Source organism: Pogoniulus pusillus, chromosome 9 (genome assembly GCF_015220805.1).
Source record: "Pogoniulus pusillus isolate bPogPus1 chromosome 9, bPogPus1.pri, whole genome shotgun sequence".
NCBI lineage: Eukaryota > Metazoa > Chordata > Aves > Piciformes > Lybiidae > Pogoniulus > Pogoniulus pusillus.
This window is the reverse complement of record NC_087272.1, coordinates 13,919,345-14,024,343: the sequence shown is the minus strand read 5'-3', so window position 1 is coordinate 14,024,343 and position 104,999 is coordinate 13,919,345. Positions and strand designations below refer to the sequence as shown.

The 104,999-nt window shown below is 46.9% G+C and overlaps 3 protein-coding genes across 12 annotated transcripts; 2 read left to right on the top strand and 1 right to left on the bottom strand.

Annotated features, from left to right (window-relative positions):
• The first annotated feature begins 2,693 nt into the window (after positions 1-2,693).
• On the top strand, positions 2,694-18,264 carry LOC135178070 (UDP-glucuronosyltransferase 2A2-like). 3 transcript variants are annotated; one of them, XM_064148576.1, is made up of 7 exons: positions 2,694-3,515; positions 4,793-5,425; positions 11,439-11,587; positions 13,490-13,621; positions 14,023-14,110; positions 14,909-15,128; positions 16,922-18,264. In XM_064148576.1, exons 1-7 carry the CDS (start codon positions 2,780-2,782, stop codon positions 17,196-17,198), a joined length of 2,235 nt encoding a protein of 744 aa, XP_064004646.1. In that variant the 5' UTR covers positions 2,694-2,779; the 3' UTR covers positions 17,199-18,264. The 3 variants fall into 3 exon arrangements, with proteins under 3 accessions (XP_064004646.1, XP_064004645.1, XP_064004643.1); XM_064148575.1 differs by lacking the exon at positions 2,694-3,515 and adding an exon at positions 4,646-4,725 and having other exon boundaries at positions 4,904-5,425; XM_064148573.1 differs by lacking the exons at positions 2,694-3,515; positions 4,793-5,425 and adding an exon at positions 8,566-9,289.
• Positions 18,265-21,744: 3,480 nt separating this feature from the next.
• On the bottom strand, positions 21,745-43,301 carry YTHDC1 (YTH N6-methyladenosine RNA binding protein C1). 7 transcript variants are annotated; one of them, XM_064148566.1, is made up of 19 exons: positions 43,213-43,301; positions 42,302-42,364; positions 38,866-38,967; positions 38,017-38,345; positions 37,531-37,885; positions 35,707-35,796; positions 35,143-35,196; positions 34,440-34,534; positions 32,601-32,709; positions 32,390-32,507; positions 31,458-31,542; positions 29,593-29,759; positions 27,013-27,095; positions 25,634-25,670; positions 25,503-25,542; positions 25,334-25,396; positions 23,653-23,787; positions 22,604-22,796; positions 21,745-22,512 (listed from the first exon to the last, which is right to left on the bottom strand). In XM_064148566.1, exons 1-19 carry the CDS (start codon positions 43,238-43,240, stop codon positions 22,481-22,483), a joined length of 2,178 nt encoding a protein of 725 aa, XP_064004636.1. In that variant the 5' UTR covers positions 43,241-43,301; the 3' UTR covers positions 21,745-22,480. The 7 variants fall into 7 exon arrangements, with proteins under 7 accessions (XP_064004636.1, XP_064004637.1, XP_064004638.1 ...); XM_064148567.1 differs by having other exon boundaries at positions 21,745-22,796; XM_064148568.1 differs by lacking the exon at positions 35,143-35,196.
• Positions 43,302-43,516: 215 nt separating this feature from the next.
• LOC135178068 (transmembrane protease serine 11B-like protein) lies at positions 43,517-103,585 on the top strand. 2 transcript variants are annotated; one of them, XM_064148565.1, is made up of 13 exons: positions 43,517-43,635; positions 57,335-57,543; positions 57,929-58,141; positions 74,521-74,632; positions 82,304-82,427; positions 83,552-83,667; positions 84,025-84,092; positions 86,602-86,765; positions 87,620-87,658; positions 88,576-88,756; positions 88,960-89,225; positions 90,176-90,318; positions 103,451-103,585. In XM_064148565.1, exons 4-13 carry the CDS (start codon positions 74,540-74,542, stop codon positions 103,568-103,570), a joined length of 1,314 nt encoding a protein of 437 aa, XP_064004635.1. In that variant the 5' UTR covers positions 43,517-43,635; positions 57,335-57,543; positions 57,929-58,141; positions 74,521-74,539; the 3' UTR covers positions 103,571-103,585. The 2 variants fall into 2 exon arrangements, with proteins under 2 accessions (XP_064004635.1, XP_064004633.1); XM_064148563.1 differs by lacking the exon at positions 103,451-103,585 and adding an exon at positions 90,988-93,182.
• The last annotated feature ends 1,414 nt before the right edge of the window (positions 103,586-104,999 follow it).

Here is a 104,999-nt window from a genome sequence, read left to right as displayed (position 1 = left end):
TGTGGAAAACACTACTCTGTGTTGCGCAACTGTTGCGTAACTGGCCCTCACCCCACAAAGCCTGCTGTTATTTAACAAGGCTGGAGACTGCATCGGTGCCTGCAGCCCTTCTACTTAGTAATGCTAGACGTATGAAATACAGACACTTAACACCATCTACTCTCTGCAGCACTACTTTTCTCTCCTTCTCTGGGTTTTGTCCTTTAATCCTCTCAAAGGGCTTATTTTCTCTGCATTACAAGTAATCTGAGGACTGTCTTTAGAGGCTGGCCATGGAAAACAGACATATTTAACCCTCTGGCTCCCCTAGAATAGCTCTCATTGGCTATGGAGTAATTATGGAAGGGTTTGAAATGGAACTCAAGTTCCCACTTGCCCCAGCCCTCATGAATATGGCCTTTCCATTTAGATTTTCTCACCAGACTTTCCCAAATAAGCTAAATTAGCTTAGAAAAAGATACTATCCTGAGCACCAGGGTCTATGGAGAGATCACAGTGGCTGTAAGGACAAACTGCTGTTGAAAGGCACTGTCAGAGTGGCTCTGAATTCTGAGGGTTTAGGAAAAGTTGTGCTGAATATTATGGGCAATATTTAAAAGCTATGGAGGTGCTTTCTTCAGATTCCTGTATTCTCAGGTCACCAAAATCTTGCCTAGATCTCCAGCATCAAGGGCCACACACCCACCAGCACTTGAAGGACTCTGCAAACAAACCAGAGTCTTTTCTCTTTGCTTTTGCAGGCAGTTTATAAACAAGCCTGCTGCTCAACAAATAATTGTGTTTAGCCAGCTGGGACCCCAAAAGGGAGTGCAAAATCTTTCCATCAGCCAAACACTGCATTTCTGAGCTACAGGATGCAAAGCTCTTCTGCATACCTGTGATAGCATTGTAATGCACCCCAGCCATGGGCATGATCACCTCAACTGTTAAATGACTGGAACATGACAAAGCAACAAATAATCCCACAACAGCAGCCTTGTGAACATCCCGTCTCATATTACCTCCCCCTTTTGAAAGCCCAGCTTAGCAGGTAACTTATTTAAGCGCCTTCTGCCCAGCACCCAACCCCACCAAAGCAGCCCAGGCACCGAGGAGGTCAGCAGAAAGAAGCAGAAGCAAACGGGCGTAGCAAAGTGCACCTTGCATCTCCAAGCACACCGCTTGAGTACCCTGGAAGACTCAGCCAGGTAAGAGCCTACTGCTGCGTGGCATCTGCCCCCAGGCTGTGCTCGATTTTGCTGATTGTTCTGCAGAGGTTTTATCTACTAGGAGCCAAAATGGCTCCTAGTAGATAAAAGCTCCTTCCAGGACATAGCTCCTTACATTCAAATGCTGACTCTCCAAGCAAAAGCCACCACAGAAGATGCAGCATTTGGCTTGAGAATGACTTTTAAGGGCCGAGAGAGCCCCATATCCATGCTTAAACACCTGAACTAAGGCCACAACACGACCAGGCTAGTGGTGATGTGCCCCAGAGAGTAGTAATGAGCTCCCTATGTGAAGAGTTTCCTGGGAGCAGTTGGAAACCACCTGTCATGTATCAGAACAAATGACCTTACTATTGGCATAGTTATCACCTAAATGAAGAACTGGTTGCCTTCTCTGAGCAAGGCAAACAGCAGCACTTGCAACATCTCACCCTGAAAAAGGATGCTGCTTTCAAGTCAGCCACTGAAACATACTCTGTGGCCTCTCCTTCCTCGCCCTGCCTCTAGCATTGCTAGTTCATGGGAGCAGTGCAATGAGCTATTTGAGGCTCAGAGTTGGCATCCAGGGGTCTGGCTTACTTGCAGTTTCTTACTCTGTAAAGGTGCATCAAGGTGAGTTAACGCTGAAGCCTGGAGCAGCAGCAGCTCTCCACAGGAGCTGGGGCATGACTGCTAGCAATTCATGTTATCTAGCAGGAGGGATATGGTTGGAGAAGTGTTGAAGGGGGTTAAGGAGGCCTACGGCATAATTCACCACTGCTAGTCCTGTCATAGGTGTTCTTCCACCTTGTGCTGCTCAGGGCTCTTTTTCCCAAGTCCAGCCACAGCTGCAGGCAAGCACTGGCTGTAGCACTGCTGCCTGTCAGGTAACTAATCTCCTGTGCTGCTGCTGCAAGGGAAGCTGGAGAAAGCTGGGCATACACTCCGATTCAGATCTTTAAGCACAGGTAGGCTTGCTGTCATAAGTAACAAACTACTACATTATACAGATACCATGGTTGTTAGCAATGAAAACAGACACTTTGAAATCAGATGTGGTTATTCATTTGCCATCAAATCTCATCATTTCCCCAGCACTATCTGGCAGCAGTGCCACTTGTTTGATAATACTTAGAGTAAGCCTCTCAGTGTTTGCTGATACAGTGACCACGTAGCTGGAAGAGATCCCCTGTTTCACAGACAGATAGAAGTGGTCCCCTGTTATTTCACAGTAAGCATTCCTCCAGAAAAACTACAAAAATCATAAAAAACTTAAAGGATTAAATTCTTGTGCAAAGGGAGTAGTTTGGCAGTTGTGGGGATTGTTGCCATCCTGGTAACCGGAGAAAGGAGTTTTCTTGGTGTGTGTGGAAACTAGCAGAGTAGAAAGCAGCAAGGGAAAAATAAGTCACTAAACATCCTTTCCTGTCTTTTCAGACCTGAGACCAGCTGTGGGTTTTAAAGGCCCCACTTGTGCAACAGCAAACTCTTGCTTTTGCTAAGTGCTAGTAAAGAGTCATCAAACAAGACAGAGGTGCAGCACTTCCAGCTGGAAAGGCAAACTCCCAGGCTTTCTAGCCCTTAACACCACCATGGACACAAAAGCCTGCAGCTCTAAGAAATGCCTCCAGCTCCTCCTTTTGCAGGTTGCTCTCCTAGGGCCTGTCTTCTGTGGGAAGGTGTTGGTCTGGCCAACAGAAGGCAGCCACTGGCTGAATGTGAAGATAGTTATAGAGGAGCTCATCCGCCGCGGGCACAGTGTTACCGTTCTGGTCTCCAATGCTTCCCTCTTCATTAAACCCAAGGCTGAAGCGGGAGAGCAGTTTGAGGTCTATAATGTGCCTTTCAAGAAAGACACCATTGAGAACCTGATAGGGGATGTAGTTGCACTGTGGCTGAATAACAGGCCAACCACTTGGACCTTCTGGCAGTTTTACAAAGAGCTAGGAAAATTCTCCAGGAACTGGCATCAGATGAACAGGCTGATGTGCGACGCAGTGCTGGCTAAGCCAGAGCTGATGGCCCACCTGCAGCGCTCTAGCTATGACCTGCTGTTGTCAGACCCTGTGACCCTCTGTGGGGACCTCCTGGCTCTCAAGCTGGTCATCCCCTTCGTCTACTCACTGCGCTTCTCCCCGGCCTCCACTGTGGAGAGGCACTGCGGCAAGGTCCCAGCCCCACCGTCCTACGCACCTGCAGTGCTCTCGGAGCTGACCGACCACATGTCCTTCAGCGAGAGAATCAAAAACCTTGTGTCTTACCACCTGCAGGACTACGTCTTCCAGAGCTTCTGGGGACAATGGGACAGCTACTACAGTGAGATCTTAGGTAAGCCTTCTACTACTTTTCTTTACACAACCTCTCACACCTTATGATCTGCAGAGCTAAGAACCTGGCAGGGTCGTAAAGTCAAGGTCTGAGAGAGGCCAGCAAGAAGGTTGTCATTATGTCACAGAATCATAAAAGCATCATGAGATGGTTTGAGTTGGAAGGGACCTTAAAGATCATCCAGTACCAACTACCTGCCATGGGCATGGACACCTCCTGCTAGACCAAGCTGCTCAGACAGTCATCCAGCCTGGATATCCCTGTGTGGAAAAGGAAACAAGCTGGCAGTCCCACACACCCCTGCCAGGGTGCTGTGCTGCTCTGTCTTGGGACAGAGATCAGCAGCCATCCCAATGGATGGATCTGACTTTTGCCATCATTGTCTTTAATGTGGAGGTTGAAATGACTTCCACACCATGTAGGGCCGTCAGCAAGGGAGCTCAGCTTGCACTTTTTCCCGTCCAGTGACTGCACAGGAAGCACTTGGGAACAGAGCTGCAATCCTCATGCAGGGTATGACAGGGAGGGGTGAGATGGTGAGTTAAGAGCCAGCTCTGCCACTCTCTCTTACTTTGCTGGAATGTATTGTGGCTTTGTGCTACAGGCTTCATTTACATCACTGGTCATGCAAACCCAACCCTTTCCACACCAAACCAATGTTGTTTGGAACATATCCTCCACCCATAAGCAAACAGGGAAAGCAAACAGAGGTTTTCCTCTGCAGGCTTCTCTCCTGGATTGTTCTGAGTCAATATGTAGATAAATATAGAATCAGAGAACCACAGAATTGTTTGGGTTGGAAAAGTGCTCGAAGATCATTGAGTCCAACCATCAACACAGCATCACCATGGCCATTAAACCATGAAGTGCCATGCCTACGTAGACTCTAGGCAGACAGACCGGAGGACCAGGACAGCCAACAGGACACAATCTTTGCTGGACTGGGAGCCCGAGGCTGGCAGCTCTCCTCAGGGCTCCAGACGCAGCACATCTTCCGGCTTCAGCAAACCTGACCACCAGAGGGCGCCAGCTGGTCCCAGTCACCTTCTTCCCCATTATCCAGGACAGGATTTCAAGGCAGCTGGCTCCGCTCCCTACCCTCCGCAGCAAGGCAGGGGCACGCATGCCCAGTCAAGTGTGGGAGTACTGCTGCTGCCGCTGAAGGAAACCCACGGGGACGTTGGCACAGGAGACTATGGCTGGGAAGAAGGTGGCAGTGCTGTGGCTGCTGGCTGTGTTGGGCTGGGGGTATGGGGGAAAGGTGTTGGTCTGGCCAGCTGACAATAGTCATTGGCTGAACATGGAGTACCTGCTCCAGGACCTTGTGGACCGGGGGCATGAGGTGACTGTGCTGGTGCCTTCATGCTTCCTCATCTTCAATACCACAGAACCCTCACCCTTCCAGTTTGAAGTGGTGGAGGTGCCGCTGACCAAGGAGGAGATGGCTGCCGCACTGGAAGAAGCTTTCTACTTCTGGTTTTACCGAGAGAGAGAGCTACCTCTCTGGAAAAGTGTTTTCGAGATTGGTCAGATACTGTCTGAGATGGAGAGAATAACCAGGGTCATTTGCGATGCAGTCCTGAAGGACGAGGCCCTGATGGAGAGACTGAAGGCATCCACCTTCGATGTGCTCTTGGCAGACCCGCTGGCACCCAGCGGGGAGCTGTTTGCCGAGAAGCTGGGCATCCCCTTTGTCTACACCATCCGATTCTCCATAGGCAACACAGTGGAGCGGCTCTGCGGGATGCTCCCGGCGCCTCCGTCCTACGTACCAGCCACCCTAAGCTGTCTAACAGACAGGATGCCCTTCCTGGAAAGGCTGAAGAACACAGTGACCTATGCAGTGCAGGATCTGGTGTATCATCGCTTTTTTTGGGGAAGCTGGGATCAGTACTACAGTGATGTTTTAGGTAAGGCTGCTCTCACTTCCACACAGGAGTAAATATCCACAGCTCATAGGGTAAGGCACAAATTAGAAGCACAACAGCCCTGAACTCACTATCCTTCCTCCAAAATCCCATGGCAAGGAAAGCAATTCAGGCAAGTACAAATGTCACCCAGTAATCCTGACCTGCCACACTCGTACAGCCAGGTCTGTCCAGATACTTCCAGTATGGGTGAAACAGTGCTGAAGCCACTTTCCAGCAACATCTTGTGTCCAGTCCCAGGCTTCCCAGTACCAGAGGGACAGAGAATTGCTGTAAAGAATCAAGTGGAGGCTACAATGATGTTGAAGGGCCTGGAGCATCTACCTCATGAGGAAGGGCTGAGAAACCCAGGGCTGTTTAGCTTGGAGAAGAACAGACTGAGAGGAGATCTGATCAGGGCTTATCAATATCTGGAGGGGGTGGGTTAAGAGGATGAGGCTGGGCTCTTTTCAGTGGTGCCCAGTGATAGGACTAAGGGGCACAAACTAGCACCCAGAAAGTTTCACTTAAGCATAAGGAGCAGCTTCTTTACTGTGAGGGTTCTGGAGCAGGCTGCTCAGAGAGGTTGTGGAGTCTCCTTCTCTGGAGACTTTAAAAACCCACCTGGATGCTGCATTCTGTGTGAATCATGGCAAACACTAAGACCAGAAAAGTGATATTCTATAGCCATCAAACACTAGTACAGAGTTAAAACTTTTGAAGTAGAAATAAAAAAGATGGTTTGGGAAAGCTGCACAACACCATTATATGTATATATGTTTTGTTTTTCCCCCCTAACACTCCTTTTTGCTTGCTGGCTTTTCTCAGAATGAGAGATGCTGGCCTCCCCTCCGGTCATTCTAGGACTTGTGAGAGCAGCTGAGCCCCAGTTAGAAGACAGCTGTGCTTGTTTATAAGGTTTTTTTCTTCTCTCGCAGGAGTTGTGTATTTTCACTTTTCTTTTTTTCTCCAAGTGATTATTTTAATGCTTAAAAGAGGGCAAACACACATGAAGCATCAGTGGGCAGATAAAGTGGATGTTGTTTTAAGGTGAGGTTCTAAGTGTTTTGGTTTCTGACTCCTAGGAGAGCTCAGCTGCTAGGGGACCCTGCTATCAGAGTACCGTGCTGTGTGTTTACTTCTGTTGTTTGCCATTTTGACAGGGACCAGAAAATGCTGCACTGGCAGAAGTGTGGTTTGATGATCTGATGTGCAAGCCTCACAGCTGCTTTGATTTGTTTATTTTACTACTAAATGAGAGGTTTAAGGCTCCATGTGCAATATCTGTTTTGTCAGCTGTAGCTGTAGCTTAGTTGTTCTCTACCCTGCTGGTAAGGCATTCTGGTCTGGAGTGTGCCCAGTCCTGCAGGAGGTGTGAACAGGAGGAGCAAGCATCTCACACAAACCCATGCACCTACTCTTTCTCCTTGGAATAGACTTCACAGTGTTCTTATTATTCTAGCTACTTTCTAAAGCTACCTAAATGCTTATTCAAGAGATGAGGTTGAAGCATGATTGTCTTCAAGGACTAGCTCAAGATGGACTGCTCAGTCTTATGAGAGCAGCTCATGTGGTGATGCTGAGCTCCTGGAGGAGGCTGTTTTGATTTAGTCTGAGCCTCATTGATTCTCTGCTCAGGAAAAAGCAGCTTTCTGTTATTTCCCCTGAAGACATCAGTACCACCAAGCATCTCCACTACATCTGCAGGATACAGTCAAGAGGAGAAGTCAGGCCTCTTGCATCTGTCCTTGACTACGTGACACGGATATACTGACGCCAGCCTCTTTCCAAGAGAGGGCACAGAACAAGCAAGGTGAGCAAAACCTGTGCTCCTTCACCTCCTGTTTGCTCCCTGTGGCCCAATACTGGAGACAACTCTGCCAGGATTGTGTCCTTCCAGCAGAAGTGCTGTGTGTGTCCAGACCATGTGGTTGTAGAGAGGGCAGAACCAGAGTATCCTGTGGACCAGTTGTGCGGAATCACTGCAGGACATTTTGCAGCTAGTAAATGAGGAGGTGAAAACTGTAACCAGCCTTGCAAGTAGGTTGGTGCTTACAAAGCACAGAAGCAAACATAGGCTGTACTCCAGAAATCAAATGTGGTTCATCGTGCAGCTGTCAAAAGGCCCTCCTGGGTTGCTCACATGCTCTCCTACCTGCCTGTGTTTAGCTTTGATCTGAGGCTAAACTCCAGCGGTTACTCTGTCTCCCCATGACAGCTCCCCAGCAGAGAAGGGGGTCAGGAAAAGGCGAGAAGCCTCACAGGCTGAAATGGATTCAACGAAACAGCCAAATTAACCAGCGTCCGCAGAAGGTACACAAAGCTCTGCTCAGCACAGCACAAGTGCAGCACTCACCCTGTCCATTAAGGCAGGCCACAGGAGATGGAAGAGGAGGAGGCTCAGGAGAAGCCCAGGCAGGAGACTAGCACCTCTTCTCACCAAAATTCCCCTTTTATCCTGAGTGTGATGCTGATAGGAACCAGCTCAGGGCAGCTCTACTTACTGACTCAGAGCTGCTGATGGCCTGCAGACTGTGGCTGGCTTGAGATTCTGGCCCAGCAGAACCAGGCCACCTACCCTGAGCTTCTGCTCAGTGTAGGAATGTGTGTCCTCAACTTAAAGATGTGGAATGAGGAACTGCAGATTTTGTCTGGAAAGGCATTGATTTTTTATCCTAGCAGCTTGCATAGGGCTAGGTCTTAGCTGTGTGCTGGGAAGAGCAGAGAACACATGATGCTTGGTTACTGCTGAGCAGCCTTTGCACAGACAAGGCGTTTCCTGCTGGGTACTAGTTGGCTGTTAGTGGGCAACTCTTTTTTACATTACTTATTTTTCTTGCCTTTATTTTGGGGTTTTGCCTGCTCCTGGTCCTCAAATGCTGCAAAATGCAGTTTGCGGTGAGCAGAAGCAGGAGCTGCTGTCATTTTGAGATCAGCTGTGGCTCTGCAGGAGACTCCAGAACGGGATTTACTGCTGGCCTGGTCTCCCTATGAGTGTTGTTTCGCGTGTGACTCATGCCCTCTTGCCCAACCTTGGCACCCAGTAGATCTCACTTTCATTGGCTGTCTCTAAAGTGTTTGCACATTGGAACAGTGAACTGCTTTCATCTCAGTCAGACTGGAGTTGTACACTGACTGTTGAGATGATGGGGCCAAGGTTCCTCTGGCTGCTCTGGGCCTGTGCATGCTGCTGGAGCACTGGCTTTTGTGGAAGGGTGGTGGTCTGGCCCACCGATGCAAGTCACTGGATCAATATGAAAGTGCTGCTGGAAAACCTTGTTGGCAGGGGTCATGAAGTAACTGTGCTGGTGCCCTCAAGCAATTTGCTCATCGACTACCAAGACACCTCCTCCCCCTTCACCTTTGAGGTCCTGCAAGTCCCCTATAGCCAGAAGGACTTGGATGACATGATGGATAACTTCCTCAATTTGTGGCTGAATGAAGCCTCTAATCTCTTCATCTGGGAGATCATGTGGAAGATAAAAGAGGACCTGGAGGTCTTTACCAATATGTCAAAGCAGATTTGTGACACTTTGATAATGGACTCGCAGCTGGTAGCAAGGCTGCAGCAGGCAAAGTTTGATGTTCTGATTGCTGACCCCCTGTCTGTCGGTGGGGAGCTGGTGGCAGAAATCCTGGGCATCCCTTTTGTCTACAGCTTCCGCTTCTCTGACGCCAATGTGGTGGAGCGGCTGTGCGGCGGGCTCCCGTCCCCGCCTTCTTACGTGCCCGCTAGCACGAAGGGGCTGACAGACCGCATGTCCTTCGGGGAGAGGCTGCACAACTTCCTCTTCTACTCCTACATGGATTTCTTTTTCTTGACGTTTTGGCGAGACCACTTGGATGGGTACTACAGCAAAGTCTTAGGTAAGGCAGCTGCTGGGTGGTTTCTCTTCTTGTGCTCAGTGCTGTTGTCTCCAAATAGCCTTTTTCGGAGGCATGCAGAGATGGTAATCTCACCCTGCTCACATGGAGGCTGCACCTTCCGTTTTAGGTCTGGTCTAGTCTAACAGACACCAGTGCAGTTTTGCTCTTGTTCCTCTGGAGCACCTTTAGAGCACAGAGTTCTATTTTTTTGTCAGTGATGCTGCTGTTGGTGAGCTCTTAACAGTGAGCTCTGTGCTCACTGTAGTGTTTTCAGAAGACAGTTGATGCCTCTTCATCTTGATGACAGGCACTTTTACAATTAAGATAGTAGTAGATAAAGTTGGAGGGCAAAATAATTTCTTAAGTAAGGGTAAGGTACTGGAGACACTTCCATGGACAGCATGGGGACAGTTATCTCTGCTGTAACTAGGAACACTGCCTCTCTGGACAACTGCAGAGCAGGAAAGCATCCTTTACCCACAGTGCATGCATCACCTTCGGGTAACATCTTGCAACCCTGCCTACTACAGGATGCAGAGCATGAGACTTCAAGTTCCCCAGTAATAATGCTAGAAACATTTCAGGCACCACTCAGTTTGAAACAGCCTCCCTAAAATGACAGGAACTGTTTTTTTGTTCTAAGCTGGTACCACCCAGGCTTGATCCACAGCCTGATAGAGACCTTTTAGTTCAATGGACTTTGAATCTCAGAGTATCACAGAATGTTAGGGGTTGGAAGCAACCTTGAAAGTTCATCCAGTCCAACCCTCCTGCCAGCGCAGGATCACCTAGAGTAGATCACATAGGAATGCACCCACGTGGGTTTTTAGTATCTCCAGAGAAGGAAATCCACAAACCTCCTGAGCAGCCTGCTCCAGTGTTCCATCACCCTCACTGTGAAAAAAATTTCCTCGTGTTTACATGGAATGTATCTGTGGTTAGGCAGATAAGGAGTGAACAGCAAGCACAAGAGTACCTGTTCTGTTGCCCTTCAGCCTCTTCCAGCTCTTCCCAAGAATGCTGTTGTGCTCTGCAAACCACTCGCTTTCCCTCAGACTTTGGTTCTTTGTCAGTATCACATCAGACATAATTACACTTCCTATCACTCTGCTGGCTAGGAAGGCTTTATTTTCACTCCAGTAGCATCATAACAGACTCATTGCTCTTTGCTTAAATCAGATCAATTACTGATATGAATTATAATGCTGATCAAGGAGCACAAGAAGATACCCTACAGATAATTTCTATCTTGCTGCTTAATTTGCTTGGCTCCTGCTTGCATTAGGCTGTCTCTGGACAACCATTTACCAACACTTCTGACCTTTCATTCCCCAGTTCCACTCTGCAGGGAAAATACTGCAGACCACTTGCAACCTGTACTTGAGAATACAACTTTTATCCCAGATGGGATGCTATACAACAATTTTATCCACTGGATTTTGTTTTTTTCTACAGATGGATTTCTAGAGGCATCTATGGATTCGGCCAGGTTTTTCCATTATATGTTAGAAGGAGCTGACCCAGTCCCTGAGATAACTCAAAGTGACTCTGCCTGACTTTTATTGTAGTGTGAGCAGCCACTGAGTCACAGAACTTTGTTTAAAAATGTTCCTGCTCCCTGACTGCTGATACCCACTCTGCCATTAATGTTTGGGGTTTTTCTTGGAGGTTGGATTTTTAATTTGGAACTAAATTTTCTGTTTTCTTCCCCAAAGCACAATTTTTATTACAAGCACAGGTGACAAAGCCTTCCAGTCATACAAGATTCTCCTGTCTCACAGGAATTAAATGCTTCCCATTCACTCTTGTGCTGCTCTAAATTCATCCTGAAAGCCTTCCAGTCATACAAGATTCTCCTGTCTCACAGGAATTAAATGCTTCCCATTCACTCTTGTGCTGCTCTAAATTCATCCTGAAGATTCCAAATCATTTTAAAGATGGCATTGCCTTGCTCGTGGCAAAGTGTCAAGGCCAAACAGAGAACAGGCCAAGGAATGGGTCTGGATTTGCCCACATATTCATTTGTGTGGTTTGACAGATTGCACTGGTTGGGAGTGCCAGAAGACAAAGGTAAGGCTGCTGCTTTGCAATCTACAACAAAGCAGGCTACTCCTGTATGTGCTGTAAACTCCTTGTACCTTGTCCCCAGGAAGGCCCACAACCCTGTGTGAGACGATGGGGAAAGCAGAGATATGGTTAATCAGAACATACTGGGATTTTGAATTTCCACGCCCTTTCCTGCCCAACTTTGAGTTCGTTGGAGGACTTCACTGCCAGCCTGCAAAGCCGTTACCAAAGGTATCCCAATTTTGTCCTGCGGTTGGTCCCTTGGTTGCCCAGCAGAATCACAGCATGTTAGGGCTCGAAAGGGACCTCTGAAAATCATCCAGTCCAAACCCCCTGCCAAAGCAAGGTCACCAAAGAAGGAGATTCCAAAGAAGGTCTCCAAAGAAGGAGATTCCACAACATCTCTGGGCAGCCTGCTTCAGGGCTCTTCACCCTCACAGCAAGGGAGTTTATTCTCAGGTTGAAATGGAACTTCCTGGGTTCCAGTCTGTATTCATTGCCTCTTGTGTTTTCACAGGACACTACTGAAAAGAGCCTGGCCCCTTCTTGACACCTACCCTTCAGATATTTACAAACATTGATATGATCCTCCTCTATTTTTTTTTCCAGATGAAACCCCAAAACTGTTTCTCTCCCCAGTCAACCCTGCAAGCCATGTCCAGAGAAGGCTAATCCTTAAAGAAGCTGCTCTGATGCCATCAGGAAGCTCTCTGGCAATCTGTACTTGTGCAATCTGAGGGCTTAGTATACAGCCTGCTGTCTTAGAAGAGCAGAGCTGAGGTCAGCAGGAGGGAATACAGTTCTCGTTTGGGGAAAAAGTAGGGGCTACCCCAGGGTACTTAAATGTAACATTCAATTCACAGGATTCTTGCAGATGGGAGAGACCTCCAAGGTCACCAACCTTGAACCTAACACTGCTGTGGCCATTAAACAAGGACATCATGCCCACACATTTCTTGAGCACCTCCAGGGATGGTGACTCCACCATCTCCCTAGGCAGACTGTTCCCATCCCTGACCACTCTTGGAGCAAAGAAAATAATTTTTCCTGTTCTCCAACCTAACCTTCCCCTGCCACAATTCCAGGCCATTTCCTCTCCTTTTCTCACCTGGCAGTAAGACACAGTCTTGCAGCCCATGGTGACACTGAAATACCTCCTGCCAAAAGGCATTGTGACAGGGCAAATTCTGTATACAGAATGGAGTCAAGGCTTGCAGAAAGAGGCAACTAAGAACACTTTTGCTGTGGCTGCATAGTTTAAGGCATCTTGGATTAAAATACTCAGCATCTCCAGCCCATGGTCTGCTGTGACTGGCAATGTTCATGTAGAATTTGAAACTCTGAGATACTGATGATGGCAACAAGAGAAGCTCTGGTCCAGAGTCCTGCTCCTGTAGGAGCCTTAGAGGATGTAGGGTAACTTCAATGAAACTGGCCCACTAAAAGAACCTTCATCCCTCTCGCCTGCAGGAATGGCTGGCTGAGGAAATGTATAGCTGTTCTCTTCTGGATGCTCTTCCAACCTTGGTGATACTGTGATACTGTGATTTCACATGGTACTGACTGAAAAAAGGAACAGGAAGACCTATTGGTCTGATGTGTAGAAATTCTGTTCAGCAACACATGCTGTGTTGCAAGAATAGAGAACTGTCTAACTAACAGTGACTTACCATCTCTCTGACAGCAGGGATCTGATGAGACTCTGGTTAGGATACTGAAAATTCCTCTTAGCTTTCAGTACTTCCCCTTCCTGCAGAGCTCGTGTTCCAGGAACATTCAAACCCACAACTCACTGCTGGGAAGATTGTCATGAGGGCTGGCCCTCTCATGTCAGTGCCAGGGTCCACTTCTGCTGCTAGTGCTCTGCAGAAAACACATCCTGAAAGCTGCCTGACTTCCTTTCCAACAGGGAAAGTTTCTCTCACTTGTCTCAACCTGTCCTGCTTCTCCTGGGAAGAACCTGTTTGTTTGCACAGGGCCAGGTTTGTCTCTGTAATGCCTTTTGTCAGTGGAGGTGCTCAGACACCACCACGATCATCTCCTTGACAATCTAAAAAGGTTATGCTCTCTGCTCACAAATGTGTGTAATGTGCAGTGCATCATCACTTTTTGTGTGTTTTCTGCACCTCCTAGGAAATAGAAGCCTTTGTTCAGAGCTCAGGGGAACATGGCATCATTGTGTTCTCTCTCGGGTCAATGGTCTACAACTTAACTGATGAGAAAAGTAACATGATTGCCAGAGCCCTCAGCCAGCTTCCGCAAAAGGTGAAGTTCCTTTCAAGTCTAAATCTACTTGCTTTGGGTTTTTTGCCTCTCCTCTTGCCTTCAGCAGCCCTTTTGCATTTGGACTGGCCTATTTTTTATCTGCTGGACGTGCCACAGCTGGAAAGGTGGGCTCTGCAGAGCCAGACTGCTGAGTCATCTCCTTGCAAGTGCTGCCATTTCCCCTCCTCGGAACCGAAGACATGGAGGAGGTGTCCTTGGACCAAAGTACAAGAGTCACTGTCTGATTTTTATGCTAAGCACATAATAACTAATCAAAGAGCTAAACTACAGCCAAATCTGTTTGTTACAGCTGTGGGTTTGAGATAAGGCTCTGCACTACACGTGAAAATAGAGAAGCACTTTGCATGCACTGTGCTTATCTTGCTCCTCCTTTGTTCAAGGTCCTCTGGCGGTACAAAGGAAAGAAACCAGAAGCGCTGGGCCCCAATACCAGGATTTATGACTGGATACCCCAAAATGACCTGCTTGGTAAGACTGATTCTATCCGGGATGCACTGCACCCTCGGGAAAATTGTTTTCTTGTTTTTGCACTAAAATGATCTACTCAGGCAAAAGAACCACTTCACACTTGTGGCTACAAGGAGTTTTGCAGCTTAGGCAGCTGAAGTTTGCTCCTGGAGCCTTGGTTTCGTGGCCTGCTTTTGATTTTAAAGTAACTGTACAAGAACCGTGGAAGATACAGCCATGCTGTGAAGGGAGTCTAACGGGGGAAGTGGCTTAGAAAAGCAGCAACGTGAGCTTAGCTATGAAGAGGGATCTAAAGCAAAAGCTTTACAGAGTTTACAGTTGATCTGGAAGGGCTATGAACCACCTGTAAGCAGCAGTAAATGTCAAAGCAGACATGTACTGTGGAACTGCAGTTGGCCTTTGCAGTAAATCTCCAGGGCTCATTCCTCAAAATACCTCACCTAAGCAGGGCTGAAGCACTTCAGGACATGGTTTAATGGCCATACTGGTCTTAGCTTGAAGGTTGGACTCAATGATCTTTTCCTACCAAAACAATTGATTCTAAGGCTGTTGCAAACCTGACACCATGGTGAAATGAGAACTGCGCAACATCAGAAGGGCTGAGTAACTTTGGAACATTCTAATTCACATACTGTATGACAAGAAATGTGTGCAAAAGCCAAATGTGCAAGCTCTGGTGCTGATCCCAAGGTCCCTCCCCTAGCAGTGCACCTGGCTAGGTAATCTGCAGTGCTCAGGCCCCAGGGAGGGTAGTCTGCTGCAACTGCTGTTACAAGTGCCTCTCTTTCCTTGCTCCAGGCCACCCCTTGACAAAAGCCTTCATTACTCATGGGGGGACCAATGGGATCTATGAAGCCATCTACCATGGGATCCCAATGGTTGGGATTCCCATGTTTGCAGACCAACATGACAACATCATTCACATGAAGGCCAAGGGAGCTGCAGTTGCCCTGGACTTCAGCACAATGAAGACACAAGACCTTGTTGATGCACTGAATACAGTCATCACAAACTCCACGTGAGTTTTATTCTTGCCTTACAGTAGAATGAGGTTATTAAAAACTTGGGCTACTGAGGTGAGGAATTCTGTAGGCTCTTCTAGGAACTAAAAATACTGAGCAGATGGAGTTTGGGGTTCAGATTAAATCCACCTCTTGTTTCTGAGAATCAGTATTTCTCAGTAAGATCAGCCATCTGCTTTTCCTTATACTCCATTTCATGATCTCTTAGGGAAAGATAGACCTCCTGAGACATTTCTCTGAGTGAACAAATCTACTTGTGTTTAACTGTATTTGTAGCCACAGTAATTTCTCTGCCCTATATCCTTAGGCTACTATGTCTCACAGTCAGGAACCAGAGGGTAAGGAAGAACAGCAGCTGAGAGCCCAAGTCCTCAGTCTTTAGCAGGTACTCTTGTCAAGAGTTGAAGGTCAAGCATCCTGGACACAAATTCAGGCTGGGTGCAGAGTGGGTGGAGAGCAGCCCTGAAGAAAGAGACCTGGGGGCATTGGGTTGCTGAGAAGCTCACTATGAGCAGGCACTCCTCTCATGCAACCCAGAAGGCAGCTGTGAGTTGGGCTGCAGCAACAGGAGCATGGCCAGCAGGGCAAGAGAGAGGACTCTGCCCCTTTCCTCTCCTCTGCTGAGACCCCACCTCCAATACTGCACCCAGTTCTGGTGCCCCCTGCATAAGGACACAGGGCTGCTGGAGTCCAGAAGAGGTCACAGAGGCGATCCAAGGGCTGGAGTACCTCTGCTATGAGGGGAGGCTGAGGGAGCTGGGGTTGTTCATCCTGGAGAAGAGAAGACTCTTGGGACACCTTAGAGCTGCTTACCAACACCTGAAGGGATCCTACAGGAAGGCTTCAGAGGGACTTTTCCTAAGGGTGTCTATAGACAGGACAAAGTGGAATGGTTTGAAGCTGAGGAGAGCAGGATTAGACTGGATCTTAGGAAGAAGTTATTCAGTGTGAGAGTGATGAAACTCTGGAACAGGTTGCCCAGTGGATGTGTTCTCCCTGGAGGTGTTCAAGGCCAGGTTGGATGAGGCCTTTAGTGGTGAAGTCTAGTTGACAAGTGTCCCTGCCCATGACAGAGGGGGTGGACGCAGTGTTTTCCAAGGTCCCTTCCAACCTGAGTCATTCTATCATTTTATGATTCAAGGAAGAACATGCAAATTCCTGAAGCAAATGCTGGAGGTATCAATGGGTATTAGCCATGAGGAAGGTGATCTATAACCAACTGGATGTCAATCAGTCAGTTAGAAGGACAGACAACCAAAGACCTGGTGCATTTAGCCCCCACCTATATCCTTAGTTTTACTGGTCGGTTGAGGTTAACTGTCTCAGCTGTGTCCTGTTCACAACTTCCTGTGCACCTTTAGCCTACTTGCTGGTGGGGTGGTGCGAGGAGCAGAAAAGGCCTTGCCTCTGTGTAAGGGCACTCGGTGATAAGGCAAACATCCCTGTGTTATCCATACTGTTCTCAGCACACATCCAAAGTGTAGCCCCGTGCAAGCGCCTATGAAGAAAACTAACTCTCTCCCACTTGAAAGTATCACTCTGGATTATACTGAAACAGAAAACCTTGCAAATGCTTCCCTGTTATTTTTAAAAAGGGATATCTGGAATAATTTGGAGTCTTTTTCCTTTGCAAAAGGACTAAAGTGAGGCAGTTTTAAAACTACTTTTTAAACATTGACGGGATGGGAGTAAAAGCAAAGCTGTTTCTTTCTCAAGACTGGCAGATGCTGAGCAGGTTCACCTCAAGAACTGGTGACAAATCTCAACAGTTCCTTCTTTCCCCCCCTAGCTATAAGGAAAATGCTCTGAGGTTATCCAAGATACACCATGACCAGCCCCTTAAGCCTCTGGACAGAGCTGTCTTCTGGATTGAATTTGTCATGCGCCACAAAGGAGCAAAGCACTTGAGACCAGCTGCTCACCAGCTCACCTGGTACCAGTACCACTGCCTGGATGTCCTTGCATTCTTGTTTGTCTGTGCAGCCACTGCTATCTTCCTTCTTAGCAAGTGCTGCTTGTTTTGCTGTAGGAGATGTGGCAGTGTTACAAAGAGAAAGACAGATTAGACATCCTGGGCCCATCAGCAGGTTTTCTTCTTCCAGGCTGATTCAGCAAAGCATTTATATGCATTCCTTGCTGAGTAACATCAGGATATGCCTTAAAGCTGAGCATATTGTGAATCACCTTGCCAAACTGGTACTGCTGTGGGGCAGAGCTGCTGGCATAACTAGAAAATTCCTTCTGGCCTCAACGAGATTGAATTATAGTTTCTTTATCCCTTGGGAACCTGTAAGTTAATCACACACAGACCCTAGAATGGTAATTGCTGCTTTAACTTTTCAAATTCATGTTGAGATTATTTCATAAATCCAGCCTTCCCATGGGTGGGAATCTGCAACTAGTCTCCTTGCCCTGGCCCTCTCTTCTCCTGTAATGCCTCCCAGGCTTGATGATTCCCAACCAAAATGCTCTCTTCTAAGAACAGTTCTCTCCAGATTGGACTGCCCATCTGAATGGCCAAAATCATGAAAACTTCAGAACTGCAGGGGGCTGGTGAAGCCAGCATCTGTCAAATGCACTGACTGCCTGGGGGCTGAGGGGAGACCTTAATCCTAAAGCCTTCAGAGAAATTACTTTCCTGAGAAGCGTTTCTTCCCCACTCAGTCTCAAGTTCCTCCTGTGCAGGCCACCATTCTAATTGCAAGACCTACAGATGTGTGAAGACAACCACTGCTGGGAACCTGTTCTAAGCACACTGACAAAGGCAGGAAATATCTAGAGAGAGACCTTGCAAAGTAGCATTCTGCATGGGAACAGAGAAACAGTCACTTGCCTTGCCTGAAAAGTGGGAGGAAAACCAATACTGCTTGTGGCTCTGGTGAGAGTGGACAATCTCAGGATTGCTGCGTCGGCAACCAAGGTACACCCACTGCAAAAAGCCCACAAAATGATGCTACTTCAGACCTCCTCATCTAGGCAATGTTGTCCCTCTGCTGGGCTAGCTTATGCAAGGAAGAGCTTGCCCCAGTTTTAACTGCTTCTTGTCCCATTCAGGATGATGCAGGACTGTTTTCAAACAGGACAGGCTAAGTTGTACTTGTTTACACAATAAAATTCCTGATCCTACAGTAACCTTACTAGTCCTACTAGTGCTGTATTTCAGTGTCTGCTTAACTCTCTTCACACCACAACATTAGCAAGTGGATTGCTTCAAAAATAAAGGTAAGGACAACGCTATTCTTCTGCTACCCTGTTCCTGTGGTTGTGAAGGGATCCCATGCAGGGATCCTATGTGTATTTAAATTTTCACAGTGAACAAAAAAAGTAGACCAGTATGATACCGAGTCTCATTTGATCTGAAAGATTCTGCTGTACTTACTCATACAGCTGGGTCTCCAGGCAAAGCTCCACCAAGCTGGATCACTAAGGAGTGCCTGAGTGATATGAGAGTGTTCAGCCTGCAGAAAATAAGGCTGAGGGGAGACCTCATTGCTCTCTACAATTTCCTGAAAGGAGAGTGCGGGGAGCTGGGAGTTTGTTTCTCCTCCCTAGGAACAAGTGACAGGAAGAGTGGAAATGGCCTCAAGTTGCACCAGGGGAGGTTTTTGACTGAAAGAGTTTTCCAAGACTGGCACAGGCTCTACAGGGAGGTGGTAGGATCCCTGGAGATGCTTCAGAGAGGCAGAGATGGAGTGCTGAGGGCTATGGTTTAGCACCAGCCTTGGGAGAGTTAGAGAACAGTTGGACTGGATGATCTTAAAGGGCTTTTCCAACTGCCATGGCTCTATGATTCTAACAGCCCAGGTCAGCCAGCTTCTGCTGACATGCCAGTCTGGCTCCTAGGTAGACAGTGGTCAGACAAGGCTAATGAAGGACACAGAAACAGGGCACCTGAGCAAAGGTGGGCAAAGTGCTGTGCAGCCACACCAAGGTGCTTGCACCTTTCTGTAACGTACTTGGAGACTACTTTGACTTTACTGGTATTGAATTTTAAGAGTGAAAAGTGGCCACTCCCATTTATTTCTAGAGCCTACGTATAAAGCAGAGAAGTCTACCAAAGAGGGAAGGGGTCTGTGAGGGACTTGTCCAGGCAAACACAGCATGTGTAAGGAACACAACAGGCTGATCCAATAGTCCTGTTGCTCTGTGTGACCTAAACGTACAGTCAGTGTCTTGCAGTGTTTTAAGAAATCCCACCACACTTGCACACTGGAGGGTCAACGTCTCACTTAACACATGTATATGCTTCATGCAGCTGTGTGGACCAAAACATCCTGAGCCCAGATGATTGGCAGATCTAAACAAATGTCTGCACAACTGCCACACCGTGGCCAGGCCTGGATTGCAGCTTAATTGTTACAGCACTTACAGAGGTCTTGCAAGCACGTGCTACCATCTGGCTTTCTTGTAGAAGACACTGAATAAAGGTGGTGAAATTCCTGGAGGCTCACTCCTCACACAAGTGCTGAGACCTAGGACAATTGTTGGACAAATGTAATGACTTCCATTGCAAGGCTGACATTTACACAATTTAAATTCAACTATTTCCTACTGATGAGAAACAAGTGAAGTTATGTCACTGCAAAGACAGCATGAGGAGAGCCTGGATCTTGCAGGACTAGCATAGTCCTGGCCGACAGGTATGACTTTGGCTGAGGACAGCCTCTAAAGAGCTCATTGACCAAATTTAACATGTAGGGCTTGAGTAATTCTGATTAGCTGCAAGAGCTCTAAGTGAAAACAGGAAAGCAATTCAGCAGTCCCTTGCCTAAATCAGGTTTTGTATCAATTTCACCTAGCATCAGAACCTCAATGCTGAACACAAACACTTGCCTAGAACTGCCGAAATTGCACAGTGGTTTGGGATGCAAAGGACCTTTAGGGCTCTAACCCTCATGCACTCATCAGGGACATCTCTAACTACAGCAGGTTATGCAAAGCCCTGTCCCATCTGGGCTGGAGTAGTTTCAGGGATGAAGCTAAGCTTTTATCACCTCTCTGGGCCACGTGGGCCTGTATTTCACCACCTTCGGCTTAAAAAAAAGTCTTCCTCCCATCTAGTCCAAATCTCTGTCCTTTAACTTCAAACCATCACTCTTTGTCCTGCCTCAGCAGGCCCTAAGATGTATGTCCCCAGCTTTCTGAAAGGCTGCAGTAAGATCTCCCTGGAAGCTTCTCCAGCCCTCTCCACTTGTGCTCCCACAAGTTCATTGTTTTTTTTCCTGTGCTGAGGACTCCAGAGCTGGACAGAGTTCTCCAGATGGGGTGTCACCAGAGTGACAGAATTCCCCATCTTGACCTGCTGCCCCCACTGCTTTTGGTGCAGCCCACAACAGCTGAGGCTGTGAACACACATTGCCAGCTTGCGTTCAGCTTTTCACCCACCTGTACCCCAAGTCCTTCTCCATACAGCTACCCTCAGTCCCTTCCTGCCTCAGCCTGGATTGACAAAAGGGAATTCTCCCAACCCAGGTGCAGGACCTTGCATTTGGCCTTGCTAAGCCTCATGAGGTTCACACACAAAGCCAGTTCTCAAGCTTAACTCAGGTCCCTCTGAATGACACCCTGTCCCTGCAGGCTGCTGACCACACTATTCAGCGTGGTGTCATCTGCAAACTTGCTGGGGGTGCATTCAATCCCATGATGTCATTAATGAAGATACTAAACAGCACTGGCCTCACTGTAGGTCCCTGAAGTTCCCCACTGTCCCGTGTCTCTATCTGCACACTGAGCTGTTGATCATTAGCCTGTGGATGGACCACCCTGCCAATTCATCACCCACCACTCAACCCATCAAATCCACATCTCTCCCATTTAGAGAGAAAGCTGTCAAAGAACCATGCCAAAAGGTCTTACAAATGCCAGATAGAGGACATCTGTAACTCTTCCCTTGACCACGGATGGAGTTGCTCCATCACAGAAGGCCTCTAGGTTAGTCAGGCAGAACCTTCCCTTGGTGAAGCCATGCTGGCTATCTTAAATGACCTCCCTGTCCTGCATGTACCTTAGCAGAGCTTCTAAGAGGATTTGTTCCATGATCTTCTCAGGCACAGAGGTAAGGCTAACAGGTTGCTAGTTCCCAGAATCCTCCTTTTGCCGTATTCCACTTCTTTCAGTCTCCAGGAACTTCATCTGACTGTCAGGGCTTTTCAGCTACCCTGGAGAGTGGCTTTGCAACTCCATCAGCCAGTTCCCTCAGGACTCTGAGATGCATCTCATCATGTCTCATGGACTGGTGTATGTTCAGGTTCCTCAGGTGGTCACAAACCTGTTCTCTTACAGTGACACTGTTCCCCTGATCCTTGTCTTGTGGTTCATCAATTTGAGAGGCGTGAAGAGAAAGGCTGCCATGAAGACTGAGGCAAAATGTTGAGTACCTCAGCCTTCTCCTGGTGTGCTGTTAACTGCTTGCTCATCGTATTCAGTCAGGGGATGCCCTTTCTTTGGCCTTTCTTTTCCAGCTGATGCCTGCAGTAACCTTTCTTGTTATTCTTGGCATTCCTTGCCAAGTTCAGTTCCAACCATGCCTCGGCCATCCTGACTCCATCAGAACAGATCTATCAGATAGAATCTATCCCAGCTGGCAAGCTCAGAAGACCAAGAAATCCGATGTGGAGTTTTAAGGGTTTCAAATAATTACCAATTTATTTTTGTAAAAAAAAAAAAAAAAAAAAAGAAAAAGAAAAAGGAAAAAAAAAGGTAGCAGTGTAGAATACAGCAAGAGAGTTTCTGGTTCCACGCACGCAGGCTGGGAACATTCCAAGCTATGTGTACATTTGGGAAGGAGACGAGACAAAAAGAACTGACCAAAAAATGTTACTCAACATGGCAGGATTTTTAAAAAAGGTTAAAAATTAGGTATCAATAGTGTCTTCTTAATATTGCTTTCATTACTGAAGACTGAAAAAACGACTTGACTTTACAGACTGGGTTAAAAAATGGGAAGGGAGGGGAAACAAAAAGGCTGCTACAACACTGCCATACAGTCCAAAAAAAAAACCAACAAACAAAATCATACTTCAGTATTTGCATACTTGATAGCAGCATTCTCCCACTGAACCATGTGAAACTACAGGAAGAACACATCAAAGCCAAAAATAAACTAAAATATGGCAGTTATCCATCAGGACTTCAAACCTAGAGCGGAGTCGCTAAGCAGATGAACACATATTGAGAATGAGTCGGGATCTACATTCTTAGCTGCATCCCGTTCTGCACCAACAGACACACCAAGCTGAGTGCCAGCTTTGCCTATTTTATTTTTGGCCAATTCCGAGGTTTTTTTTTTTCCAGTTCATAGTTCACTGCATGCTTGGAATAGAGAAGGTCCTTCTACACAATGAACTTTTTAAGTAGACAGCTGAAAATCAAATGTACTACCTGTAAACACACAAAAAAAATACAAGCTTTGTGTTTAGTTTCAAAGGAGCGCTGCTCCAGGTGCATTATCTTCGGTATCTGCCTCGTTCACCTCTGTCTCTGTCCCGGTCACAAAGCCTCTCTCTTTCCCTCTCCCGATCGCGGCCTCTGTCCCGTTCCCTGTCTCTTCTGTTGTCCCTGGGCCGGTCCCGCTCCCGTTCCCTCTCCCTCGGCCTGCTTCTCCGACCGCTGACCACTGCTTGTGTGCGGCGCAGGAAGTCGTCGACCCTCATGTCGTAGTCGTGCTGGATTAGAGGACAGATGGTTATTCTGGTGCCCAGGCTCAAACCCCCTCCCTTCCCTCAGCCCAAGGGCTGGCCATCCCTCCTGGCAAAGCCTAGCACTCAGAAATAACATAGCCAGCACCCCTCAGCACAAGTTTCTGCTTTGATCTTCAGGGCAGCACACCAAGGCTGTGCTTCCACTGTGGAGAGGCTGGGGTTCAAATCACAGAATAGCAGGGGTTGGAGATTGTCCAGTCCAACCACCCTGCCAGAGCAGGGTCACCTAAAGAGGTTATACAGGAACGCATCCAGACAGGTCTTGAAAGTCTCCAGAGAAGGACACTCCACAACCTCTCTGGGGAACCTGCTCCAGCACCCCCAAAGCAAAGAAGTTTCTCCTCATGTTGAGGTGGAACTTCCTGAGTTCCAGCTCACCAGATACCAGTGAAAGACCTCAAAGACGAGCAGCCTTCAAAGCCAGCTAACAGCAATCTCCAAGCTATGTGCCCTGGGTTATGATGTGCCTGTAAGATGTTCTAACTCAAACTTCTCTGCTGCTGATGTAGTTTGTTGTGCAACTGTTGCACACACGTCTTTATCAAAACTGAGCTTCAAAGCTAGGGAGCTGGAAAACATTTTAAGCACATAGCTCAGTTCTTAGGAGTGAGGATTTTGCACTTCTACCTCAAGTGGGAGAGAGGAGCTTTTCAGGAGATGCTGGAAGCCTCCAGTCAGCCCAAGTAACTGATCTCTCCAAGGAACACTAACACAGGTCTTAGAAACAGTTTATCAAAACAAACATGTCTGAGGTCAAATGTACCCCAAATTCCTGCTCTGCCCTGCAGCCTCACCCCCCTCTACTTCCATGGACACTTACTACTCGTTTGTCTCTGTATCTTGCTTCATGTGGTACAGGATGATGTCCTGAGTATGGTGGATGAGCTTGAGGTGGAGGTGCGTGGTGCTGATAGTAAGGGTGATGTGGTGGCTGCTCCATGCCTGGATACGGTGGCTACAAGAGAGTCACAGGAAGTTTGCTGAGCATTTCAAAACAAAGGGATGTTGGGAATTAAGAACAAAGATTACTTTCATCCAGAGGGAAAACACGATATCTCACTGTATCTCACCACAGCCTCCTTAGTGAATGGCAGACAATTTGCCATCAATCAGCATGCTTTACTGCTTCTCTGTCACTGCTTTGCTAAGTTCATCCATCATTCTCCCAAACACACCTTCTTTCTGTATCTGCCTTCAAGTGGTATTGTACATCCAATTCCTGCTACTTAAATGTGGTGTTACTATGGGGTTGTTTTCTTTTGGTTTGGACTTTTATTTTGTGGTTAAATAATACACCTCGTGGCTGTTCTCTTCCATTTCTTCACTTGGCATTGCTGTCAGAAAGGAGGTGGAAGTGCTGGATTTCAGGATGACTACTTGGACAGCATGCAGAATAGGGAAGAGGGGAGGACAAAATATAAAGAGGACTTTCTGAAAGCTTAGTTGCATTTGAAGAAACATTTTCCTCCCCGTCTGATTACTTTGTTCACTTTCTTCAGTTACAATGAGCTGTGTTTCAGCTGGGAAAAAAAAAGAGGCTACAACAGCATCTCTACACCCGGTGCTGCCTTCTGCTTGTTGACAGCATACAAAATAGCCAGGAAACTCATTAAGAGTTACCAAACCCCAGGACCCTCAGGGCCAGAATTACTAAACACCATCAAAAAAACTCATCAGAATTACCATTCCTCCTGACACGATGTCACACCCACAGCTGTTCAAGGGAATCATCAGTTAGTTCTCATGCAGCACAGCAGGAGGTAAATGCACCAATGTGTGTGCTCATCTACCTGGGCAAGAAGTGCATGCCAGTGGGGGACCACAATAGAGCAAGACTCATTTTGACTGCGGCATGCAGTAGGTTCTACTGCTTTCCTGAATGCCATAGTCTAGAGCATGCCAGCCCACCCCTTAAGCCTCTGCAGCAAGCCACATCTGTGATACCAATCTTGCTCAAGAGGGAGCCAATTACTACTTAGATGTAGTATACAAAATCTCATCACAGCCTTTTTTGGCTAAAGGATGATTCAGCTGTTCTAAGAGTTCTCAGCTTCTTGAAGGCTCAAACCAAGCCAGGTTCCTGCTGCTTTAACACCTACTACAATGCTAGACTATTTCTTTATATTTTGATATTATCTTTTTTCTCTAAAGATTTTAGCTAGTTACAGCAAAGGCCGAGTTTAGGAAAAGGGAAGAGCTAACTGCAATGCTCAAAAAATTCCTGAGGGTTTGCCCAGCTCTCACCCTCAGCTCCTTGCCAACTCTGATTGTAGCTCAGCCAAGACACAAAGTGGCACAGGCAACAGCAATAAATTACAGCACAGCTACTCCACTGAAATTGCATTAAGACTATAGAGATGCACGTTGTACATGGGTGATTTTAACATATGCTTCTTAAACACACTAAATATGCTAGGCTCCTCCAGTGGGGAACAATGCAAAAACCCCAACAACCAAAAGACATATTCTAGATGAAAAATTGAATTCAACAAGACACAAACCATTCCTTGCCATGGTGGTGGTGGTCCCATGTTGTGGAATTCTCTCACGTAATCATTGTAGGACTAAAAGGAAAGACAGCGGTGTTAACATTTGTGATGAGTATCCTTTGGAATGGCAGAAAGCTGAATGCAAAGAAGCTCTCCAGAAAGTCTCCATGCACCAACTTACCCCATTTAAAAATACATCTCGGCGAACTCCTGAAAATCGTCTGTTGGGAATAAAAAGTTGTACAACTAAATCCAATTTATCCATACACAAGTTGCCAGGGTGTAAAATGGATTAACAGGAACACACCTTACCTGTCTACTTCGGGGTATCTGGGATCCTTTATATACCCTGTTCGAACATCAAGCAGTATTAATTCAATTCACCATCTCAAATGGACACTCTTACAAAACAGACTCAAACTGTCCTTTCATTCTGTGCCAGCTACCAAGCTGTGTCTACCTGCTGCTACCCCTGCTTTCAAGATAGCTCTCAAAAACTTACAACTTCTAAGAGGCACTACAGAAAATACTCTAATGTAGGAACAAAAAACTTATGCAAACACATCACTTGGAGCTTGCACAGAGGACAAACAAACATGCAAAGGGTGTCTGTGCAAATAAGCACCTGAACTGGGGATGCTCACAAACTGAGGGGTACTGTACCCTGGCTGTCAGTTACTGCTCAACAACTCGGCATTCAGTATTATGTGTTCATCTGGACAGCTCTTAGGGCTGACTTCTTACCAGCTTTTGGATAAAATGTTACACAAGACTAAAAATTACCTAAAAAGCATCTGGAAAAGAGTAAATAAGTTTTGCAGCTTCACTGTTTTCCCAGCAAGTAAACTTTAAGGAGTTCAGTGAAACGGTGCAGAACACCAGATGTGTTCACACTAATAAAACAATGCTTCCGAGCCTCATTATTGAAAACAAAATTGCTCTGTACTTTGAACAATGGGCTTGGAAAGGCATGGAGCAGCAGCAACACTCTTTCTGCATCAAAGGACACAGGCTTTGCAGGCATGCTGGAGAGATAAAGGCAGGCTGTTAAAAAAAAACCCTTAGAAATCTGCTAGAGAAATAATGGAATTGAGATTCCCAAAAGCAGTGGAGATTAAAAGTGACAATTTCTTACTAATTGCTTTCTGAAAAAAACCCAACCACCCTCCAGTATCACTCATGTTGTTGCTGCATTCCTACTACAGAACATCACAACTCCTTTCTCAAATTCAGCACTACCCTCTCTTGTAAAATGCAGTGAAAACTTCCCACTCCCTTCTTCATGGCAAGGTGGTAAAACAACTCTCTGCACTCACAACTGGACGTCCATCAGCTCTAAACACAGGCCTCCCGTCAGGCAACAAAACTTCCGTTAAACAGCTTAATTTGATGACCAGTGCATTGACAAACAGGTCAAACCAATTCTTGTGCCCTCAAGGCTCATTCACAACCTTGTGCACAGCTCTGAGGCTTTTCAAGGAGCTCAGCCTAGATTATGTTCATCTCTCGCTCTCAAAGCTGTGTCACTGACTTCTGTGAGAGCTGGGTTAAAGTAGCAAGCAGCACTTGGGCCAAGCCCCGTTTTTATATTCAAATCACATCAATGCATCACTTTGGGATTAACAAGGACACACTAAAAGAGAAAACACCTGTGAATTGGTGCACACAAATCTTCATAGTAAGATATTAACCTGGTCTTTGGTGAAACTCAGGGGGATAGTCAATCCTTGGTTTCTTTCTGCTGTTATGAATATCATAATCCTCTGGTCGACGCCTACACAAATTAGATATCAAAGATTAAACAAGGTTGCTCGGAGCATTCAGCACAGCAGAACACGTCACAGGAATAGCTTGAGCTGCCCAGGATCTCAATTTAATCATTTAGAACACCATCTTCAAAATGTTCCTACAGTTTTGGTATTTGAACTCAAAGAACTCAGGAACAACAATCCAATCAAATACCCTCCACTGGCAGATTTCTGGCTCCAGGAGCTCTGGCAGTTAAGGAAGAAACTCTACCAAATTGCACTGTTGTACCAAAAAGGGTAACAAATTTGTCTAGGCATTGACATTACACTTGCCAAATTCCATTTTGAAACAAGTTATTGGATACCAAAATAATTTCCAGAACTAAACACAGTGAAAAGCAGGTGGCAGAACATATTATTACAGTCAGAAGGCATGGGCATTGCTGGATTTGATAGCCATGGTGGAAAGAATTCGATGGAAGGTCTCCTTCCAAGACATTTCTAAACACAGTTCTGCACGCCTTGAAAAGTGGCTTCTTTCATCGTAGCTCTTCTAACTGGGCAGGCCAATGAAGAGTATTTCTAACAATTTCCATTCTAAGCAACTTAACAGCAATGCATCAGTGCCTTTTACAGGAAGTTTCAAGAATGCTTAAACTTCCTGAGAATTAAAATAATTGGAGCTCCTTTCTGTGGAAACAGCTCTTTGACAGTTATCTTTAAAAACTTGGCTCTCAGGGAGGAAATTTGATTATAGAAGTTACATTCCAGTTGAAGAACTCAAGAATAGCTGCCAATTTTGCTCCACCAAGGTACAAAAACATTAATGGGAGACTCCAATGCTAAGACAACAGTGTTTCTAAACAAAGCAGCTACAAAACCATTCCATTCCCATCCCAATCCCAGCAATACAATTCCTTATGACAAGAAATTAACACTTTAAATTGCTTAATTGCTGTGCAACTTGCTTGCTAAATAACAAGCTCATGTAGCTTTCAGTTTTATCAAATCACTTCTCCACCCCCACCCCCCCCCTCCACTCTTTAAAGCCCACCATACCCAGTTACTAAGCTTTTTAAAACAAAAGCAGAGTCTTTACTATGAGCAAAAGGCCCACAAACCAAAGCAGTTGCATCTACAGCAAAATCAGACCAAGGCAAATAAAAGCTGGTGTAAAGAATAAACATACCGCTTTCTTGTAGTTTGAGACTGCATTTACGACCGGTATAAAATATGATAGAAACAGTTCATATAGTAGTCCAACTACTGACTTTAAGCTTGTAAGCCACATACATAAATGGAGGCCCTGGCAGGCTTGAGAAGGTGTGATGGTGTTATATGTATAGTTTGCAGTCCATTGCAAAACCTTCACTCGTATATACTTTATTGCACTGGAAACCTCTTAGCTTAACTTCAAAAGCATCTCGGTGTTCAGTCCTTTAAAGCCAAAAATAGGGGGGTGCTGCCAGGTTTCCTCCTACCTACTCATGAGAGTGTCCTTTTTTTTTTTAAGCTCAAGGAAATGGGGCCTCTTGTTGGGCATCTGTACCTACCACAGGATGTTTCCACAAAGAGGAAACTTAACCCAAGGTTTCAGCCCAAACCACACATCAGTCTGTATGCAAAGCAGCTACACGGGGAAAAGGTGTTTGGCAGAAGGGCTAATATCAGTTCTTTGCAAAGACTTCTCCAATTCTGTAACAAGTTATACCCCCATTTTTCCTGGAAAATGATGTTAAGTTCATATAGCAGTGATCAATAACCATGTCGATCCTCTAAAATACTTTTAAAGTCCACAGGTACTGCCAGCATCTGGAAAGGTTGTAAATACAGACACAGCAACAGCCATTCTGTTTGGTTTGTTGCCGGGTCTCCAGGGGCCACTTGATCCCTTTTGGGAAGAACCTACTGTTTGCAGAAGCTCAGCAAGATGTGTGAATTCAGTGGGTGCATGTTAGAGCATATTTGGCAATGGGGTTAACACATCACGGTGACTCAATTTGAAACAGTCCCAATAATGCTCCTCTTGAATAGCAAAATAACTTAAAATATTTTATCCTCAAAATGAGGCGGCATCTTCTGCAAAATTCTAAGTGATCCTTATAAAAGTCCCACATTTGATATGGCTTATCCAGAGACACACCTGCAAGAAAAGGCTTTTACAAGATATTAACACATTTTTGGCAAAGAAAGACTTCCTTCTCTCCAGCTAGCCTGCTCATCAAGCCAAGCTTCCCTACGGCTAGTGTAACATGTTGCAATAGCTCAGTAAAGGATCTAGTCTAAACTAGACAGCACTTGCTCTTTTTTTTTCTGCCAAAGCAAAGATCCCCATTTTCCTCTTGCAAAATGCCAGACCGGGGAACCATGTGAAATCCTCAATGAAGCCACAGACTTGTCCATGCAGCTTGATTTGAGGATTTTCTCTCTTCTTCCTCGCAGGGTAAGCTCTGACGACTGACATTCCTCCATCAGGTTATTCTGACACATGTGCCTACTATCAGTCCAAAGAACGTTTCTAACCTTCCCACGTCCCGCACGGGCTCTCGACGCGATGGGCGTCCTCTTGATCGGGGCTGTGAGTGCATTCTTCTCTTGTGCCTCATTTTATGAATGACTTGATACAAGTCAATACTTTCATCGGGAGGGAAGAGAAGACAAAGTTGGGTTCCACATTCCGGCTCAATTTCCTAGAATTAGTTAGAAGTTCAGTAGTGGTTTATAAACTGCAGAAACGAAACTCTTCCCCAAATACACTGACAACATACACAAGAAAACAAGACAAGACACTTCAGAGAGGTTTCGATATCGCTTGAGACAGAGCAAAATTCACTTACGTTACCTTTCACTCGTTAGGCACTACTTAGAACTCTCAAAATAGTCCAACATTCGGGGCAACCACACCTTCCCATGAAACATACAGACCACATCACCGTTATGCTACAAATATCAGAGGATTGTTTGTCATCAAAGAAAATGATCGCCTATTACAGAGAGAAAAGTGACACACCTAGGGAAAAAAAATCCACTCTAGCTTCACATATAAAGACATACCCTAATGAAGTCAACTAGTGCCACCCTAAAGTGAATTGTTCAGTGTGAGGGAGACAGGTCCATGAAAATACCAGCTCAAACCAAGCAAGTGGTGTGCTCAGGATTATTAAGAAAAGAACACAGAATCAGAACACCATTATACCACACCAAAGACAGCATTTTGCCCACACCTTGAATTGCAGGTGCGTCTGAAAAAACAAGGGGACGGGAGAAAAGCTTCAAAAGCAGACCACCAAAAGTAATGGAATGAGTGCAACAAGCCCTACATGCAGTGACTGAGAGGGTCAGGTCTCCCTCATCTAAAATAATGTGGGGTACTGTGGACAAGACAGATACAATGGCAGCATCCAACATCACAAGCTGTTTGGAAAACAGAGGGATGGAGATCAACTTATTGACTCCATTTTCTGCTACAAGAACTCAGGGCCATCAAACGAAGCTGTCAAGAGCCAGGTGCAAACCAAATCTGTAGAAGTGTTTCTTCCATCTGGTGACAAACATGCCCATGAACTGCCTTCCCAGAGGCTGCTGGAAATGCAAGATGCTCAGGGTACATGTCCTCAGAAGAGAGATCCACTCAGGACTGCACTAAGTGTGAATGGATAAGCACAACCACTCTAGGAAATAGCCCAAGTTGAAAAGCAGGCAGAGCAAGCACCAAACAATGCTTGCTCAGTACCTAACAGGACAGCAGTTTATGAAGAAAGATGAAACGCACCTCCAGACTGCAACTCTATAGTGAAGTGGACAAAACAGTGAAACTGAAAATGCTGTTCTACTTCAGCTCCCCACCAAAGCAGAGAGTCTGCATGTCCCAGAGAAGATGGGGATTATGTAACTCCCATCTCACTCTAAGAAAGAAGGATCCCTTATTTCAGTCGAGGTCTCTTGATGACAGCAACAACACAGCTGCATTCTGCTCTGGCTAACAAGACAAAGAGCCCCACCACTTACAATTTACTTAGCACAGGCTTTATAATGGCAGAGTCTCTGTCTGAAGCAATGCACTACATAATCACAGCAGGAAATAGCAGGGCTTGTTCTTAAGAACTGCTGCTGCAAGGTTGCACACCATCCAAAGCACTGGCACATCTCAAATCCAAACCACCACATTGTTTTGAAGCATCAAACATTGTTTACCACCAAAAGCTGGCACTGCACTATTTGCTGTTTCCTTCTTCCGCAACATTAGAGATGAGCCGGGTGCCTTTACCATAGTGCTCCACCACAAGTAACAATTGATCTCAGAAGAATTCAGCCCTTCTGCACATACCAAGCAGAAAGCAAACACTAGATGTGGGTTAGAGAGGAGAAAACCAGCGAAAGTAACAAACCTGTCCATCACGGCCTATCTTCACTGGCTTGTGCTCATTCCAGGGGTTGGTCAGGTGAGCAGACTTTGTGAATGGCAACTCACGCCTAAGCATGAAGTGGCAGAAATTAGTGTAGTCTCCTTGTTATGGTAAAAAAAAATTGACAAATGCAGAAAGTAGGGCATTATGTACAAAATAATTATGCCAGGTCTCTGAATGAATGTCTCGGTGGGCATCAAGCATTAGTAACTGAAAATTGCACTCTGATTTAGCCAAACATTAACAAGCGTAGTCCATCTGTGACAGCTCACACTGTTAAAGAAGGGTTTTTCAGTCTCTGTACAACACCAAGATCATGCTTGCTTATGAGCTCCACTGGAACACACTGCCCAGGCTCTGAGGTGCTAGCTCATGGTACTTGCTGAAATAAATTCTTCTCACAGGTCAAGGGAAGGTTCAAACCTTTTCTGTAAGACAGACTAAGTGAAATCATTGAGCACACTGCTCACAACCTATATGTTATCCAAATATCTCTAGGATTTCATCTATTCTAGAGCAGTAGCTTTTTCTTTGTTCAGATGTCAAGATGTCAGATGAAGACAGACCTGTCCTTACAGGATTTTTTCCCCTTTTATCCACAGTGAGCAGTTGTTTTTGCTCCAAGTCTTCAGAAGACAGTTTTCTGCTTTCAGTGCAAGAGACCAGTGAAAGAATACAGATACTCAAAAATCTCTAAATCAATTAATTGCCTACATTTAAAAAAAAATTTACACTGCATGCCAGATATAAAGCTGAGTCCCAAATTCAGTAACAGAGGAATGGATCTAGCGGGACAGAGGACAGATGTCTGCTTGAATGGAGTTTTCAGAAGGATGTTGTCAGCATGGAAGGCAGTAACCTACAGAAACAGCATTACAACGTTTTGTTACTAACATAAAGGAACAGTTATTTACCTGCAAATCCAGTCAATTTTAAAGACTCCTCCCAACATTTTTGCATTCATTCCTGCAGGCAGCACCCAGTGTATAGGTGATCCTCCATGATGGGACTCTGAAGACAGTCTTGCAAATCCTAAAGGATTGCACATGAATTGTAACAAAGATGACAGCTATTGCATAGAAAGTTCATTTTCACTTACCTTGCTTTCAGCTTGCTTTCTCTTACCTTGGAATTTGCCACTCTCTCTTACAGAAAATATCAAAATAACACTCCTTGCTGATCTAAATGCAGCATTAAGCTTCTTCTCGTTGACTGGAAGTGTTGACCATACTCCCTGAAACAAAACAACCCCCAACCCACCATCATCATGTTAAGAGTCCATCACAGTAGATGCAGCCAACAGAGGTACATAGTGCAGATGAGAAAAACAAGGTCCCTTTCAACTCCTAACATTCTGTGATTCTGTGTATTGCTGAATTCTGTTCCTTCAGAACGTATTTTTAGCCAGCCTCGTGGTAACATTTCTAAATCACTGGCTTTTCAATCTTTATCGAACACTGCAGATGCATTTGCAATCTAGAAGATCTCACCTGTAATTGTAATAGTGATCAGATACATGAAGACCATTGGGAAACTCAAATATTATATAATATGCACAAACTATGAAAAAACAGCAGCATTTAGAGTGAGAGATGTGCAGATAGACCTCCATAACCTTCTTAGGATACGTGGTTGTTCAGGACAGCTTGCAGGCTTTAAAATTCTTAGTGAAATGCCAGAAACACGAGAGAGACCAGAACAATATTTTAAATGAGCAAGACCCCTCCACCAATTCGTTCAGCCTTCCACTCCCCCACCTTTTCCCCAGGCATGGCACAAGAAAACACACCCTGTCTGAAGGTACCAACTGAGCTGAGCTACAGACTATCAGAACACAGTGTGACATATCACCTTTCAGCAACAACAACTCCCCAGGCCATTCTCTGGACAACTCTCAGAGAAGCTTGTGATGGTTTGACATGTTCAAACTTCAGCCTTAAAGTCTAGGGCTTACCAAAGAAAATGTCCTTCCTCTTCCTTTTTTATTGGAAGGTACATTCTCATGTCCTATTCTGTGCTCAACAGTTCCTTAGTCAGAGAACTATGGGTTTTTTTTATTAGCTGCATTACTTCAGGCTGCTTGTGAAGACCCACTATGAACTAGAACTTCCTGCACTGGCACCACAAAAGCCATTTTCATGGAAGTGCAGCAGCAAGACATTGATGCCTGTATGGCAACAGATAAAGCATCCACTTCAAGAACTTCAGTTCAGCCCCAGATGAGGCTGAAGCTCAGCTGGGATATGCTCCTCTAAAGAGCTAAAGCAAACGCTGGTCAGAATGGTGCTTACTGCACAGATCAGGCCCAAAGCTGGGGGCAGCTGTGAAGGAATATTAAGACTCATGTAATGGTTTAAATGCTGCTCTGCTTTACAACATCTTCACAACTAGAATCACCTCCTCTGGTGAGGCAGCTATTTTCTCTACAAGCTGTTCAAAACAGTACATGTCAAGAAAATCGCCAGAGTGGCCCAGTGCCATTCATCAGAGCTGAAGTTAAGTGCACTGGAATCCCTCCCAAAGAACTTGCTTGTGCCATTACTGCCAAGTACGTGCTTCTGCAAAAAGGCCTCAAATCAACAAAACTACTTTTATAGCACCACATGAAAACAAAAGCAACCTTTTGAATCTTCTCACAGCACAGCAATATGAACACAGGTGCTGATGAAAGGGAGAAAATACCATCACAATGTTCCCAGTGGATATCGGCTTAGGGTGTAATCACACAGCCCTTGAGGCCCCTTTATAACCTTAACCTTATCAGGATAAATGACAGATGGTCTAGAAATGCTTCCAGGTTACAGTAGAGGCAGAATGGTTACCAGTGAAGAATCATGGAGCAGTACCTTCTATCCTCGCCTATGCCAAGATCTGAGTGATAGAGAAGAAAATGCATCTACCTCTGTGTAAGGTGTGTGTGTTTGGAAATAGCCACACTCATCAGCTGGAAGGAAATCAACATACCTTTGCTTTAGCAAGTGATACGTTTTCATGGTTATTACTCTTGATGAGAAAGAATCTTGCATCTTGGAGAATGTACTTAAGTTTACTTGTCTGGTCTGAAAAAAACCAAAATGTGAAATAAGAAGAATTGTAAATATTCACAGTTGTTTCAAAAATATTACTTTTAGTGTATGTTTATTTGTTTCCTTCAAAACAAACCATATCCCACCCAGTTCCTACCTACGTGTTATCACAGTCAACCCCCAACTTCAAGTCTAAGCTGCAGAAGTACAAAATGCCAGGGAAAACCAAATCAAAACTAAAACTCAGATCTCAAAGGTAAAGGAAAAAAATCAGATCAAACCAGCATGATTCAGTGATGTTCCGATATACACAAGTTATTTCTTGCTTAGGAATCTTTGTATAAACACTTGGTAACGTTCACATCTGCACAAGCTATCCAACAGAGAATGCTGCAGCGTGCCCCTTCTCAGATGCAAACACTTCACTGGCTGCTTTGCCAGCTCTGCAAGGAGCAGAGTGGCTGAAGGTTCTGCGTGTCGCTCCCAACACATGCAGAAGCAGCTCAAGATCCAGCTGTGCCCAGAACAATGACGCACTCGGAGCGATCTATATCGGAACATGACTACTTGTGGGTAATTTGATGAACAGAGATCACGGCTTGCTATGGGGCATGCATTAAAAATTCAAATTTAAATGATACCTTTTTGGACAGCACGAACGGAAGATGATAATTTCTCATGCTTCTTTTCTGAACCTGTGTTTAGCCAAAGCACATTTGTTCAGATTGAGCCTTAATAGAGATAAGACACAATTTCTACAGCCTTGTCACATACCATTTGCATTCATGACAAATTACGCTTTCTGGCGCGCACCCACACACACAAAAAAATGCTGTTCAATGTGCACGAGTGGTTTGGGTTGCTTGTTTTGGTTTGGTTTTGGGTTCTTTGGTTTGGGTTTGTTGTTTGTTTGGTTGTTTGAAATAGTATTTGAGCAATTTCCTACTCAGAAAACTAGTCACTGAATCATCATCTTCCAAGTTTAAAAAACAAAAAGTGAAAACTCCACTTAAGCAACAGAATAGCATTAAAGTAAGGAGAAAGCCTACTTCCCTTCCGAGGTATCCACACGCAACATGCCAGAAGTCAACACCAAATCATGAAAAGCTACATACCCCAATCTCTACAGCCAGTTACATTTGCTTTAGCTTACACATTAAGAATTGATGCAAGTCAAGATGACAAGCGACAAAAGGAAAGAATACCTGCATATGATTCTGATGCAGAGCTTCCACTTCTGTCAAAAACAATTGGAGAGATACCTCTAGCTCTCTTCCTCTCCTTCTTTTTCTCATCTAAAAAAAACCCAAATAAACCCATTATAAAAGCAAGTATTTTAAACACTGACAGGCAAAATTAGGCTAACAAACTACTGAGATGGGAAAAACCTATCTGTAATAGTGACGTTAACTTGCACCTGAAAGCGTGGTTGCTGACACAGAAGCAGCAAACAACTGCAAACTGCTCAAGCTCTGCATTTAGACAAATGTTACAGACCCAGTAACTCTGTGACCTTCAGAGATACATTTGATCTTCTAAATGTTTTAGTAAGGCTGCTTTTTAGCTATGCTCTCCAGCCTTCAACCCAAATTGTCACAGAATAAAAACCACATTGTGTGGCCAGCAAGTTGAGGGAAGTAACCCTCTCATCTACTCCACTCTGGTGAGACCCCACCTGCAGTCCTGTGTCCAACTCTAGAGCCCCCAGCAGAAGGCGGCCATGGAGGCAGGAAAGCAGGTCCAGGGGCAGCCAAATTGATTAGAGGGCTGTAGCACTTCTGCTATGGAGACAGGCTCGGAGAGTTGGGGCTGTTTAGCCTGCAGAAGAGAAGACTCCAGGGAGACCAAGAAGCAGCCTTCCTGCAATCCACATCAATCAGGTACTGGACATCTGGAGGGGGACTTTTGACAAAGGCATGGAGTGACAGTATGATGGGAAATGGAAGAAGCTGGATTAAGCTTGGACATTAAGAAATTCTTGCCTGTGAGAGTGGTGAGGCACTGAAACAGGTTGCCTAGAGAAGCTGTGTAGGCTCTAGCCACGGAGGTGTTGAAAGCCAGGCTGGCTGGGCCCTTGAGCTATCTGGTCTAGTAGGAGGTGTCTCGGCCCACAGCAGAGAGTTGGAACTGGATGATCTTTAAGGTCCCTTCCAACCCAAACCATTCCATGATTTTGTGATAATGATACGGGCTGATTTGCTCAGAGCTCAACAAAATGGCAGGAGGTATGAAAACAAAACACTGTGGCACACAAGCAGTGACTGACATGCTACAGAGCTTCCTCGAACAATTACAGCCTCATTAGACTTTAGGTTACACCCTCCTGTTCTCTAACTCCAAACTGCAGAGTTAAGTCACAAAACTCTTTATATTGAATGACCACCTAGAGGGACTTCAGACAGGGAGCATACACAAGAGGAATCCTAACAGAATCACAAGTTACATTCTTAAAAAAACCCAAAGACAGCTGAAACCACTTTATTACTTCATTAACACTTGACATCTGTAATTTAAGACCAGCTAGAATATAGAGCCATTAAATATTTGTTTGTTTTCTGCTTAAATCATTTCTCTCTCTCAAGTTTGCCTTAGCAGTAAATCATTTCAACTTTGGTTTAGATTGCCTGTGCTGAAGGCAGTCACTATTTGAGATCAACTTCCTTATGGAGCTGCTTTTACTGCACCATTCTACCTGGTCATTCTTGATGAACACAGAACAGTTTAACGTCAACTTCAAATTGACTATGTGGGAAATTAAGCCATTAGATACCTAAGCCACGATGAATTCTAACATCTGAAGCATCGATTAGCAAGGTCAAAGCAATCAAAACCACTCTGAATGCTTAGTACAATAATCCTGACATTACCAAGTTCTGGTGTAAGGGAGTATCACTTTTGGGCTATGATGTTTCGTAATTAACATCTAGCAGGACTTCTGCAGCTAAGGGGTACTTCTGCCACAGCCAGAAAGCGGCAGTGAAATTTTCAACGTCGTGGTATTTCAGATTAGAGTGCTGGATGGTACCTACCTGAGGCATCGGAACCAGATCCAGATCTGACTGACCCATCTGTGAAAGATGCAGACTCTGAATCAGAATCACTGGCTTCACTTCGTGTGTCATAGTCATTTCCTTCCTTCTGATCTCTCTCATCCTGTTCATACTCTTCTTCATCCTCCTCCCCATCTTCTTCTATGTCTTCATCCTCCTCCCCTTCATCATCATCTTCTTCTTCCATTCCTTCCTCCTCGTTCTCTGTATTGCCTTGTTCAGAGGAACCACTACTGCCAGTCTCGTGATCTGAACAATACTCCTCAGAGTTCACCTCTTCTTTAGAAGAATGGCTGGATCTGCTTGGTCTTCTATCCACATCATGCCTGATTCTCTGATGTTTAAAGAAAAAGTGAGTCAGCAGTCATACAACATTTTCAGGGGGCAAAGACAGTCCTAAGAGAATGTGCCTTATAAAGTCTCATCTAATCTCTTTATTTCTAAGACAGCAAGAGTATTTAATACCTCAGAACCATCTGGAGTAGAAGACTTTGCCCTCCTGTCAATATCCCTCTTCCTCATACATGTTTTTTCTGGTTGTCCTTTGTAAGGCTCCCTGGCGCTGCTGGCCATGCGCATCTTTCGCTCAGTATCCAGGCGCTTGTTTCTGTCAGCCCTCTGATACTCCTCGCTCTTGTAGTCTGACATGGACTTCGCCTTCGTGCTCACCACTCTCTTGTTGTTGCTCACCAAAGAGCTGGGAGGCTTTGGCATCAGCTGCCTCGAGGAGTGCATAGCAGGCTTCTGTCTCTTGCTTTCCACGTTTTCCAGCCTGTCAGCTTTTCGTTTTGACCCTGAGCAGAGAGATCAAGTTCAACATTACTCAACAGAGCAGAGACTCCTGCTTTCTGCACTTTAGGTCTTGGCTCTGTTGCATACCCATCTTTCAGCTGCAGGCTTTGCAACACTCACAGCTTGCATCCAAAAACACGCACTGACTTTAAAACTTAGAAAACACGTACAGGACTGCCCTTGTAGAGTTGGAAAGGTCAAGTACATGTTTATGGGTCTGGCCTAAAGCCAAATCAAAAACCGAGCTAGAACCAGATTTTACTCCACTTCCATTTAACTTCATCAAACCAAACAGAACAGTCATTTTTCTGACGGGAAACGAATCCACAAGCCACACTCAACTGCTTTTGAGACAAAAGGAAACCCAATGAACTGTCTGCTTCGAAGGCCAGGTGAAAAAGTAGATGTCCACAAACTAAGGACTTGTGGAACACTTTCACTTTCTGAATCAGGTCATAAGAGATTCTGCTTCAAAGACTTTTTTACTATTTCTGCATGATACCCATTACTCAAGGCACCTACCCTTCTTCTCACTTTTATCTTGCTCACTGTCAGGGTTATACAACTCATCATCTTGGTCAGGAGCATCAGTCAAAATGTCATCTAGAACATTCAGTTCACCATCTGAAAGCAAACACACAAAAAGTTAAACCCAACTATTCAATGTCCAGATATGTAAACTACAGTAAAGTATTTACAAATCCAAATATTTCTTTTAGGGTTACAGCTCTGGCACAAGACAAAATGATCGTCTTCCTGACTTATTTCCATAATTTCAGCTCCAAGGATCAAGCAAAGCCAATAGAAGAATTAAAATATATCATAGGATGCATCTAGGCCTCTGAATAAGGCCCAACTTGGCTCCACGTGTCACACAGGCTTTGCAGGAAAGCTGACCTACAAATGAACGCTTCATAAAAAAGCCTGTACAAAAGCCTGAGCACCAGAAGCAAAGAGGAGTGACCTCTCTCAGAATCCTCAAGAACCTGCTCCTTAAATGATATTCCCTCCTCATCCCACTGTTCTTGTCGACATTGCGGTATCAGGAGTGAGAGTTTTGTTGTTCACCTACAAGTACAAAACAATCACCAGGGCACGTTAACAAGACCATAAGCTAGGTCATCCAACTGAAGACAAGCAAAGCCACACTTATTTGCTGCAGAATTAATTTTGAGCTGCTCTGAACATAAACTCAAAAGCTACAATTAATCCCTCTTGATCAAAAGGGTGAAATTTAAGGAAATTAGTGCCAGAAGCAGGAAATGATCACAGCTGGTCTGACAACTTCTAAAATCCATCACTGACTCTGTTTCACTTTGCTTGAAACCAAAGGTGACAGGTGGGGATCATGGTAGAAGGACTGACCATCCTTAAGACAGTAGATCTCTCTTTCAAGCACGTTAAAGAACAAGAGTGAACTAGGTACAAGCATGCAAAGATAAAATAGAAAAGGTATTAGCTTGTGAAATATCTATTTCTCCTCCTAATCTCTGTAATTCTTAGCTCTTTCCCCTTTGTGTTACTGTGAATTACTATTTTTTGTGCTCAGAACACAAAAGCAAAGCAGAGCAAACTCCAAGGACTCAGCTAGTTGGTGGTGTCTGTAGAAGATGCATTGTACACTGTTATAAAGTGGCAGGAACAGACTCTTGTACTGGATGGGGTAAGGCAGCAAACCAAGACCTCCAGAGTCTGGCAACTTGTCTCTCTCAAAATCTTGAGCTGTTTCACAAGGTAAATTTTAGAGCTTGCTGTTAAAAAAAAAGACATAACCCACACCAGCCAGAGTCAGTGCCACCACTGTGTCTCTATCGCATACTGCTGAAAGTGGAGTCAGCGCTGAGTGCTAGCTCTGCAGCTGGCACTTCTCCACATCTGCTGTGGCAGGCAAAGACAGAAGTGGCCTCTGAACCGCACAATTACTGCAGCTGATGTAAAGGAAGTGGTGCAGAAAGGTGAGCCAAACATTGTCCTGGCAGTTTAACACCATGCTCCATCCTTAAGTGTCTCGGGAACAGCCCTTAAACTTTGTAGACCCCTACATACGCCCAGGGCAAATACTCTTGCTGTCACTGGTCAGACATCAAAGAGTGGGTCACAGCTCTGCAACACTCAACATGACGTGCAACATTCTGCTTCCCTCTGGAAGTCCAGCCAACTTCAAAACATGACATTATTTCACTGGAGACTAGTGAAAAAAATACAGGCTAGGATTAGAACACTAAACGCATCACCCAGCTAAGATCACACACACAAACTTGAACTTTATCTCCCTTTTGAGGAGGCCACAGCACACCTGAGGAAATGACAGCCTGGTTATTGCAGTAGCATGCAAAGGTGCTACAAGACTCCATGTAGCAGCTGGTTCAGAAAGAAATGAGAAGAAGAGAAAAATTTCATGGAATAAACAAGTCTGACACTTAACCTCTGATGCAGGTTAGGTGGGCCTGATTTACAGCTAGAAGCTTAAACGACTATGTAAAAGATGGGAGCAGAATGCCCCCCTTCCACCTCTTTCTGTAGACACACCCATCTGATTAATTCTAAAAAGCAACACCACAGATTTCTTTAGCAGCCTGATGATGCACAAAGGGCAATCTGAGCACATTAGTTCCTATCTCTCACCTGCACAGGGTACACTGCTCAACTGACTTTCAAAGATTACACTTCCTGAACTGTGACCCTACTGTCCAACTCAATGAGCTCAGTTATCTCAGAGAGAACAAGATAAGCATCAAATAAAGCACCAAAACCCAGAAAAACAGTAAAGGTCAGATTTCTTCCAGTTCATCACTGATGAAGGAGAAAGGTCCAAATGAGTCCTTTTCTATACAGACACTCCCAGATGTCCTCTCCTGCAGTTCATCTTTTGTTGACTCTGCACTGTGTTGGATCCTTCCATGAACAAATTTATCTCACCTAAAACAGCAAAAAAGGAACCTGGGGAGGACATTTCTCCTCTGCTGGCCACAAATGTTAGATTTATTCAAGGAAGGCTCCAAGCAAGTACCTGATTTGGCAAATAGTGATAAACCCAGGTGACTTCAAACTAAAAGGGTATGTAGGATTTATTTCCACTTTTTAAAAACAGTGAACTAGTCTTTTTGCTCCAAAAGAGCTAAAAAACACTGCAATTACAATAGCAACAATTTCATTTACAAACAAGTGCACATCAATGCCTGTTACTGTCAGAATCAGCCCTTTCACAGGACTTGCCCACTCTTCACAACTTGATCATTGTCAGTGACTAAAAAGAAAAGCAAAAAAAAACCCCACAGCCCCCAAATGTAAAAAATCTAAGCCCAGCTGTAGCCATTGTTATTTAAGTAGAAAGTTGGAGATGTCCACAGTTGACTTGAATTTCAGTGCATCTTTCAAATTGGTAGCTCACATTTGTTTCAGCACAACCTGATCGCACCTTATCCCACTGATTTTACCGCACCACCCTTTAAGAATCAAGCACCAAAATTCATCTCGCTTGCCAGCTCTAAGCAGATCTAGTGGGGATTTTCCAGGTGATCTAGTTTCACAATAAATATTAAAGACAGCAAATTTCCACTACTCCAACAAAAACGTTTTATGGACATTTATCCACAAAGCAAAAAAATCGATGGGATGTACTCCACAGAAATCCAAACCAATTGAAACCAAACTACAATATCAAGGTGATCCTCGGCCTTTGTTGTAACGCTTCCATTACCTGCACTAATCACCAAACTGCAATCTTCTACATCTAAACTTCGCTTTTACACCTCAAATAGAGTATTTTGTGAGGAATGACTAATATAACCTTCTGGACAAAGTGCGAATCACTGCAGCTTCCACACACAAGAAGCAAGAAAAGAGTTGTGAATATACGTGACCTTGGAAGCATTTACATCATTAAACTCAAACTTATTCACCCACTGTGCCCAGAAAGCATAACTGACTACAAAATTCCAGGCAAAAAAAACCTCACCAAAATAATATTCCAGCATCACCTTCTGCTTGCTAAAGTAACTATGTCCCTCGGCAAACAATCCTGGAAAAAAAAAAAAGGCACGACTAGAGATGCGGGGAGAAAGAAAAGCTGATTCTTCCTACAAACAAGTATTAGCAGCGAGGCACTGCAGGTTAACGCTGAACTTACAATACTAGCAGCGAGGCACTGCAGGCTAACGCTGAACTTACAATATTAGCAGCGAGGCACTGCAGGTTAACGCTGAACTTACAATATTAGCAGCGAGGCACTGCAGGCTAACGCTGAACTTACAATATTAGCAGCGAGGCACTGCAGGCTAACGCTGAACTTACAATATTAGCAGCGAGGCACTGCAGGCTAACGCTGAACTTACAATATTAGCAGCGAGGCACTGCAGGCTAACGCTGAACTTACAATATTAGCAGCGAGGCACTGCAGGCTAACGCTGAACTTACAATATAAGCAGCGAGGCACTGCAGGCTAACGCTGAACTTACAATATTAGCAGCGAGGCACTGCAGGCTAACGCTGAACTTACAATATTAGCAGCGAGGCACTGCAGGCTAACGCTGAACTTATGACCCACTAACTCGTCGCTGTTCCCCCTGCTCAAGTCACCTTGCCCTGAGCCCACTGCCGCTGGAGCACCTCAGCGATCACATCGAGACCCCAGCACACAACTGGGGCCCGCTTCCCCATGCGATCATGCAAACATCCTCGCAGTGATGCTCCAAGGTCCTTCTCCCCTCCGCTCTTCCCACAGACGTCTCTCAGAGCGAAGGCCTAGCACAGCAGCCAGGTAGGCCACGGGGAGGCGGGGGCTCGGGCGGCAGGACTCCCCACAGCCAGCACCATCCGCTGCGCCTCCCCATCACCTATGTACTTGCCTTCATCCCCACCACTGAGTACCTTTTTCCTCCCGGCTATCAGCCGCCATCCCACCGCCGCGACGCGTCCGAGCGCCTAAGATGGACGCTGCCTCTTCCGGCACGTAACGGTTCCCCCTTCCCACACTGCCCCGCGTTGTTTACGCTGGGCGCGTCACGGCGCGTCACGGCGCGCCGCGGGCGGGCGGGCGGGCGCATGCGCGGGGCGCTAAAGGCGCGGAGCTGAGAGGGGCGCGCGGCTGAGAGGGGCGCGCGGCTGAGAGGGGCGCGGGGCTGAGAGGGGCGCCCGCGCCCGCCCGCGCCGGGTGGTGACCTCCCCTGAGGAAACACCTCCGAGGCGCTTAGAGCTTACGGAGTTGAAGTGAAGGAGGCTTTTGTTCTCCTGAAGTGAGGAGAGATGAAGGGGGAGCCAGCGCCTGTCGGCACTCCCGAGCTGTTGTGGCAGGTAGCGTTAGGGCCTGGAAGGGCTTTTCCAGCCGAAATGATTCAGGGACCTCTTGCTGGGCCCCCGGAGTGGGGCGAGATAACCGGGTTTTAACCTGTGTTAAACCTTCTCCGTCTTTCTTTTGGCTGTTTGTTGTGGCTTTGGTTGTTTTGGTGGTGTTGGCGTTTTTGTGTTGTTTCCCACGCCCCATGTTGTGTTGCTGTTTTTCCTGCTCCTGTTGGCATTCAGCTTGTGGCCAGGTGGGGGTGGCCTCTTCTCCCAGGCAACCAGCCACAGAACAAGGGGGGACAGTCTCAAGTTGTGCCGGGGGAAGTATAGGCTGGATGTTAGGAGGGAGGAACAGTGTGGCCAGTAGGACAAGGAAGGTTATTCTGCCCCTATACTCAGCACTGGTCAGGCCACACCTTGAGTCCTGTGTCCAGTTCTGGGCCCCTCAATTCAAGAGAGATGTTGAGGTGCTGGAAGATGTCCAGAGAAGGGCAACAAAGCTGTTGAAGGCCTGGAACACAAACCCTATGAGGAGAGACTGAGGGAGCTGGGTTTGTTTAGCCTGGAGAAGAGGAGGCTCAGGGGGGGATCTCCTTGCTGTCTACAACTACCTGAAGGGACATTGTAGCCAGGTGGAGGTTGGCCTCTTCTGCCAGGCAAGCAGCAACAGAACAAGGGGACACAGTCTCAAGTTGTGCCGGGGTAGGTACAGGCTGGATGTTAGGAGGAAGTTGTTGGCAGAGAGAGTGATTGGCATTGGAATGGGCTGCCCAGGGAGGTGATGGAGGCACCATCCCTGGAGGTCTTCAAGAGGGGCCTGGATGAGGCACTTAGTGCCATGGTCTGTTTGACTGGATGGGGCTGGGTGCTAGGTTGGACTAGATGATCTTGGAGGTCTCTTCCAACCTGGTTGATCTCTGATTCTATATGAAACAAGATGAGGGAAAGTGGCCTCAAGATGCACTAGGGCAGGTTTAAGTGGGATATTAGAAGGAGCTTGTTGGCAGAGGGTTCTGAGACTGGAGCAGGCTGCCTAGGGAAGTGGCTGAATCTCCATCCTGGGAGGTGTTTCAAAGCGGCAGATAGGTGCTGAGGGGTTAGCGCTGGACTTGGTAGAGTCGGTTACTGGTTGGACTCAATGATCTTAAAGGTCTTTCCCAGTCAAAAAAATTCTATGGTTCTCTCTGTTTTATCCCTAGTGTATTTTAGAACAATGTGCCGTGAGGGCATGCTCCTTTCCTGCCATAACCTGGGTGAAATTTGCCAGCTTATTGTAGTCTTTCAGCCTCTGAAGAGAGCTGGCCCTTGAGTGGCCTTCAGTAGCATGTAAGGGCTGTGTGTAACTTGCAATTATTGTGGCTTGTTTTGTCCTTTCTGGTAGTTGGGACCTGGGGCTGTTTAGCGTGGAGAAGAGTGGACTGAGAGGTGATCTTCTCAGTGCTGGTCAATATCTAAAGGGTGGGGAGGTGTGAAAGGATGGGGCTGGCCTTTTTTCACTGGTGCCCAGTGATAGGACAGAGGCCAAGGGACACAAACTGGAACCCAAGTGGAGATTTTCAAGACCCACCTGGATGTGTTCCTGTATGAGCTGCCCTGTTTGGCATGGGGCTAGGACTCAAATCTCTCGAGGTCGCTGCCAATCCCTGACACTCAGTGATTCTTCTATTTGCTCCTTTTATGAACCTTTATCCAGCTTCTAGGGGTTTATATTGTTACATATGCAGGATTTGAGGACAGTAGTTTTACTGGCACTTAATCAAGTTTGGGTTTTTTTCATATTAATCAAGAGATTAATAGCAAAAATCTGAAGCAGCTCTTCATGTATGTCCATGTCCCTGTCACATCAGTTGGGTAAGCTGCTGGAGGAGTGACTTTTCAGCCTCAAATTTCTTGAACATTTTACTCAGAAGCAGTACCTGCATGCTCTGATTTTACTAGAAATTACCTTGTGCTAATTACCCTGTGTGTTGTCGATAAAAAACCAAGAGCACGCCCAAATGTCTCTCTGCTTGTAATCCACTAGATGGTGGTGTCGTTAAGGCTACTTACAGGCAGGAACCTAAAGGGATCTGTGTTTTCGTAAAGTCCTAGAATAGCTCAGGTTGGAAGGGACTTCAGAGATGATCTACTGCCAATAATATGGAAAACTTCATTGTGTGAGGGCTGAAGACTCCTTTATATTATTTAAGCTTCTAGGTCTTCATTAGCCACTTCCAGCCATGGAATGGCTCAGGTTGAAAGTGACCTCAGAGATCATCTACTCTGACCTCCCTGCCTTGGGCAGGGATGCCTCTCAGCTAGGCTCTGCTGATCAAGGCCTCCTCTAGCCTGGCCTTGGACACCCCCAAGGAGGAGGCATTCACAACTTCCCTGGGCAGCCTGTTCCAGTGTCTCACCACCCTTGTATTTAAGAACTTCCTCAGATCCAGTCTAACTCTGCTCTCCCTCAGCTTCAAACCGTTCCCCCTTGTCCTGTCTCTAGACACCCTTAGAAGCCATCCCTCTGCAGCCTTCCTCTAGGATTCCTTCAGATACTGGCAGGCAGCTCTAAGGTCACCCTGGGATGTTCTCCTGGCTGAACAGCTCTAGTTCTCTACTTTTTTTTTGAAGCTGCAGGTGCACACAGATTTGGAGAAGGCTGTGCTTTAAAACCAAGTCTAGTCCTTTTGATGGGTTTCATGCCTTTCATGTGACACAAAATATTGGTAGTATGAGGTTGTTGGAAGATTGCCTAAGAGGTGCTTCACAGTGTAAAGCCTTGAGGGGTCATAGTCGGACATTAAGCTTAAAAAGAGGCAGAGCCTTGTGAAAGGAAGAGAGAATATGGGTTGCTAAAATGGTGCATTGCTCCTTGTTCAGACCCAAGGTATTGGTACAAGGAGAAGGCTTAACAGAAGTTCCAGATTCCACAACCAGGTGTAGGGAGTGGGAGATGACATCACACCTGAGTAAGCCCCAGGTGGTCCCAAAAGATAGCAGAGCATGGAGATAATGGAATGGTGAAATCCTACCTTCATATATGAAGTTTGGAGTGACAAAATGCCTACCTGCCTTTGTGTATAAAAGGTGTTAGCTTCCTGACCCCCTCTGCTAGCACCCCCATCTTGCACAGGATCCAAATAACCTTAATAGCTCATATCTGTGTGGTCTGAACGCTGCATACTGTGGGGAGAAGCCATTTTTGGGACATGGAAAATACCTTTAATGCTTGAGGGAGGGAGTGTGTGTGGAAATGTGCAAGTGGAGATAGCCGCTGATGCTTTTTTCCAGAGCATAGTGGCTTTAGATAGGCTAAACCCTCTCTAGACCTCTCTACCAACCTCCTGGTCTTCTGTTATTGATGGGCTATTCAAGAATACAAGGTAAGAGGGACTCCTTGGTGCAGCAAAGCAGCTGGTAGCTGTGGTGCTCCACATCGTTTACAGTATAACAAATCTTGATGGAAAGGAGGAGGGGGTAAAGGTCCCTTCTAACCCAAAGGGTTTTTGTATAAGTCTGCATTGATATAAAGTCTGTACTGATACAAACGTACACGTTTAGGTGGTGGTACCCTGTGTGTGCTTCCCCTCTAGCCTGTAAAATGTGACAAAAGGGCTTCTGGTCTTCCAAACAGCCAGCCACCTTCCCATCCCTGCCAACCCTGCACCCAGAATCACAGAATGGGAGAGGTTGGAAGGGACCTCCAGAGATCGAGTCCAACGCCCCTGCTGGAGCAGGATCACTTAGGGCAGGTCACACAGGACCACATCCAGGCAAGTTCTGAAAGTCTTCAGAGAAGAAGACTCCACAACCTCTCTGGCAGCCTGCTCCAGGGCTATGTTTCCTTCACAGTAAAGAAGTGTGAAGGAAACGGCCTATGTTGAGTTGGAACCTCCTGGGTTCCAGCTTGTATGTGTTGTTGTCAGTCCTGTGACTGGGCACCACTAAAAAGAGCCTGGCCCCTTTATCCTGACACGGCTCAGATATTCACAGATGCTGATAAGATCCCCTCTCAGGCTTCTCCAAATCAAGCAGCCCCAGTTCTCAGTCTTTTCTCATAGCAGAGATGGTCAAGTTTGGCAGTCATTCTTGTAGCTCTTCATCGGACTCTCTCCAGCAGATCCCTTCCCCTCTTCATCTGGGGAGCCCAAAGCTGGACAGATTATTCCCGGTATGTTCTCGCCAGGGCAGAGTAGAGTGGGCAGAGAATGTTCCTAGGCCTGCTGGACACACTTTTCTGGATGCACATCAGGATGCCATTGGCCCTCTTGGCCCCAGGGCACATTGCTGGCCCATGCAGAACTTGCTGTCCACCAGGACTCTAGGGTCTTTCTCCATGGACTTACTTTCCAGCAGGACAACCTCTAACCTGCCCTGATGCCTGGTGGTGTTCCTCTCCAAGTGCAGAACTCGGCACTTGTCCTTATTGAGTCTCTTGAGAGGTTCTGTGCACACTAACCCTTGCCATCTCTTCCCAAACCTGTGAGAGGAAGCTGTCTGTTATCAAATATTCCTCTCTCTTGCTCTAATCTGCTTGCTCCAGCTCTGCTGCAGTGCCTGGAAAAGCTTTGGCTCTGTCACCCTGTGGGAGGTGTCTGCAACAACTGACAAACCGTGGTGATTTTCTTTCAGATAAGCTGCAGTCGTGTTCTGCTCAGTTCGTGATTTGCACCTTGAACTGCAGGAGGTGCTGGTGCAGAAGCAGAACTGCTCTGTGCCTGTTCTGTGCCCAGTGCTCTGGCAGCAGACTGCTTCCTGTTTACAAGGTAATTAATCTCCTCTGGACCCAGCGTGTGTCAAGACTGCTGAGTTTATTGGCTCAGGGAGTTACTGCTGTGTAAACAGGAAACTCTCCCTAAATATTATACAAAAATAGATTTTTGAGTAGTAAGGTAATAAAGGGGGGAATGGAGAGGTAGAGGGATACTTGAGTTCTTGCAGAGAAGAGTTGTCCCTGTCTCACAGAAGTGTGGCTGGAGTTCCCTGTTGTTGGAATCATTTTGATTGGAAAAACCCTTTAAAATCATCATGTCCAGATGTTGTTCAACTCTGCCATGTCTCTCCACCCAACATCTCTGCCTCCTTGAAACACCTCCAGGGACTGGGGATTCAACCACCTCTCTGGGCAGCCTGTGCCAGTCTTGGAGACCCCTTTCAGTCAAGAAGTTGCTTGTAAGATCAAAACAAAATCTCCTCTGGTGAGACTTGAGGCCATTTCCTGTCCTCCTATCACTTGCACCTAAGGAGAAGAGACCAAAACCTACCTGGCTGCCTTTTGGAAAGTTGTAGAGAGCAATGAGGTCTCCTTTCAGCCTCCTCCAGACTAAACACCCCAGTTCCCTCAGGTGCTCCTCACCACACCTGTTCTCCAGACTCTTGACCTGCTTTGCCCTTCTCTGGCCATACTCCAGTACCTCAATGTCCTTTTTGGATTGAGGGCCCAAAACTGAACCCAGGACTCAAGCTGTGGCCTCCCCAGTGCTGAGTACAGGGGGCCATCAGTTCCCTAGCCCTGCTGAGTATGCTATTGCTGATCCAAGCCAGGATGCTGTTGGGCTTCTCAGCCACCTGGGCACCCCTAGTTTCTCCTGTTTGTGTTCTTCATTGAGAATTTTTGTTTCTTTCAGGATTCTTCCTCCTTCCCCTCCTCCCTTACGTGACGTGGTTCTCATGCTGACTGTGATCAGGTGATAGCTGTTTGCAGTGGATGTTCATGAGGGTGAGATTTTACTGAACAAATAAATCTGGAGAAGTGTTTTGGGAAGCGCTGGTTAGGTGGATTGAACCTGGAAAGCTGAGTAGTTGCTTCAGTGAGAAGCAAGTTAGGACAAAACTGAGTTTGTTGAGTGGCCCCATCACTTGTGAGGATTTTACAGCGAGGCCTGAAAAAGTCTTTTGTTTCTGTCACTGCAATTGTCCCTGGTTTGAGCACTTTAAGGAGTTCTTTTTTCCATCCCTTGCTTTCTCAAATGCCCTGAAGCAGGGTTAGATGACAGCTGAGGCAGTCAAGTGTATTTCTGCTGCACTGTATGGTGACCCCTTCTTTTATCTCTCCTGGCCTCTGCTTTCAGTTGTGCTTCCCCAGTTCCTGTAGTCATCACTGACCTGATTTAAATTGCCAGTAGGAAAAAAAACAAACCAACTGAGTTTCATTTTCTTTGATAGATAACTTTACAGAGCATGAGCTGAAAGGGCTTTTCCAGAGGCAGGATGGGCTAAAAGGTGACTGTGCCATTCTGGCGGTGTGAGTAGTGCTTAGATACACTGGGTGCAGCTTTGTGTGTGTCCTAGGTCAGTCCCCTGCTCAGTCAGGAGGTGGCAGCACCCCATGTTTGGTGCAGATTTTGATCCCTGACCAGTGTGAACTGTTTTGTTCCCTTTGCTGCAGCAGAGTGGTCTGCAGTGATTATGGCCAGAGGGAAGGAAATGCTGGATTCCCTCTAGATCACTGGCATGAAGTGCTGCTTGGCCTAGCTAGACCTTGTCTGGAGGTGGCAGGATTTATTCTGGGTGATGCTTAAAGTAGTAAATTCTTGCTCCTTGTGTGGCATCTGATTTCCTGGAAAACAGGAGAGGGTGTAAGATTCCATTTAAGATCATCCCTAAGATGTGCTTCTCAGATCTGTTTCTGATGTTTCCATTTGCTTGGTCTGAGTTCAGCTGGATACTTCAGGAACTGAGAGCTCCTGCCTGAGCCTTGCAAGAGCCCCAGAGCCATAACCAGCTACTTAGAATCACGTAATTGTTTTGGTTGGAAAAGCTTTAAGCTCATCCAGTCCAACCATTCTCTAACTCTACCAAGGCTGATGCTAAACCATGTCCTTCAGCCCCACATCACTGCCTCTTTGAAATACCTCCAGGGACAGGGATTTAACCACCCCTCTGGGGAGCCTGTTCCAGTCTTTGAGAGCCATTTCAGATGGGACTTTTCTTCTAAAGTGCCTTGAAGTTCATTATGGCCTTGTGCTCCTTGCTGAGTTGTGTTTGAGTTATCTCTTTATTGCCAGGGAGCCCTCTCCCAGGAGCTCAGCTGATGTGCAGGTGAGGAATGTGCGTGGCATTCATCCTTCTCTCTGCCTTCTGTGATTTATAGTTGCTGAAAAGTACAGATCCCTTCTTAGCTGTCACCTCACTGCAAGTGTCTGAGCAATTACTGTGTGGTACAAACTGTCTAGTCCAATTAGGCAGGGGCTTAAAGAACAGGCCTGACAAGACTAGGTGTCTACATGGAACTATGATAGAGCCTATCATTAGCTGTATAGCCCTGCCTTAACTTATCCTGAAATAGATGAATAGCACCCTGATGTGAACCAAGGAATTGTTCTGGCCACAAAAATAGTGTCCAGTGATCAGTGCACAGTCTGTACTCACAGCTGTTGGCAGCAGCCCAGTTCAAAGGTGTACGTGGTAGACAGACAGCTTTCAGAAACATCATGGAGAGAACACTTCAACCTTCCCTGTCTCGTTGCCTCCACTCTGCCCTCTCTGAGAAAGAAATACAGTGGCTTTTTTTATTGTGGTAGCACAGGCTTTCAGTGAAAGAGTCTTAAGGTAGGGCCAGGGAGGTGCTGAGGGGACTGGAGCATCTCCCTAACCGGGAGAGGCAGAGAGACCTGGGGCTTTTTAGCCTGAGGAAGACAGAGAGGATCTTATAAGTGCTGATCATAGCTAAAGGGTGTGGGGCCAGACTCTTCACTGCTGCCCAGTGATAGCACAAGGGGCAGTGGGCACTTGTCTAGAAGGGTCCAGTGTAGAACCCGTGAGGTTTCAGATGAGCGTAAGGAAAGCCTTTCCTGTGAGGGTGATGGAGCACTGGAGCAGGCTGCCCAGAGAGCCTGTGAAGTCTCCTCTGGAGACTATCAAAAGCTACCTGGACATTGTGATCCTGTGTGACACGTTCTAGGGTAATCCACTTTAGCAGGGAGGCTACATTCTGTGATCTCTGGAGATTTCTTCCAACTCCACCATTCTGTGCTTTTGTGTGAAACAGGAATTGCAAGAGTGGCAGCACCATGTCCTACTTGGGTACCAGACTGCAAAGATCCCATTTTCCAGCTCTGGCTGTGGGAGTCAGATGTAGCGAGGCCTGCCTGCAGTGTGCTGACAGCTCTGAACATCTCTTGTTCAGTTCCTGGCGGCAGAGGCGTGTTAAGAGCTGAAGGTCTGATTTGGGTATGAATATAACCTATTGGAATCATGTTTCTGGGAAGTCATCTTTAGTGAAAGCAAGCAGCTTGTGTCTGAGTGCGTAGAGTTTCTGTTAAGCAGCTTTTAGCCTGACCAAAGCAAAGCACACCCATCTGGAGTGGGACTCCTGGTGCCTAACAGGAGGTGAGCATTAACGCCTTATAACAGCAGTAGCTTCTTTTCCTGTCCTATTCCACCACACCTTCAAGCTCTTAACATTTCAGAGCCTGTTGTGTTTGTTGACAGGCACTCTTCCTGTTACAGGTCTGGTTTTAAGAAATCAACTTCCAAGTAACATCTTGAGATTATTAGGAGCAATATTTGGGGGGAATTGAAAGGCAAGAAGCAGCTAAGAACAAATGCCATCCATCTAACTGTGGAGAGGTTTGTTTAGCATATGTATCTGGTTTGGGCTAGGGGTTATGTGAGGATCTGGCCCACAAAACACAAACCCCAGCAGAACTGGGAATCAAATGTTAAGCTGTTCCTTATAGAAGGGCAGCATGTGAATAAATTGCAGAAGGAGTTAATCTCTCTTTCTGCAGATATAAGCATGTGGCTGGTGGTCAAGTGAAGACAGATCTGTGACTTTTACTCTGCTCCAAATAGCATTCATTTTGTGCAGCTGCACTCTACGTGGTCAAGTTCCCATTTGTGAATAGATGCTGTGTTGGGATTACAAAAGCCGTGCAGGTTTCACAAGGGGCTTGGTGTGTTTGATTGCAGTGTGCATCACCATCCCTAGATAAGCCGATAACAGCCGTTTGTGTTGGGAATGGCTTTTGCTTTTGGGAGGGATGTCGTTTTCCTTGTGATTTGTTCTCAGGAAAGCCAGGCTGCCCTGCTGCTAACCTCCCATTTCAGCAGCAAAGGAGCTGCCGAGGCTGTGACTCTCTGTGTTGTCATCACCGTGCAAGTTTTGGCTTGTCTCTTGCTTTTGTCCTCTCCTTGTGTCCCAGGTGAATCACTGCTGTTATCTGGTATCACACCCTAATTGTAAGCTACGATGCTTCTCTGTTTCTAGGGCTGCCGGAATACTTGTGCCTCATAGGATTGGAGTTTGAGCTTGCTCACTCTGTGTCCTGTTTCAACTGTTTTTAAGTTTCGAGTTTTGTTTTGTTTTTATTGGGTTCTTTGTTGTGTGAGTTTGCTTATTTAGCAAAGCTGTACTGCTCTCCTTGGATGCTCGGAACCATGAATCAGACAGTGAAACTGTAAGGTTTCAAAGCTAAACGGTAGAACTATAATAGAAATTGGGACTGAAAGGATATTGATGAGTCTTCTAATTACTCCTCGACCACAGCCATGATCAGCTGCAATTTAAATGCTTCTGGTTGATCATTTACAGAAGCTTTAGAACATCTGTAGCTGTAGCTTGGGAGAACAGGTTGAACAGTCCACTGCTCAGATCCCAGAAGGGTGTGTGTTCTGTTGGCTTTGGCTTTGAGAACTAGAGTTTGTACTGCACTGCTTTGCCTCACAATCAGTGTTGCAGGAATGAAAGTAAATGAGCAGGAAGTATCATGTCTATAGCAGACAAATGGGAAGAGGTAGAAGGAAACCCAGAATCAGTGTTGTCAGGACTGCACATGTTTGAGCCTTGATCTCATAGATTCCAACACAGTACTGCTAAAGTTGAAGCTCAAAGAAACTGGTCATCGGTCTCGGGAAACTCTTAATGAATTGGACTCAAGAAATGTCTCTTATTCAAGACAGCACTTCTCAGCCTGTGTCTATATCCCTCTAAAAGCTCTAGTCCTGAAGGGCTTTTGCACATTTGGAGCTTTTGAGTTTCCCCCAGTGATGCATGTGCCTCTCACACCTCCTTCCCTAAAACCTCACCACTGTGAAACAGAATATGTTGTGGCTGAGCTCCTCTCCTATGGTGTATGTTTGTGGTACAATGCTTTGGCTGGAACAGACCTTTAAGTTTCATTCCAACCATTCTTTAACTCTGCCAAGGCTTATGTTAAACCATGACCCTCAGCATCACATCTCTGCCTCTAAAACACCTTCAGAGATGGGGATTCAATCACCTCTCTGGGCAGCCTGTGCCCATCTTTGAGAACCCTTTCAGTGGAGAAGTTGATTCTGAGATACAGGCTAAACCTCCCCTGGTGCAGCTTGATGCCGTTTCCTTTCTTGGTATCACTTTTTAACTGGGACAAGAGACCAAAACCACCTGGCTCTGGTAACCTTTCTGGGATGAGCAATGAGGTCTCCCCTTAGCCTCCTCTTTTGCAGACTAAGCACCCCCAGATCCCTCAGCTGTTCCTCACCAGACCTGTTCTCCAGACCCTTCACCAGCTTTGCCCTTCTCTGGACCTGCTCCAGCCCCTGCATGTGAGCTAACTCACGAAGTCTGATTTCAGTTGTGTGACAAGGCTTCCTGTAGGGCTTTATAAACCTTGCTGAAAGGCAGTGTCTTCTAGGGAGGCAGCATGTGTCAGAGGTAGCAGGAGGGTCCCTAGCCAGCTCCTCTGCTTTCCCGAGGTTTATGTTTCTGTGGGAGCAGGTAATGAAATGGGAATTGAGATGCCGGCAGTAGAGGTTCACTCCAGAAAAGCTTAAGAATTTGACTCGGTCTCTCAGAGTTTTGTGTAGCTCTCTATTGCTGATCTTCTTCTTAGCCTTGGTTGTTGGACTAATCTGCTTCTGCAGCTCCTTGCAGCTACGCTGTGGACCTGCATTTGTTCTGTCTCCTTTCTGCTCTTCCTCTGCCACCTGGCTTTCTCTGCAAGGCATTGCCAAGTTCTGCTCCAGAGGAAAGCAGCTCACCTTCTCTGACCCAGGTGTAGGAATTGCTGCATGCTGGGATGGTTCTCTGCAGGCACATTTTGCTGGGCACATACCCAGGTGAGTCATAACACATAGGTCTAATTTGATCTGCAGGGGTTTTTGGAGTTTGTCAGCACTGCTGGGTCAGCAGCTCCACTTAGCTGCTTATTTCTGATGTAGGATTTAAAGTTTCATTTTGCAGGTCTTGGACTCCTCAGGCATGTCCTATGGGACACAGATGAGGATATTTGTGCCTTTTGGGACCTTGGGTTTCGGTTCTCTTGTTCAGAAGTACCTCTCACTTTCTGAACAGTTATCACCGGCCTGAGGATCTTGTGTTCTGCACCTCCTCAAGCAAAAGCAGACGCAGAAGGATGTAGTGTTATTGCACTGTCTTTTATCTGCTTTATCCTCATCCTGGTGGGCTAGAAACCATTCAGCTAGCTGGCTTCTGATGGCATGGCAAATTCCTAGCTGTCACAATACCTGTTCAGTTCGCTTGTAGCTTTTCCTGCTGCTTGAAGCTGCCCTAAATTGTCTTTAACCTGACCTGTATGAATCCCAGTTCCTTGGTTTGTCAAGAAGGGCAGTGGGTTCAAGCTTGAGAAGAGCAGATTTACATTGGATGTTAGGAACAAGCTATTTTACTGTGAGGGTGGTGGAACACTGGAACAGGTTGACCAGGTTGGTGGTTGAGGCCCTTTTCCTGGAGACGTTCAAGGTGAGGCTTGATGAGGCCCTGGGTGACCTCGTCTAGTGGGGATGTTCCTGCTGACTGTGGAGGGACTGGACTAGAGAGGTCCCTTCTGGCCCAGACCATTCTATGAGTTGTATGACTCTGAGAGCTGACACTAACCAGCAACTAATTGCCCACCAGTTGCTGGCTCAGGCCCACCCAGTGGGGTGAGGCAGGGAATAAGAAGAGCAAAGGCAAGAGAAACTCATGGGTCCAGACAAAGGTAGATTAAACAAAGAAACTGGATGGTAGGGGGTAGACAAGTGAGTCACCCCATTCCACAAGCAGTGGGGTGCCTAGCCAGTCCCTGAGCAATGTCTGTTGGAAAATATTAACCCCAGGTTCTCTGGTTTTGCTAAGCATGCCATGTGTGGTGTGGAATAGCCTTCTGAGCATTGGGGGTCAAGGACCCTATCTGCCACCCCCTCCCCACCCTTTGCCTGTCTTCAGCCTGCTGAATGCAGGGAGGGGAAGAGTGAGAAACAGAGAAAGCCTTGTTACAGTACAGGCACTGCTCAGCAATGGTTGAAGTACTGTGTTAGCAGCACTGGTTTGGTCACACAGCCAGAACACAGCAGCACGTGGGGCTGCTGTGAGGAAAATTAACTCCAGCTCCACCAGCCTAAGCATCATCTGCTGTGACCACAGTCCTACAATGAGTTCAGCTGCTTTAATTGACTCCAATTTTATTTTACAACCTACTAACTGCCACTTGTGAAGTTCTCTTTCAATTTGTGCCATGTAGCATGTTAGTTCTTCCTCAGAGCATTGAGGTAGATGTGTCAATTAAGTGTATATGATAGCTTAATTATCTTAATTATGGCTTTCTTGGGTATTATGGTTGCTTCAAATGTGGGCATATTAGATGCAAACTTGGCAATCCAAAGAACAGCAGAATTATCTTTGCTTTGGGAACAAAAAAATAGCATTTGGGTTGTGGGTTTTTTGTTTGCTCAAGATCGTTCTGACAATGCTGGGTCACTTCAGTGACCTGAAAAAAATAGAGAGCTATTTTTCCTTAAAACAAAACAAACTTAATATGAGTTGGTTTCTTTTCAAGGTGTCCACCATCATCAGTTCCACTTGTTCTGCTTGTAATGCCTTGATGTGGCCACAGGGTGTTTTGCTCAGTTAAAGTAACTGTCTTCTAGTTTCAAGTCTGACTTGAAAGTCAGTTTCAAGTCTGACTCAGTGTTGCTGTCTTGGAAGGCTGGCTGACAGCTGCTGCTCCTTGGAATAGACATTCCTAGTTTTTTTTTTTTTTTTTTTTTTTTTTTTTTTTTTTTTTTTTTTTTTTTTTGTGGGGGGGTTGCCATGTCTCTTAGCTTTCCTTCTGCTTTATTTGGTAGCATTGCTATCTCTCACTGCTTGTGGAATTGTTTGTCAGCAGTATCCCTGTATCACCGTGCACCTCACATCCAGGCAGTGAATTCAACTGAATGAATGGAGTTAGAGTGTGTACACAAATACAGACAATGCAGATGGACATCTTGTTGTGGAAAGAGAAGCTTCCTTGGGGAAGGGAATGTACAGGCTTTGCTGCAATCCAGAAACCCCCTGGAGTGACCAAAATGGAACCTGCAAAAGATGTAAAGTCTCATAGGAGAGACCTGTCTATAAATCTGGTTTGTTTCTGTTGTGTTTTGCATAGGCACTTTGCTTTTCCTGATTTAAAAGCTAATTTAGGATCTGGTAAAACTTGTCTTTCTGAGTTTAATGTTCTGCAGAGATTGCCACTCAAGAGATATCTAGACAGATGCAGTCAGGGAGGCCAGCTCACCAGGTGAGACCTGTGGCAGATGGCAGCAAACAGCTTGCAGGCACCTGCTTGGTAGTCCCAGCTAGCCTAAGATGTATAGATGCTGGCTTCTTGGATTAACAGACTAGGAGCTTTTGCTTAATTAGAATGGAATCACTTTGGCTGGAAAAGACCTTTAAGAACATCAAGTCCAAACAGCATTTAAAGCTAGCAATGCTGGTTCTAAACCATGGCACTCAGCACCACTCTCTGTTTCTTTGAAACATCTCTAGGGATGGGACTTTGACCACCTCCTTGGAGAGCCTGCTCCAGTCTTTGAGAGCCTTTTCAGTCAAGAAGACTTTTTTTCTAATATCCAACCTAGACCTCCCCTGATGCAACTTGAGGACAATTCCTCCAGTGTTACTGCTTGTTCCTAGGGAGGACAGACCAACCCCCACCTGGCTACAACCTCCTGTTTTTGGACCAGAGGTGCAAGCTGGTAAGCAGTACCCTCATGCCTGTCCTAGCTTCTGCTGTCTGTCTATCCTAGTAGCCAGCACTGTCCACAGAGCCAGGGTTTGCTGCCTTCCTGTAACACCAGTTGTGTGCTATAAGACTGAAGAGGCTGGGTTTGTGCTGATCTTTATCTGGCTGGCTTTTGGTCAGAGGTGTTGCCTGTGTTACTGACCACCCCACTCATGAGGGTTCACTGTTGTCTAGAAGACCTGAGTTCAAACCTCAGCCTTTCTTTCAGTAGAGGTGTAAATATCACTTTTAGTGCATCAGCAAACTGTTCAGGGTAAACACAGGAAGTGTGATTGGGGAAGTCTTCTTCCTATGGGAAACCTGACTGAGGTATTTTTTTTTCTTCTCACACCAAACAGGATAAGCATAACACCAGTCTGATACAGATCTGAAACCAGATCTGCTGCTTCACTTGTAGTTCCAAAGGGGAAATGGAAATACTGGAGGTGTCTCTTGCCTGACCATCAGACCATTTGAGGGGCAATGCCATGGGGGATCCTGAAAGCACAAACAACAAGCACGTTCTTACTCTGTTTCTCTACAGCTTTGCAATGCAGTCATCTAAATTTCAGGTGGGTAGAGCAGAACAATTACAGCTTAGAGCGCTCCAGATTTAACTGCTGTAGTAGCTTTGTAGTAGCTTGTCTCTGTGGCCACTACTAGCTGTGCAGGAAGCCATGTCCTTGAGAGATCCTCATTTTAATAAGCCATTTGCTCTGGAACGTGCTAAGTGAGGACTTCTGCAGTGTTACCACAGCTGGGAAAACTCCCTCCAGTCACAGGTAAGAGTGATGTCAGTCCAGAACTGGCTTGTTATTTAAAGCTGGATACTCAGCTGCTTTCTGTTTCTCATAAATGTTCCAAAGCTATTTGCCCCACTCATGTCCTGCAGCAAGGCAGTGACTAGGTAATGAGTAAAAACCCACTCTCAGCTCAGTACTTTTAATTTCACTGTGTGCCTGGGGCATTTTCCAAGTGCTGAAACTTGAACCATTTGTAGGTGGTTAAGTCAGGTGGAGACAAAGCAGTGTTTAGTGGTTAAGATAAAGATGCTTTATGGTTTCATGCTGTAGACACCTACATTCAGTTGCTGGGTTTCCAGTTTGGGATCTGATTTATTTCTGTGTCTGCCCTTAGTATCAGGAATATGGGATAAACTCAGTCTGAACAGTTCGCTAAAGCCAGGGGGATGTTGTGGGGGTGGTTCTGTCACACCACAGCTTTAGGTCACCCTCTAGACAGGTGAAGACACTGAAAGGAGCAGACAGTGTGGAGTTTCCTTCTCCACACAGCTGCTGTGGGAGTTCATGCTGGCTCTGCTCATTCTAGTGCAAGATGGTCCCAAGTAAGGGCAACAGTGACAATCCTTTGGCCATTGTTTATATGGGGAGACACTGGAACAGGTTGCCAAGTTGTGGATGCCATATCCTTGGAAGTGTTTAACACCAGGCTGTACGAGGCCTTGAACAGCCTGGTCTTGTGAAAGGTGTTCCTGCCCATGGCAGGGGATTTGAGCTAGGATCTTTAAGGTCCCTTCCAACCCAAGCTATTCTGTGATCACTGTCTCTGAATGAGGCTAGGAATGAGATTGTCAGGCTGTCGGTGCAGCTGACAGTGCTTCCATGTGGACCTTGTTCTGAGACTGACATCCAGGTGGGAATCCCAGCCCTGGTCTGGGAAAAGCAGGTCTGTGGCTGCACATGCTATAGTAGGTTGGAGCAGCCTCTTCAGAGGTCAGAGGAAAGGCCAGATGATGTGTGTGTTCTTGTCCGCACAGTTTCTGACTTTTTGGACCTAGAGAAATCCACCCTGATTTCCCTAACTCATCTCCAGTGTGATATCTTTGCCAGTGTGTTGTGCTGTCTTAAGGAGAAGAAGCTGAGAGGAGATGCTTTGTTTTTGTGGAGAGAGGCTGTGGCTTGTTCTGGCTGTAGGTGCTTACAAATGTTGGTAGAGATATCAGATAGTGCAGGCTGGCTAAAGCTCTCACACTGCAGGGTCTGCTGCTGTTTTGGAGGCATGTCTGGTTGTGAGGTAGACTGCTGAGGCCCTCAGGCCTGTTGCCTGTATAACTGAGGACTTGACAAATTTGAATGTCTGTCCTACTTCTGCCTTTGTGTTTATTGCCATGTGCTGATGGTGTCCATTTGATTTAGCAGCTAGCTTATACTCGTGGAAGTATAAGGTTTTAATGTAGCTGCTCTTCCACCTACCTGCTCTCATAAGTGCCTCTCCAGGAATGGAAACTTGTGTTCTCCCCTTTCAAGTTCTCTTTGTTTGGGTGAATATCAAAGAATCACACGAACATTTCAGTTGGGAAAGCCCTTTAAGATCACCCAGTCTGACCATTCTCTAACTCTACCAAGGCTGGTGCTGAACTGTGGCGCTCAGCACCACATCTTTGCCTCTCTGAAACATCTCCAGCCACCTCCCTGGGCAGCCTGTTCCAGGCTTTGAGAACCCATTCTGTCAGTTTCTTCTCATATCCAACCTAAACCTCCCCTGCTGCAACTTGAGGCCACTTCCTCTCCTGCTAAATATTACCTGACCTTAGTAGTAATGGAAGAATGAATAAAATCAAGTTCTGTCCTGCTGACACAGTCAATCCATTTCTGAAGAGAGCTTCCAGAGTACCAGCTTCCCCAGGCTGATGTGAAGAACTTCTTTAACATTTTGTCTGAATGCATCCTCTGTCAATACTCCCTTCATGGTCTGATAGTCTGTGAATCCTATGGACTTCCTGCTTTGACATACTGGAAGAGGATGTTTTAGTCAGATTGTTTTGGTCACACTGTTCTTTAGGTATTTATCTGAACCTTTGTTTTGTTGGCATTTTATGATCCACGGATTGTTATTTTGGTTGTTATTTTGATTCACTGGGGCATGCCTCCAGCTTCTTGAAGGGCATCTTCTTTGTAGGCTCTCTTCCTCTATTTCTAAAGCCTCTTTTGTCACAAGGTGGTAAGCTTGGTCTGGGATTCCAGCATAGTGACCTTAAACAACCTTCACAATTCTTACACAATTTCAATTTATTCAGTCATTGAAACCTGATGGGAGAGACTAAGAATAGGTCCAACACACCCATATTGCTGTTACTCAGGAGCCTGGGTGTGTGGCAGGCAACCTCCAGGCAGCATTAGATTAGTTCAGCTGCATTCTGTAGCATGTCTGATCGTCATCAGGGGCTACCAAAGAGGCTGAAGGGATAAACTGAGCTGATAAACTACAGTGGTGCTACCTATCTGCTTCTCTTCTGGTTTGGGCTGAGCCACTGTGGTGTGTTCTTGCAGAACCATAGAGTTGTTCAGGTTGGAAAAGTCCTCAAAGATAGAGTCCAACTGTCAGCTTAACACAACTGTGGCCACTAAACTATCACCCATGTTTTAAGATGGGTTGGTGTAGGAATCTAGAGAAAGGGGACAGAGTGGCTGGAGAGCAGCCAGGAAGAAAGGGACCATGGGGGTACTGGTAGATAGTAGGATGATCATGAGACAGCAGTGTGCCCATGTGGCCTCTATCAGGAACAGTGTGGCCAGTAGGACAAGGGAGGTTATTCTGTCCCTGTACTCAAAACTGGTCAGGCCACACCTTGAGTCCTGTGTCCAGTTCTGGGCTCCTCAATTCAAGAGAGATGTTGAGGTGCTAGAATGTGTCCAGAGAAGGGCCTGGAGCACAGCCCTGTGAGGAGAGGCTGAGGGAGCTGGGGTTGTTCAGCCTGGAGAAGAGGAGGCTAAGGGGTGATCTCATTGCTGTCTACAACTACCTGAAGGGAGGTTTAGCCAGTGGGGATTGATCTCTTCTCCCAGGCAACCAGCAACAGAACAAGGGTAGCCTGTCTCAAGTTGTGCTGGGGGTGGTCTAGGCTGGATGTTAGGAGGAAGTTCTTCACAGAGAGAGTGATTAGCATTGGAATGGGCTGCCCAGGGAGGTGATCGAGTCACCATCCCTGGAGGTGTTCAGAAAAAACCCTGAATGAGGCACTTAGTGCCATGGTCTAGTTGATTGGACAGGGCTGGGTGCTAGGTTGGACTGGATGATCTTGGAGGTCTCTTCCAACCTGGCTGATTCTGTGAAAGGTCTGCATGCACATGGCTACAGACTTTGTCTGGACAGTCACTGTCTTGTGTCTGGGACAGGCTCCAGGGCTGGAAGGATTTGCCTCCAGTGCTGTATTTTTGCAATTCCTTACAGGTTTCCTGCTTTTTCAGAAGTAGTCAAAGGCTAGTTTAGCCTTGGAGTAGTTTTCCAGCGCAAGGATGCTGTAAAACTGGCTGAAAAAGACATCCATGGACAGTCATGGTTGCTTCATATGGGTGTGAGAGGAATGCTTAGTGGTAGATCATATGCAAGATGCAGGACTGACTTGTAGGAGGGGTATAGGTGGTATGGCACTAGACAATGTGACCAGTTAAACTGATTAATGTCCTTTGTATTGGAAAGGAAAAGGTTAATAAATGAATTTAGGTACAGATGAGATTGCCAGTATCTCTAAACTGCTGTTTGCTCATGTGAAAGTGTGAGATGCTCAGACCAAGGAGGAAGAAAGGTTCTTCCTTGCTTCATAGCAGGTGTGGCTGGCCAATGTGAGTGTGAGTTGTCAATAGCAAATGTGGCCCTTGGTGTGTGTGTGCAGGGGTTGAACACCCAGCTGGAGTGGCTAAAGAGAGGTAGCAGCCATAGAGAATGAGCAGAGCTTGCCTCTGGTGCCATGCTAGGCCTTATTCTGATTTCTACGGTGTGCCGGGGAGAGGCAACTTGTTAAACTTGTATGTGGTGGAAGCAGGACTTCAAGATCAAGGAAGTGATGCAGGTGTTGTGCTTGCCCTGGCTGGGTTTTCCTAGCCTTTCTCCCCTCCTGCAGTTGGATGCTGCTTGGCGCCTGCTTAGCAGTGACTGACCTGGGTAATGTTTGTGAGCTGCCACAAGAAGGGGCTCAGAGTCAAAACTGTCTCTGATAAACTCATAGAATTATATGATTGATTTGGTTGGCACTGCCTCCTCAGATGGACTTCAACCATTCTCGAACCCCAGCAAGGCTGGTGCTGAACCATGACCCTCTACCTCTTTGAAACACCTAGAGGGGTGAGGATTCAACCACCTCCCCGAGCAGCCTGTGCCAGTCTGTCAGAACCCTTTTCAGTCAACAAATGTATTCTCATATCCAACCTAAACCTGCCCTTGTGCAGCTTGAAACAATTTCTTCTCTTCTCACTTGCTCCTCGGGAGAGGAGATCAACTCCCACCTGGCTCCAACCTTTTTTCAGGGAGCTGTAGAGAGCAATGAGATATTCTTTCAGCTTCCTCTTCTCCAGGCTAAACACCCCCAGTTCTCTCAGCTGCTCCTCACCAGACCTGTTCTCTAGACCCTTCACCAGCTTTGTTGCTCATCCTCTCTGAACTTTGTGCAGTCCCTCAATATCTGTCTTGTGAGAATTGTGGGTCTGCGGACAGCCATACTGCAGTGCAGTTGTGAAGCTTTAAGTAGGTTTATCCCAGGAAGCAGAGTATCCACATGAGAAGGAAACCAAACAGCTTGAGCTCTTTGTTTACTGCTAGGATGGAAGAGCTGAGGATGAATTTCCAAGCTATATACAGTTTACACTTGCAAAGTCCAGACAGATAACCTGCCTGTTCTGAGTGTCCAATACCAGTGCATGGGGGTGCTAGGAAAAGACTGGCAGTCAGAGCCACTTTCAGTCAGAAGTCTGTTCAGCTGTTGGGGCTATTTACTTCAGCAAGAGTTAGCCCTGGTGTTTCTCCATCTGGAGCCTAATGGCTTCTTGTTCATGGCATATCTGCATTGTTTGGCTTGACTTTCCGGAGAGAGAATGAAGAGCTGCAAAGAAATAAAATCCCTTTTGTTAGTAAGTATCTGTAGATGGTTGTCATGCTCAGTAAGGTGCCATTGCAAGCAGCAAATTGACTTGTCTGTTCCTGGCCATGCAGAGGTCAATTAGAGTGCATCAAGAGCAGTGTGGACAGCAGGGCAAGAGAGGGGATTCTGCCCCTTTACTCTGCTGAGACCCCACCTGCAATACTGCATCCAGTTCTGGTGTCCCTGGCATAAGAAGGACACAGAGCTGCTGGAGCAAGTCCAGAGGAGGCCACAAAGATGATCTGAGGCTAGAGCACCTCTGCTGTGAGGAGAGGCTGAGAGCTGGGGTTGCTACAGCCTGGAGAAGACTCCAGGGGGACATTAGAGCTGCCTGCCAATGCCTGAAGAGATCCTACAGGAAGGCTGCAAAGGGATGACTTCTAAGGGTGCCTAGAGACAGGAGAAGGGGGAATGGCTTGAAGATGAGGGAGGGCAGGGCTAGACTGGATCTTAGGAAGAAGTTCTTCAGTATGAGGGTGGTGAGACTCTGGAACAGGTTGTCTATGGAGGTTGTGAATGCCTCCTCCCTGAGGGTGTTCAAGGCCAGGTTGGATGCGGCCTTGAGCAGCCAAACCTAGCTGAGAGGCAACCCTGCCCATAGTGGGGAGGTTGGAGTAGATGATCTCTGAGGTCCCTTCCAACCTGAGCCATTCCATGGCTGGGAGTGGCTAATGAAGACCTGGAAGCTTAAATGATATAAAGGAGTCTTCAGCCCTCACACAATGAAGTTTTGCCTATTATTGGCAATCATTACACCTGTTGTAGAGCACTATGAGCTTTACATTTCTTCAAACTGATTACGTTTAGCTGTCAGGCCTTGGTAGAATGTATGGGAGAATTTTGCCTATTAGTTTTTATCTTACATCTGATGGCTAGTGCCAGACTGCCTCTTGCTGTTCCAACAGCAGCTCCACCTCTCTCCAGCATTAATTAGGAAAGGTTATGTACAATTTAATTAAACCAGTCCTGGGGCTATTGGTGAGGATGACCACAAAGATACAGGCGTGGCAGGGAGAGAAGGGAAGATTCAATTCGACAAGTTTCTTAGGTTCTGGATTGTTTTGGTTTTCTTCCCACAGGAAATTTTCCTTCAGGACAGGGGAAAGGGTTAACTGAGTTCCTGCTGATGCTGTGAAAGTGCCACACCCCAGTGTTACAGGGAGAATCCTTGGGGATGCCAGAAAGGGGTGATCTTTGTATTGCTGTTGTTGAGCACAGGACAGCTCAGCAAAGTCGTGCTAGCTGCATGGGATAGACACAAGCATTACAGCACGGATCAAGATTATATCAGCTTAACATGTTGTTATACATCGGCTGGGAGTCAGGTCAGGTTACCCTGCAGTTGGCAGCTGACTAGTTAATGCAGGTTAGCAGATAATTAGTAGCTAGCTAACATGTGTTGACTTGACTGCTAGCAGTAACCTCTCAGCTTCAGCAACTTACAGGGTCACTTTACAGCACTTGTTCCTTGTAACTGCCAAAGTACAGGGGGAAAAGCTGGTGGCTTTGGCATACATGCTGCTGTGTTCAAACATGGGACTGTAAAAGGGAGCAGAATTGGAGAATTGTTTCAGTTGGAAAAGCCCTTTAAGCTCTTCCACTCCAACCACTCTCTGACTCTACCAAGGCTGGTGCTGAACCATGGCCCTCGGCACCACATCTCTGCCTCTTTGAAACACTTCCTGAGATAGGGATTCAATCTCCTTCCTAGGCAGCCTGTTCCTGTCTTTGAGAACTCTTTCAGTTAAGAAGTTTCTTTTAATGCCCAACCTAAACCTCCCCTGGTGCAACTTGAGGCCATTTTCTTTTGTTCTCTCATTTGTCACTAAGGAGAAGAAACCAATCCTCACCTGAGTCTGACCACCTTTCTGGGATCTATAGAGCTGTAGAGCAATGAGGTCTCCCCTCAGTGTTCTGTTCTCATGGCTCAACATCCCCAGCTCTCCCTAGACTGTCCACACAGGGGAGGTGCTGCAGCCCTCTGATCACTTTTGTGGCCTCCTCTGGACCCACTGCAGCAGTTCCACATCCTCCTTGTGCTATGGGCTCCAGAGCTGGACACAGCATTGCAGATGGGGGTCTCATCAGAGTGGAGCAGAGGGGCAGAATCCCCTCCCTTGTCCTGCTGCCCACAGTCAAGAGGAAGCTGATAATTTAAGGATGAGCTACCATTCAGATGTTCCATAAAGGGGCTCTTCTCTGTTAGTTGTAAAGAATGAGAAGGTCTTCCCTCAGCCTCCTTTTCTCCAGACTAAACCCCAGGTCCCTCAGCTGTTCCTTGTAACACCTGTTCTCCAGACCCATCTCCAGATGCTTCCCGGTTTCATTGCCCTTCTCTGGACCTGCTCCAGCTGCTCAATGTCCTTGTATTGAGAGCTTGAAAACAGAACAGATTACTTGAGATATAGCCTTGTGTGATCACTTCCTTGATCCTGCTGGTTAGACTATTCCTAACCCAACTGAGGATGCCACTGGCTTTCTTGCTGTTGTGGACTTGTCCCTGCACTGGTATGCTACAGGTGTTTGCTTGTCCTTACCTGGATGTGTGCCCTGCTGTGCTGACCTGACTCCCTGAGTGCCTGGCACTGTCTGTGCATTGCAGAGGTGATCTGGGAGAGATGGAGGCTGTCCCTCTTGGAGTCTGAGGTCCTCGTCCCTTCACAAGCAGGGCAGGTACCCAGACCATGTGCAGTATGCAGACATCCTCAGAAACTTGTCACTGCACTGCTTGGTTCTGTCTCTCCACCCAAATCCTTTGTAACCTGGCACCCTGTACTAGCCTTCTCCTTTTTGTTGTTTTGGCAGCCACCAGGGTCCAGCCCACTCAGTCTCAGCAAGCAGGAAAGGTGGGACATCCCCAGAGCCCTGCCTGGCTGCAGGTCACCCACAGACTAGGCACAAAGGTGCTATTGTGTTGGTAGTGCAGCCCTGTCACAGCTAAGTGTTCCATGTATGTGTGTCCTGCTGCTTCAGCAAGTGCTGGCACCAGGCTGGGAACATTCCTCTTGGAGCGAAAGGGAAAAAGAAAAGAAATCCTGAAAATGCTGTGTTCTGGCTAGGAAAAGGTGATGAGGCTGTTGCTTGGGGGTCTGGAGAACAGGGCTGATGAGGAGCACCTGAAGGATCTGGGGATATTTAGTCTGGATAAGAAGAGGCTGAGAGGAGACTTCACTGCTGTCTACAACTCTGTGAAAGGAGGCTGGAGTGAGGTGAGGGCTGGTCTTTTCTTCCTAGTATCAGGTAATAAAAGGAGAGGAAACTGCCTGAAATTGTGTGAGGGGAGGGTTTAATTGGAGGTTAGAAGCAACTTCTTGACTGAAACAGTTGTCAAAGACTGGACCAGGGCCCCAGGGATATGGAGTCATCATTCTTGGAGGTGTTCAAGAAATGTGTGGATATGGCACTTGGGGACATGGTGTAATGGCCTTGGTGGTATTGGGTTGATGTTTGGACTGTATGATCTTGGAGGGCTTTTCCAACCCAAACAATTCTGTAATTCTAAAAAGATCAAAGCACTGTGAGTCAGTGTTTGCACTGGAAGGCTGCCAGTTACAGCAGTGTGTGTGCTCTCTAGAATATTAAGGGCACCCTGAGCATGGGCTGGACCTTGCTCATTTTCCTGTAGTGGATGAAGCTCCAGGCTTACTGGAGAAGTCATCTGTGGTTGCTGTTGGGACACTTTGGCTGCAGGAGGGAATTGGGATGATCTGCAAGACTTAAGCTTTATCAGTACTGAAGTTGGGAGATGCAGGCAGTTGTGGACAGCTAGGGGCAACACTTGGTTCTTACTGATGAAGGTCTAGTGCACTTCTGCATAGCATGGACAAGAGTGGTGACAACAGGTCATGGGTAGTGTCCCTCATATGCTGGTAGCTACCTGCACAGTGTCTTTGCTGTGTATTCCTTGAGCCTGGTATCTGTGTAGTGCCACTGTGGGGTATGTCCTCAGCATGTCAGGAGGATTTCTGGATTGGTGAGGCTGCAGGGTCCACTGGGTCAGTATTGAAGAGCAGTTCATTTTTGCTGCCCAGCAGTTCCAGCATTGATATTCCTGTATTTGCTACTGTGAGATGACACTTTGCTGACTTCTTTCTGGAGGCTAACAGTGAGCATAAGAATGAGAGAAGTTTCTTACAGTGCTGTTTTGTGGGGTTTTTTTTGGTAGGTAGTGGGGATGTTGTGTGTGTGTTGTTTGTTTGTTTTCCCTTTGCTTAGCTGGGTTTTGATCCTTGTCGTTCATGGCAGACTCAGCCTTCATGGGCAAATGCCGCTAGGGCTGACTTGTAGCATGTTTGATTCTTATCTTACTGTTCCTCACCACCTTCCCTTTCCTGATTTTTAGAAACCAGTGTTGTGTTCAAGATCGCTTCCACTTTAAGTTTCTTTCATCATACAGACTAATGATAACCTGGAAATATTTTCTCATGTCATGAACGTGGAGTTAGTGTCATCCTTTGCAAACAGGAACAAGGTAATAGTATCTTTCTATCTTGGTAGTAGCTTTGTAGAACCATAGGAAAAACAAGTAGCAAATTGCAGAACTCTTTGAAGCTGTCTCTCATCCCCTAGAGGTGAACATATGGCCAAAAGCAAATTATGAGGAGGGATTACTTTTTTTCTTACTATCTCTGTTCCTTCTCTTTTTATACTTTTCTTTCCCAATCCTTGTAGCTTAGTGTTCAGGTGTGTGTGTGATGGCTCTTACCCGAGCAGCCATCCCTGGAGTGATGGGAAGAAATCTTCAGCTAGTGTTAGCACAGCCTGGTGTCAGGTAACCTGATGAAGGTGATGTAAGTCAGCTGTAGACCTGTGCCTGAATATCATAGACTCTGAGATCTGTTTTTGGTTGGTAAAGCCTTTTAAGATCAGCAAGTCCAGCCTTTTCCTATGAATTCTGGTGCTAACCCCTGTTCCTCAGCACATCTCTGCCTCTTGGAAACATGTCCAGGGATGGAGATTCAACCTCCTCCCTGGGGAACCTATTCAGTTTCTATTTTTACACCAAGGTTTAAATGGACAATTCATTACACCAGCAGATGATTGCTCTTTTCTGTTTCAAGAGAGGCTCCGTGCTCCTGCCATAGCATGCACAGAGAGCGTGCATGTGTCTATTGCTTCAATAAGAAAACTAGAGCTGTCCTGGCAAACATGCTGGGGAGGAGTCACAAGGGTAGTTGAAGCAATGCTGATGACACATCAGTAGAGCCAGGTCTCGTTAATGGCTTAGTGTTTAAGACAATTCTTCAGCATTCTGCAAGTTAGGGCAGTTCTGCATAATCTTTCTCAATTAGGAGAGTGATTGACAAGGCAGCAGGAGGCTCCAACCAGGAAGCTAATTCACAGTTCTTTAATGAGGAGGAATTCCTTAGTCTCTCAGTGAGAGACTGAGTAAATGCTGCTTGACTCAGAGCTGTAGGTGAAACTCTACGGTTTGCTCTTAAGGACACAGGAAGCAAAACGAGGGATAAAAATAAAGGGTCCCAGGCACAAGAGATTCCTTCTCTATCCACTGGCTCTGGCTCTCAGCTCCTTCTGCTGGCAGTGTGCTCCATGAAGTTGGCAGGATAGTGTTAAGATAGTGTTAAGAATGGGCAACTGACACCTCAAAGTTGCTTGTGCAGTAAGCTTGAAGTAATCTGGAGTTTGTCCACAAGCACCTGGACTGGTTCCAGCTGAACAGAATTGTGGCTATTCCATAGCTTGTGCTGATACAGCCCTGAGCAGAGCTGATGCAGCCCTGATGCTGTTAGTGTTGTGTTTGGGATAAAATGCAGCCCTTGCCTTTGTTTGCTTGTGGCTTTTTGACTGTAACCTTCACGCAGGGCACGAGACTGCCATTGCAGCATTATCTGGGTGACACTAAAGGCACCAGAGCACTGGTGGAGCAGAGGGGATGGTGAGCTCTTTGTGGGGAAACTCTGCTCTCCATGCACACTGCTAGGAAACATAGATGCTTTAAAACACAGCTGTGAACCTGCCTTGGGGGGTCAGATACCTGTCTGCCCCTTCATGGATTTGTTTCTTTTTAACAAGCAGGCTTAATAAAGTGGTATACATGCCTTGCTCCCATAGGAGGTCTCTGTTCAGGCACCATCCACAATTAAATTGCAGCTTCATGTCAAGTTTCTTCCATCTTCAACTCCTGCACGTATGTTGCCTGAGCACTAGTTTGCTTTTCATCTTCAGGGGCACCTGCAGTCAACAAGAGGATGCTATTTGAACATACTGTGCAGATCAAGTGTCAGGCTACAGCAGGCTCCACAGTTGGATTCCAGTTCCAAGCATAAACAATATATGAATAAAATAAACTTGGCAGCATATCCTCTGGCAACTGTAAGGAGACACAGCCCTGTGGCAGTCTTAGCTGCTGTGGTGTTACCAAGAAAAAATAATCAGAAGGGGAGGAGGGGCCTTGTGTATTGAAAATGTCTCTGCTTCCCTCAAGTTTCGTCAGGAAAGATAATTTCTCAGTAACATCAGAAAGGAAAGCAAATGTTCAACAGGTGTGGTGCTGATGGCAAGTGTTGTCCCTGCTCACTGTACAGATACTGGACAAGATGACACTTGAGGTTCCTTTCCCACCTGATGCATTCTGTGATACAGGATGTTGGTAGCTTCTGGAAAAGTGGCTTGATAATGGTTTTCGGGAGCTTTATTTTAACTATCAGATGAGGATTTTGAGCGAGGTCTTCAGAGAAGCTGAGTACCTGCTCTGCAAAGGCATGGTGCTCATGTGGCCTAATCAGTGGTCCAGGCAGAGGAAGCTGAGCGATGGTCAGAGTGCAAGGCTGCAGCATGCTGTGTGCTTGGCTGCCAGTTTGTGTTCAGTGATGTCTGCCTAGCTAGAGATTACCCTGAGAAATTCCACTCCTTTTAAAGTTTCCTGTTCCTAAATACCTGATGTAAAGAGTGATAGTCTGAAACACAGAGTTTGAGTCAGTAGTTGGGAAATGTGCAGATTTTCTCTTCAAAACCTCACTGGTACAGAGCTGAGCTGGGACAAGCTTGGTGTGCCACTTCATGCACTCCAATGAGTGGTGTTTGCAAAGGCTGAACAGGACTGAAACTCAGTGGCAGACAACTCGAACCACAGGCATTCTCTGGGATAGGACATTCCAACTCAGGGATAAGCCAAATGGTGTGGTGTTGTATGCTGTGCTTTTGCCTTGTACTGAAGTTTTACTGTGCCTTTCCTGAACTACTTTTATATGTATTTATGCTTAAGGTTTAAAGTATTGCTGGTATATGGGAGGATAGTTTTGTGTAACCATGAGGGGAAGCATAAGTGGTGAAATTTGTTCTTACTGGGAATGGGTAACAACAGAGCTGTGTCACCAACTCTTTTGTGACTAATTGTTGCAATCACAGAATGTCACTGCCTGGAAGGGACCTCAAAAGATCACACAGTCCAACCCCCTATGCCAGAGTACAGGTCACATAGGGACACATCCAGGTGGGCTTTGAATGTCTCCAGAGGAAACTCCACAATCTCTCTGGGCAGCCTGCTCCAGGTCTCTGTCTTCCTCACGGTGAAAAAGTTTTTCCTTCTGTTCCCATGGAATCTCCTCTGCTCCAGCTTGCACCCATTGCCCCTTATTCTGTCATTGTACATCACTGAGCAGAGCCTGGCTCCATCCTTGTGACCCTTCACATCTTTGTAAACATGAATGGGATCATCTCTCAGGTTCTTCTCCAAGCCTTTCCTCTGCCCATGGAGTCTTTATGACTCTGTGGACTCTTCAAGCAGTTCCCTGAGGCCCAGAACTGGCCTCGCCGTGGAAATGTAGAGGGGGAGGAGAATCTCTTTTGGCCACACTCCTGATCCACTCCAGGATGCTCTTGGACTTCTTGGCCACAAGGGCACATGGTGGCACATGGGCATCCTGTTGTCCACTAGGACCCTCAGGTCCCTTACTTCTGTTCTGCTCTCCAGCAGGTCACTCGTGGACCTATACTGGTCCATGGGGTGGTTCTTTCCCAGATGCAAGGCCTTGTCCTTGTTGGATTTCATTCTGCAGACTTAGGCCTTTCCTTTCCAACTTGCACAGCCCCCAGGCATTCCTTTCCTTCCCATATGTATCCACAGATCACAGCAGTGAAAGAGTCAGTGTGCTGCACTGGGGGTTGCACTCTTCAACTTGTGCCTTCGAAGATGCCTGAGTTTTCTTCAGCTTTTCTACTCAGGAAGGCTGCTTGGTAGCTGCCTGCCTCAAAAGCTGTATTCAGGGTGGCAGCACTGGATCGGTATTGACTTCTTGAAGGAAGAGTCCCAACGGCAGAGTGAAGCAATTTGGCAGCAAGGACTTGTGTAACTCCAGTATCCTCTTGAGAGTTTTCTACCCTAATATTAATTCAAGGCTGTTATGAATAAAGTGGTGCTCGTGGCTTTGGCAAATGCCTTGGTAACTAGACAAAAGGTGAAGAACATGTTTGGCTCATCAGTCATGGGTGAAGTTGCATCATCCCAGTGTCCAGTTGTGACAGAAACATTCATTTTCTGCCATGAGTTCAGATAGGTGCCTGTTCTGCATCCTCTCTCATTTGCCAGGTTTTGGGGGATCCCAGGAAAATGGCACTGCCTGTCTGAAACCAGGTTCCTAAAAAGACAACAGCCAATTTTGGCTGTGTGCAAGACAAGAGATGCTGTTGCTGTCACCCCATTCGACTCTCAGCTCAGAGCAACGCTGTTCAGCCCCTTTGTGGACTGCTGTGCCATCAGCTGCAGATGCCAGACAGTCAGGGCTGTCTGTGGCAGGAATGCCTGCTGCTGCAGAGCACAGGCTGCTTCTGCAACCTCAGCTCAATGCTCTCTGAAGTGCTGAGACGCATGGTGCCTGTAGGTTCTTGGCTAGGTGGTCATTGTAGCACCCTTCCAACTGAGCTGTTCTGGTGAGGGGGCTGCCCTGGGTCCTTAGCAGTCTAGGAACAAAGACACCAAGGTCTCTTTCCTGTGGCCACTGATCTAGCAGGGCAATTCAGACCACGCGTTGCCAAGGAAACAGGTCGGGAAAACGTGGATGCCAAGCTGCTGGTGTTCTCTCACAGGGTTGACAGTGCTGCTCTGATTGTTGTGAGGGAATATCTGGCTGCTACATGAACTAGAGACCTGTGGACTAGTCTATGGAGGACACCTAGGGAGGGTGATTAGATTGGAGATCAGGAAAAATTCCTTTGCTGCAAGAGTGATCAGAGGTTGGAACAGGCTGCCTAGGGAGGTAGTAGAGTCACCATCCCTGGAGGTGTTCAAGAGACTTACGGACATGGCACTCTTTTCCTTTCTCTGTGCTGTAGTCGTGCATTGAGACTTTGCCTCCTCACCAGCTATGTTATGACAGGTCCCAGCTCTTCACAGCTTGCCCAGGCTCATTTTGAGATTTGTCAGTGTAGCACCATCAGGCACATCAGTCCTGTTTCTTGAATGGAAAGGCAAAGCTTTTAGCTACTTAGTGGCCAAACCGCTTCTGGCTGTAGCCTGTCCCTTTTTCACAGCCCCAGGGAAGTCTTGTGAGTACAAGGAGATACACAGGCACCTTGTGCAGAGAGGGGACCCTTGACCAGGATTATTACTTTGTTAATCAGTTTGACGTCTTTCTGACACAAAAGTAGGGCTGGGAGAGCTTTCCAGTGTCCTAAAAGCCTCCTCAGTTGAAGCACTTTCCCTAAGGCACCAACAGGATTTTTTCCTGCAGATGGGTCTGCCCTGAGGTTGCCATGAAATCTGTGTGGTGTGTTCTGTGTCACAATCAAGTCACCAGAAAAGGCTCTGCCTCTGGCACTGGAACAAATGTATCTTTACAATGCCTCCCCTGGGCCAGGTAGCTATGTGACACTTGACACTTTGAAGCTGTCACACTCTAGCTAGGTTTCTGGTTGCATTTCTCTTTAACATCTGCCCTGACTCCACAGAACTGCTCCTCTCTGGGATGGCAGTGCAGCTGCCAGGTAAGGCACTGGGAAGCAGTTAGGCTCTGTGCATCACTGCCAACTGTATTCAGTGTTTCATAACAAATGATGCTGAGACACTGAATCCACGTTCTGAGAAACTAAGGCTCACCTTCAGCCCTTGTTTCATCCAAATGAGACTACCCTTCCCAGAAAGGCAGCCTTCCTCTTACTTGGCTGTGGACTTGATTGAAGGTGGAAGGAGGAGCTGCAGCCACGTGAGATGAGTTTGCATCACTATGTTACGAAGAAGCTGGCAATCCCTGAGCTGTAAAGGTGTCAAGCAAAGGTCATTGAGGTGGAGGAGAAGAGTCTCTAGATGTTTGAGACTCTACTGCAGCAAAGGAAACATGTGCCACACAGGCATCTTCTTGTGATCTTCTGTGTTCTTTGTTTGGCTTCTCAAATCTGGTTGGTGGGCACCAGTAAGTTTGAAGCCAAGAAAACTGAGAAAAGGGTTGCCAAGAAAAGGCTGAGGAATGCTGCTTGAGGTTAGCTTGTGCTTGTGTGAACTGCCTTGGCACTTACCTGCTCTAACTAGCACCAATGCTTACTAGACAACCTGAAAATACACATGGCACATGGTTATGGCCCAGAAGACTTTTTTCCAGGGCAGAAGTGTGTGTGGGGCTAAGTGGCCATGGTTAAAAGTGACATCTAGGGAGTTAGAGGAGAGAAGTGACCTGGAATGCAGCTGTTGTTACAGGGGCAAGTTCTGGTCTGGCCAAACAACTGATTTTAAGGAAACTGAAGGGAGGTGAGACAGAGCACTGAATCTGTGTCAATTTCTGTCAGATCCACAGCTGTCCTGGAACTGGACATTGTCCTTCAGAACACACCATGCTTCCTATGTGGGCCCTGTCCATGGTTTTTCACTTATTTTTAGTTTTACCCAAGGAAGAACCAAACCCTGTGTCCTTGCAAAATGTTCATGACTCTTCTGATTCAGGGTGTTGCAGGGTGCAGTTAATGCTCTAAAAAGGCTTTGGGATTCCTGGATGAAAGGTGTGATGAAAGAAGTGTATTGTTATTGTTTTAGGGGAGGAATCATGCTAGTGGGTAAGCCTCTGTCACTGAGACTGGCTGAACTTGTTTGTTCTGACTTGCCCATGACTCCTTCCTTTCCTAATTCAGGAGATAAAGCCTCAAGTCTATGCTGAGATGCTGCGCAGTGTGCTGTGGCGTTCAGGACACTGCAGCTCCTGGACACAAGAGTCCCTTGCAGACCTCTCAGTGGTACCTAGAGGTGAGTGCTGCAGTCTGGCTTACTCCTTAGGTCCTTGGGCAGTGCACCTATATCAGGGGTAGATTTATAGTCTGAGCTTTAACTGAGGGTGTGGGAAGGATGGCACAAGCTCTGAACTGCCTTCTGGGCACCTGCAATCCTAATATTTCACCCTTCTTCCTCATTCAAAATGCATTTTTCTCCTGAGGATTCTACAGCTCTTCTACAGCATGTAATGGTGATAAATCGAGGTGGCCTGTGACCACTGAAGGTTGTGATGGGGGAGCAGGTGAAGAGCCATCTGCCTGCACCCCAACTCTGACCTGTTGTTTGCACTAGCGTGGTTAGAATGTGCTGCAGTGAAAGCTGCTGAACTAATAGCACAGGACCAAGGGATGAGCAGAGTCAAACAGGTAACAGTACCTTCACGTACTCCTCTCTGTGAGCTTTGTATACAGCCAGTGAAGTGTTAATCTGTGCAGAATCAGCTTGGAAATGCACCAGATCTGGCATCAGATCATTTCACCCACCCTGCCTTGGAATGAAAACCCAACTGCAAACCCACAAAGATTAGAACTGCTTGTGTGGTGCCTTGTTTCTAAAGTAGGTTTCAGTCAGTCAAGGCAGGAAAAAGGGAGGCCGTTGGAGCTATTTTCAAAGGTTGAAAAGCAGAGATCCACTGCTTTGTTCTCAAACTGCCAATCTAACAGAATGAGATACTTGTTGATGATTATTGCAGCTGGAAGTGAGAGTCTGAGGCATAAAGACGCCATAGAAGCTGAAAAACCTTGTGCTAAACTAATTGCACTCAGTGGCCATACACTTAATATTTCCTCTACACTGGGATGGTCTTCCATGCATTTATGCAGATTGTCAAGTTCTCATGTGGTGAGTAGCCCTCCCGGTTCTGTTAAAGCATATTTCAGATCATGATAGTCTTTCTCAAGATGTTGGCTGTAGCAGTCAACTGTAGAAAGATTCATTATTGATCAAGGCTGTCATGATTATGTTCCACAGACTGTTGTGGTAGTACAGCAATCTGGCTCTATCCCAACAGCTGAAGAGTTCATAACATCCCAATGCATGAGAGCAAGGAACCAAGCTGTTGTGATAATTGTCAAGGAGATCAAATAATTGGGGAACCCTGTGTGGGCACCATCTTGGCACCATGGATGTAGTTATTGCTAAGCTCTGAGTTAACATATCCCAAAGACTGAATCTTGCTGCCAGTGGTAAGAGCAGTGTTTGGAACTGGTGTTGCTGCCCAGCTGAAGTGGCTCCTGGGAAGCAGCAGAGGCTTGGTAGAATTGGATGGTTAGAGGAGGAGCTCAGTGAGTGGCAAATGTGTTAGTGATGTGTTATCTGAGTGCAGTGGGGTGGTGTGCAGCTGCTGCAGTTCTTGTGGGGTGTTTGAGGGTGTGGGGAGATCAAGCTGATTCAGTATGACGCATAGAACACACACGTTTTGTTTCCCTCAGCAGATACCTTGAATGCCTGGAAGTCTCCCATTGTATCAGAATGGCTTTGGAGGGATCGAACATAGAGCGATTTGGGTTAGTAGGTGCTAGCAAGGGCAAACAAGGGTTTTGTAGTGCTTAGGTGGGCACTAGCTGCTTTTCTTCCTCTTGAAAAGTAGTAGTAGTGAAAAGTACTCTCTTAGATGTGTGTGCCCTGAGTATGCCCCTAGAGCAAAGGAGTGGCAGACTGGTGTGGTTGTTTGTGGCAAAGTTGGGAGAGGAATTGGTTTTGTGGACCTGTGCTTCTGCTGCAGCACTCCTGGAGCAAGCCAGATGTTCCTTGCTGAGAAGGTGCTGGAGCACTGCAACAGATTGCCCAGGGAGAGAGTGGAGGTCCCAGCCCTGGAGATATTCAAGGTCTGCCTTGATCACAGAAACACTGAATGTCCATGGGGCTCTGAGCTACCTGATCTAGTTGGGGATGTCCCTGCTGATTGGAGAGGGATGGGACTAGATGATGTCATTTAAAGACCCTTTTCAGCCCAGTGCTTTCTATGATTCTATTACAGCTGCTGCTATTCCCAGCCACTCTGCCAAGGTAGATTGCTTCAGGGACCTAGCTTGGATTTCTATTTGCACTCAGCAGACCAGCAAATGAGTCTGCTCAGTTTTCCTGTAAACAGGGGCTTTTACAAGACCATGGCTGTAGGGATGTACCCAAATCCATCTTCAAATGGAGATGCATCTAGACATGGAGAGACTCTCGTCAGCAGATGTGCTGGCAAGCTCTGCCACTGGCTTTTCTGAGAGTGCTGGATTACCAGTGAGCAGAGGAAGTGACAAAACCCATCATCATAAATCCAATACAGGAGGACAGCAGCAGGTCAGGTAGCAGAGGTTGCCTGTTTTGTTCTACACAGAGTGTGGCAGAACTTCTGGTGCCAAAGAACACGGTTTGGATTCATCTAAAAGCAAACCTAGGTTGGGGTGCTACAAAGACCTAGCTTAAGAAGTCAAAAATACCAAAGGCACATCTGTGAAGCACAGTAGGGTGCTTGCTCTCTGCTTAGCAGCTTGGTGGCACTTTCTGATCAGTTCTCTGTTATTAGTGAGGCTTCTGGTAAGATGTAGTGGCTGAACCAGAAGAGATGGATGAGCTCAACTTAGTGAATCAAACCCTGTCAGGCAGAGGTGGGAGCTGAACTTCGATCGCTTGCATTGTGAACGAACACAGGAACTTAGTAGGCAGTTCAGTCTGGCATAAGCGAGGAAAAGCAGCTTGTGACCTGTGTGGTGTGCTTCTCTGGCGTTTGGGAAGTGTTCTACGTTGGAAGATGGTGAATTAATTTTTGGGATTGGTTAGAAATGCAGCCCACAATCCTATCTGTTCTCTCCCTTGGATTCACAAGGAAGAGCAGACAATTTTGGCTCTGTAAAATCTCAGTCTAAGCTGTCTTCCTAGCGTGCCAGCAGCTGTCAGCATAGCTCCATGTCTTTGTGTTTCGCTTACTGTCTTGGATCACAAGTTTAACATCTATGTCTAGTATCACAAGTTTTAACATTTATGTTTTAACATCTCTAAACACAACTGTCTTTAACAACTCTCCATGAACATAGCTATTTACAAAATAGCTCAGGCAGGTGGATTTGTTTCACTATAAATAACTTTCTGCTGATCAAAACACACAATCTTTGGCTCAGAGACAAGGTCTATCAACTAAGAGACTTCCTGTTTTGCATTTCCATATCCAAATGGACTGAGACACAGCTGGTAGGTGCCACTGGCTCCTTCTCTTGGGCCCTTGAGAGTAAAGTGTGTTTATGATGAGAACAGGGCTGGCAGGAGGAACCCAGTGGTCATCCCTTGGATTGCCAAGGTAAGGAGTTTTGTACTAAAACAAAAGATCTCAGGTGTGATGCCTCTCTCTAATTTGCTGCGGACCGGAAGCTGCTGGACATAGGCCATGAGGGGGTGGCCTTCAGAGCAGACAGGACACAATCTTCATGGTCTCCTGGCAGAGTTCCCCTTGAGAAATGAAAGTTCTCCTCCTCCATGCTGTAGGACAAATGTGTTACTGAATTCCTCTGTCTGACTCCTTGGGAACTAATTTGCTGGAGTTTGGCAGTAAAAAAAGTCAAAGCATGTGGTATAAGGAGGCAAGAAATGTGAGGCATCTACCCATTCAGCTGTGGTATTGGGGGTCTTCTGAGGAGCACTCCTGTGTGTCAGGCAGTGTTTGTTTGCCACAAAAAAAAGGATGCATCTGTGGGCAACGTCGGTGAGATCACCTCTGCATTCATCAGCACCAAAGGGGATATGTGTTTTGCTGGCTGGGGAGTGTTTCTAGGTGGAGCAGGGTTCCCTTGGTTACTTAAGTGCAGAGCTAACCATGCTTAGGTCTGATGCATGAGCAGGGCAATCTACTTGTCACTGAACTCTGTGACTGCAGAGATGGATGTTCCAGGCACAAGAGTCCCTGTCAGGTGGTTATTCTGGTAGAACATAATGTGCCTGTCTTCCACAGTGAAAGGGTGAGGGGAGGGGGTGAAGGAGATGGTTGGAGCTGCAATGAATGTGATCAATTAGCGACAGCACTGAGGAAGAGCCCTCTGCACTGGTACAGGTCAGGAGGGTGCCCTAGAGAGAAGGACCTGGGAATGCTGGTGGACAACAAGTTCCCCATGAGCCAGCCATGTGCCCTCATGGCCAAGAAGGTCAGTGATATCCTAGGGTACATTAAGAAGAGGGTGCTGTTTAATATCTTTGTCAGTGATATGGACAGAGGAATCGAGTGCACCCTCAGCAGCTTTGCAGATGACACCAAGCTGTGTGGCACAGTTGACTTGTGAGAGAGCAGGGGTGCCATCCAGAGGGACCTGGAGAGTTGGGCCCAGGCCAACCCCATGAAATCCAACAAGGCCAAGTGTAAAGTCCTGCACCTGGGTTGGTGCAATCCCAAGCACAAATCCAGGCTGGGTGGTGAATGGCTGAAAGCAGCACTGAGGAAAAGGACCTGGGGGTCTGGGTTGATGAAAAGCTCAACATGAGCCAGCAGTGTGCGCCTGTAGCTCAGACAGCAACTGTGTGCTGGGCTGCAGCAAGAGCAGCATGGCCAGCAGGGCAAGGGAGGGGGTTCTCCCTCTTTGGTCTCCTGAGACCCCACCTGGAGTACTGTGTGCAGTTCTGGAGCCCCCAACACAAGAAGGACCTCAAACTGTTAAGAGTCTAGAGGAGGCTATTAAGATGATCAGAGGGCTGGAGCACCTCTGCTATGAGGACAGGCTATGAGAGTTGGGGCTCTTCAGCCTGGAGAAGAGAAGGCTTTGAGAAGACCTTATTGTGGCTTTCCAGTATCTGGAGGGGACCTACAGGAAGGCTGGGCAGGGACTGTTTTCAATGTCTTGTAATGACAGGATGAGGGGTAATGGGTTTGAACTGGCAGAGGGGAGATTTAAACTGGATGTTGGGAGGAAGCTCTTTACAGTGAGGGTGGTGAGATACTGGAACAGGTTGCCCAGAGAGGTTGTGGATGCTCCCTCCCTGGAGGTGTTCAAGGCCAGGTTAGATGAGGCTTTGAGCTACCTGTTCTAGTGGGAGGTGTCCTTGCCTATGGTGGAGGGCTGGAACTGGATGATCTTTGGGGTCATTCCCAACCTAAACCATTCTGTGATAATTTGAAGGAGGTTCTTCTCCCCCCTCTGCTTTGGGGGGTCATGAGGGTGGGGCTAGGCTCTCTTCAGTCATGCCCAGTGACAGGATAAAGGGCAATGGGCACAAACTAGGACCTCTTCTTAAGACTGCTCTTCCCTCCTCTAGAGACTTCCAAAACCACTTGGATGTGTTCCTGTGTAACCTGATATAGGTGACCTTGCTCTTAAGGGCAGTAATTTGCTACCTGTGAGGTACACTGCAATTTTGTGAGCTGGGACTGTGGAAGACTATGAGCTGTGAGATGATGATGGGAATATTTCATGGGAGGCTGCAGCATGCTCAAGCAAGTGAGGCAGGGTAGTCCTGCTCTGGAGTTTTCATCTGAATCTCTGCAGGGCTTATGGCTACTGCATACAGTGATGGTAAGTGGAGGCCTCCAAGGAACCAACGGAGCTCCAGTGTGTATATTATGTGCTTATTCAGATCCCAAAGAAAGTAATCTTGGCCAGCAGGGGCTTTCAGACTCCTGTCAATGGCCCTGCAGTCTGTTTTGCTGAGCCTGTTGGGTTGGAAGACAGCTAGGCTTGCAGAAAACTGGGACTGTGCCTTGCTGCAACGTAAATTTGCCACAGTGAGTAGTCAGGAAACCTGCAAAGATTTACTGTCTGCTGCCTTCCTGCCCCTTCCTGCCCTTATTTTCTTGGGCGTTGCTCAGGTCTGGCAGTGCCATAGGCTTGAAAAGGGGGAAGTGACTTTTGGTGAGTTGGGTTCATGGCAGTACGCGTCTGGATGAGAGGGTGTAAAGCAAAAGGGTCAGCAGCTAGCTGAGCCTCTGTCCCCCAGAGCTGTCTGCTGCCACTTGTCACTCCAGGCACCCCTCAGATATGCCACCTGATTTTCTCATACTTTGCACTGATGCCAACCTCAGTGCAGAAACTGAGAGTGTGACAAAATAATAATGACTGTAGTGTGCTGTGGAATCCTTAGGCAGCTGAAAACCCTGCTTCAGCTGGAGTCATCCTGCTGCCAAGCTACAGGGGACATGGGCGGAAATGCAGTTTCCCTGATGTTCTTTTCCTTAGTTCTGCACAAGAGGACATCAGTGGAGGAGAACCATCCCTGGAGGTGTTTCAAAGAGGCAGAGGTGTAGTGCTGAGGGGCCATGGTTTAGCACCATCCTTGGAGGAGTTAGAGAATGGTTGGAGTGGATGAGCTTGAAGGGTTTCTCCAACCAAAGCCATTCTGTGAGAAAGGATTGTGTGTCTTTGTCCATGTGGAAGACAAGTCCTCAACCCTTCTATAGGATTGCTCTTGGCTTTCAGCAAGTCACTGAGTCTGGGTCTTGTCATGTCACATTTACACATGAGTGGCTATTTACAGAATTGGAGAATCATTTGGGTTGGAAAAGCTCTCTGTCATCAAGTACAACCTGACACCACTGTGGCCACTAAACCATGTTCCCAAATGCTTTGTCCATACATTTCTTGAACACCTCCAGGCACAGTGACTCCACCACCTCCCCAGGCAGCCTGTTCCAATCCCTGACAATTCTTGTAGCAAAGAAATTTTTGCTAATCTCTGGCCTGAACCTCTCTTGCTGTAATCCTCATTGTACCACCTGATACTAGGGAGGGGAGACCAACCCCCACCTCACTGTAGCCTCCTTTGAGGGAGTTGTAGAGAGCAGTGAGGTCTCCCCTCGGCCTCCTCTTCAGCCTGAACACCTCCTGTTTCCTCAGCTGCTCTTCGCCAGATCTGTTCTCCAGACCCTTCATCAGCTTTGTTGTCCTTCTTTGGACCTGGTCCAGCTCTTCAATGTCCCTCTTGGGGCAAAGGGTCCAAAACTGAGCCCAGTGTTCAAGGTGCAGCCTCACCAGTGGCTCATTTCTGACAAGTTGTCTGGCAGGAGACAGGATGTGGCCCTTTACAACACACGTGTGGCTTTGGTGCAATAGATCTCTAAATCCTGTAGGCGATCAGTAGCTGTTGTAGTTCACAGTGGCTGAAGTGAGCTCCAAGGTGTGTTAGGTGGCGTTTCTGGTAGCCTGGAGTATCGTTGGTGCAGAGGTTACTTTGTCAGCCATGAATTATGGCAATTTAAATTTATTAAATAAAGAATTAATTCAGTTCAAGCCTCTGTGTTGTCAGTCAGCTGCACTTGAAGCCTGTTGGCGTTTCTCAATGGAACATTGTATTGCTTGTAGAGACCTGCACAGCTCTAGGCTTCCCTCAGGGATGTGTGTGAGGAGACAAACCCAAGCTAGGACACAGGAAATTCTGACTAAATGTAGAGAAAAACCTTTTGCTATGAGGGGATCAGTGTGGACCAGGGCTCCTGAGAGACTGGGGCTTCTCGGTCTGACGTTGAATAGACTGAAAACTTGACAAAGCCTGGAGCAAGTTGCTATAGTGGGCACCTGATTTGAGCAGAAGATCAGGTGCACCGAGCTGAGGTCCTTCCAAACCTACCACATTCTGGGAGGTTTCTCAGCTCGGGTAGGCTGTGCCAGCTGTGTTTTGGCTCAGGATATGCAGTTGCCTTTAACAGAGTTGAATTTCTCCATGTTGTGCTCTTCACTGCAGGTTGTGATCCTAATGGAGAGAGCGAGAAAGCGCTTGGAGCCATGGCAGATAGCAGCCATTGTTGTGTCAGTGGTAGTGGGCCTAGCCCTCATCATTGGATTACTGACATTTTTTCTGTGCCGTGGTAAGTACATCATCCTTTCTGTTGTCACAGGTCTTCAGCAGTCTGTCATATTTTCCTTGTTGCTGGGGATTTGGGTGTGCAGTTCACAGGAGAGAAAGCACTGGACCCAAATCAATTAGAAACCCAGCAATAAGAGTTACGCTCTTTCCTCAATGCAGGGATTTAAGTGTTGTCCTTGTTTTGTTTCTTGTCTTACCTGGATGCCTGCCACTGGCATCCCTGGTTAACCAGAGGCCAGTAGTCTCCCGTGTAAGCCAGGCTGTGGCTAGCACTCAGGCTAGGCATTGCAGGTTAGGTCTTGAACAAGGTCTATGCAGAATCTGAACCTGGAATCTCTAGCTCCAGAAAGAGGAGGGGCAGAGCTTTGGGCTTTTTGGAACTCAGTCCTGGTTGCCAAGGGCCCAGTTTTGGTAGCAGATGAATGAAGCCAGGCCATTCCTTTCCCTGTTCCTGAGACAGCAGTATGAGAGGTTTTGAGATGCCCTCCTACTAGGGTGGAGCTAATCTTACTGCTGTCACTGCTCACCCAAAGGTTAGAATGCTTGCACTAGGACCCTGAGGCCTGTCTCTGCCATTCTTGCAAGAGATAGATTTTAAACTTACCCTGGCTGCTGAACAGATAAAAATACTCTGAGCCTGCTGCCTTTCAGGGGGGCAGGGATGTGCCAAAGAGCAGAGAATCATAGAATTGTCAGGGCTGGAAGGGGCCTCAAGGATTATCTAGTTCCAGTCCCCATGCCATGGACAGGTACACCTCACACTAGATTAGGTTGCTCAGAACTCTTTATAGTCCAGCCTTAAAGACCTCCAGGGATGGTGTGATCTGGTGTGTCTTGTGCTGTTCTCGCATCAGCATTGATAAGAAGAAGATGATCCCTAGGGGAATGTTATCATGGGTGTAATTTATTGCTACTTGGGGTGATCCTCGGAGTGGAATTGAGCCCCTAGCTAGTCCATGGAGCAAGAAGATGCTCCAGAGTCCCCATTTTCCTTAAGTGCTGCTAACAGTAGTTCCACAGCTGACAGGGTCACAGGCAGAGCCTGGGAGCCCTGCTTGTGCTATGCTGTATGAGGCACTGTGCGTGTTGAAGATGTTCAGCCACCTCTTCTGCTCTTCTCTGCAGATCAGGACCGGTACTACAATGCATCCTTCCTGATCACCAATGTCAAGTACAACTCTCAGTATGAGAGGCAGACCACAGAAGAGTTCAGGCGCCTGAGCCAAGATATTGAAACCATGGTAAGCTATGGTGTTTATTTGTCTCTGCCTGACCTGTGGTGAAGAGTTCTGTGGTTCTGGGATTGGAAATAGAGATGCTTGTGTCTTGTCCTTATGCAGCTGGCCTTGCCTTTCAAACCTTGATGGAGTGGGCTGCAGATACGCTGCTGACTGTCCAAGTGGATGGTGGGCACAGGTCCTGTCTGTTACAGCAGCCCTGTAGTGGAATGGGCACTCAGAGCAGACGGGACAGTGAAATTGACTAGCTTAGCTGTTTGTCCATTGATGGCAGCTGGATTGGAGATGTGAAGGCATCTTCCTGTGCTCTAAGGCTCACAAGGTCACAGCTGCATTTAACGTACTCTTTTCCTTTAACAGATGTCTACTGTATTCAAGGGCTCCTTCCTGAGTAAAAGGTACCTCAGATCCCATGTTGTCAGTCTAAGGTGAGTCATGTGAATGTCAGGAATAAGCAGTGATGTGATAAACAGCCTTTCTCCCCTTGATTGTATGGCGCATGCTTGGTGGTTTGTGCTTGGATGACACCAGCAGCATGACAAAATCCTGGCTGGATGCCTCTCTCCTTCAGCACTCACCATACCAAGGGCTCAGTTAGCTTCAGAGGTCAGCAAAGAACAGCAAACTGGCCTTATAATTCTACACTGATTACCTGAGTACCAGTTGTTTGTAGCTGTGATGTAGTAACTGAATTAGTGTGTGATCCCAGCCTTCGCTACTGGTTAGGGGCTTGAGAAATACAGTCAGCTCTTTATGACATGACTGTTCTCCCTCTGAAAAGGTCTGAAGAAATACATGGTTCCACAGTGATATAGAGGTGAAGGAGGGGTCTTGAGAAGAGGAGGCTGAGAGGAGACATCATTGCTCTCTATAACTCCCTGAAAGGAGGTTGGAGCCAGGTGGCCTTTTCTCCCTAGTAGCAGGTGACAAAAGGAGAGGAAATGGCCTGGAACTGTTCCAGGGGAGGCTTAGGTTGGAGACTAGCAAAAATTTCTTTGCTGCATGAGTGGTCAGGGCTTGGAACAGGCTGCCCAGGGAGGTGGTGGAGTCACTGTGCCTTCAGGTGTTCAAGAAATGCACGGGCATGTCACTTGGGGATGTGGTTTAATGGCCATGGTGGTGGACTTGATGATCCTAGGAAAGTGAGGCAGACAGGTGTTAAGGTCCTTTGCGACAGCTCTTAAGTCTTTCCTGTCTCTGCAGTAATTGTGTCACTCTTGGCAGTAAGATCTATTGCCCCCTGGTGCTTCACAATACTTTGGACAGCAAAGGATGCCAGACAAATGGCACCAATGTCCTTCACAGTACTTCTGGGCCTCATTACCTCTACCTGTCTTTGGATGGAAGAAGTAATTTCCTTATCATGTTCCCTGTTACTGCTTGCTGCCAATTTCTTCTGTCATCCTCCCCTATACTGTCTGTCATTTGGAATTACTGAACTTGGCAGCTAGACTTCAGGCAACCTCTTTGCACCTTTTAGGTTGACCAAGTACTGCATCTCTTCCAAGCTTGTTTCCACTCTGAAATATTTTATTGTGTGACTAGGCACTGGGCCAGCCAAGCTCTTGATTTCTGTTGCTCTAGGCTTTATTTGTTGTTTTTTTTCTTCTCTGTTGCTCTAATTGTTTGGTCCAATCCTTCATACTGGCAGCCTTGCCTGGCTGAGGTGACTCAAACTATTGGGATTTTTGTCTCTAGGTGCAGTGGAGCCAACTGGCCAAGGAATGGACAAGTGACAAATGGAAAGCCAAGCTGAAAGACCTTTATAACTGTTGTTAAAATGGCTGTTAGGAATGGCCTGTCAGGCATCTCTTGAAGGGTTCTGACTTGAGGGATAAGAAATGGACTAGTACCAACTGCGTGAGGTTCAGTAAGTCAAAGTGCAGGGTCCTGTATCTAGGTCAGGCCACCCTCAGGCACAGATCCAGGCTGGGTGTAGAGTAGGTTGAGAGCAGCACTGAAGAAAGAGACTTCGGGGTGTTGGTAGCTAAGAAGCTCACCATGAGCCAACAGTGCCCTCATGCAGCCCAGAAGGTAGCTGAGCTGCAGCAAGAAGTGTGGCCAGCAGGGCAAGGGAGAGGACTCTGCACCTTTTGTCTGCTCTGCTGAGACCACACTTCCAATACTGCATCCAGTTCTGGTGCCCCAAGCATAGGACGGACACAGAGCTGCTGGAGTGAGTCCAGAGCAGGCCAAAAAGATGATCCAAGGGCTGGAGCACCCCTGCTATGAGGACAGGCTGAGGAAGCTGAGGTTGTTCAGCCTGGAGAAGACTCCAGGAGGACCTTAGGGCTGCCTTCCAGTACCTGAAGGGATCCTACAGGAAGACTGCAGAGGGACTTTTCACAAGGTTGTCTAGAGACAGGAGAAAGGGAGAATGGTTTGAAGCTAAGGGAGAGCAGGGTTAGACTGGATCTTAGGAAGAAGCTCTTCAGTATGAGGGTGGTGAGACTCGAACTGGTTCCGCAGGGAGGTTGTGGATGCATTCTTCCTAGTGGTGGTCAAGGCCAGGTTGGATGAGGCCTTGAGCAGCTGACTCTAGTTGAGAGGCATCCCTGTGCATGGTGGGGAGGTTGGATCAGAGGATCTCTGAGGTATCTTTGAACCTGAGCCATCCTATGATTCTATAAACTTGCTACGTTGTTTGTGCTGCAATCTATGTCCTACCAACTATGAGCTGTGTGGAGCCCTCCTCCTCAGCTGTACCACTTACAACAGTTCCCATAAAGTTCCCTCTAATCATTGTTCCAGTGAGGACCAAGCCTTTTGCTGCCTGTTGCTATCTCATCATCCTTTTCATGTGCCCAGCAGTGCTGTCTGTTCTGTACCTCTGTGCAGACTTGTTCTAGTACAAGGCAAGCAGTCGGTGCAAAGCAGAGCAAAGAGGGTTAGTGGGCAAAGAGGGAATAACACCACCTTGTTTTTGTGGGTCTGCAGCCCAGATCCTGGTGGAGTGCTTGCATCTGTGCTCCTGGTATTTAAATTTCCTTCTGCTGACAGCGAGGCAGCGACCAGGGGTCACGTCAATAGCGTGCTGCGCAGAAGGCTGAGAACAATCTCCTCGCCCTTGAGCGTTGACCAGTCCACCCTCAGCCTCACAGGCAAGTGCCTTAGGGTTGTGGGTGTAGCTTGAAACATGTTCCTCATACTTTGCTGTTCTTAGCATAATGAGTTTCACTTTAGTATGCTATTATGGACTGTTGTTGTTCATCTGCCCTCTTGGGATTATGTGCTCCAGCCAACTGTAACTTAGAAGCATGAAGAGAGCTAAAGTTGTGACTTGAGTGCGAGTTCTCCTCTGTGCATCAGACACTGTCTGTGACCTAGCTCTGCTGAATGAGGCTGTCCTCCCTCCCCAGTTAAGGAAAAAAATGGCATGGTTGGTAGCTGGGGGTTTGCAGACCAACACACAGTGATACAGGAACCTGTATCAGCAGAGTCATCAAGCTGTTAAAAAACTGCAGGGCTGAGATCTTTCCTTTCATTCCCTGCCACTTGCTCTGCTTCTTTGACAGATTGTTATACCAAGTGTTCTTAACAGACTTTTGAGGGCAGTAATCCTTTCCCATCAATCTGTTGCTGGTTACCACTGGAATCTATCAGAAGAGCTTTTGTAGGAAACAATCAATAGAGTTCCAGTTCAGCTCCAGTCAATCCTAGCACTTTTGTGAATGCTGCTTTGACCACCTTGCCTTAGTGAACCTGAGCATGTAGGGATTTAGGTCGTGCACAAACACTAGTTCATGTAGATGTTACCTTTTTGCAGTCATTTGCTGCCTCTGCTAGCTTGCAGCTAAGACAAAAGGCTTCACTGAACCTCTCTGACAAAGCTAATTGCTCCTTTTCCCATACTTTCATTCTATGCAGCAATGGAAGCCACTTAGTGTTTGCTGAGCACAGCAATCTTGTGCTAGTTCGTGTGACATACACTCACTGTCTGTGCTTTTCATTGCAGAGCTGAACAAGGAAAAGGGAGATAACCTTTTAAACAACTGTGAGTACAACTGCTTTGTGCAGAAGGTCTAGGGGCATGGGGCTGGAAGTTATGTATCATAGAAACACTTTGGTTGGAAAAGCCCTTTAAGATCCAGTCCAGTTGTTCTCTAATTTTACCAAGGCTGGTGCTAAACCATGACCCTCAGCATCACATCTCTGCCTCTTTGAAACATCTCCAGGGATGGGGATTCAAGCACCTTCCTGAGCAGCCTGTTCCAGTCTTGGAGAACCCTTTCAGTCAAGAAGTTTCTTCTAAGATCCAACGTAAACGTCCCCCATTGCAGCCTGAGGCCGCTTCTTCTCCTATCTCTTCTCCCTAGGAATCATTCTGTTCCTAGGGAGAAGGGACAAACCCCCATCTGGCTCAGCTGCTCCTCATCAGACCTGTTCTCTGGAATCTTCATCAGTTTTGTTGCCCTTCTCTGGATCTACTCTAGCACCTCAATGTCTCTCTTGTAGCAAGGGCTCCAAAAGTGACCCCAGTACTGAAGGTGTGACCTCCTCAGTGCCCTGCAGGGAACAATCCAGGTTACCTTTCACTGTAGCTCTGGTTTACTCACCCAGTTTGCAGAGCCAATGTTTTGCAACCATGTAAAGACTCACGGCTCGGGGCAGAGAAGCAGTACCTCAGAGCTGCAGCCCTCAGCTCCTATGGGAGCACATCTGAGCTTGTGTGGCTGAGAACTGGCTTTATGAACATGCACCGACTCTCCTACCACAATTCTGTGATTAACCCACGTCTATCCCCAGACCCTTGTGACTGTGATGCTTGCTGTAGGAGGCACTGCTGTGGGTGAAAGTTGTTTCCTGTCACCTCTGCCCAGTTATGCCTGCCTGCAGCTGTGAGAACCCTTTCCAGAGCAGCTCCTAGGTTTCCCTTGGTTAGCTGAAGCGGAGGTGCCTTTCCTTTGGCAGGCTGTGGGATCCGGAGAGCAGCCTTCTCCTTCACGGGAGCAGAGAGGATCACTGGTGGGCAACGTGCACAGGATGGGGAGTGGCCGTGGCAGGCCAGCATCCAGCTTGATGGCACCCATCGCTGTGGTGCCTCGGTCATCAGTAACACCTGGCTGGTGACTGCGGCTCACTGCTTCAGAGGGTGAGTTACCAGCACCTGCCTCAGGACTCTGGCGTGCTCTGACCTTTCATGGTGCACCAATATCTGTGTCTGCTGGAGGATAATGAAGTTTGGCGCCTCTCTGTCCCATAGGAATATCTGGCCACATGGGTACTTAGAGAGCTAAGCTCCTTTGGGGGATCTTGTGTTTGCGTGGCTGTGATGTAACCTCCACTGTCTTACAGAGGAAGGGAGCCTCGCAGGTGGACTGCCAGCTTTGGGATTCTGCTGAGGCCTCCAAAACAGAGGAGATTTGTCCGAAGAATCATTATTCATGAGAACTACAGTGACTTCACACTGGATCACAAGTATGACGTGGCAGTGGTGGAGCTGGCCTCTCCTATCGAGTTCACAAGTGACATACACAGTGTATGTCTCCCTGAGGCCTCTCATGTTTTTCCACCCAACGCCTCCTGCTTTGTCACAGGCTGGGGAGCTTTGGAGAATGATGGTGAGTCTCTTCCTTCCCTGTGTCCCATCGCACATGTACCTGAGAAGGCTGATGCTGGCCTTGTGGGGCTCTTTGTTGACTCTGGGTGCCTTAGGCTTGCTGTTTGATAGGTGCATGTGCTAATGCACCTATGGTTGGACTTGAGGATCTTAAAGGTCTTTTCCAGTCACAACAATTATGTGATTTTTGATCGTACATGTGTGGGCTTATTTCTGTTTTATCTACCTTGGGCAGTTGATTGGTGTGTGAGGGAAAGACCCCAAAGGTTAGCCTCAGAGAAGTCAGAGCAGCTGTTTTCATTGCTACATGCATTGTACGGGTTGATTACCGTCTAATCTCTGTTTGCACTGGCCCAGTCTCTGTGAGATTAGCTCTGACATGAGTTCTTTTGCCATTCATCTTTGTCATAGATGGATCTTGACAGTTTTCATCAGTTTCTCTCTTTGGTCCTGACTCAGGCTTTGTCCAGTGGCCTGAGTGCCCTTCATTCAAATTAGCCCATATCAGTGAGATTGGACATAATAGAACTAGAAATCTGTTTCTGAGAGCCACTGAGTTGTACTGGTTGTGCTTCATAGCATACTCCTGGGGCATGCAGTCGCTGTCCAAAGCTACACTGCAGTTAACCAGATAGACCTTTCCAGTGATGCCAAGGACATACCTTGGACACTACAGATAAATTCAACAGTGAGGCACATAGAAAAATCTTTGTTCATTATACTAATTGCATCTGGTAAGGATGGAAGATGGGTAAGGGTTATTATGTTTGGGATCAAGTGAAGGGCTTTGGCTGGGAGGAAAGAAACTTTATTCTTCCTAACACATTGCCTGGGTAGCTCTCTTCATTGCCTGAAATGGCAGAAAAGCTCTAGGAAAATGTGGCTTCTCCTGATCCTTGTGTGGTTTTGATTGCATATTCTGTCTGGAAATCCTAATGCCACTTCTCCTAGGCTCCAGTGTAAATCATCTTCGACAAGCAGAAGTGAAAATTATAAGTACAGCCATTTGTAATAGAAGAGAAGTGTATGGTGGAGCAATAACACCTGGAATGTTGTGTGCTGGATACTTGGAGGGGCAGGTGGATGCCTGCCAGGTAAGTCTTGTTATAAGTGAGAGTGAAAAGGAAAGAGGTGGGGTGGGAGGTGGCATTCCTTAGAAATAAAATGTATGTACTTTAGGGGCTACAAGAAAGCCAGGAAGGGACTTTTTTGTGGCTTGTAGTGACAGCATGCGGAACAATGAGCTGGAAGAGGGGAGATTAAGACTGGAGATTAGGAAGGAATTCTTTACAGTGAGGCTGGGGAGACACTGGAACAGGATGCCTGGGGAAGCTGTGGATGTCTTTGCCCTGGAGGAGTTCAAGGCCAGGTTGGATGAGGCCTTGAGTAACCTGGTCTAGTGGGAGGTGTCCCTGCCCATGGCAGGGGGGTTGTGACTAGATGATCTTCAAGATCCCTTCTGACCTAAAACATTTTATGAATCTTGTTTAAGTTTATGGGGTTTAGTATCCTGACATGCAAATGAGTAGCTGCGTGGCTTATGGGTTGAAGTCTTCAGTTAGGTGCTTGGGGTTTATATCTAATGAAGCTGTGGGAGAGACTGAAAGAGCCATAGGCTGTCATTGAATGTCCATGTGGAGGCTGAATTGTGGCTGTGGTCTGGAGACAAATTGCTGTCAGGAGCAACAGAGCAGTCTGAGGCTCCCTGCGTTAGTGAGGGGAATGCTGTTTGTCTCCTTGCCTGTTGGCATTTCTCTCCTTAGGGTGACTCTGGTGGACCGCTGGTGCATGCAAACTCCAGAGGAATCTGGTACCTTGTGGGAATAGTGAGCTGGGGAGATGAATGTGGCAAGGAGAATAAACCAGGAGTGTACACACGAGTGACTTACTACCGAAACTGGATCCGCTCCAAAACGGGCATCTGAAGGCTGCAGTGGATCAAGGGCTGTGGGCTGTGGACAACGATTCCTCTGGCACGTTCTACTCTGTGGTTACTCTCTCAAGAGCTGCTGGCTTAGCTTGTGGTTTGAAGGCTGGCAAGCTCAGAGTAGCCTGGGGCTTGAAACTGGTTTGGCTTACAGCCAGATAGGAAGGGGCTTGAGCCACATGGCAGCTGTTTGTTGAGAAAGTGCTCTGCCAAAGGGACAGTGGTGTTTGTCTGTATTCAGTGCACTGACCCTTTTTCCTCAGTGCCCAAATGTCTTGGCTCTGACTTAAAAGTCAGGTCAAGCACTTGAGCTCAAATAATCCCTTATTGGCACCCAAGAGAAGTTATCGCTGAAGGATGGCCTGCCCACTGGCTCTGTGCTCTTGATGCCTTGCTCAGCTGCAGGCCAGCTACAATCCGGCCCCTGACTCCAAGGCTGCTGTGCTCCTGAAGTCTCTAATGAAGAACAGAAGATAGCTTAGAGAAATCCTGGTTCCTGATATCACATTGGACTGTTACCTAGAGGAGTAGAGAGTTTTTTCCTTGCTGTGTTGTCCTGAAAAAGGAATTGGTGTCGAACACCAGCTTCTGCCCACCTTCTGTGAACAGCTACTCATCACTTCACCTGAGCAGCCCCTACTGCAGCACTTGCCCTGAGAATGGTTGCTGGACTTGAGACCAAATCTCACTTTACTTTCGTACCAGTCTGTTATATCAGAGTATTTGGCTGAATTGATTTCCACCTTTAACTTTCCAGATTATCTTGTTCTGAATAAAAGTTCTTGGCTTTTTCTGCAGGATGGAGGATTCTAGCCATCTTGGTGTGACCACTGCCAAAAACGACCCCCAAAACATCCCAATTTGATTGTTCTTGTGAATGTTGTTCTCAAGTCTTCATAATTTCATCTGTACCTATTTCAGCTGCATCCTGAAGCCCCAAGCTTTTGTCTTATATTGGGAGTACCTGTCTGCTTCAAAGCAGGGCATTACTTCTGACTGACCCAGGCAGTAATCTGATGTAAAGCTCACTCTCCTCTCTCAAGAAGTAGGAATTCCCTGTGTCTCACTGCCAGACCATAGTCAGCCCATCTGATCTCAACCACACTTCAGATTGTCTCTGCCTTCATGTTTTCAGGAGCCCCATGCTTTCATCTGTCAGGTAGATCTCAAACATTTCCTATACCTCAGCAGCAGAACACACCTGTTCCTTGTTAGGATACTTTCCTTCATGTGTCTGCAGACTCTTCCCAACACTTCGTGGCTGCTGATCCTGAGGACAGCAAGTGCTATGGTCTTGGTTGCTAGATAAAAATCCACTGAAATGGTCTCTTTCCCCTTGATGGTCAGAAGAGAAAAATCAGCAAAGGAAATACCAGCCATGCTGTCAAGACTTGGAGTTGGTCCAGCATGGCAACCAAGCAAGATTCTTATGCTAGGCTGCAGTAGACAAGCAGTGGACTTTTGGTATGCTCGTAGTTTGATGATGTGGGGGAAGCAGACCTTCAGTGATTCCAATCTTAGGATTAAAGTGTTGTCCTAACTGAGTATAAGTCATCCAACAGTCAGTGGCAGTTCTGGGGACCCTCTCTAAAGTGGGCAGCTTACTGCAACTGCTGCCAAATAGGAAGCAATCCATGGAGTTAGAAGTATCCTGGTTGTGTCCTGTTATCTGACTGGTGCCACTGCAGAGAGCCCTGCTTTCCTAGAGCCCCACTGGAGCTGCTGGGGTTACTAGGATGCTCAGGAAACATCTTCATGAAAGACAAGAGTCTGCAGTTGTCTCCTGTACTTGTGTGTATCAGGAAACCTGTCACTTCTCAGGGAACTTTTCTTGGGGAATGTTGTGAGCTTCAAACCCAGAACTTGGTGGCTTAATTTCTGTCTAGGGAGTGAGAAGCGTCAGACTAGATGCCAAGGTCTGAGCCTAACAAACCTTACTTAAGTCCCCTAAACAGGACATGGCTTTGATGTGTATTGCTTGCAGAGGAAGCTTTCAAGTGGTGTGTGAGAAATAAATATGATTTCTTTTCATGCTAGTAGCAATTATTTTACCAGGACATTGAATTAGATTTGATCTTCATGAAGAAAAGCATCATTACAAGATGCCATGGATTTCCAGTTCCTAAAGCACTTCAGGCTTGGTTTGTCAGAGGGCATTTCCCCACCCTGCTGCATTTCAGTGTAACTTGGAAACAATATTTTTAGACGTGCAAACCCCAGCTATCTCACTGGTTCCTCAAAACAGGTAAGTATGTCCACAAAATTCCTTCTGCATCTGTGGACTTTCCAGTTGTGCTTATTTTGGGTACAAAATCAGAAGCCCTGAAGCATTTTTCGTTGTATCAAAGGCTACAGTAAACATGACCCTCCAAAGTGGCTGAAAAAGTGATCTCATTGCTTGCTTAAGAAGCTCCCAGTTCTGAGCATCTGTTCTGAGAGATGCAGTACCTCATGCACCCTACTGCTGAGTGCCAGCACACTGCAGCCAGGAGTGGGGCTCGATTTAGTGTGCATTACCTTGTGGAGTTCTCCTGATGGTGGCTGGAAAAAGTCTTCTGAGCTGTTTTCTTCTGAAAGCAATGTAGTTTGCTTATTCCAAGGCCCCTTGATGATTCAAAACAGTATAAATGGGAACTGGCAAGAGCAGCACTGGAAAGAACACTTATCATCCAGTGGGAATGTTAGTGTGGATGGATGTAGCAGGTCTGAATCCATTACTTGTGGCATAGCCACACCAATGTCAACATTGTCTGAGATTTCCTAGGGGGAAATATGGAAACCTGAAGCAAACTGAAGGCGAAACCTTTCCTGTGAGGCTGCCAGAGCCCTGGAGCAGGTTGCTCAGAGATATTGTGGAGTCTCTGTCTTTGGAAACTTTCAAAACTCACCTGGAGGTGTTCTTGTGTGACCTACCCTAGGTTACCCTGCTCTAGCAGAAGAGTTGAACTGGATGACCTCCAGAGGTTATTTCCAGCCCCTTGGATGCTGGGACTCTGTGATCTGTAATGTATGCAGCCCAGATGTTTCATTTATTTGAGGTGCTTGCAGGTTTGTATTTACGCTGTAGTCCCACCTGATTATAAAGCCACAAGCTTCATCTCTCAGCCATATTTTCATAGGAATGCACATATTCCATATTGGTTTTTGCCTATTTTGTTGGGTCTGGTTTCATTAAAGTAGGGTTTTTCCCCCCCACACCCCATCGGTTTCTCTCCCATGTTTCTTTTCCCTTCCATTTGGGAAGGGAGAGAGGCAAGCAGAGTGTCTGGCACTCATTTAATGGCCAGCCCAGCTCTTAACTCTTGACACATTTGTCTAATGGCTTTAATCTTACTCATCTGTTTCTGACTAATTAGAAGAGCTTCATAGAAGAAGAGCATGACCATTAGAAGGACAAAATGGCATCCAAACTTGGACAACATTTTCCTATCTGTCCAGGGGTTGCCTCGGTGTGCTTGCAGGGAAACAGGTCTTGTATCAGCCACTAGAGGGTGAACGGCCTTGCCTAAGAGCTGTAAGCTCTTGGCAGCTGGTGCTGATCTGCTGGAAAGGTGTTCTGGAGGACGAGGCAGCAGGTCCATGCAGAGGTGCGATGTAGTTGCCTTGCAAAGCCTGAGGAGGCTACAGCTGCCCAGCACGTGGGTGAGTTTCAGTCTTCAGGTCCCTCAGAATGCTGACAGCAGATACTTCTCTCTAGGTCTGCTTAGAACACTGTGCTGTGAGCAAGGACTTGAACAGACCTGGCCTGCTGAGATTGGTCAGATGGAGAGTTTGCAGTGGCACACAGCTGCTCTTTGCATTGGCCTCCTATCTTGACAACTAACAGAATAGAATCTTACAGTCACAGGACTAATTTGGTTGGAGAAGATGGAGTCCAACCATTCTCTAACTCTGCCAAGGCTGGTGCTAAACCACGACCCTCAGCATCATGTCTCTGTGCCTTTGAAACACCTTCAGGGATAGGGATTCCACCACCACCCTGGGATGCTGGTTTCAGTCTTTGGGAACCCTTTCAGTCAAGAAGTTTCTTCTTTTATCCATCCCAAACCTCTCCTGGTGCAACTTGAGGCCATTTTCTCTGTTCTCTTTGGTCACTAAGAAGAAGAGACCAACTCTTACCTGGCTCCAGCCTCATTTCAAGTAGTTATAGAGAGCAAGAAGGTCTCCCCTCAGTCTCATTTTGCCCAGGATAAGTAATGATTCTTGTAGATCGGAGACACCAGATTTCTTCTTGTCCCATCAGGAGGGGAAGGTTGGTACAAACAGCACCATAGGCTGAGCTAGAAGAGCCATCCCTTCATGAATGCAGTATGCTGGGTGTTGTTGATCATGGTCTAGAGCACCCAAGAGCTGCAGGGATTGGAATTTGGGATTTTCTAAGAAGGTAAAAAGCAGGCAGTGCATCACCCTGATTGCAGGACTGGGTAGATGGAGAGCAGTGGATGTTGTCTACCTTCAATTCAGCAAGACTCTTGATGCTGTTTTACATAACATCCTTGGAGGTAACCTCAGGATCAGTGGTTTAGATGATGGGACTATGAGGTGGTTTGGAAACTGGCTCAGCAACAGAGCTCAGATTTGTGGTCAGCCCATAGTGCTACTGGAGGCCTGTGGCAGCTCATCTGCTTTTATCTGTAAGAGATCAGGTTTGTGACCACTGGAGGGACCTGGATATACGCAAGTCTATGAGATGGATGTCTAGATGGATCCCAGAGTCCTGAAGGAACTGGTGGATGGAGTTGCCAAGCCACTCTCCATGGCAGTTCAAAAAGTTCTGGCAGTCAGGTGAGGTTCCTGGAGACTGAAAGAAAGAAATACCTACTTTTTAAAAAGGCAGAAAGGAGGAATCTAGGAACTAGCAAATTGTCAGCCTCACCTCTGTGCCTGAGATCATGGAACAGATCCTCCTAGAAGCTGTGCTAAGGCACATGACAAGATTCACAGAATCAACCAGGTTGGAAAAGACCTTTGAGATTATCAAGTCCAACCTATTACCCAGCACCATCTAATCAACTAAACCATGGCACCAAGCAACACATCCAGTCTTTTTTAAACAGTTTCAGGTATAGTGACTCCACCATCTCCCTGGGCAGCCCATTCCAATGGCAAATCACTTTCTGTGAACATTTTTTTCCTAGCATCCAGCCTCAACCTCCCCTGCCACAGCTTGAGACTGTGTCCCCTCATTTTGTCATGGGTTACCTGGGAGAAGACAACATCCCCCACCTGTCTACAACCTCTTTTCAGGTAGTTGTAGACATTCAGGTAGTTGTAGACAGCAATAAGGTCTTCTCTGAGCTTTCTCTTCTCCAGACTAAACCTCAGCTCCCTCAGCCCTTCCTTGTAGGGCTGGTGCTCCAGTGTCCTCACCAGCTTTGTTGCCCATCTCTGGACACGGTCAAGCATCTCAACATCTTTCTTAAATTGAGAGACCCACACCTGGACACAGTACTGAAGGTGCAGCCTAACCAGCCAGCACAGCTTCACCAAGGGCAAGTCCTGCCTGACCAATTTAGAGGCCTTTTGTGATGGAGCAACTCCATCAGTGGTCAAGAGAAGAACTACAGATGTCATCTGTCTGAAGTTCTGTCAGACCTCTGAAGTGGTCTTTTTGTCTGCATGGGAGTGATAAGGGTTTGATGGAGGGACTGTTTGGCTGGTGAGGAATTTGTTGGATGGTTGTATCTAGAGTGTATTGGTAAGTGGATCAGTGTCCAGAAGGAGATTAGTGACAGGTTGTGTCAGGAGTCTGTACTGGGACCAGTGCTGTTCAGTATCTTTTTTAATGACATAATGCAATTTAATGTGCTCTTGGCAAGTTTGCAGATGACTCTGAGTGGTATGGTCAGCAGCCTGCAGGGGCAGAGTATCCTGCAGAGGGATCTGGGCAAGCTTGAGAAGTGGTCCTGTGTGGTGTGAACGTCATGAGATTCAGCAAGGCCAAGTGCAAGGCCCTCCCCCTGGGTTGGGAGAATCCCTGGTCTTGGTCCAGGCTGGGGCATGAAGGGACTGAGAGCATCCCTGTGGAGGAGGAGTTGGGGTACAGGTGGGTGAAAAGCTGGACACAAGCTGGCATTGTGTGCTCACAGCCCAGTCCCAGCCCTGTCCTGGGCTGATCCCCAGCAGCAGGGGCAGGGAGGGGATTCTGCCCCTCTGCTGACACACACCACCCCCATCCTGGAAGTTCTGGGGTCAGCTCTGGAGCCTCCATCACAAGAAAGACATGGAACTGCTGCAGCAGGTCTAGAGCAGGTTACAAAAGCAACCAGAGAGCTGGAGCACCTCTTCTGTGGCAACAGGCTGAGAGAGTTGGGGTTGTTCAGACTGGAGAAGACTTTATTGTGGCTTTTTAGTACTTAAAGGGATGCTGCAGCTCTTGTGCTTTACCTCTTCCAGTTGTGCCCCCGGGCAATCCCTTCCTTGAGGTAGAACTCTGTCAGCTGAGCAGCCAGAGACTGTTTTAACTGCAGAGGGTTCTTTGCAAGTCATTATAAACAGCTGCCTGCTGTCTTCACACATCTGTGACCTTCCCCAGACCCTGTGAGCAACCTGCAGTTTTTACCTTTTGCCTCTGTGGGGCAGACAGGCTGGCACTGTGCTCCAGGCCAGCAGAGATGACCTGCATACCTATGGGGGCTGGTACTGAGTTTGTGCCTTCCCCAGAGGAGAGACAGATGGAGAGGCCACACTAGGAAGGAATGTCTCCCATGCTGGAGAGTGGTGAGAACATTGGGGGAAAAAAACCAAAGCATTTTTTACTGTGAGAGTGGCTGAACTTCAAACAGGTGCAAAGAGCAGATTACCCAAGAGTCAGCCAGGCTGGAAGGTCTCACAAGGAGTCAGCAAACCAAGGGGGACTCTCATTTGGTGCTGAGCAGTCTTGCCTGAAGCACAATTCATTTTTCTGTCAGAGATCTGAGCAGTGGCTGAAAGTACAGCCAGAGTTGAAGCAGCTGCAGGATGGAGGGCCTGGGCTTCTGTCTAATTTAGCCTATGAAGCCTTGAAGGATGATGTAGTATGTGAGACATCAAGAACTTGCCCACAAGAACTAAACTGGAGGGATGTTACATGTTGGTGCTGTGGTTGAGCAGACTGGGACACAAAACAGCTGTGGCAGAGAGCACCTCAGAGTGCCAGACTGTGGCTTCCACAGGGCAAGTCAGCTGCTAATAAATAATACCAAATCCCAGAACAGTTTGGGTTGGAATGGACATTAAAGATCACCTAGTTCCAACCCCTCATGTAACAGGCAGGGACATTACCTGCTAAACCAGCTCACTCAAGGCCCCATCCAACCTGCCTTTGAACACTTCCAGGCTTGGAGCCTCCACAACTCTGGGCAACCTGTTCAGTACCTCACTGCCCTCATGGGGAAGAACCTCTTCCTAATGTCTCATCTAACCAAAATCAAATCCAAGCTAACCCTGTTCTAGTGACATAAATAGGTAGAAAAGTCTTGGTTTGAGTGCCTTGACTTCTGTAGAGATCTATAGTAGTGCTCCCAGTACTCTCTGGTTCTTCTGATGTCTGAAATGATGCTGCTGGTCATGTGTTCAGTTTGAACTGCAGAGGTTTTCCTTTTATCTCAATGTGCCTTGTTTCTTTGTAGGTCTAGCCCAAGCCATACAAAGCTCTGCCATCCCTTGGGAGATGCTTGTCTCCTGACTGGGAGGAGGGGATTTGTGCCTTGGCTGTAGATAGCAGCTCGATTGCTGGGCAACACCTGGAAGAAAATGCAGGCTAGCCTGTTTCACTGTAGCAACCAAACAGCAGCTGTGGCCAACAGCTGCAGAGGACAGGCACCTGTGTGTTCCCTCTGTGCCTTCCATGGGGTGCCAGGCTATGAATTCTTCTATACTGACTCTGTCAGTGGGGGACTTCAGCTGTCTCAGGGCGTTGCCATCTCTCCTGGGCTGGCCCATGTGGCTGCTGCTCAGACGGGTGTAGCAGTTTCTGTTAGAAGGGCCTTGAAAGAGGAACTAATTGGAAAGCAACCAGGGGAGCACAGATGCACACTGCAGGGCTTGGGGCCACAGCATCTGAGAGTCTCAGCATGCTGGCTAGCAAAGAGAAGCATGGGCATGCTGGGTCCTGTACCTGGCTCACAATAACCTCAGGAGTGCTCTGGACTTGGAGCACAGTGGCTGGAAATCTGCCAGGCAGAAAATGACCCGGGGGTGCAGATTGACAGCAGCTGAATATGAGCCAGTGTGTGGCCAGCAGCAGTAGGGAAGGGGTCTTGTGCCCCTAGACTCAGTCCTGGTGAGGCCACATCTTGAATAGTGGGTTCAGTTTTGAGCCCTCACTCCAAGGACATTGAGTGCCTGGAGCAGGTCCGGAAGCTGGTGAAGGGTCTGGAGAACAGGTGTGGTGAGGAGCAGCTGAGAGAATTGAGGTTGTTTAGTCTGGAGAATCATTGTTTATCCTGGAAGAAGGGAGGCCGAAGGAAGATCTCATTGCTCTCTACAACTCCCTGACAGGAGGTTGCAGTCAGGTTGGGGGCCGGCCTCTTCTCCCCACTATAGGGTGAGAAATGGCCTGAAATTGTTCCAGGGGAGGCTTAGGTTGGAGACTAGGAAAAATTTCTTCCCTGCAAGAGTGGTCAGGGATTGGAACAGGCTGCCCAGGGTGGTGGTGGAGTCACTGTGCCTGAAGGTGTTCAAGAAACATGGGCTTCGGGGCATGGTTTGATGGCCATGAGGTTGATGGTTGGACTTGCCTTATGATTTTCTGTCATAAATCAGGCTCTGAGTGATTTTTATGGCCATTGTAGTTTTTTGTTTCAGAGCACAGTGGACTTAAGTTATCTTATTTTACTCCTTTTAAGGAAAAGAGGGCAGTAAAATCATAAGTCTCTCACTGAACTGGAGAAGACTACAGAAAGCCTGAAGAAGAGGAGGCTCAGAGGTGACCTCATTGCTGTCTACAACTACCTGAAGGGAGGCTGTAGCCAGGTGGGGGCTGGTCTCTTCTCCCAGGCAATCAGCAACAGAACAAGGGGACACAATCTCTCAAGTTGTGCCGGGGGAGGCATAGGCTGGATGTTAGGAGGAAGTTCTTGCCAGAGAGAGTGATTGGTGTTGGAATGGGCTGCCCAGGGAGGTGGTGGAGTCACCATCCCTGGAGGTGTTCAAGCAAAGCCTGGATGAGGCACTTAGTGCCATGGTCTAGATGGCTGGATAGGGCTGGGTGCTAGATTGGACTGGATGACCTTGGAGGTCTCTTCCAACCTGGTTGATTCTATGGAAGCTTGTAGATTTAAAACCCTGCAGGAACAGATGGGGTGCACATGAATCCTTAGCACCTAATACACATACAGGATACCTCAAAATTCCCCCAAAACCTTCCCCCCCAGCCAAACCAAAACCGCCAAATCCCCAGTGCTCATTTTCTCCCACCCCTTATTGTCTCCCAATTAGACCTAAAGCAGGCCAACATTTGCTGTGGCTTTGGCCTTGAAGGCCACGGCCTCCAGGCTGCTCCCACATAGTTGTGTGGTTACTGGATAAGGATCCCCCCAGAGAGCTGAAAGCAAAAAGGAGACAAGAGAATGACTGGACCTTGCTGCTTACAGTGGAAGCGTTTGCAGGGTGATGGGATTGGCATAACAAAATGACAATACCCAGGGTGAGTAGTTCCTCCCTCACCCCAGGATGGGTCTTGGCCTCTGTAGTTTCTTTTAGGAAGTCTGGGATAACCTAGAACCCCTCAAGCTGCCACAATGGCTCGGGATAAAGGCCTTGCCTTCTCTTCTTGCTCTACACTGACACTGGCTCTGGAGAATCATTCTGTCCTTTAAGTGGAGTTTCTGGCGTTGGTTTTCTACCTAATGATTGTTAAAAGCTGCAGCTGGGAATTTCCTGTGGGAAAGGAAAGTACAGGATAATGAACTGACAGCCTTTTCTGTCAGACTAGGAGGAGAGTTGTGTAGTATGTCCACAGCCTGAAGTTACCAAGTGTGAAGGAATGCATCTCATTTAGAGCTTCCCTGGAATTTTGAAGGTGGAGTGCAAGGTGCCTTTGTGTGTTTCAGGAGGGGGAGGCCTTGAAGCCACCCCTGAGCTATCAAGGTGTGCTGATGAAACAGGAGAGGCCTTGTCATCAGGAGGGATTTCAGCCCAGTGCACCACTTTGTGATTCTGTGAGTATCTGATAAGACCTGAGTGACTGAGGCTGGGAGGGATGTACAAGAGTTCACCTCCTCAGCCCCCCTGCTCCAAGCAGGTCTGATGGGTTCAGATTGTTTGAGGCTCTTGGAGGTCTCTTCCAACCTGGTTGATCCTATGATTCTGGCAGCTATTACTGGCAAGAAGGGCTTGACCGCTGTCTGTGGACTAAAATTCATGGCCTGGGTTGAGTAACTGGTAGAGACAATTGTGTAAAGTATCTGTGCTTGTAAATTCCAAAGATGTTATTGCTATGGGGCTGGCAAAAAATACTTCTCTGAAGGCGTTCTTCACCTCTGCAGCCCAGGAGCCTGTGTAAGCATGCAAACACAAACCCAGGCAGCCTGTTATTACCATTCCTAGGCAAGCAGTCTGTCTGTCGGACCAGCTGGGCTGACTTTGCAGGGTTAAGTTTTACACTTTCATTCACAAAAATCCTGTGTACCCACATTCTGGGATTCCCACCTGTTGTGGTTTCTTTCAAGATGGCCCAAAGTAGTTAAGCTCTCAAATGAAACTGGAGAGAGAGTACAAAATTATATTTAGAGAGGAATACAGAAATAGACATTACAGAGCAATTACTGCATCCTTGGCAAACCCCCTTCAATTTTCCCCCAACCCAAAAAAACCTGAATCTACACTCCCCAGTGCACCAATCCCCTGCTCCCCAATGCCTTCACCATCCAAGAGGCCTAAACAAGCCTGTGGAGTTCCCAGAACAGGCCTATTGCTTACATGTTCTTCCCTACAACCAGCAACAGAACGAGGGGACACAGTCTCAAGTTGTGCCAGGGGAGATACAGGCTGGATGTTAGGAGGAAGTTCTTGCCAGAGAGAGAGGTTGGCATTGGAATGGGCTGCCCAGGGAGGTGGTGGAGTCACCATCCCCGGAGGTGTTCAAGCAAAGCCTGAATGAGGCACTTAGTGCCATGGTCTAGTTGACTGGCTAGGGCTGGGTGCTAGGTTGGACTGGATGATTTTGGAGGTCTCTTCCAACCTGCTTGATTCTATGATAAAGTGGCCCCTGGCAGACAAAGGGCAGGAGGAGGAAAGGAGAATGAGCTGACCTTGTTGTGAGTTTCTAAAGAGATAGCAGAATTATGGGATTGAATGACAGTCTTCTAGTCCCCAGAAGATCTTTTTAACCCAATAATTCTCAACCTGGGACACCACTCCAGGCCTTCAATAGCTGGTTTCCCTACAGCTTCCCTGATACTAAGCTGAAAGAAGTTGGTAATTGCCTTAGCTTGCTGAATATCTCATAGGACCGAGCACTTTGCAGCTTTTTGATTCATTGTGCAGAAAACTGGACACTAATCATTGTTATTTTCTGGCCTGTCCGTACTGTTTGTTGTTCCTGGGGGGCAGGTACATGCAAATTGATTTCTTCACATAAATTCATGTTCTTATTTTCCCCTGGTTTCCAGGACAGTTCATTTTGTTTGAAACTAAAAACAACCATGTTCATAGATTCATGGAATGGTTTTGCTTAGATGGGACCTTAAAGATCATCCAGTTCCAACCCCCTGCCATGGGTAGGGACACCTTCTACTATACCAGGTTGCTCAAGGTCCCATACAACCTGGTCTTGAGCACCTCCAGGGAGGAGGCATCCACAACTTCTCTGGGCAACCTGTTCCGGTGTCTCACCATGCTCACTGTCAAGAGCTTCTTCCTAATCTCCAATCTCAATCTTCCCTCTTCCAGCCCAAAGCCATTGCCCCTTGTCCTGTCACTACAAGCCCATGTAAAAAGCCCATCCTCAGCTCTCCTGTAAGCCCCTTTCATGTCCTGGAACACTGTTATTTGGTCTACCTGGAGCCTTTTCTTCTCTGAACAGTGTCAGCTCTTGCAGCCTGTCCTCACAGGGGAGCTGCTGCAGGTTGGAGGTGCTCCATCTTCTTATTTTAGTATGCAGATCACAAAAAATCTCGATTGTAAGGAAAATCAAATCCCATTTGTGGAATACCTCTCTTGTTTTGTGCTCTGGAATATCAATAGGGAGGTCTTTCCTAGTGTGCTCTGAAAGTTACCAGATGCTCATTCATCTGCTGTCAAGACCCTCCCTCTACCACCACCTTCTGAGGCCCTTTACAACCCTCTATTGTAATGAATTCTCTTTGCTTCCACAGAGCCTTGCTGCAGAGACCAGAACCTCAGGGAGCTTTTGTCTCCAACTCCAGCTGTTTGCTGAGACCTGCTCCTGCTGGAACATGGTTTTACTTGACCTAAGTGGGCAGAGATGGTCTTAGACCTTTGGGGCATGTCAGGGGAAATGCTCTTCATCTTGCAAGGTAAAGACTTCAAGTGTTGTCTGTTCTCAGTGTTCTTGACCTAGGTTTCAGAGCACCTGATTAATAAATACTAGTGAAGAAATCCCTATCAGTGATCTGCTCACAGTGCTGCCAGCTTTGCTCTCTGTGAGCAGGTCGCTGTGCAAAACCTCAGCCTGACCATTCTGGGCAGAAATTTCTGTGCCCTCCTTTGTGTTACATTCCAAACTCAGATAAGGTTTTTTCTGTTCTAGAAGTGAGTCTTGCAAGGATGCCAGGTTCTGTGATCACAAGATTAAAAGAAAGGAAAAAAGAAACCAAGGAATTCCAAGGTATTGTCTTGACTTCTGGATCGATTTGGTTTGTAATCAATCCTTAGTTCTTCAGGAGTTCCTGGGGTTGTGGGGCCTGTTTCTGGGTGGAGCAGGCATTGCCTTCGTGCACAAAATTGGCTGAGTTCTACTACTCTTGAAATAGAAAAGAACAAAGCTGAGGGGAAGGAGAACACCCAAGGAAGGCGAGAGCTCTTGGCAAGTAACTATTCAATCTGTAAAGTCCCCTGGAAAGCAGGGAACTCCAGCAGGGCTTTTTCTACAGGGAGTTAGGTGAAGCCCAAAAAAATGATTGATTTAAAGCAAAGTTCGAGTGTTCAGTGTTAGAGAAAACAGGAGATGCTGTGCAACACCACTCAGCTTTTCCTACTAAAAATGGGCTGTCCCTACAACTGCAGCAAAGTGCCCCTGAATGGGTATGAGTAAGGAAAATTTTCCTCTTGACCTTTTATTTATCTTTTTGGTTGTTTTCTTTTTTTATTTTCCTTTTTTTTTTTTTACATTCTGTAGCTGAGGGTTGTTTGTTCTGGAAAGTGAAAAATGTTCCAATAAAAATGACTGTGCAACGTTGAGACTCTGTTGGTGAACCAAATGCTTTGAACTTTGGCACAAATTGAAGTGCATCAAAGGCTAGAAACTATAAGTTTGTTTCCTGGTGATTTTCCTTTTTGGTTTGGGTTTTTAGATGTGAGCACAGAATTCCTCACGAGAGAATATCCACCTTCGCCCTTCTCCAGCCAGCTCTGAAGGGTCACGTTTGTGCTGGGGGAAGGGAATTCCAAGCAGATTGGTGGCCGTTTTCACCGAGTAAGCATTTTCCACAGGCGGGGTTATGCCAGCCATTAAGTGACTAACGTGTAATTAGGAGGCTGGATACTTATAGTTGACATGTCCCTGATGCCAAGGGAGACCAAGGTAGCAGTGGAGGAGCAAACACTGAGGAGAACAGGCTGGGCTGACCAAGCCATTGGTGCCTGCAGGTTGTGTTTGGCCTGTCTCAGGAGGCCAGAGGCTCAGCGCTGCGGGCAGTGCGGTGTCTCTGCTGTGTGGGCCTTGGAGTGAGTGCAGCACAGAAG

Coding starts and splice junctions, on each gene's coding strand:
- LOC135178068 (XM_064148563.1), top strand. CDS start 74,540: ATGCTGAGATGCTGCGCAGTGTGCTGTGGCGTTCAGGACACTGCAGCT. Junction 83,668..84,024: donor GCCAAGATATTGAAACCATG/GTAAGCTATGGT, acceptor TTCCTTTAACAG/ATGTCTACTGTATTCAAGGG. Junction 87,659..88,575: donor AGATAACCTTTTAAACAACT/GTGAGTACAACT, acceptor TTCCTTTGGCAG/GCTGTGGGATCCGGAGAGCA.
- YTHDC1 (XM_064148566.1), bottom strand. CDS start 43,240: ATGGCGGCTGATAGCCGGGAGGAAAAAG. Junction 32,710..34,439: donor TATCACTTGCTAAAGCAAAG/GTATGTTGATTT, acceptor GTTTTGTTTCAG/GGAGTATGGTCAACACTTCC. Junction 29,760..31,457: donor AGATAGGCCGTGATGGACAG/GTTTGTTACTTT, acceptor AACTAATTCTAG/GAAATTGAGCCGGAATGTGG.
- LOC135178070 (XM_064148576.1), top strand. CDS start 2,780: ATGGACACAAAAGCCTGCAGCTCTAAGAAATGCCTCCAGCTCCTCCTT. Junction 14,111..14,908: donor ACCCCAAAATGACCTGCTTG/GTAAGACTGATT, acceptor TCCTTGCTCCAG/GCCACCCCTTGACAAAAGCC. Junction 15,129..16,921: donor ACAGTCATCACAAACTCCAC/GTGAGTTTTATT, acceptor TTCCCCCCCTAG/CTATAAGGAAAATGCTCTGA.